Source organism: Falco punctatus (assembly GCF_963210335.1).
Source record: "Falco punctatus genome assembly, chromosome: 18".
In the NCBI taxonomy this organism is placed as follows: domain Eukaryota; kingdom Metazoa; phylum Chordata; class Aves; order Falconiformes; family Falconidae; genus Falco; species Falco punctatus.
Genome location: NC_137598.1, coordinates 2,501,759 through 2,635,045, shown reverse-complemented (window position 1 = coordinate 2,635,045; position 133,287 = coordinate 2,501,759). Strand labels below are relative to the sequence as shown.

Genomic DNA, 133,287 nt, shown 5'->3' with positions numbered 1-133,287 from the left:
GCCACCGCAGCTACCCTGGGGGGGGGGACACACAGACAAGACAAAACGACCTTGAGCACCCGCCAGAGCATCTTCTGCCTTGAGCACCCTGCCCTGAGGACCAAAGGTCTTTGAGTCTCCAAAGAGCATTCGCGCTCCACTCACCCTCTCTATAATTTAAAAATAATCAATTATTATTATTAACATCATTATATTTCTCATCCTGATTTACTGGGGCTGGCACACCGCCCATGGGTGAACTGTCCCTGCCGCCCTGTCCTTGCACCCTGGACTCTCAGCGCACGGGGGACGTCGTGACTGTGCTTCTCTTGCCCTTCTCTACGAGCATCCTCTTCCTCGCTGCCTGGGCGAGCCGAGATGACTGCTTCCCAATGGGAAATTCACTCTTGGACAGGATTCAGCCCCCAGATAAATGGGCAGCGCTGACCCGCAGGGGCTTGGCTCCTCCATCCAGGGATAATCGATATCTGTCTCGGCACGGCGCTTTGGATCCGGAGAACCCAAGGCAAAGCGGATGATGGATGCTCCATCCTGCTCCTGCCACACAGAGCCCCGTGGGGCAGCATCCAGATTTTTTCAGCAGCGTCAAGGCACAGCGTGGTGGTGACGGCATTTCTCCGCACATGATTCCCGTGGGCATCTCGTGTGCGAGACAGACCACTCCCTGCAGGACGGGCTGGCGGGGGGTCCTGGGATGCAGCCAGGGATGCAGCCAGGGATGCAGCCAGGGATGTTTGCTTTGACACGAGGAGAAGTGGCTGCCGTTCTGCTCCTGGCCCGCTGCCCGCTCTCTGCCCGCTGCTCCTCCTGGTGCATATTTCAGCTCCACAAGGGGAGAGATGAGCAGAGAGGAAGAACGAAGTCACCTCTGGATGTGTTCCAGCATCCTTGCGAAGCGGAGAGGATGGAGCAGCTGCTGCAGGGAAGTGTCGTCCATCAACTTCCCACCGTCCTGTCCTCCACCTCCAAGCGATGCCAGGTACCAGCTCAGCCTCCCTCCTGGCTCCTCCAGCCCTTTTCATGGCAGGTCAAGGTCACTCAGGCCTGGAGGTGACTTCCAGCAAGGTTTCTAGAGCTTTTTTGGCAAGTGACAATCTTCTCCAGGTGCTGGAGGTCTGTTGGCTTCTCCCACGTGGTTGTTTCCACAGCAGCCTCCCAACTGCCTTCTCCCAGAAGGCCTGATCCTGCACGATGCTGAGCTGCTTCCCACCCTGACTGGGACCAGACCTGAGCTCCCCCAGCATCCCCATGACAGCCCCCCACCCCCCAGGGACCCGCGCTGGACTCACGTGGTGATGGCGGTGGTGGATGTTAACTCCATCCTCATCCTCATCCTCATCTTCATCGTTGATGATCACGGTGCGGACCAGTTTCCGCATGGCCACCTCCTGTGGGGGACAGGACAGGATTTGGGGGGGGGGGGTTCGGTGTCTGCTGACCCCCGTGTGCCCCCCCGGTGCTGCGGTCGGGCTCTCACCTCGCCGTTGGAGTTGATCAGGGCGGTGCGCAGGCTGTCGCCGGAGCCCCAGCTGCTCTGGGCTTTCCACACCACGTTGCTGGGGGGGCTGTGGGTGGCCCCCGCTCCCGAAGCCCAGATCTAGGGAGAAAAGCCCAGGGAAAAGCAACATCTCAGGTCTGCGGAGCTCAGACCTTGGGGACACGGGTCTGTCCCCTCCAAAAAGCCGGGCGCCGAGACCGCTCCGCGTCACCAACAGCCCGGGTGGCTTTGGGACCTTGGCTGGATCCTCCACCGGGCAGCGACTCACCGTGACCACCTGGCCAGCCTTCAGGGTGAACTTTGGGGGGAAGCGGTAGGTGATGGGGGGATCATCTCCGTTCTGCCGCTTGATCTGCCAGTTCCCCATCGCCTGGTCCTGTGGGAGAGAGCGCGGCAAGGCTGAGACCCCCAGCCCGGTTCCCCCCCAGCTTGTCCTGCTTCCCCTCCTGCCCACGGGGTGAAGTGGGGCTGAAGGACACCCCTGGGGAACCCCCTCCCCCATAGGTGAACGCACCTCGTTGGACTTGTTCCTGAGACGGACAAATCTGCCCTCCAAGTCGACCTCCTCCACGCCGACGCGGCCGCTCGTCCGAGCGTGGTGGGAGAAGCTGGTCCGACTCTCGCTGTCCTCCAGCTTCCTCTTCTTGGAGGAGCCCGAGGTGGACAAATGGCTCCGGGATGCACCTTTGTGGGAGGACGGGCTGGGGGACAGCCTCAGCCTGCGCGGAAGATGGAGCCAGTGAGGACATGAGGGTCGGGACCCACGTAACCCACGGGGGGCCAGCGCCCCGCGCTCACCGCTCCTCCTCGCCCTCCAGCAGCTTGCGGTAGGCGTTGATCTCCATGTCCAGGGCCAGCTTGATGTCCAGCAGCTCCTGGTACTCATCCAGTTGCTGCTGCATGCGCGCCCGCATCTCGGCCATCTCCCGCTCCTTGTCGGAGAGCAGGCGCCGGTTGGTCTCGCGTTCCCTGGCCAGAATATCCTCCAAATCATGCAGCTTCGCCTCCTTGGCAGCCAACTGTGCGGGGAAGGAAGGGGAGGGGGGGGCTGCTCCACCTGGGGCCAACCCCAGGAGGGGATCAGCCCCCAGGAGGGGATCAGCCCCCAGGTGGGCACCCAAAGGAATGAATCCCTGGGTCCCGACTCACCTGCTTCTGGAGCTGGCTGACTTCGGAGGAGAGGTGGTCGATGCGGACGCGGGTTTGCTGCAGCTCCTCGTGGGCAGCACCCACCATGTTGCTGTTCCTCTCAGCCGACTGCTTGGCGTTCTCCAGCTGGAGGATCAGACGGGTGGGTTAGGACCCCCAGCACCCTGCACCCGCCAGCAGGGGAGGAAGAGGATGGTACCGCTCACCTTCGCCCCGTAGGTCTTCTCCAGTTCCTCCCTGTAAAGTCTGATCTGGGCTTCGTGCTGGCTCCGCAGCTCCTGCAAGGCTTCGGAGAGCTTGCTCTCAAACTCCCGCTGCCGCCCGTTGTCGATCTCCACCAGCCGGGTCTCGTGGCGGCGCTTGGTCTCCCGCAGCTCCTGGGGACGGGTCAGGGGACACCGTGTCACCTCAGGGTGGGATCGGTTTGGGGATGGGGACACAAGACACGGGGAGCGTGATGCCCAGGCAGCCTGGCACCGCAGCGGCGCAGCACGGCGCGGCTCACCTCGCTGTAAATGTTTTTCTGGAATTCCAGCTCTTCCTTCACCGTCTGCAGCCGGTTCTCGGCATCCACGCGGCGCAGCATCTCATCCTGCAGCTGCTTCTTGGCTTCGTTCAAGGCGCTTTCCAGCTGCAGGGAATTGAGAGGGGCTGTCCCAGCGGGCGACTGGCCAGAGGGCACCCCCCACCCAGCCGTGCCCTGCGGTCCCCTGCCACAGCGGGGACTTGGCAGACAGGGGGGACGCTGGGGCGGTTGGAGACAGGGCTGTCATTGCTCACCTTGGCCACCTGCGCCCTCAGGTCCCGCACTTCAGACTCCAGATTCCTCTTCTCACCCAGGGCTGTGGAGAGCGCAGCCTCCTTGGAGTTGAGCAAAGCCTCCACATCCTTGAGGCGCGCCTGGGCGGTCAGCAGGTCCCCTTCCTTCTTGGCATTCCTGCAACGCACCGGGTGGCACGGGTCAGCGGCACGGAGAAACCACGCGTCGCACCCAGAGCATCACATCCACACACCCCCGATCATCCCCAGGAGAGCGCAGGATGGTACCCAACACCCACCCGCCAAAGGTCTGGCAGGTCCCGGCCACCCACCTGTCCAGCACCGGTTTGGGTGCTGGTGAGCAGAAAGGGCTGGGAAAAGCTGGGGGGGCAGGAGGTGTCTGAGTGCTGTAACACCCATGGGTGACACGCACACCCGGGCACGTCTGCACCCACTAGAGGTCAGTGCGCACTGGCTGATGCCAGAGTGGCCTGGCACGGCATGGCACAGCATGGCACAGCATGGCACAGCGTGGCATGGCACAGTGCAGCCTGGCAGGGCACAGCATGGCACAGCGTGGCATGGCACAGCATGGCATGGTGCTGTGCTATGGCACAGCATGGCATGGCACAGCATGGCATGGCACAGCGTGGCATGGCACAGCATGGCATGGCACAGCATGGCATGGCGCATTGTGCTATGGCACAGCATGGCATGGCACAGCGTGGCATGGCACAGCGTGGCATGGCACGGCGCATTGTGGCATGGCACAGTGCAGCATGGCATGGTACTGCATGGCACAGCGTGGCATGGCACAGTGCTGCCTGGCAGGGCACGGCATGGCACAGTGTGGCATGGCATGGCGCATTGTGGCATGGCACAGTGCAGCCTGGTAGGGCATGGCATGGCACAGCGTGGCATGGCACAGCATGACATGGCATGGCGCATTGTGCTATGGCACAGCATGGCATGGCACAGTGTGGCATGGCATGGCACAGTGTGGCATGGCACAGTGCAGCCTGGCAGGGCATGGCATGGCACAACGTGGCATGGCACAGCGTGGCATGCAACAGCATGGCGTGGCGTGGCGTGGTGCAGCATAGTGTGGCATGGCACGGAGCAGTATGGTGTGACACAGTGCAGCATGGTGTGCCATGGCGTGGCACAGCACAGCACGGTGTGATACGATGTGGCACGATGTGGCACGGTGCAGAAGAGCACTGCACAGCGCGGCAGGGCTGCATGGCACGGTGGCGGCTGGGGAGGAGCCAGGGCGCTGGAGCAGAAGCGGCGCTGGAGCCAGAGCTGCCCAACCCAGGCACCCACCGTGCCAGCGCCACGAGCCTGGTGCCTCTCCCGGGGGTGCACGGGGCGATGAGCTGGGGATGGGGGCTGCCCTGGGGGCAGACGTGCCCCACCACGGGCTCAGCCCGCCGCTGTCACTCGGTGGGTGCAGAGCAGCGACACCGGCCCCCGTAGCCCCAACCAGGCTCAGCGCCCCCCCCCCGGACTGCAGACCCTCCCCTGGCCTCCAGCGCTGTGGCGCAACCTCCGAGCCCCGGCGCCACCTTGTGCCTCCATCTCCCCCCTTGTTTTTTAAGCCCCCCGACAGCAGGTCAGGACTGGAGACGCAGCACCACGTTCCTAGGGAATCCGATCCGACCCCACCACCAAACCCCAACCTGGCGCTATTTTGGTAGGTCCTATAAAAAGTCAACACCCGACGCTCTTTCTGCGGCACTCGGCGGCCGTCAGCACTGGGGTGGTTTGTGCTGTCGGCCCACCACAGATTATTTCTCAACTCCCCCAAAATCGGGTCTAGCACTGGTGGAGGCAGGATGCGGCCCAGCGCCGGCGCCGGCTGCGGTGCCCCCTCGGCTGTGGGCGAGCGCTGGCTGCGTGCCCGCGCGTGGTGCGCATTCCTGGGGCGACGCACGCACTCGGGCCATTAGGTCATGGGTAAAAAAATACCAGGGAGGGGCTCGCAGCACAGAGGGTGCTCAGCCCGCAGGATCTGGCCTCCGGGGATAGGATCTGGATCGGGAAGTGGGCAGCGAGGTGCTGAGGAGGTGGTCCGACCTCTGACGGGACCCCAGGGCGAGCAGGGACCAGCATTCCCAGACTCGCACGTAGGTGGGAAGCTCCTTCCTTGGCCAGCAGCAGATTTTCCTGCCTTTCCTTCTGCTTCCTGACCCGAGCCAGCACAGGGAGGGTGTTCCCAGGTAATCCCATCCCCCAAGGCTTTGCCGGGCTGGATTTGGCCCCTTTTTGGGGAGAATCAATGGTCCCACTTGCCGGAGCCGGCGGGTCCTTCCCGTTCAACCCACTCCTTGCGTGCCAGTGACTCATAGGACAAAAACGCCATCTGGGAGCAGATCCTGCTTGCAAGCAACATTTGAAGCTGAATTTTTCCATCTGGCAGCGGCTCACCCTCCCCGCCGGCACGGCCACCCCGGCAGGGTTTCATCCTGCTGTCCTCCAGCGAGTTAAGCACGGCTTAACTCCGGGAAGAGCTTCCCTTTGGCATTTTGCTTTTGGAGCTCTTGGCTCACCCCTTCGGCTGCGGAGACTTGGGTACAGCCGGGAGTCACGGGCTCTTTGGGATGGGGGTGATGCCACGCCGGGCACATCCCGGAGCTTCCCATGTTTTAGGGGACACCAGGACCGTTCTGAAATTAAATACAGAGGGGAAATGCTGGGAGTAGATGGTTACACTTGTGTCTCCGCAGTGGTGATGGATTCACCCTCACCAGGGACCTCAGGGCTCAGAGAAAAAAAAAAAATTAAAAAAAAATAAAATATTTAGGCATTGATGCCTAGAAGAGCCCGGGGTAAATCCCTGAGGACTCGAGGGTACAACCCCTTTTCCCTAAAAGCCTGCCCTGCTCGGCTCTGGGTCACGGTGGGGGGAGCGGAGGTGGCAGCGTGATGCTCACCGGCTGCGGCGCTGAGTCCGGCGCAGTTTTGCAGGAAGCAAAAGGGATGAGACGAATCTTGTCCCGTCCCTTCCTCCGGTGGGTCTGGAGGGCTGTGTGACACGGCTCTCTGGGACCCCAGTGTGTGTCCCACCCCCCCCACCCCCACCCCCGCTTTCAAAACACAGCCCCTAGATGAGATTTTGGCAAAGTCCTCTCCCGTGCCACGGACCCCTGTGCCCACCGGTCCCTGCCCCTTGTGATCCCCGTCCCAGCCCAGCCAGGGTTTGCGTTTTCCCCTCAGCTCCCGTTGGGTCCTGCTTTTCTTTCCCCGGCAGCCTCCCGGGTTCCAGCTGGTGCTGGGCTAAAAATAAAAACTTCCCTGGCAGCTGCATCGCTCCCACTTCCCTCGGGAAGGGGATGCACGGGGACCTTCCTTCTCCTCTGGCACCCCGTCCTGCCTGCTAGAGCCTGGAAGATCCCAGATCCCAAAGGGAAGCACAGATCCACCCCAAAGGGCTGTGTGCCTGCAGCACATGGGCTCAGCATCCCACAGGATTTGATCCCCCGTGCCAGGAGAGCTGGGTGTAAAACCAAGCGTTGATGGAAGCCAAGAGGAGCAAACGCAGCAGAGGCACCAAATCCTCAAGACAGAAATGTCTCCAGAGAAAAGATGGAGGGAAAAGGGGCCTCAAGATGTTTTATTTTTAGCTTTTAAAAGCAGGAAGGAGGAGGGGGGGGAATAAAAAAGGAAAATTGCAGCTGAGCTGCCAGAAAATCCAAACGCTCATGGAAAGTTGGACCCGCTGTGCCTGTACTCAGCACAGACGCAGGAGCGAGCCGGCAGCGCTGCCATGAGGGCTCCAAGGGGGCCAGGGCTGAAGCCCCTCAGGGCAGACGACCCCTGCAGAAGGCTGAGGGGCCAGCCCCACAAAGCAGCACCCAGTACCTGCCGCCGCTCCCCTTGGCTCTGCCGCTTCTGCCCTTTCTCCCTCTGGGCAAGCTGGAGCCAGCACAACGCCGGGAGCTGGCCGGGGCGAGCAGCTTTGGGCATGTACCCTGCCAGGCTGGCGGAACAGTGCCAGCCCCCTCCCAGATGCCCAAGCCCACCAGCTGCCTTCTAGGAAACACCTTTGGGTTTCACTGTACTACTACTACTACTACTACTACTACGAAGCATCGTGAGCCGTTTCTGCAGCACGAGGCGGCTCCCGTGGGCGGCACGGCTGCCGTCGGGTGCCCAGCTCTGCACGCTGGAAAGGGACCAAATGGGGTGGGATGGAGCCGGTGGAGAAACAGGCGTTTCCCTCCTTCCCTGCCTCCAAATCGCAGCCGCCCCACCCCGGAGAAGGTGCCAAGGCAGGGGAGCTCGCCGGCTCATGCCTCGTCTAGAAATCCGTTTGCACCCCCAGATCCCCGGGGATCGCGGGTTTCTTTCTCGCCTCGCTGCCAGGGAGCCCGGCGATGCGCCAGCCGACTCCCCCGCCACGGGGCTGCGGAAATGTTACCCCCCCAAAAAAGACTTTACGACATATTTACGGCTTGGGAACCTGAGGGATGAGAGGCGTCACGTGCCCAGGGAGGCTCCTGAGGGATCTGATTGCTGGGAGGACCCAGGGAACCTGCTCTGCCCCACCTGGGGCTGGCTGCTTTGCACCGAGCTGCCTCCAGCATCAGGGATCCATCCCAGGGATCACTCCCCCTATCCCTGGGATTCCTCCTCCATTCTAGAGATCATCCCTCCATCCCAGGGATCACTCCCCCTATCCCAGGGATCATTCCCCCATTGCAGGGATTGTTCCTCTTATCCCAGGGATCACTCCACCATCCCAAGGATCATTCCCCCCATTGCAGAGATTGTTCCCCCTATCCCAAGGATCATTCCCCCATCCCAGGGATCATTCCCCCATCCCAAGGATCGTTCCCCCATCCCAGAGATCACTTCCCCTATCCTAGGGATCATTCTGTCATCCCAGAGATCATTCCCCCACCCCAGGGATTGTTTCCCCATCCCAGAGATCACTCTCCCATCCCAGGGCTCGCTTCTCCATCCCAGGGGTCGCTCCCCATCCCAGGGCTCGCTCCCCCATCCCAGGGCTCGCTCCTCCATCCCAGGGGTCGCTCCCCCATCCCAGGGGTTGCTCCCCCACCCCAGGGGTTGCTCCCCATCCCAGGGCTCGCTCCCCCATCCCAGAGGTCGCTCCCCCACCCCAAGGGTCGCTCCCCCACCCCAAGGGTCGCTCCCCCATCCCAGGGACCAGGGTCCCCCGAGCGCAAGCCGCAGGGACAGCAAGAGGAAAGGCAGTTTTGGGAAAACCTCTGCGGTGGGGCAATGGGAATGTGGCGAAGCAGCTTCTCCCAGCTCCTGACTCATCCGTGCCGCTGTGCCTTTGCCAAATCACCAGGATAAACACGAGCTGGTCTCCTAGCAGGGGAGCTGTAAACAGCCAGCGCGATGTATAGCCAGGACAACATCTGCACGGAGCCAGCATCCTGCCGGGCACCAAACCCCGGCTACAGGGCAGCCGGGGGATGGAAACAGCCCCCACCCTCCAGCACCAACTGTGCCAAAGTCCCTTCCCGGTGCCAGGCTGGTGCCGGCCGTGCCGCACGCTCCTGGGGTCGTCGAAGGGGCTTGCTCGGCTCCATGGAGCAAGAGCTCGTTGGCATCTCCAAAGAGCTGGGTTCCCCCCTCCTGGAATTGGGATCTGGCTTTTCCTGGCTTCCTAAAACTGAACGAAAAACGCTGCTCCATTGGGAAGCAGAAAAAGAGCATCTCAGAGGGATGCAAACGTCCCCGCTGGGATGGGGCTCCCAAAATCTGAAGTCACTCCCGTCCCTCCACAAACCCCATCACCGGGAGCCTTGCTGGGAACTGCAGGACCGGACTCACAACTGAATATCACAGCTGATATCTCCGGGAATCAGCTACAAATATCCCCCAGGATGCTTTTAAGGAGCTTTTCTCCTTTCAGTGGACACACCAGAGCGAAAACTCTGCACCCAGGTCCCCCCTTCAGCAGAACGATGCGCCCACCCCCCCCCCCCTTTTTTTTTTTTTTTTTAAATTTCCACTTCCAAGCTGGAAACGTGATTTCAGAGAATAAATAGCATCTGAAGAAGCCTGGCGCACCCCGTGGTGGCTGGGGAGCCCCGGTGTCACTCGTTCCCCACCCCAGCGTGTCACGCCAGCGCCGGTGACTCATCCCAGCCTCCGCCAGCGGCTCGAAATGGAAACCCCATGTCACCAAGTGACGTTGCTGTTTGGGCTGAGTCCCCCCTAGTAACGGGAGGGCTCCGGGGTGGTTTTGAAGGCAGGTGGTATCATCAGAGGGGTTTTACAGCTGGAAAAGGTGGATTTGCCACCTCCCACGTGAGAATCGATGCGGGAACGGATGGGACTCGGCTTTCCACTGTCCACTCCAGTTTTGGGGGGCTCAGGTGAGGCTTGCATCGGGCATAAGTTTGCGCAGACAAAGGGGGGGGGATTTATTCTTCATGGGTACGTGGAGCAGCCGTAACAACCTCCCACTGGGTCCGCCGGTGCCTTGCTGCCTGCAAAAAGCCCTTTGCTGCCTGCGAGACCCCCTTGCTGCCTGCGAACCCCCCCTTTCACAGCTGCCTGTAACTCTTCCAGGCTGCAGCAATCCATGAGGATGCAAAGAGCTGGGAAAGAGCAGGTGAGCATCGCCCGGTGGAAGCCACCTTCCTGCTGATGGGAAAGGGATATTTTTAGAAAAACTCTTGGTAACTAATAGTTTCTGGGTTTGTGAATTGACATCTAGTGCGCGCAGACCCCGGCACCGCCGGTGATGAGCGAGCAAAACGAAGGCAGAGTTTCCCTACGGATTCCCTTTGCCACCGAACCCCTGGGTTCCCTGGAATGCGCAGAGATCCAAGCCTCCAGGCTGGGATTACATGCAAAATGTCACCAGTTGCAACTTGGTTTAGCAAAACTGGTCCAGCCCCAGGTTCGTCCCTGGAGCTCGGAGCTCAGCAATTTCTCTGCACGGCGCACAGGAAAAATCCTGCCCAGTGTATTTGTCTGTGCAGGTCCCGAGGGGTTTGGTTGATCCTGGGGTTTCCAGAGGGTGGGCTGCTTCCTCGCTTGCAAAAACTGCATTTTCCATTAAAAAAAAAAAATAAAATCACCAAAGGCTTTAAAAACCTGAACGTCTCCACTGCTCGGAAAACCACGATCAAGCACTGATCAATCCCCCCAGCCCCCCCCCCATTTATTACGAGCGTGCCAGCTTGCCTTTTCCTGACATCCCGGAGCATTTTGAACCAGGTTATCTAAAAGACCCTGATGGCCTAGACTTCAACCATCTTAAATATAGATTAAAGCGATAACGGCCCTCATCAGGAAAAAGGAACTCTAAAAAAAGACTGGAATTGTGCTGGAAAGAAAATTAATTTTTGAACCATCTCAAATAGGGGAATACACCATCTTCTACCTCGCTCACTTCCCATCTTGCTTTTCCATCCCAGAATTTACTAACACTTTGTAGTGCTGTATATAAGATAAAAGCCTGGTCAAAGGTTAAGCCTGCACTGTGCATCCTTCGGGAAGAGCGGAGAACAAGGAAATTCAAAGTGTTCGTTGCAACCCTCTGAACATTCACGATGGTGGTAAGTGCAGTTTCATATCTTTAATGTGATGGATAAAAATTCACACAACAACTACATCTGGGGTTGAAGGAAAATTCAGGGATTTTGCTCAGTCTTGACTATCTTCCTCCGACACAGCAAATTCCAGCTTTTTTGCAACAACTGGGTTCAAACTTAATGGGAAAGTTTTATATGTCTATTTTTTTTTTTTTTAATCTAAACTGACTCCTAGCGGTGCAGGCCCCCCAGAAATCCTAGCACGTTAATTTACTTTAATAGATCCTTGCTGAATGAGAAAGGCAAAGCCTATAAACCACCAATTTAAAGGCTGAAGAGAAAGTGCAGATCCCCTGTGTTTTCCAGGGGGATTTGCCACGGTGGGAGGAGGCTGTATAAATGTAGTTAAACCCAGTGAGCTGAGTCACTCACATTAATCATGTCCTCAGGACCCGGAGCGTTGGGACAAGGGGGAAAACCAGCTGGGAGCTCGTGTTTTGCTGGGACCTGGCGATGCGGCCAGGGCTCGGGGCAGCAGAGCCAGAGCAGGGATGCAAATCCCAGCCCCGGGAGCAAGGAAACACGTTGCCACCATGCAAATGGCAGTGGCCTCCTTTCCCTCTGCACACACGTGCGGTGCGACGGCGCCTCTGAATGCAAAGCTTTGCAGCCCTGAAGTGGGGTGATGGACAGCCAGGAGGGGGTCGCTCAGCTTATGGGGGCATCGCTGCATCACGCCAACCCTGGGAACTGGCTCCCTGGGCAAGACGGGACAAGGCGGAGAGGACCCAAGAGAGGCAAAACAGGGAGCAAGCTCAAAGTCTCCTTTTCCCTCTCCAGCAGCAGCAGGTCACCCTGTTTTCCATAAATCCAGCTACGCAAAGCTTCTGGCCGGCACCATTTGCTTAAGAAACAAAGCAGGGGATTGTTGCATCCAGCTGCCACCCATCTTCCTGGGAACAAAAGGGTTGGCTATCCCGGCTCCCAGAGCACAAATAAAGGCAGGTGAGGTGTTTGCATTGCCACAAGGTTTGTTTGCCAGCAGCGGCACCGGAGCCACCTTGTTTGCCCATTCCATGTTCCATGAGGCGCTGCCGGCGCTGCCGTGCTGGCCGCTGGCATGGCTCGGGATGAGATGCCACCGGGAAAACGTAGCTCGGTGCTGGTGTTTTGCTGCGCTCTGCCACGTGCAGCCGGTGCGGCAGATACTCCCCGCGCACCTCTGCCCACTTGGCAGCGTGCACCGTGCCAGGATGAAGCCCAAAGCGGCTCGGCACGTGTGCAGGAAATAACCACTTCCCCACCGGCGAGGGCTGCAGACGTGGCATCCCTAGAAAGTGCGATTTAGCCCCAATTTCTGCACTCACAGAATGGCTCTGCCACCGCAAGCGCCTTCGTTACCTGCTCAGTGCCACGTGCCAGCCCCGCTCCGGTGGTGTTTTGCGCTGGAACGACGGAGCCAAGGCTGGGTTGCAAAAAGCGGCGCCACTTGCTAGTCGGGACACGCACGCCACGGGTTTGCGTCCCTGCCCTGCAAACGGGGCTGCAGCTGCAACCCAGCCTGCAAAAGCATGACGCCAAGGAGCAAACCTGCACCCCCCAGCACTCTGCTTTCCCCCCAAAAAAAGCCCGTGGTATGCAGGCTGAGCTTTGCAAAAACCCTCCCTAATTTCTCCCGGTGCCCACAGGGCTGTGGGGAGATGACTGGGGGAGCGAGCCCAGCTCGGTGCTTTACGGGGGCGGGGGGGGGGGGGGCGCACCTTGCACCCCACAGCTGGTGCTGGCGAGCGGGTTATCCACCAGCACCCACCACACCAGGAAGGAAGGGGCAGGCGAACGCGGCTGCCGGCGTGGCGGGGGCCTCACGGAGATACGGCGAAGCATGGCCCTGCGGCGGCCGCACCCTGCTCCGACCCAAAGGCGCGCAGCTGAGTGTGACTCATCTCCCTGCTCATGCTCCGGCGGAGGTCCCCGAGCCTTCTCTCGCCCTGCTGCAACCTCCCTCCCTGTCCTCACGGTGAGGGCCAGGTGTCAAAAAATACCGAGGTTTTATTGCTGCCGGCCACTGCTGGGTTGCAAAAGCTCCATGAGTGCCGCCAGGGCTGGAGCCGGAGCCCCCCAAAGAAACCAGCCAGCCCCGAGCCCTGCTCAGCCGTGCGGGGGGATGGGGCAAGCGGCTCTTCCCAGTGGGGACTGGGAGCTGCCATGGGGGAACTGGCCACCCCCGGTGCTGGGGTCAAGCCCCCTTTGGGCTCCTATCCCTTTGAAGCCCACGTTACACATCCACATCAAGAGTTTGGACTTTCTGGGGAACTCCCATGACTCAGAGCCAGGGTTTTAATGGACCAAGCGTGTCCCTAAACTGCTATTTAATAAAAGCCGAATAAATCGGCACTACGAGCTCAGCTTCCCGAGCACCGCAGCAGGGAGACGCCGAGTTTTGCTCAGCCAGGACCGGGAGCAGCAAGCTGGGTGGCAGGAGGATGCGGGTGTCGAAAGCAAGAGCCGGAGCAAGTGGCTGGAGGTGGCTTTTGTCCAAGAGGGTTGAGAGCCCTCCGCTATCAGAACCCCCCTCCTACAGAGGTGCTTCTGAGCCACTCGCAGCCCCGGTGCAAAAATTCAAAAGCTTCAGGAGAGCTGTTGTTTGCTCCATCACCTTGGCGCCAACACCTGCAACGGCGGGGCAGCCCTGTAATTAAGGAGGGTAAAGGACAGGCAGCGGGGCAGGCACTGCGCACGCTCCTTGGGCTGTTGAGGAACATGCCCTTGCTGCTCTCCCACCTCCCGGCTCTACAGAGGAAGGCAGCAAGAGGGCATCGCGGATGGCTACGGCTTGGAGAAGCCCGGCCACAAGTGCCTGCACCTTCGTGGTGGGAAGGAAACTGGTTTACGATTGACACCGGGCAAGGCTGCCTCAGCATCGCTCGGGAACAGAGGCACCCTCACCCCCGTCTGGTTTTGTGGCACCTCTGCGGGCTTAGTTCAATGCACCAGTTCCCCCAGCCTTTGGCTCTGCCAGGCGCAGCGTGGGGCTCGCTGCCGCGCTCCAGCATCCTTCACACGGAGCGGGGCTGCAGCTGCCGCCGCAGCAAGCGGGGCGCGGGGACCGTGCCAGCCCCTTGCAGTTGTTCGCCTTCACACTGGGGCTATTGAGCCCTGGGCAGGAAGGGGAAGGCAGGTGGGCACCAGCCCCGACACCCCGGTGAGGGGCTGCGGGTGACTGATGGCAGCTGATACGGGTTTCACGTGGCACCGGCTTGGGAACGTGCCGAGCCCAAGTCCCGGAGGAACGGGCTCAGCGAACGGCCTCGCAAAGGGAGCGGGATGGGGAAATGGGGCGATTCCCAGCCCTACCCTGGGGCCGCCCATCCCAAACCCACCGGGCTGATGCTTCCCAGGGGCTCCTCCACACCAGCCCTAATTTTGGCCAAGACCAGGGGGAGAGTTCCAGTGGCTTCCTCCTACCCCGGCTGCCAGCAGCAGAGAAGGAAACTGCTGCTCCCAAAGGGCACGAATTTAGCAAAATAAGGAGCTGGCAGCGGCTCCGCACGCCCCACCCCGGCTGCGCCGTCTTCTCCGCATGCCTGCACTGAGCACCGCGCCGGCGCAGGCTCCCACTTCTGCTGGGCTCCCAAGTGGAAGCATTAATGGGTTCCAAACAACTGAAGTGACGCACACGAGGCTGAAAAACACTTGTAGCAGCAGCAGGCACGGCCGGGGCAGGCTGGGACACACCGCACTGGGTGCTGTACAGGGGCTGGATGTGCTCCCGCGCCAAAGCCGCCCCGCGTCCTTTTGCAATGGCTTCTCTTCCAGCCCCCACCCCTCTCAGCTCCGAGGTCCTGAATTTGCCAGGGTGGATCCTATTGTCATCAAAACGGTTACGGCAACAGGATTTCCTCTTGTTCCCCCTCGTCCCCGGGAACAGCCCGGGCAGCGGGACGGGGTAACGGCGGTGCCCGCGAGATGCCGGCGAGCGTGGCCAGCGATGAAGGCAGAGCCACAAAATGAAAGTGCTGAGGCCGTTTCCTCCACTCTAGATGATCCTGCTGGGGGAGGTGGGACAACGGGGGGGCTGGATGTTTGCACAGATGACGAGAAATGCCCCCCCCCCCCCGAAATAGCCAGGGGGCTAACGAAAACCTTGACCTTGAAGCAACGGGGGGGGGGGGGGGGGGGGGTTCACCACAGAGCCTTTCAGCCCAGCAGCGCACAGGGAGGGATCCTGAGCCGCCCAGTGCAGATGTCAGGGATAAATAAATCTATCCAGAGCACTGGAAGCTCGGGGACGGTGTGTTTAAGAGGGTCCCTGAGGGGTATGGGGGGGTCCTGGACCAGCCCCGGCTCTGCATCGCCTGCTGCCCCAAAGCATCGCCCAGCTGCACAAGCTGCTCTTTGTTTGCTCGGAAAGGGCAAAGCCTCCTCCGAGCCAAACCATTCCCTCCCTGGCAGGCTTTCCATGAGGCAGAAGGGGGGGAAACAGCCCAGGAGCCTGAGGTTTCACCCCCACGCAAAATGTTCCAGCACAAGCACATTGCTGCTAAAGGTGGCACGGAGGCAGCACCCAGCCCTGCAGCGGGGAGGCAGTTGCCACCTTTTGTTTTTTTATTTTTATTATTATTATTCCCCCCCCCCCCCCCATTAAACAGGTCCAATTTACCTGTTCTTTCCTGGAAGGTCAACACTAAACCCAGCAGCAGGGCAAAATCCACCTGGGATGGAGAAGGGCTGTGGGGTTCACCCCAGCCCTTGGTGCTGCCTCCCTTGCTCTGCCCTTGGACGGGCTTCACAACTCCCCCCACCCCCCAGCCTTTGGAAAACAGGAGATTCTTCCTCATTAGGGCCAGGGATGAGATCTGGGTCTGGGGAGAAAGTGGCGCTGCCAAGGCGCTGGCTTAATCGAGTTAGGGGCTGCAATTCAGGAAGCCATCGCTCATCAGCCGCACGGCTAACGAGAGCCTGGTTCCTGTTTTGGGCCACCGCACAGCCCACAGAGGGGGGCACCGAAAGCGCCCCCCGGGGCTCCTGCCTCAGGGATGGAGGTGCCCATACACACCCGCACCCCAAACGCCTCTGCCTGGAGGGTCTGGGATGAGGTAAATCCTCAGGAGCGAGATGAGGGCGGTGGCTCCTGTTTGCACCCCATGAGACAAGAACCAGCTCATGGAGGGGGCTGCCGGGCAGGATTGGGGTGCAGAGCATCCCTCTGCAGCTGCGCGGTGCCCTGCCGCAGCCTGTGCCTTTCAAAACCACCTGGTGCCCCTCCTTGGGGACTGCAGGTTGGGGACACAGGGGACAGGGGCATTTCAGGCTGGTCCTGGCTCTGCCCACGGTCTGGGAGGGGACGATGCCAGGTGCTGCCAGCACCCCTGAGTCACCAGCACCCTCACCGCACCCTCTGCTTCCTCTCGAACGCGGCTCCAGCACAGCCAGCGGCCACGCGGGGCTGGGGTACCGGTGTGGAGGCCCAGGGGCTGGGGCACGCATGGCACCGGTCACCCGGAGGGGGGTCCCTTGTCCCAGGGCACAGCCAGCACAGGGGTGAGGGTCCCCCGGTGCCAGGAGCTGGGGTGGGCGCTTTGGGAGCTGCCTCCTGGCCCAGCACCGGGAGCAGCTGAAAAGGCAGCAGGAAGGTCCATGCCAAAGGGGAGAGCAGCCGGTGGGGGACAGAGGGGTGGCGGGAGGCACAGGGTGGGCAGCGCCTGCACCCCTCCACCCCGCTCTCCCCCCGCCTGGCCAGCCCTTCCTCCACCCACGCAGCTCTTGCACCAGCGCGTCGGTAGCTGGTGAGACCGGTCTCGTCTCCGCACACCCTGTCCCCCTCCAGCCAGCACCTCTCCCACCCCCACAGACGGAGCACCCAGCACCCAGCTCCTCTCCCTCCCAGGGTGAGCTCAGCACCCACCAGCACCGGGCACTGCGCCGCAGCCAGACGTGCCATACCATGACGTGCCATACCCCGACGTGCCATACCCTGCCACCCACCGCCTCCCACCCACCCTCCTGTGCAGGCGAGACAACCCCGGCGGTGGGCAGCGGCGACGCTGTGGGCGCTGATAACGCGGCCCCAGAGCCGCCTGCCCCGTGGGAGATACCCGGCGCTTCCCGGGGGCTGCTGGCGAGAGCCGGCGGAGCGAAGGGCTGCCCGGTTATGTACTAGACAAGCAAAGTGTGGCTGCACCAAGGTCACCAAAACCAGCCGGGACACCCACCCAGGGGCTCGGGGTGGGAAGGCAGAGCCGGCAGGACCGGTACATCCCTGCCCGGCTGGATGGCAGAGAGTGGAGCAACACCTGCACCACCTGCCCCACCGCGAGAGCGGCACACACGTCCCTCCTGACCCCGGGAACGGCTCCGGCACAGCCACAGGGTCGGGGTCCCGCCTGCCCCCTTCCCTCATGCCCAAAAGATTCGGGGCACCCCAGCCGAACCCAGCCCTACAGCCCCATCGCGGTGGGGCAGCGGGTCTGAGCCCCTCTCCGAGCAGCTCCACCACATCAAGCAGGTCCCTGGTGGCACGGGATGAGCTGCAGCCCCTTCCCAAGGATTGGGGGGTGGGCAAGCAGCCCTGATCCCGCCGCCCAGGGAAGCAGGGACACCGGCAGAGCCGCTCTTCATCTCACAGAGGGTGACTCAGAGACGACTCAGCGCACTGGAACACCTCTCCCCTCCAGAAACCACCGGGGCTGCGAAAGCGGGGGTCCGCAAGCCCACTGCACCCCACCTCCAACCCACATCTGCTCTTTGGGAATCCCCTCGACTCAAACCACTTTTTCAGGGGGGTTGGCAGCCTTCGGGAACAAGCACAGCAAAGCTCCAGGGGTGCAGCCTGTGGCAGGAAAATGCTTAACGCAAATTTTTTGGTTTGGTGGTTTTGGTTTGTTTTTTTTTTTTTTTTGCAGGGGCCACTCAGCCAGCTCTGGGCTGAGCCCGCAGCTTTCAGCCAGCGACACACGGCTGCAGGCCGGGCATTTTTTCCAGCCCTTGAAAGATCGCGGCCAAGATAGTTCTGGGTTTGCATAAGGCAGCAAAAGCCTGTAGACAGCTCTGCTCCTCGTCTCCCTGGTCCCAGATCCTTGGGATCTGGCAGGGATCTGCCCTGCAGTGAGTGGGACGAGCAAAACCTCCTTATCGAAGGACGGAGCTGCAGCAGCGCACGGGAAATAGAAAGCTAAATATAAAAACGCCGCACGGCTTTCAAAGACAGCTGTAACGGGCTGCACATTCGTTCTACCTACTGGGAAGAGGTTATTTACGGCATCTTCTGAAGAAGTTAATTTTAGCCTCGTTTGGTACAGACTCAAAACGAGGAGGCCAGAATACGGGGCAAAAGAGCAAATGGAGGAAGAGAGGGTTGTCCCGCCGCTGCCCAGCCCGGATCCCGCCCCAAGCCAAAGCTCATGTCAGAAAAGAACCCTCCGGCTCCTTCCATGAAGCTGGAATTGGGGAGCGGAGCACGGCAGGGCCGCGGTGCCAGAGCCCCGGGGAAGCCCTGTGGCTGGTCCCAGCGCCGTCCGTCCTCAGGGGACCCTGGTCATCTGCCACCATCCCCAGGAGGGGGGGGGGGCAGAGGCACCCAAGGGTGGTGGGGAGGTGTCAGCCAGGTGGGCATGTCGGAGGGCAGGGAGGGAAAGATAGAAACCTGACGGGAAGGGGCTGGGGGGGGATTTGAGCCTCCAAGCAGAGCTGGAGCACATCACCCAGGCGCTGGGAAAGGGATGCAGGCGTTGCCCCAGCATTGCTCATCCCAAAGGAGGGGACCCCGCGGAGCGGGAGCAGCTCGGCACGGCGAGGGTTAAGGCAAACAAAACCCGAGCGGGTTCTTTAACCGGTGCCGATGCCAAAGACAGCAGAGGAAAATAGGACGAGCAAGCGAGATGTGTGGGCAGGACAGAGCCAGCTGGCTGGCACCGCTTCCCGGGCTGCGCTGGAGCGCGTTTCGGAATAGCTCCAGGATGACGAACGCGGAGGGGCCGCCAGCCCGGCGCTCACACCCCGCGTCGCACAGACCCTCCCCAGGAGCCCGGGGCGCGTTTGCTCAGCCCCAGCCCCCCACTCGGCTCCCGCATCCCCCCTCCAAGGGCATCCCAGCCAAAGATGGCGCTTGGAGGGAGAGTGGGAATGCCGGGAGAGCTTCCCTCCTTCTTCGTCCTCGCCACCACAGGCTCTCCTGCCCCAGCTGGGTCACGGGTTTCTCCTCTCCCTGCCTCCTCCAGGTCACTCCTTCCTCCCTCCCGCTCCCTGCCAAGCATGACGCCAGCACCCACCCCGCCGCGGTGTGTCCCCCCCTCAGTCCCCAGGGCACTCACCGGGCTTTCAGCTCCTTGTGCTCCTCCCGGACTTTGCTGAGCTCCAGCTGCAGCCGAGCTCTCTCCTTGGCCACCGAATCCAAGGTCTTGCGAGCGTCTGCCAGCTCCGACTCGTAGGCAGCCTTGATGCCCGAGACCTCGCGGCTCACCACCTCCTCGGATTCGGTGATGCGGAGCCGCAAGCCGGCGTTCTCCAGCTCCAGCGAGCGCACCTTGTCGATGTAGACAGCCAAGCGGTCATTGAGCTCCTGCAGGTCCTCCTTCTCCTGCAAGCGAGTGATACGGGTGGGGGACAAGGGGGTCCCCGAAGCCCCGCTGCGGGTGCTCCTCTTCTGCGAAGGCGTCGCCATGGGGTCCGGCGTCGAGGCGAAGGACACGGCACAGGTCACGGCTCGGCGTCCCACGCCACCCACCCAGCTGTCTCAGCTGCTCCTGCTTGAGTGACTTGCTTATATCCCAGCTGGGCTGAGCGCTGGGAGGAGCTGCCGGGAGGTGGAGTTACCCCGAGCCCGGGTGGAGACAACCCACTTGCATCAGTCAAGGCCTTTCCTTGGGAAGGGCTGGGAAAGCATCCCTGGGAAAAGGGGCCGTGGGAGGGCGGCTCTGGGGCGCGCAGCCCAGGGGGACCCCCTTGCCAGCACCCCCTTTTCTAGTGCAATTCAGCTGAGGCTGGCTTGGCACACGGGCAAAGCCTACCCTGAAAGGGGCTGCAGCCAGGCACCCCCAGGACCCCCGGGCTGGGCACCTCCGGGACGTTGCTGCCCCACAGGACAGGGCAGGTGGCACCTCAGCTGCTTCCCCCGGGGGGCTGGGGGGTCCTGGCATACCCCAAATGCAAAAGCCTCAGGCGGCACGGGACCCTGGAGCACCCCAAACTCTGGGGTCCAGGGACCCAAATAGCAAGTCCCAGGCCACCCAGGGTACCCCAGACCCCAAGGCATCACAGATGCAGAGCCCTGGGGCACCAGAAGACACCCCCCCCACCCCCCCAGTTTCCCCAGCACTAGCTGCCCCCACTTCCCAGCTCTCACAAGCACCAGCGAAGCCCAGGTTTACCCTTTCTCTCCTGATTCCTCACCTTTCCCCCAGTTTCTCAGTTTGTAACTCCCCCAATTCTAAGCCCCAGTTGCTCCCAGTTTCCCAAGCCCCAGTCCCCTGCACCGGCTTTTTCCCATTCTCCCCCTTCCCAATACCAGCCATTCCCAGACCCACCAGTGCTCAGCCGTTCTTCCAGTTCCAAGCATGGGTGATTCCCAGTCCTCCCAGCTGCTGGCCGGGTTGGAGCGGGTTGCAGGGTGCCCTGCCTCCCTCGCAGTGCTGCCACGACCTGGCAGCTTGTGACAGCCACACACCCTGGCACCCCCCCAGTGCTACCGCGGGGGTGTTGTCCTGGCCTTGGACTTCATCCCCCCCCGCCCCTCCCCCCCCCCGGTGCTACAAAGCCAATCCCTCTTGTACAGGAGAGGGAGAACTGGGAACTGCGAGGAGAATGGAGACACAACCCTTTTGCACCCCAGAAGTGAGGGGCTGAGCCAGTACCTCGGGGGTGGGGTGGGGGGGTGGCGGGTGGCGGGTGGGGGGGGTCCATCTTCCTCTGTTGTGACCTCCTGCTTGCAAAATTGGGCTCTGCAGTGGGGAAAGCTGGAAAAGGCGACGCACCCCATGGCTGGGGATGCTGGTGGGAGCCTGGGCAGCGGTGCCCACCCCAAAACACGACCCACCCCTGCGGACGGAGGGGTCTGGGCTTGGTGAGATCAAGGCCAACGGCACGGTGGAAGCGCCGCTTCCCGATCCGCAGCCAGCTCAGCGCCTCCTGTCCCTGCCGCGATAAGAGCTCCGTTCTCTTCCCAGCAAACCCCAGTCCAGCGAAGGCCCAGCAGGCTGGGAATGACTCACGCAGCAACCAGAGCAACACAGGCAAACACACGCGCGCACAGACACAGACACGGACACACGTGCGTGTGCATGCGCCTTTATGAATGATTAATCCCAGCACTGATGAGTCACCGCCGCCAGCCAACAGTAGCGGGGTGGGGAGAGGGACCGCAGCAAAAAAAAAAAAAAAAAAAAAAATAATCTAAGGTCCAACTTTCAAAAAAGCATCAGCCCGATGCTGGGAACCGCCCCAGCAGCGTGGCAGAGGGGCAGCAGCCCCCCCGGGTACCGCAGCGGGGGGTGGGGGGGTGGGGTGTGCTTGGGGTTCTGGGCTCCCCCAGCCTCGTTGCACCCGCTCCTGCTCGCTGAGGGTCCCTCTCTGCACCCTGAAGCACCCTTGGGTGCTGGGGAGGGGGCACACACTTTGTCACCAGCCACCCAGTGCCGGTCCTCCTGCCCACCCCGGGGGTCTCTACTCTTTTTTCCCCCATTTGTTCAGTCCTTCTCCTTCAGATTTGCAGCTGAATTCCCCTTCTCCTGCCTCCTCGCCTGTCCCGGGCTGCCTCCCCTCCTCCATGCACTGATCCTTCCCTGGGGGGGGGGACACACACTGCAGCCCTGCCCCCCCCTCCCCCGCCACATCCCCAAGGGACGTGAGAGCACGCAGGACGCTGGGGCCTGGCAATGCAGGCAGGGGACCGGGAGAGCGATGGAGAGCGATGGTGACGGTGGCCCTGGCAGTGTGGCAAGCTGGGGGGGGACGACACCGTGGCCCCCCGGGACGCCCATGGCACGCAGCCCCGCTGAAGGCGGGGTCTGGCCGAGGCTCTGGCGTGGCGCTGCCAAGCCGCGGGGCACTGTGGGACGCCAACAGCCTCCTTCCACGCCGCAGCCTTGTTTTCTTTTAAAATCTAACAACCCCATGGCGGGAAGGAAAAAGCTTTGTGCCCTTCCTTTGCCTCCCGCTGCACCCCCCACCCCTCCCCGAGCAGGTGGCCTTCGCCGGAGCATCCCCTGCCGCAAGGATGCCGGGGTTCAAACCTCCCTTGGCTCCATGTGGGAAACCATCGCCTGGGCAAATGCAGGGAGGGAGCAGCTCGGGCGACAGCTAAAAATCACAGCCAAGGGTCATCGGCGCAGCTGGCAGCCCCCCCGGCACAGCCCGGCTCCTCATATTCCCTGCAGGACCCCGGCGCTCGGTCCCACGCTTTGCTGCCCGGGGAGGGGAGGCTGAGGGTGGGGGCTTCCCCTGGGCTGGGGGCAGCAGTACAAGCTGGGGGGGCCTGGGGGGAGTCTGCTGTTGGGATTCTGGGAGGATTCAGTGGCGTTGGCAGCCTGGCATAAACCCCCCCCGGGGGAGGGTCACATTCTGGCTCCCTTGCACTAGGTGCTCCATGCACGGCCCCTCTTGGGTGGAACGGTGATGCCCCCCGCCCCCCCACCCCCGTGCAAACCCCCTTTTTCCTGGCTGCTCCACGAGGCTTCAGCCCACACACGTGAATTCCTGTGGTTTCCACGAGTGTGCCGGGAGCTGGAGCAGCGGGAGCTGGAGCAGCGGGAGCTGGAGCAGTGTGCACGGCGCTGCGGTCGAGCAAGGGGGACGAGCAAGGGGCGATGGGTGGATGGGGAAGGGGCTGCGTGGCTGGAGGAGACACTCGGCACGGGCTGTATTTTCTCAGCTGACCCAGAAAGCAGAAAGCAGCCGCGTCCCTGGCATTGCAAAACCCTTGCAGCCTCCAAAGCTCTTTGGCCTGCAAAAAAGCCTGGGAGCATCGGGTGCCTGCAAATGCAAACGGCACACGGGCAGCAACGAAGCACAGCTGCTGGGGGGGGCAAGAGGAGCAGCAGCTCTGGGGACCCCCACCCCATGCAGCTGCCCCAGCACGGGCAGTGCCCCGGGTGGGAGCCCTTTCCAGCTGCTTTTCAGCATTTTTTGGCTCTTTCCAAGGACCCTGGGCTCCGCTCCCCAGGCTGTGCACAGCTTTTGTCACTGGTTTTTGCAGGCACGGAGCAACGCAGGACTGAGCTACCCTGATCCCCCCCGGCACCCTCCAAGCACGCTCCCCAGCCAATGGCTCCCCTCGCTCCCGGCCCCAGCGCGGGGCCCTTTCTCCAGTTTCTCCAGTTATTTCCTTTCCAAAGCAGACACACCCCAGCTCCAAGTGGGGATTTTCCCTTTCCAACGGTCTCGTCTGGCCAACAAGCCATAGCACCGTTAACCCTGCATCCCCAACCACCCTATTACCAGGAGGAGAAGATCCCAGCCTCCAAGTTTTTCCCCATCTGATCCCAAACAGCTGAAAAAGCACCGGGCTGGGCATACGCAGCAGCGCCCCGCCCCCCCCCCCCCCCCCCCCCTTATAGCCCTAGCAGTAAGTGACATGCCCAAGGATGAAGGGAGATGTGGTGGCAGAGACAAGGATGGGACCTGGATCTCCCCATCCAGCATCTCAACCCATCCCATCACACAAGGCTCTGACTGCGATGGGCTTCCAGTTACTCCCCCCCCAACAATCTGTGCACATAAAGGGGTTGGTTTGTGTGTACAGAGGAGTTTTAATTAGCTAATAATCCTTAATAGGGTTTAATTGCCTAGTTATAAAAGGTAATTACAGCAATACATCAATTAGAGCTGTAAAATTAATAGATTTACCAGTTGTATTTATTGAGGGAGCTGAAACTTGCAGCGAGCGGCGGGCAGGGCAGCGCCGATGGGTGCGCTCTGTTATGCCAAGAGCAGAAATGAGAGCAGCCACGGAGCCACTCCGGCCCGAATCCACCTGAGATGGCCAGGGGACCACGAGCACCTGCAAACCGCCCCGTGACCAGCAGCCAGAGTGTGAAAAGCCGAGTGGATGGCCTTGCAGCCACGCCAGACATGAGGATGGGGCTGCACGGATGCGGGCTCAGGCTCACCGGGTCCCTGCCATGTCCCTCTGGGATGCTGGAACAAGTCACCTCTGCTCTGCTCCAGCTCCTGAGGTGGGGACCGCTCTGGCTTGGGCTGGGGAAGCTGTCAGCCCCACGGCAACCACAGAGGGGATGCCTGTATCCCCCTCCCACCCAAGTCCCATGCTTCACTCTTTGGAGCAAAAGCATCCCTCAAATCCAGCCTCTGAATCCCCCTTTAGTGAGCCAGCAGGCACCCAAGGGTGCAGGAACCCATGGGTGCAGCAACCCATGGGTGCAGCAGCAGGGACAGGAGCAGACCTGAAGTGCTGGGGCAGAGGGCAGTGTGCTCGGGGGGTGCAGCACACTCTGTGCTCCCCCCAGACTCTCACAAAAGCCGGGACCGCTGGTGCTGCAGCTGGGCTGCCAATTGGCAGGATGCGGCCGCTCCAGGCAGCCCGATGGAAAACGCATCTCACGGCTTCCCCACGAGGGGAGGGTTTTAAAGGAAAAGCTGTTTTGCTGTCGCTTTGCTTTGTGGCCCCCTTATCCAACCCACGCATTAAGTACGGTGGGGATGAGGGCTGGATGGGATGCTGAGCCCTCCCAGGGATGAGGCATGGATGGGATGCTGAGCCCTCCCGCGGATGGATGGGATGCTGAGCCCTCCCAGGGATGAGGGGTCAATGGGATGCTGAGCCCTCCCGCGGATGGATGGGATGCTGAGCCCTCCCAGGGATGAGGCATGGATGGGATGCTGAGCCCTCCCACCCCTTTCCCAACCGTGCTGAGGGTTGTTTCTACAGAGCAGGAGCAGCCTATTTTCCATAAAGTCGGTAGACCGTGCATACATCCACCCAAAATATCCCATTTCACTGAAAGGAGCAAGTTTCCAAGCACAAAATCCTGAGCAAGGCAGTTTTCTGCTCCCCACAACCCCCCCGGCACTGCTGGGTTGGGGTCACACTCACATTTTAATCACCAGTTTTTTTTCCCCCCAAGCAGCAAAGCGCACAGGAAAAATGAACACAATGGGCTGGCACCAACCCAGGCTGGTGTGGGGCAGGCGACGGAGGCTCACAGCCACGCACCAGCCTGGGATTTATCCCTTTATCCCGTTAAATGCCACCTTGGGAATGGCACCCGTACCTGGCAGGAGCCTGGCTCACCCCCATCGATCTGCGGCGGGGGGCTCGAAGGAGTTAAAAATCCCTTTGCGCTTTTGCCCAGCCACCTGGGGCAAATTAGGGGAACCTTAATCACTGCTGGAAATTAATCTCTGCTTCCCACACAGGCAGCAGCAGAGTCATCTCTGCACGGCGGGCTGCTGGGGTGCTGGCCGTAGACGTGGTGCCTCGACTTTTGGGGGACCAGAGGTTTTGCAACTAAAAAAGCGGAGCTGCCGGCGGCGACTCCTGGCTGCTCACACCCTTTGTGCTATAAAAAGGTCTAAAGCAGCTACGTCCCTTGCCATACTCCCTGGTTGCAACCAGGCTGCTCGTCAATGCACGGGGCTGGGGGCTCCCCCTTGACCCCCCTCCCTGGTCACAATTCGCTGGGCTAGGGCTAGTCCCACGGCGTTGCCTCTTGCCCAGCCTGCGGCATGGCCAAGGATGCGCGGGCAGGGATGCGGTTTGCGGAGCCGTAGGGATTTTCCTCCCGCGCGGTCTGTGCCAGCTCACCCTGGCACGCGGAACGCCGGAGCCTCCCAGCCCTGGCACATCCAGCAGCCAGCACCGCGGGCAGGATGCGGATGCGGATCGGATCTGCCTGTCCTCATCCCAAGCCAGAGAAATCCCGGCTGTATCGACGGGGCGGCAGCTCACCAGCTTCCTGGCAAGGTAGCGGAGGTGCCAAAGGGGATGTTTGTGCAGGATGGAGCTGGAGAAGCTCCAGGACGTTGCGGTGCTCAGCCTTCCGCCATTGCCACACTGAAGGCCCGCAGGAAAGGTGGATAAAAGCCATTCTGCCTCCCGGGCTCACCACGACCCTGCTGAGCTTCCCCAGCATCCTCCTGGATCCCAGCCCAGCCCCAAGCCTGGCCTCAGGGCAAATGTCCCCAGCTTGGAGGCGCTTCCAGCACCTTCCCTTCACCCCCAGGGGAGCCCCGAGGCGAACGGTTGCGGGTGCAAGAAACAGCAGCCGGGGGCTTTTCTATGGAAAACCAGCCACGCGCCCAAAGGTCTCGTCCCTGGGGCTTTTGGGATCCCACCAGCACCTCGAGGGATGGATTAATCCTGCCTCTGAGGTGACCTCACCTACTTGTACATTTTACTCAGGTGCGCAGCGTCCAGCCCAGCACCTTTGCTCCTGCTCCGTGGGCAGCGGCAGGGATGAAACCCCCCTTTCACCGGGGCCATTTGCGGCCAGGCTGCCCCGTGCCAGAGACAGCCTTGGGGCATCGCCCCCTCGGGGACAGGGACAAGGTACGTGTCCCTCCTGGCACGTTCCTCCTGGCACCCTCAGTGCAGATGGGATGGAGCAGCCACACCCCCCATGTCCAAAGAGCATCCCCACCACCAGCCCTGGTGCAGCCCCCTCCCCTCGGGTGGGTGCCTCTCGCAGCATCTTCTGTCACCTCTTGGCAGCTCCCTGGAGAAGGGGAGATGCCTCCAGGTGCTGGCAGCTGTGCCCACCCAGGAGCAAAGCGGATGAGCCATCCCACACTCCAGCTACCAGCAGCTCCACGTCTTCTGATGCCAGAAGATGGTTTACAAACTCACAAGTCCTCCAAAACCATCATCTCATCCCTTTCTTGAGCCTGTTTGTCCTTCTGGCCATGCTGGATCCTACAGCAACGAACTCCTCTGTTTTATTACATGCTGTCCCAGACATTTTCTCATACAAAATACGGTGGGTGTTTTGCTTCCCTGATTCACAGCGATACGGAAATCTCAATTCTTCCCTCCTTCCCTCCTAAATCCGCAACCCTTGCCACAGCAGAGGCAACTTAAAGTGTGACTGAGCAATGCTGCAAAGCTCAGAGAGCAGGATCCGAAGGGAAAACCAGCATTTACGATGATTTATCTCCGGATCCCGAGGCCTGACTCACGCCCCCCCTGCGCTTGGCACGTCGAGCATCCCCGGGGCTCCTCCTGCAACAGGGACACCGCGCCGGAGGGGACACCGTGCCCAGGGCCTGGGTGGTGGGAGCAGCTCTGCTGGCAGCCGAGCATCCTCCCTGCTCCGCATCCCTCCGTGTTTCCTGGAGATGGACCATCTGCGCCAGCCAAACACCCCGAGCCCAGACGGGTGCGTCCGCAGCCGCCTTTCATTCATTTCCCTTTACAGAGCTTGCTGCAACAGGGATGTTTTCCTGCTATTTCCTACCACCTCCCCCTCCCAGCCCCACTCAGCTTTTTTGCAGGGGCAGGAGAGAAGAGGGATGTGGGCTGACTGGCTTTACCACACATCAGTGCTGCAAAAAGCAAAATACTTTTTTTTTAAAAAAAAAAACAACAACAACCAAAAAACCCAACAAAACCACCTGCACTCAAAACAGTGCAAAACGGAAGCGCCAGGGGTAGCCCCACAGATTAAAGGAGAAAAAGAAACAGGTCGAGTTGAAGAAACGAGAGCAGGATGTTGCACGAAACTGTGGTCAAAAGCACGGAGCGCCGGAGCAAGGTGGTGTAGGATTTACTACCTGCTTGCTCCAGCCCGGACCCTCTGGAGTTTGAGCAACCCCAGAGCTGCTCTGGGTGACAAAAAAAGTCTTCTCCCAAAGCAGGGTGAACAAATCCACCCCATGGGGGGAAACTCTGCGTATCGGCTCCGGGGGAGGGTGGGGAGCCCCCAAAATGCAGCGGGGAGTGCCTGGGGCACAAGGGGAACCACAGAATAAAGCCGGAGCAGCCGCACGCAGAGGTTCAGCAGAGCTGCTCCTCCGAGCTGCTCCTGCAGCATCTCCAGGTCCGTGGGCGGAGGAGCAGTGGGTGTTTTCTTAATGGGGTTTGGACGTAAAAGGCAGCGGAGGCTGGAAATGAATAGATGAACATCAAAGGAAAAATGTGATGTATAAGTGCCGGGGCAGAAGGGGCCGAGCAGCTGAACGGGCATTTCCATCCTCACTATTAATTAGGGGCTGCGGCGTGACGGAGCCCAGCAGCCCAGCTCAGCCACAGGCTGTTTGTTTGTCTGTTGCCAAGTGCCCTGCGGCTGCGGGTTGGGATTTGCAAGTCCTGTGGTTCAGCCGCTGTGTCGGACTGGTTTGGGACTGGGGAAGCCGGGGAGATCCCTGCCTTTGATCTGGGGACAGAGCCGAAACCAGAGGGTTGGGTTGGACTGGGAAGGATGGAGCCTGTGGTACCTCTGGGCTGGCCGTGCCGGCACTGGTGGAGGCACCAGTTGCTGTGGGGAGCCATGAGGATGGAGGCTGTGGTACCAGTAAAGGGGTCTGGGCTGGCCATGCCGGCACTGGTGGAGGCACCAGTTGCTGTGGGGAGCCATGAGGATGGGGGCTGTGGTACCAGGAAAGGGGTCCGGGCTGGCCGTGCCGGCACTGGTGGAGGCACCAGTTGCTGTGGGGAGCCATGAGGATGGGGGCTGTGGTCCTGATGGTAGATGCTGATGCACCGAGTGCTGGGCACCCCAGCTCACCCAGGGCGAGCGCAGGGTGCTGGTTACACACACAAGCCCCAAGAACCACTGCGCTAGAAGGGCTGGAGGACAGATCCCACTGGGAATGACTCACGGGCAGTCAGGGAACACCCTTGGCTCTGACAACAAAGACAAAGTGCCCTCCCAGTCCTGTGCTGCGGGCGAGTTTCTGCTTCCCCTTCTACCTTTGCACTTCTTGGTGCAAAGCCTGCCCCCAGCACGCTGGCCTCTCATACCTGCCATGCCTGGTCTGCCCTGCTCAGTCCACCCCATAAAACAGCCCCCACCACCTTCCAGTGAGCTGGGGAGTCCTCAAAGCTCATCCATCCAAGAGGCACAGGTCCATGCCTCAGTTTCTCCATTTGCCAGACTGGGGTAAGTGTCTTCTTCCAGCCTTTTCCCATCTTAGTTCTTCACCTGGGAGTTTCTCTGGGTAGACCTGGTCTCTTTAAGCATCTAGAATCACAGCGTCACAGAATGGTTTGGGTTGGAAGGGACCTTTAAAGGCCACCTCGTCCGACCTCCCTGCAATGAGCAGGGACATCAGGTTGCTCAGAGCCCCGTTGAACCTGACTTCACATGTTTCCAAGGATGAGGCATCCACCACTTCTCTGGGCAACCCATGCCAGTGTTTCACCCCCCTCATCCATGACCTTCCCATGCTGAGGACCCCCAAGCTGGACACAGGGCTGCAGGGGGGTCTCCCCAGAACGGAGTAGAAGGGGAGAATCCCCCTCCTCGACCTGCTGGGGGTGCAGCCCAGGAGACAGTTGGCTTTCCAGGCTGCTGGCACACATTGCCGATTCGTGTCCAGCTTTTCCTCCACCAACACCCCCAGGTCCTTCTCGGCAAGGCTGCTCTCAATCCCTTCATCCACCAGCCTGCACGCAGGCCAGGGATTGTCCCCAGCCCGGCGCAGGACCTTGCATTTGGCCTGGTTGAACCTCATGAGGTTCACCTGATCCCACTTGCTGAGCTTGTCCAGGTCTCTCTGGATGGCACCTTGTCCCTCAGGCACATCCACCGTGCTCGGTGCCATCTGCAAATTTGATGAGGGTTCACCTGATCCTACCTGTCTTCTACAGAAGGCATATTATCCTCTGCATCCCTGGCCACACCCAGTTCCAGCTGCACCTTGGCTTTCTTGAACCATCCCTACACACCCAGCAGCATCCCTATGCTCTTCCCGGGATCCTCGTCTGCTGCCTGCACGTTTCCTTCTTGCCCGTCGGTTTGACCAGTAGGTCTCAGCTCAGTCATGCCAGTCTCTTGCCTTCCTTTCCTGATTTCTTACACCCTGGGGATCGAGAGCTCTTGTGCTCTATGGAAAACACCCTTCAAGTCCTGTCAGCTCCATCCTGCTCCCGTGTCCCTGAGGGCAGTGTCCCAGGGGGTCCCCCTGGCTGACCCTGAACAGCTGGAATTTTGCTTTCCTAAAATTCAGGGTCCCAACTTTACTTTTCGCCTGTCCCATATCCCTTGGGACCACCAACTCCACCAGTGCATGCAGCCCAGGCTGCCTCCAGTTTTGACACTGGTGACCAGTAACGCATCCTCTCTGGTAGGATGTATATACAGGGCCCCTTTGTGAGGCCAAGCCCCGCTCGTGTCCCAGGGTGCTGGAAACTGCCACGGTACCAGTAAAGCCACGGATTGTTAATGATTACGGAGCATCAGCCGCACCACAGGCCCTGCAGCTCTGCCAAACCGGCACCAGCACCCGGGGTCTGACCGGCCGCACGATCTCGCAGACACGTGGCCGCATCCATCCCGCTTCCCGATCCATCCCCCTCGGTGGCCAGCGTCCACCCGACATCCCCGTGGGGCTCAGCCCTGGCAAAGCCACGGCACAGAACTGTCTCGGTGGCACACGCCGCGGGTGCCGCTGGATCTGGCCCCAGGGAAGGCTGGATTTAGGGGTGGGGGGCTCTCCCAGCCAGCCAAGGTCCAAGGCTCAGCTCAGCAGCTGGTTCCCCAGGCGGGGAACAGGAGCGATCGGCAGCACCATCTCGTGTCTGGCGTGTGCAGTACAAAAGAGGCGAGTCCAACCTTGGGACAACATTGTCCACGGTGGCTCCTGTTCCCCATCTCCTGGGGACCCTGAGCTGGGTGGGCTCGGGGGGGCTGCCAGCAGCCGTCCCCACCCGGTGGCTTCTGGACAGAGATGTCACTCGTCTCTGAAAAGTCCCAAACCTGGAGACCTAGGGTGGTGTGGAGATCATCTGGCTGCCACCCAGCGAGCTTTCAGGCTCCCAGCACCCTGGGGGTGCTCACCCACAGGGATGCCCCCCCCCTCCACCCCCTCACCCCGCTCTACACATCCCTGCTCCCCCTGCAAAGCACATGGCACCGACGGCACAGGCACAGATTCATTTTTACAGGCACAGCACCAGGGGCTGGGAAACTGCTTCTCGTTAGAACAGCAGAACCTGGCAGTCAATGGTGGGCACTCAATGGTGGGCAGCACCGCGCTCCATCACTCTCCCACCCTACGCCGACCCCTTTCTCCCTCCAGGCTGTTTGCCAACAGCAGGCTGAGGAGGGGGGAGAGGGGGAAAAAGGCTCCTGGACAGCAGATAGTCCCCGTGAGGCAGCCAGGAGATGGGACACGCTGCCAGGAATCAGAAACCAGCTGCAGCCCCTGCACGGAGCAAGCTAACGTGGTGCCACCAAGGTGGGACCGGGATGGTGATGAACACAAATCCCTGTGCAGGTAAAACGTCACAGCGCTGGACCACAAAGAAACCACTGGAGACCTGGGATGCGCCAGCTCCTGCATCCCTGGCTCCTGGGATGGACCTGTGGTCCTTCCTGCCTCCCACTGCCCTCCCAGCCCAGCTGCATGGTGCCAGCATCCTCCCCCGAGCACAAAACACTCCCCTGCTCCTGCCGGCAGATCGCTGGCGCCGGGATCTCATTGCTCCCGAGGCAGAGCGCCAAGCGATCCAGCCGGGAGCAGGCAGCGGGCTGACAGCCGGGCTGAGCTGCAGGTGTTGGGCTGACACCGCTCAGGGCGGTGGTGGCAGCGCCGAAGGTTCTCCAGTTTCCAGAAACAAGATCTCCAGGGAGGCTGCCTGGCCCGGGCACCAACTGGCAGACGTGGCAAACACCCTGCTGGTGACGGCTCATCAGCGTGGTGCCACCGTGCTGTGCCACCACCCTGCCTGTCGCTGGAGCATCACCTGGGGAAAGACTTTTTGGTGCTGCCTGCAGCCAGCCAGGTCCCCAGCCCTGCCCCGAGCATCCGTCCCGCTGACACTGACCTTGAAACTCCTCCAGGCAAGGCGATGGGTCCGGCATGGCCCAGGGAGCCCAGCGCATCTCCTGACACAGGGATGGAGCACGGGGCCCCACATGACCTATGGGGGCACCAGGGGGGCTCTTTGCCAAAGCACCACATTGTGCCATAGGCAAGAAACGCCTCCCTGCCGTCAGCCACCAAGGCAGGGCGGCCGAGCCCCTCCGTCCACCGTCCACCCGCTTCCAAGGCAGAGCCAGGGCGGGATGTGAAACAGCAGCAGGATAAAACATCAGCATCGCTGCTCCGGGTGCGACTCCCTCGCCCAACCCACCGCTGCCATGTCACCAGGATGGGATGACGCTGCCCCGAGCCCCCTCTGCAATGCCGAAGCCAGGGAGCAGGAGGCTTCGGCCACCATGGGATGCAGTAGTGGCCAAGGCTTGCCCCTTGCTCCTCTCGCTGGCCACCCGATAAAGATGTCGGAGCCCAAGGCAGTGAGACGTCACAGGGGGGGCAGTGGAAACCTCAGGCGTTGCCTCCTGCTCCCTTTCACCTTCTCCCTCCTGGCCACATCCAGGAGAAAACCTCAGCCCCGGCGCGTTCGGCACATCCCTTCGTCCCCATGGCCAGGACCCGGTGAGCTCCCAAGGGCAGGAGGATGCTCCCGCAGCCAAGGCGAGCCCAGCATTCGGGGGAGCATCCCAGCTGCCTGCAGCTCAGCCTTGGATTTATACCAGGTGGCCCTTTGCTGCTCGCCGAGGATCCAGCCCCTTGGCAGGCTCTGAAATGATCCCAAGCCCCCCCTCCCCCCCCCTCCCCCCCCCCCGCTTTGTTATTAAATCAAATCCATCTGGCCTCGATGTTTGTTATTTGAGATCCCTCTCCGAGCTGGAGCTGGGATTAGCTGCTGGGCATGGGGGGGATTCTCCCTCCCTCTCTCCCACCCGCTCCCAGCCCCTCCTGCCTCTTCTCTCTTTTGTGTTTCTCCACTTCTCCAGGAGCAGGGGGAGGCACGGGCTCTTCAGGCAGCTTTTGTGCCGCACCGAGCTGCACGGGTGTCCCCGCGGGACCATTATGCCACCGTGCTCCCGGCAGGTCCCATTGAGACATAATTGCCTGCATCTGACTTACCCGCATGCGGAGCCCCCCAAAACCCCGGGGGTGCCACAGGCTGGCAACGGGGGGGTTCCACCATGCTTTGTCCCAGCCACCTGCCATTCCCATTTCTGGGCAGCCAGCACCAAAGCGCCGCCGGGAGCTGCTTTCCCCAGGGGACACGTGGGGCTGAGCAGGGTTATCCCCCAGCCCAGCCCCGGGGAACCCACCGCCCCAGGAGAGCGGAGGCAGGTGCTGGGGTAACTTGGAGCGACGCAGGACACGCTGTCGCTGAACAAGTGCTTTTGAGTGTTGCAGCATGTGCTTTCGAGCGTTGCTGCTCGCCTGGGCCGTCGCTGCTGGTTTCCCTGCAGGCTGCAGCGTTCAGGTTGCTGCTCAGGAGCATCGCGCCGGTGCCGCTGGCTGCAACCTCCACGAAGAGGAACCAATATCCACCGCTCCGACAACAGAGACGATGCAGGGGACTGGGACCCAGCTGGGGTGAGTGGGCACATGTGCTGCCAGGGCCACCCCTGGGGCCACCAGACGCCCATCCGACCTCTACCCGGCTGGGATGAGGCGACAGCGTGTCTCGCTCCAGCCCCACAGGGACCCCTCGAGGTTGGGCAGATGGGAGCTGTGGTCCCCACAGGCTCCCCAGCACCGGGCCCTGTGCTCAACTGGTACCAGCAAAGGTACCAATTAGCGCACCAGCTCATTTCGGAGCTATCGCTGGGCACGGGCTTTCGCTGAGCCATGCTGGGGGGCTCGGGGGATGCCCCAGACCCACTGCTCCAACTGAGGCCACTTGCATCTCCGCTGCAAGCTCCTTGGCAGAGAACACAGCTCACAGCCCCACACGCAGTTATCTCCACCGCCGCTGCTCTGCATGGTCCCCACCAAATGCCGCTGCTCACCCGCTCGCACCCCCAGCCCCTCGGCCCCCCCAGACACCATGGGATGAGGCGCATCCTTCCCGGGGTGGTCTGGCTTCACACCAGATGAACGATCGCAGCAAAGCGCTGAGCGAAGGCCAGTTGGGTACGGCGTGAGCAGGGGCTGGGAAAGCCCGAGACTAACTTTAAACATGGACTCGGTGTTCTAAGCTCATCTGCGAAGTCAGGAGGAAGCAGCAAGCCTGCGTTTCCTTTCCAACCTCCGCAAACGTGATGCCTTGAATACATCTGATGAACGCTGGAGGAGCGGGTACCATTCCCCACGTTCCCCTTCCACCACAAGCTTACCTGTACCAGAGCCCGTCCAGCAGCTGGGATCAGGGAGGTGACATCGGAGCAGCCGCTGCAGGATGGCCCCTTGTCCCGGGAACCATCGCAGCACATGCAGAGGCTCGGAGCCTGCTCCACATGCCCGCAGCAGCTTCCCATCCCACTTCAGGACCAGCCCAGGGATTCGGCATCCCGCAGCCGGGTAATGCCAGATCTGCTGGATTTCAGCCTGGCTTCCAAGTCCTGGTCCTTCTGCAGCTGGCTGGAAAATACAAAAGGAGACAAAGCACCTTCTCAGGAAGCCCTGGGGTCTGGGGCACTCAGCAATGCAAGAGGTAACAGCAGGTGCCTTCATCCCTGGGATATAAGGGGACAAACATGATTGCACCAACTCTCCTCTCTTAGAGGTTCCTCAACACTCAGGCACCAAGTCTGCATCCAGCAGGAACTTCTTTATGGCACAAGGGACCTCCTGGTGATAGAGATGGTGCTGTCACCTCCTCCTGCTGGTACCAGACCACACCAGGGGTCTAAGCGCAGCTACAGGGTGTCCCAGGTCCTCCCCTCGGCCACCCTGCCCTGCGGTGGGCTGTCAGCCCCTTTTGGAAAAGCCCAGGAACGCGCCCACTTGACGTGCCTGAAAAGCAGCGCACATCTCCCCGTTGCTATGGAAACACTGCTTTTAAAGGAAATTAATAATAATAATTAACACAATCTATTAAATAATAGTAATAAAGGCATTAGTAATGACTCGTAATTGGTAAAGCACTCTTAATAATAGACGCTCCCTCCGTGACCGGCGCAGGAGCTGGGGCTGGGGGCAGCATCTCCCACCCAGAGGCGAGTCCCAGGTTAGGGCGAGTGCCCTCTGCCTTCGGCACCTTAAAGGCAGGAGCTTAGCGGGATTCAGTGAGGGATCAGACATTTATCTGGATAATGAGGATGTCTAGACTGATAAGAAGAAGGGTTAAATTGGCTCAGGGCCCGATTCTGCTTCCTGGCGCTGTTGGGGTGGCTGGGCACATGCCGGCCCCCTCGGAAGCAACTTGTGGGCAAAACCAAGATGGTTTGGGGCTGAGTGGCCGCAGCCAGGCTGGACACAGCCCTTGCTCTTCCCATTTTTAAACCTAGCACGCACAGAGGTATCATCAGGATCCTTAACCCCTGGCAGGCAGGAGTGAGAGGAACTCTAAGAAACCTTTAACCTGCCCAAATTAGCTTTTCTGAGCTCTTATTTTCCTGTCTTGGTACTATGCCCCCACTGCCTCCGCGCCCTGTGTGGAGCAAACCCACAGCCTGGGGCACAGCTGCCAGTGACACCATCCTGCAGCCCGTCCCAGCCCGAGGAAGGCAAATCCTGTGGCAGGGAGAGGGTTTTAGCTGGAACCGATGGATTGGAGCTGCGCAGGACTGGGCTGGACGAAGCAAACCCCAGTTCCACAGTGACTGGGCTCTTGCTGACTCCAGTGACCCTTGAAGAGCGATGCCCGGGGAGGTGAAGGAAGCGATGAAAACGAGCATCACCCTCAGCCTCCTGATGCTGCATCCGCTCCCAGCCCCGACACAAAGCTGGAATCTCCAGGACTCACCGGTCCCTGTGGCTTGGCAGTTCCCCCAGCCCGGCCAGCTGGGTTATCCCGCTTTGCCCGGCGCACGCCAGCCCTTAGCGTCCTGCTCCCGAAGCTGCAGCAGGCAGAGCAGCGGGCGCAGTGCAGCGGTGCGTGCCTGAGCAGCGAGGAATCGCTTGCAGGTGCAGCCGAGCTGCTGCTGGAGCTGGACATGGAGCAGGGATCCCACATGGATCCTCTGCTGGGTGGAGGGGATGCCGCAGCCTGGCCTTGAAGGGATGGGAAGCATCACTTGGCACAAAACTCCAGAGATCTGATACCTCCAGGGCCTCCGTCCCTCTGCCAGACTCAGTGGAGGCTCTTCAAGCTGTGAGGTGCATCCCAAAGGATCTGGAATTGCAGAGAGCAAAGAAATGCAAAGACCTGACAGCGTCAACCTGCTCGTTTTGTGCCCAGAGTCTCTTTGCTGACTGCAGGCGGCTGACAAAGTCTGCTTCGCACAGCGGCAGCGAGGACTGGCTCGCTCAGAATTGCTCAGCGCTCCCGCCGGAGGCTGATCCAGGAGGCGAACGCCCTGGGAAAACCTGGCCCTGATTTAGGTACCGGCATGAGAGTTGAGCTGTTTGGGAAAGCAGGTCCCCACTGTCAGCGCTGAGCCTCTGGGGAGGCATCATCCATCCCCAGGCTCGCGCCAGCGACTTCGAGTCATCAAAAAAAAAAAAAAACCAACAAAAAACCACTTGCAAAATGTGCTTTTGGGTTTTTTTCCCCCAACCCACCCAGCACCCGCGCTGCTGTGCCCCGCAGGATGTCACAGCAGCACCCGGAGCAACCAGGCGCATCGCAGTGATCGCAACACACCTGCGTGGCTTAGCCTCCATCCCACCCCGCCACGCCGCGCTGCAACTTCCACCCCGAGACTAAAATTAGTAGCGAGAGGAAGAGCTCCAGAGGACGACGGGATGATTAAAGCATCCCTGGGAAGGAGGCATCACGTGCAATGTAATGACTTGCCTCATCCCTGGCACAACAACCGTTGTGGAATACGATGGGGAAAGGGAAGGAAGGGAGAAAGGGCTCCTTTCTTATACAAAGTCTTCAAAATATTATTGTCTGGTCAATAATAGATATTGTCTGGTCAACCATACGTATTTTCTGGTCAATAATAGATATTGCCTGGTCTCCCAGGCCTGATCCTGTGGACCTGGACTCGCCAAACCCAATGGACTCGGAGGAGCTTTGGATCAAAGCTCTGCGGTAATGGACTTATCTCATAGAAGAGCTTAATGAACAAATGGTTGCAAAGCACTTGAGGATCGCGGGCATGGACAGCGAGATGCCTCTTTGCTATCGGTCCCATCCACACATGCACTATATATACAATAATATATATTCTTCAATAGCTCCTACGCACGTTGGAGTGATAGTGCTCACCTAGAGGAGCAAAACCAGGAGTGTGCCACGGACACACCAGGTGAGTTTGGTCAAATTGCTTCTACAGACACAAAAATCTCAAGGATCACACACGCTAGCACCACCTGGGATTTAGAAACAGCTTTGGTTCCAAGCAAACACCTAGATTAAAGGAGGGGGGTAGGAAATATATATCTCTTTTACATCTATTTAAGTTTGCGTGTTGAGAGCGCTTTGTGAATAATCAGTGACAGTTTTCCAGCACTGTTTTTTGGAAGGGATGAGGCACTGATCCTTCACTCCATGCCAGGATATCCAAATCCACACTTTGTTGGCCTTGGTTGGCCAAAAAGACGACTGCAGCCCGCATCCATACTCCTGAAGGCAATGAGATTTCATTGGACCCTACCCCTGGCTAGAAAGCTTCCCTGTTTTCATTTAAAATCACCCATAATTGGAAAAAGTAGGGAACCCACAGGTTCAGCCAGCCTCCGAGCTGGAAGATGTGTCCATGCTGGGAGACTTTGCTTGGAGCTCAGGGAAAAACACCTGCCCCCCTGGTTGTACCCTAAACCAAGTTGGTTCAGTGCCCCAGGACCCAGATCCTCATCTCCCAACTGGAAACACGGCACATCCCACCCTCTCCCAGCTGGAGCTGTAAAGACAGTCCTCGCTTGTTGGGGTGACAGGAGCCAGGTGAGCCCCTCGGATGGGGCTGCCACGTTTCCATACAAGAATTCCTGGAGAGAAATCCGTGCATGGCTTGACAATCAACGTGCAGTGAATCCAACACATCCTGGACGTGGTGGGTTCGCTGGGCACACGTGGACCATCTGGCCAGCACGTGGGCTGGGGGCTCGACACATCCAGGGAGCATCTGACTTCACTGCGGGGGGACGGGGCAGCCGACGGGAGCCCGTGCGGGATATCGGCACCGCTGGGATCACGGATGATGCGATGCCCAGGGAGCTGGTCCGACGTGTGGTAGCGCAGCCGCACCGGGATCTCTAGGCTGATGCTGGTTCAGAAACACCAGGGAAGCGGCCAAAATCCTAACATCTCCCCCCCCCCCCCGACAAAATTTAGACAAAACCACGTGGTAATCCTGCCATTCTGTAAATTGAAATCAGGAATTATCTGCTTGCAGAAGATGGGATTCCAATGGGAGGGAAACGCATTCCTGGGAAAACAAACAACCTGTATAAGCAGCAGGAGTAAGGGGAGAGCATCACCCTGAGACCCCCTTCCAATCCCAGACCTGAAATCATCCGGATTTCAAACAGAAGGAATTACTTCAACAACTTTAGGGCAGATTTTCAAAAAAACCCCAAACCCTCAAGACCAAGAGTCCCAAACCTCCGCACTTACAACCACGACCAATCCCACCAAGCGCTCAGCACCAGCCGCCCCACCGCCAGATTGTCCCTGTAGCTTAGCACCCCATCTGCAGCCAATATGCTGAGCTCTTAACAAAATTGAGGGGGTTTTAAATCTGGTCTCCCAGGCCTGATCCCATGGACCTGGACTCGCCAAACCCAATGGACTTGGAGGAGCTTTGGATCAAAGCTCTGCGGTAATGGACTTATCTCATAGAAGAGCTTAATGAACAAATGGTTGCAAAGCACTTGAGGATCGCGGGCGTGGACAGCGAGATGCCTCTTTGCTATCGGTCCCATCTACGGAGCAAAGAGGTTTAACATCGAGGCGCAGTGAAGAAATTGTAAGGATGTCGCAGACGGGGGGCAGCCAGGGACCCCCGGGTGGGTCAGCTGCCACGGGTGGGCACATCCATTTCTGCGTCTTGTGCTGTAGGAAAGGGCCAGGGGCTGCCGGGTGAGGTGGTGAGCTCAAGGCTTTGGGGAGCCGCAGGGTGGGAGGGATCCCTTCCATCCCTTGGGATGCTCCTGGCCTGGAAAGGAGCTGCCCAGGGATGGCGATGCCTCGGGATCTGGTGGCGATGTTACCCCAGCTCTGGCCTCACACCCTGTGAAAACAAAATACCTAAAAAAATAAGCGTCCCGCTCACCAGCAGCGCTTTTGCCTCGCCGCTGCCTGCATCGCCCTTGGCTTTTCCCAAACCAGGGATACTCACCCCGCGTTAACGCTTTCTGAGCAGCCGCCTCGGGTCCTTCCAGAGGGAAGAAGGACGCCGCACAGGGATGCACCAAACTTCACTTTGCATTGATGACACAAACGAACCCGGAAAGTTCCTTTCCTGCCTTCGTTCCCGACGGTGACCGTACGTTACTGTTCCGCCTGAGGACAATCTGCTGGCACCACCTCAGTCAATGGCAGCTTTATTCTTGCCTTCGACGGGGTTTTCTGTTCCAAGCTGTGGTGCCCGGGTTCCCCTCCCCGACAGCTCTGGCATCGCCAGCCGTTGCCGTTTGCAATTTCTCCCTTTTCTTTGATCATTCCGCAACCTCCTGCCCAGGAAGGGGGTGAGCAGCACGTGACGCCGCTATATGATCCCAACTTGGCAGAGTCTTCCGTCGGCCCTGGTTTTAATTAATACTTTTTTTTTTTTTCCTTTCCCTGACAGTAATTCAGGGATGTGGATTTTAAAACATTTGGAAATACCAACTTTTTAACTAGAAACACTGTGCTTCTGCCAAAAGCCCGGTAGGTATATCTGCAGAGTGGATGTAGCTGCGCAGAGTCTACACCCGTAGCAAATTACTCAGCTCGTAACTCAGCACAACTACCTGGAACCAAGAAATAACCTTTTACTCCCACGTCCAGGGAGCTACAACCAGTCGAGGCTCTGCCGGTCCCAGGCTAGGAGCCCCGGTGATCTAGTCCAGCTCATTGAGTCGATCCAAGCTGAATGATGATGGAAATCCAGCTTCCCCAGAGGGCAGCGGTGGCAGATGGTGGGGCAGATCATTCCCGAGCCATCGCCATCACCGTGAAGAGGATCAAAATCTTGGTCGGAGCCCAGCGACACCCCCAAAATACCATCTGCACTGAGGAACGGCGCTATCAGGAACCCATCGGGATTAGTCACCGCCTGCTTTGCCAATTCTTGCCATTTTTCCGGGAGCACTCATGTTTGCCTGAAATTCCCAGCTCCCCGAGTCGCGTGAATAGGCGCGAGGCGGAATTTTCATTTGGTAAAGTAAGTTGCTCGACCTCGTGGCGGTGCAGAACAGCGAGGTGACGTAACCCCAGAAAATTCCCAAAGCCCTGGGAGAAGGCACATGAAAAGAAGCCCCCTATTTGTTATTTTTGTGGAGTCACGCAAACATTTGAGTTTTATCATTTCTGTTTGAAAGCTCGGAGCTGGAGCACTGCAGTTTTCCCTTTTTTTTTTTTTTTTTTCTCCCCCCCCTCCTTTCACTTTATGATTTGGGGAGACACTTTCTTCTCCTGAAAGCTCCAGGACAGAACGTAAAATAGAGGTTGGAAGCAAAACGGTGTCCCCGGAATGACACGATACCGACAGACCAGGCACCTTTATTGGCTGCGTGAACCAGATCCAACTTTGACGGATGAAAATGTCGCTTTATAATTTACAGGACAAGATACGACAGCTCCTAACAAGACCACAACACACTGTATGCACACGTGTTGATGCACACATGTTTACGGGCACGGATGCACGCATGAACATGCACCCGTGTTACAAACACACCTGCATACGGACACACGTGTGCACAAAACCACTGCATATAAACACAGATTTGCAGTTTCTGTACGTCTTTCAAGGGAGCACCACTCGCACGCTTGCTTTACGTGTTGGCATTTTGCACACACCCCCCCGTAACACACATGCTTACACGTACACACACGCTTTTTACATGGTTTGAAGGGGCGTGAGGGAGCCAGGGGCAGCAGGTGTGTGCAAGAGCAGCAGGCAGTGCATGTGTGGACATCCACGTGGATTAAATGCATGTGGGTTTGGCCGTGTAACCTCCGTGTGGCACGCGGGACCGTGAGTATCCCCATTAAATACTCCGTGCAACGCGCGTGTACGTGCACACGGAGCTACTAGCCATCCTATCGCAACACGAACAGATGCCACCTCCTTGATGAAGGAGAGCATCCCAAACCGCCAGGCTTTCACAAGTCCCATCACCATGCAAAGGTTAAAAATAATAATAATAATAATAATTACAAAAAAAAAGATTAATTCAAGGCACTGTTCTATAACCAAGCCCGAAGTGAGCCACGTGAAACGCAGCAGCGTGAGGGGGTTTCTTGTGTTTTTAGCGCGATTTTTTTTTTCTTTTGAACACTCGCCACACAAACAGTAAAATCTCCAACCTCACAGCACCTCGGCTCCGGGTCCTGCAGCAGAAGCAACCTGCCACCACCAGCTCGGCTGGCCGGCGTCCCAGCATCTCCCCGACTTTCTGCTACGGCTCAGCTCGGGAAACCGGGATGCCAAGCCAAAAATGCAAGCAAAATTCCCATTCCCAAAGTGCCTGGGCAAGGGAAAAGCTCTAGCAACACCTTACCGTCTGAGTCAGTGGATGAGACATTTCCTTGTGCTGGGTGCCCCATCTGCTTAGTTCATCTGCAAGCTGAGATCTTCTGCTGGTAGACCCAGAAAAGGGGAGGGGGAGAAACCTTGCTGCGAGGATCTGAGAGCCAGAAAGAGGAAATCAGACAAAATAAAGGAGGGGGGGGGGGTTTAGAAAAAATTCCTGCCTCGGTGACAAGGCACCAGTGCCACCATCCTCCCCCTCCCCGCCAGCTCCGTCCCCAGCCAGCGCCGCAGCCGTCGCTGCTGCCAGAGCTGCGGCGCAACGTGGCTCGCTGGGAGCCTGGCATCGCTCCGCATTGTCCCTTGCCCCGGTGTAAGCTCGGGAAATCTCGTTTCGTGGGAGAGACCCCCGGATCGACTCGAAGGGATGGAAGGGGAAGAGGGGAGCGAGGGGCGCCTCGCACGCGCCGAGCCCAGCCCGGCTGGCGGGGAGCTGGAAAAGCTATTTCCAAAAAAAAAAAGCGATTTTCAGTGTTCCCCTCGGCACTCAACCGCCTCTCATTTCAATGAGAAAAGCCACGTGGGGCATCCCACTGCTCTCCCCCAGCATCCCCAGTTTGCAGAGGGGGCTTTACTGGGAGGGTGAGCCTAAGCCCCAGCAGCTTCCCCCCCCCAAACCTCGCCGCTCCTGTACCTGCAGCCGGCGCCAGGCCTTGGGGGGCCGGGGGGTCCCCCCTTTTCCTCTCTTCCCACGCTGGACACGTGGTTTGAGCCCTCAACCGGTTGCATTTTGGGTTGGGGGTCTTCCCATCACAAGAGCGATGGCCCCGTGTTGGGGGGGGGGGCGGCACCTCTTCGAAGGCTGGTGTCCCCCTTGGCATGAGGATGGAGCCGGTGGGCTTATCCCTCCAGGATCTGTCCCGGTGCCCTTGCCCCCACCGGTCACCCCCTGGGGTGTCCCTGCCTGGCCACCGCTTCTCCCGAGGGTCCCCACCGTCCCACCAGATCTCCAGGCCCCCAACCCTTCACCCCTCCACAGTAGCCCTCACGGGTGGGCAGCACTCACACAGACCCTCGGGGATGGGATTCACATCAATGAGTCCCCACGCAGCCCCCTCCCCCCATGACCCCTCCATGTCACAGCGGGTCCCCACACAGCCCCCTCCCCTCCACCCATCACCCCTTCATGTCACAGTGGGTCCCCACGAAGCCCCCTCCCCTCTGCCCATGACCCCTCCATGTCACAGCGGGTCCCCACAGGGCCCCCTCCCCTCCCCCCATGATCCCTCCATGTCACAGCGGGTCCCGACACAGCCCCCTCCCCTCCACCCATGACCCCTCCATGTCACAGCGGGTCCCCACACAGCCTCCTCCACTCAATGCATGGTGGGTCCTCATGCAGCCCCCCCCCCATCACACACTGGGTCCCCACACTGCTTCCTCCACCCACGTCACCCATGTCACAGCAGGTCCCCATGCAGCCCCTCCACACATGACACACTGGGCCCACCAGCTGCCCCTCTGCCCGTGACAGACTGGATCCCCACACAGCCCCTCCACGTGTAACACACCGGGTCCCCCCGTCACCCCTCCACCCACGACACGCTGGATCACCCCCCCCTCCCCCTCCCCCTATGACACACTGGGTCCCCACGCAGTCCCCTCCACCTGTGACACACTGGATCTCCCTGCTGCCTCTCCACCCGTGACAGACACACTGGATCCCCCCCCAGTCCCTCCACCCGTGACAGACACACTGGATCCCCCCAGCACCCCTCCAACCATGAACACACTGGATCCCCTCCACCCCTCCAGGCGTGACAGACACACTGGAGCCCCCCCACCGCCCCTCCACTCGTGGCACACTGGAGCCCCCCACCCCCCTCCACCCCATGCCACACCAGGTCCCCACGCAGCCCCCCCGCCCGTGCCACACCGGGTCCCCACAGTGCATCCCTGCCCGGGGCACAGCGGGTCACCCCCCCCTTGCCACACCGGGTCCCCCCACCGCCCCCCCAGCCCGTGTCACACCGGGGCCCCACGCAGCCCCCCCACCCGTGACACACCGGGTTCCCCCACCGCCCCCCCAGCCCGTGTCACATCGGGTCCCCACGCAGCCCCCCAGCCCGTGTCACACCGGGGCCCCACGCAGACCCCCAGCCCGTGTCACACCGGGGCCCCACGCAGCCCCCCCACCCGTGACACACCGGGTTCCCCCACCGCCCCCCCAGCCCGTGTCACACCGGGGCCCCACGCAGCCCCCCAGCCCGTGTCACACCGGGTCCCCACGGCAGCCCCCCAGCCCATGCCACACCGGCTCCCCCCACTGCCCCCCCAGCCCGTGTCACACCGTGTCCCCACGCAGCCCCCCAGCCCATGCCACACCGGCTCCCCCCACTGCCCCCCCAGCCCGTGTCACACCGTGTCCCCACGCAGCCCCCCCCCCCCCCGTGCCCCCCCGTGTCCCCACGGCGCCCCCCCGCCCGGGGCACAGCGGGACCCCCGCCCGGGGTACAGCGCCCCCGGCACGGCCCCCCGGTGCCGGGACTACATCCCCCAGCAGGCCGCGGGCCGGGGCCGCTCCCGCTGCGCCCAGCCGCCTTCAAACAAAGAGTTTCCCCCCGCGGGGCTCCGCGCCGCCCCGGCGGCCTCCGCACACCCGGCGGCGGCTGCGAGCCGGGGGCTGGGAGCCGGGGGCGGGGGCGGCGGCGGGGGGACCCCGGCGGGCTGGAAGTGCCTGGGCGAGGGAGCTCGGGTTACAGAGAGAAAGGGGCTTGGCCAGGCGGAGGGGAGGTGGGCGGAGGGTCCTTTTCTCTGTCTGTTTCTCTCCCTCTGCCTTTTTTTTTTTCCCTTCTCCCTCCCGAGCTCTTTGTGTCCCCCCCCCCCCCACTCCCCTCCTCTCGCTCTCACACCCCCCCCTCCCCAGCCAACCACCACCACCCAACCCCCTCTCAAGTCTTTGTTAGCCATGCCTAGCCTGGTAGTACCAGGGATAATGGAAAGGAACGGGGGTTTCGGCGATTTAGGCTGTTTCGGTGGGAGCGGCAAAGACAGAGCGCTGCTGGAGGATGACCGGGCGCTGCAGCTCGCCCTGGACCAGCTCTGCCTGCTGGGGCTAGGCGAGCCTTCCTCCTCCTCCTCCTCCTCCGCCGTGGTGCTGGTGGAGGACAGCAACAACAACAACAATAACCCGCCGCCGCCGCCGCCGCAGCAGCCCCCGCCGCCGCCGCCGCCGCCGCAGCAGCAACCGCCGCCGCCGCCGCCGCCGCCGCCTCCACCGGCCCCGAAGGGCTCGTCGGCGCCCAGCGCCGGGGCGGCGGAGCCCAAGTTGTGCGCCTTGTACAAGGAGGCCGAGCTGCGGCTCAAGAGCAGCTCCAACACCACCGAGTGCGTCCCGGTGCCCAGCTCCGAGCACGTGGCCGAGATCGTGGGCCGGCAAGGTGAGCGCCGGGGTGCGGGGACCCCCCCCGCCCCGTTCCCCGCGCCCGGGGTGTCCCGTCCGTCCGTCCCCCCTCCATCCATCGCCCGGCCCGGCCGGGCTCCCTTCCACGGGAAACTTCCCCCCCGCCGCCCGTGGCATCCCCGCGGCCGGGAGGGCTGGCGACCGCCCCGCCAACTTCCCTCGCCGCCCCCTCCCTCCCATTGTTCGGGGCCGGGCGGGCACCCGCGCCCCGGTCGCCGCAGCCCTACCGGGGACAAAGCGGAGGGGGCGGCCCGGGTGGGTGTGTGTGTCCCCCGCCCCGTCCTCCGCGGGACTCCCGGGGTCGCTGCTTTGCTGCTTGGGGGCGGGGGGTGTTTTTTGTTGTTTTTTTTTTTTTGGGGGGGTGTCTCTATGGAATCTATAGGAATGCCTGCGTGGGTTTGACCGGCTGTCTGCACCGGAGCCCCCGAGCCCGTGGTTTCTCCGGTTTATGCGAGAGAGCTGTTCCTGAGCCGCGCTCTCCGCCCTCATCCTTTTTTTTTTTTTTTTTTTTAATATAAATAAATAAAAATAATTTTTCAAAAGATAAAAATAAAGCGGGGGGAGGAAAGCCGAGAGCCGGGCTGAGCCCGACCCCCGTGCACCGGTCGGGGGGTCGGAAAAAAAATCCCCTTTGTTGGGCTCGGCGGAGCGAGGGGGTGTGGTTGTACCGGGCCTAGCCCGGCTCCGATCCGGGCAAGTTAAACTCCTTCTGCAAAGCGTGTGAGCGGCGCCCCCCCCCCCCCCCCCCCCTTCTCTCTGCACCCCCCCCACCTCCCGGAGCGGGGACCCGGGTGTCCCGCGTGGGCCCCCACGCGCGCGCCCGGCCCCGCGCGCCGCCACAGTGATGCTTTTGTTCTCCTGACGGCTCTGTTCGGAGCGAGGTGGAATGGAGGAGGGCTTTAAAAAAAAATAATTATATATATATATATATACACACACCACACCCACTCTTAAGTCACCCCTCGCCCACCCCCCTCCGCTCCGGGCTCCCGAGTGTGCGTGTGGGGGCGAGGTGCGCTGCGGGGGGGCAGCTCTGCCGACCCCCCCTCCTTGGCATTGCGGGAGCTGTGGCAGGGTTGAACCGTGGGGCTGGCGAGAGAAGTTTTGTGTCTCTTACGGGGGGGGGGAGGGGAAGGAAAAAAGAAGAAAAAAATAATAGTGTGGCTAAGTGGGATTTTTTTTTTTTTTTTTTTTTTTTTTTTCTTTCTCTAAGCAAGTAACTTGACGCTCTGGAAGTGTGACGGGCAGAGACTGCGGCTCCAAATCCAGATGCTTCCTCTTGGGTTGGGAATTGAAATCGCCCCGAGCAGGGGGTTTGCAGTTTGACATGGTGGGGGGGGTGGCTCCCTGGGGCCGGTGGTCCCAGGAGGGGCTGTGCGGAGGTTGGGGTGGGCGAGGGGAAGCCGTGGGGAGAGGGATCCCGATGGCTGATGGCTGTACATCATCTGCTGGAACGTGTTAGGGGAACAATGGGGCCTGGGGTGGCTCAGCACCCTGCCACCAGCCAAGCCGGAGGCTGTTCCCCACGCTGGGATGGAGTGTGGTGCCGTCCTCCCCCGAAACTCGGGGTGTCTGCAGCGCAGGGAACGCCTCCTGCCCCGGCTTCCCCCCCTTGCTCCCCACCGTCACGCTGGGATCGTGGCCCCAGAGCCGGGGGCTGGAGGTCCGGCCGAGGAGATCCCACTGGGGCCTGATCCTCCTGGTTGTGCTTTTACACTGCCGCGAGCCGAGCGTGGCCAGAAATGGTGGGGCTTTGCACCAACTCTGCGCCGGCGGGTGCAAGGCCGTGGAGAATCAGGCCCCCTTTGTTTCATAAAGTTAGAAAAGAGAAAGGATTCGGCAGGCGGAATCGAGGGGATGCGGGAGGTGCCTGGGGTATTTTCTCCCTGGATCTCCCTGCTGCCCCAAACTCCCGAGAAGGGGGTGTGTTTCGCTGCCTTCGGTACGCAGCCGCATGCCTGGTGGTGGCCGGAGTGATGGAGAAGAACGTGGAGACCTGGATTTTTTTCCACCATTTTTAGTGTGTGTGTGTGTGTGAGTGCGCTTGTGTGTAAGGGCTTTCCCACAGCTGGGAAACTGGGAAATGTCAGTGGAGCAGAGCCCCGGCGAGCGGCCTCGGCAGCACTCCATCAGTTCGTGGGGCAGGCGGTGTAAGCTGTGCCCCTTTCCTGAGGCGGCTGGGTCGGATCCTGTGCTGGCAGAAACCGAGATTCCTTCAGCAGGGTCGCCGCAGCCCCAGCTCTTTACTCTGGCAGAAACTGTGGCTCACACTTTTTATTTTTAAAGGCCTACAGGAATGTCTCCTTGGTCATGTTTGCAATCAGCTGGATTACAGGGGTCTGCTCTCAGATGGTGCTGGGCGCAGGACACCCCTGGGGGGCCCGATCCTGTGCTGTCATGGATGCCCACCCAGGAATCCTAGGGGGATGCCACAAACCGCAGAGTGTCACCCCTTTGGTAATGCTGCTCGTGGGGCTGGTGGTTTTCGAAGGAAATGAGTGTTTGGTAGGTTCTTGTGAATAGGGTGATGAACATCTTGGAAAAGAGAGAGGAGGGGGGAAGGTAACGGTGAAATAAAAATTATTTCAGGGCTTTAATTAGTAAACAGGGTTGAGCTTGTTCGTTAACTTTGTATTTTCTGATGTGAGGCACCACGCTGTTCCTTCAGATTATTTTAAAATAGGATCTACTGCCTTTGAAAGTGTACCTTGCTGACAGATGTATGTATGGGAGAGGCCTGGATCTGGGCACGGGGGCCCTCTTACGTGCATCTGGCAACAGCATTTCCACCTGCCACCAGATTGTCCTTTACCCCGCTGGAAGGGTGTAAAGGCACTTGAGTATAAATACGGCTCAAGCCCCATATATTTTTATTGGAATGTTTGTATGTGTGATTTGTGAAGAGGTGTAATTGTGGCGGAGGGGGTGGCTCCGCTTCGAAGGAGGGATGCTGCAGGAGCAAAACCTGTGCTCGGTGGCTCCCTGCCTTTCCCGGGATAACGTGCCCTCATGGAGCCAGTGGTGTGCTGGAAAAGTCGCCAGAGTTTGGGCTGGTACTGGTTTGTGTGCTGAACTTGAGCAGCGCTTCTTCAGCGGCGTGACGGCTGGCTGGGTGGGATGGGGTAGTGGGTCACCGGGATGAGATCGTGGGTTGCTGAAATCGTGGGACGCTGCAGGAATCGGCCGTGCGGGTGCCGAGAGCGGCTCCTCCACCGTGATGCCCCGGGGTCTGCGGTGGAGAGCTGGGTGGCTGGTGGGATGTGCCAAGGACCGCTTTGCCAATTGAAGGAAACTGGAAAAGGAAGGATGAGGGGATAAAGTCATAACAATCCCTTTGGCTGACGTTTATGACCTCTTCCGTTCTGCCCCTGGCCATGGTTGGCAATGACTTCCCTTCGCTGCCTGGAAGTGGAGCCATGACCTTCACGCGTGCCCTCCTGTTGCTGCTAGGGTGAGGAGCAGGGGTGGCTCTGTCTGCATCGTGGCTCCTGCAGATTGTTCCCCCCATCCCTCGGCATGTGGCAATGAGTGTGAACTCCAGCCGCGCTCGGCTCGGATGGCTGAAGCTCCTGGCGTGTGCCGCGGCACACACGGTGCTCCCAGGGTCTGGAGTCGGTTTGGGGCGCTTGGTGGCTCTTGCGTTTCGCCTGCCGGTTCTTACTGTGGGCATCTTCCCCGTGGCACCCTTTGCGGGGCTGCGCGTGTTCCCGGGGCTACGCAGGTGAATTTGCCAGGGTGTAAAGACAAAGCACTGAAGCGGTTTGCAGGTGGGTTTTGAGGAGATGGTGGGGCACCAAGGGAGTTGCACAGGAGAAGGTTCTTGCAGCTCAAGGGCGTGGGTTGAGGAGGGCGAGATGCTGGGAAGAGTGGAGAGTGTCTGAAGGTCTCATGCTTTGGCTGTTTGGGCTGTCAACTTAGAAAGGGGCAGAAATCCTCGGTCACCGAGATGTCCAGGTTCTTCCCTAGAAGTCACCCGAGGCAGGTGTAGACCAGCCTGATGGAGATGTGTATGTGACTTTTAAACCCGCTCCCACTGACAAACTGGGCTGCCGTCAGCGGAGCCAGGGCAGGGGCCGCTGGACTCTCAAGCGGGGCACGTTTAAGGCTAGATCTCGTGGTTAGGGAGGCACGGTGGCGGTTCTTTGTGTGTCTGGCATGGGGAGAAGGTGGTGGGTCAGTTTGGCTTCCTGCTGCCTGCAGAAGAGCAGCGCAAGCCGCCCGCTCCCAGCAGGTACCTTCCCTGTAAGGGCATTTTTGCTCGCGCCATCAATAGTAGCATCCATTGTCACCTGTACCCAGAGCCACCCTTTGATGAAGCATCTCCCAGCCTGCTCTAACTAGCCTGTTGTCAACAGGAATGAGATGATGTGAGAGAGGAGCTTAACATAAATTGCTCTTTCTTGGCAAGGTGAAGTCAAATAACAAGAGGCCCTGCTAACCCCAGGTGATGGGGCTCTTTGTGTAGCTCCAAACATGCTCTAATGCTTTCAGCATTTAAAAATAGTCCAAGGAAGCCTTTTTCATTGAGGAAGTCTGATGATTGCAGCTCCCCCACCCACCATGTGGAGGTGGATGTACAGCATCCGAGAAGCAGCGAGGGGGTCAGATCCTGTTGTCTCGCTTGCTTCGCGTAAATCTTGGAGCTAAAGCCACCAGGTCCGGCGGGACCTGAAAACCGACCTCCTCACGCTGCTCGAGATGGGCCTTCAAGGGAAAGAGAAATTGCAGTCGGTGTCAGATTGTTATAAAGTGTTAATGAGAATCCATCTGAATTTACACCAGGGAAAAGTGCCGAACGGGATCGACTTTGTGCGGTTTGAACTAGAGGTGGGAGGAGAAAATGGGTCTGGGAGAGAGACAAAGGGAATTTTCTAGGGAGACACGCACGCTCCGCGCATCGGAGCCGGCTGCTGGATGCCGCGCTGACCGAGTGAACCGCGCCGCAGCGCAGCCGGCCGGAATCTAGGGCAGTGGGAAAGCGTGCTGGCGTTGGGTGGGGGCCCTCGCCCCCCGTTGCTGCCTTTGTCTGGCGGCCCCCTCCTCCTGCGTCCCTCCGTCCCCCCACCAGCTCGCTTTGCCCCGCTTTCCCCTGCGCGCCGTCCAGCGCTGAGCGTGTGTGGCGGGGCCGTGGCAGGATTGTGCCATGCAGGGGGCCGCGGTCACACCCACCCCGATGTGATGCATTGCTGGCGGAGAGCGGCTGCTCGGGGCCGGGGGCTTCCAGCCCGAGTTCCCAACTTTCCTCTACCGCACAACAAGGCAGCGATTGTCTGTGGCATCTGGGTTGTTGCTTTTGGGTCGCGTTGCTTTTTCTTTTTTGTTTTTTGTTTTGTTTTGTGTTTTTTTTTTTAAACCCACCACTACCACCCTTTTTTTTTTTTTTTTAATCATAAACAACTTTCATCGCTACGTGAAAAAGCTTTAAATTACTGCACTGATGTGAGGTGGTTGCTTATTTTCATGGCGTGGTGGTGTGGTGTGTCTTTTTTTTTCGCCCCTTCTTGTAAACACAACTTGCATCATCAGTACAATAAAACCTCAATGCAAAGGGATTTAGTTGTTTGCTTGTGGTCCTTTTGTGTGCATTTGTGTTTTTTTGACACCACTTTCATCAGATTTTCAATGCAGCAAAATCTTACCCCACAGATATTCAGGAGGGTTTATTTGTGATGTTCTTTGTGTGCTTGTCTTTTAACATGGCTTTCATCTTAAATGGGAAAAGAATGCCCCACCTTACCAGAGATATTTGAGGGTTGTTTATTTTATGGTCCTCTTTTTAATTTTATGACTATAACAGAAAAAAGACCAAGTTCTAATTTGCCCTTAGGCTCTCTTACACCACACCGGCAATGTCAAAATATCCTAAGTAGGGTATTTACAGGTGTAATTTATACCAGTGCAGTGTAAAGGTGCCTTAGTATATATGTGAAGAGGGCTAAAAATCTTTTGTCTGTAGAGGTGATTTTGTATCTGATGAAAACAAGCAATTTAAGGACCTGGAGTGATTTGTGTGGTGTGTTTATTTTTTTAAATAACACAAAAAAAACCCCAAACAAACCCCACCCTGCACCTTGGTGCTGGATCCTTAGCTGTTTGCTGTAAGCTGGTACAGCACCTCTGATGCTTTCAGGTGAAGCCCACACTTCTGGGCATAAACTGGTACATGCTGGGGGTGCGCCAGTTTGTGCCAGATAAAGACCCTCTAGAACTACATCAGTAGCAGTATGCCCCTGTGCAGGATTTGGCCTTCTAGCAGCAGCAAGGATAAGGTTGCCAGCAGGTTTAACTCTGAATTTCCACCAAAGTCAAATATCTGACGGAACTGCTCCATAGGCATGGCTCATTTTGCATTGCACCGTCCTGCTGGCATTTTCACCGTGCGTGGTGCAGTGGGCACATGTAGCGCACATCTATCCCGTACCCTGCTCCGGCCTTTTCTTTCTGCCAGGGCATGGACGGAAGCCTCGGTGCAAACTGCAGCGAGGTCCCATGGCAGCACCTTGGGTTTACGCCACTCTGAGTGCGAAAAGATTTGGGATGTGTTCGTGCAAAGCAAACGGTGGTCGGGTTGGATGCATCCTACACCCTTGACACCCTCGTGAGCAACTGCCGTAGATGGAGGGGTGGACCAGGCTCTTGCATCCTTCTCTGGGAGTTTTGATAGATTTGTTTACCCCTGATGCAGGGGTAAGCGGAGAGCATGTGGCTGTGCATCCAAATCTCCCCCTGATTCCACACCCTCCCACACACACCCCTCCCGAGCTGTCACCCGTTTGGCAATGTCTAGACTCGATTTATTTATTTGTTTTTAGCCAGAGTGAGCTGCTCTGTGGATTAATTCCAGTTAGATAACTGGTCAGGGTGCAGGAGGCTCGACAGTCCTCAAGGGTTTGTTCCTGTGTGTTAACATTTGTGGCTTACTAGGGTAATTTGCAAACACATTTACTTTGAGTCAATTGGCAATCAGTTAACCGAAGTTAAAAAGGGGTGGGGGGAGGAAATAATCGTACAAGCCTCCTTTGCAAAACGCTTTGGGATCTGTGTTATTGGGAAAAAAACAGAGTAATAGAAGCTAGGTAGTGGAAACACAACAAGAAAGGGCTCAATTTGCTCTCAGGATAAAAATCTTAACTGGCAGGAGTCTGCCAGGGATCAATTAGCTGATGTCTGCACACTGCCTTAAAGAGTGGAACGCCACAGCAAAGTTGTATATTATTATAGTTTCTGCAGGTTCTTCTCTCCTTTTAGTTTTACATTTTTAACACCACCTACTAAGCAGTTCTCTCCCCTTTTAATAATCCACTGAGTAGCGTGGTTTGTTGCGTGTTGTCTTCAAATTTCAGTTATGCACGAAGAAAACCTTTCATTGAAAATAAAATGTATGGGACAGATTTCATTTGAAAAAAGCACATAGGACTGTGCTACTCATCCGGCCAGGATGCAAAGGGCCCACATCCTGATCTGGCTTTGGAGCAATGTCGGAGGAGGCTCAGCCCCTGTTTAATTGTGCGAAGTAAAGTCAGGGTTGTGGGTGAGATGGGCTGGGAGCCTTGGCACTGAGTGCGTAAATCAGATTTAAGCCCAGCCTGATCTTAGCTGATGTAGATGGGTGCAGCTCTCTCGGAAGTTGGAGTTACCCGGCTCTGTACCGCTGATGGCTTGGCCTGTTGTCTGCACCAGTTTCGAGCTGCTAGAGATCTGGGCCACTGAACCTGCTGGGCTGCTGGTCTTGATGGAGTTGGTCTAATTTCCTGTAGGGTTATTTTCTCCAGTTTTTAAGCACAGGATCCCCCATCTGTCTGTCTCTGCAAAGCTGGCTTTCCTGTCTGCAGGCCTGCACGGAGACCCTCCCTCCTCCTCCCCCTGCTTCTCACACCATCGACTGCACCATGCGTCCTTTTGTCCGTTTCTAGATCCTCCCTCCCCCTCTCGCCATGCTCTCTCCTTGCCCGTCTCCCTTTTGCCATTTTGGGGGGGTCTCTCCTTTGCCTCCACACCCTTAATCCCCCCCTCCCCTCCCTCAGAGGGATCACAGCGTGCCTCTCCCTCGATTTCCATCACCTTTCCCCCATCCCTAACTCCCTCCCACCCTCTCCAGCTCGTGTAACTCGCTTACGTTTGCCCTCATTCATGTGTATTCCTTGCCACCACCGTTTCCTTCCATCTGTCCCCAGCATGGAGCCCCCGTCCTTTGTCACTGCTCTGCTCGCCTGACCCTCTGTGTTGCCTCCCCGATTGTTTCCTGTCGTGCTGGGCTCAGATCCCTCTCCCCCCCCCCAGCCATGCAGTCATTGTCCGGTGGCTTAGAAAAATGCCGAACCCAAGCCCAGCCCTGACAAATGCCTACCTGAGGTCCTTTTGCAAACGAGAGCGAGCCCGGCGCTCCTGGGAGGCAGAACGTGGGTCACCGAGGAATTCAGCAAATGTTACTTCGGTCTGGGGTGATGCGCGGGGGTCATTGCAGCGCAGATGCTTGCCGCTGACACCCCCTTTCTTTCCATGCGATGCTCCGGTGATATCCCAGGGGAAATGGTGGCATCTCGGTTAATCTTCCTAAGATGGAATCTCCATCTTTGGAGCAAGCGGCATAGGAGCAGGGCAGGGAAATGTCTGCCAGGGATGGGGCAGGGAGAGCCGACCTTGCCCTGGGGCTGTAGGAGGGCGTAGGTGACCCCTTATCGCTTTATCCCGCCCTCCATGGGCTCCTTGGGATGAACCTTTATCCTGCGATTCTGGCTGTGTTGATTTATTCTACGGTTGTGTCGTGCCCAGCACCGTAAAGTCATCTTCTGTGAGTTTCCCAAGTACTAATAATGCAACGCTGTCGATGACCATCGGTCCGCATCAACCGCTCAGAAACTTTATACTAAACAAAGCATTGCAAATATACTTCAGGGTGCAAACTCAGCGGGGAGTAGTAACATGTGAGCTACGTTGGACTTGGCAGGGAGTGGATTTTGTTAGGATTTTGGGGATTTGCCCAGCTCCTTCTCCGGGTCAGATCTAGCATTTCCATTCCACAGGAACGTGAAATTGATGGCTTAGAGATGGGTTTGATGCAGCAGCATCGCAACGTTAAGCGTTGTAGGAAGTTTTGCAGTAGCACAAGGCAGAAGACAGCTATTCTTCCCATTCTACAAATGGGGGACTGAGGCTCAGAGAGATGAAGTAGTAGCTCTGAGGAGTTAAAAGTCACATTGGGAGCCGACAGCAAAGTCAGGATTTACCGGCACGTGTCCTACACCCATGCCAAGACCCTCTGACAGGCGGTGGGGTTTCGAAGCTACACCGTGAGTTTTCGTGTTCGCGCAGTCTCCTGCAGCTTGATGAGGCTGCACCCCGGTGCCCATGCGATGTTGCGAGATGCGAGTGTGACCTGTCAGGCTGAGCATGCTTTGTGCAGCTGTAACTATTGGTTGTACCGTGTGCGGCGCCTGCCACCGCTGCGAGCGCGGGGAATTATTCTTGTCAGCTGTAGTGGCACAAGGCTCCCGTTTTTATCGCTAAAGGTGTGGGGTTCGATTCTTGCTAATGATACGTGGTGGTGGGATCGTTACGTTCCCGTAAATACCCCAATGTCACAAGTCTTGTGTCTCATGAGACGAGCTCCAGATACGTGGCAGCACTGAGTGGCAGCCCTGAACTCCCAGCTGGGAGAGATGTTGTTATCTATTAGGAACTGTATAAATAATAACGTTCCAGGCCACGAGCTGAGGAATCTTAACTTCTTGGTTGCAAAAGCATCCTTTGCCCATCGTCTTGTGTTAAAGTATGATGTCAGTGTAGCACCTTGAGGAACACTTGCTGGTGTCAGATGGTCGGAGGAGAGGACAGGAGACAGGCTTCTTCTGGGGAAAGAAGGTGGGGGATCTCACAGAGGTTTCAATCCCGTATCCTGATCCTCTTGTTCCGTGAGCCCCCGAGTCAGACACCTGAATCCTTGGGAAACCATGGCAAAACGCTCGCTTTACTCCACCTGCACTAGCAGAAATGCGGTGCCCTGGAGAATCTTTTTTTTTTCTTTTTTTTTTTTTTCCAGTTTCTTCTTCGAGATCTGAGCTTAGAGCAAACCTCCCCACAGAGGAAGCCCTGGTCTGCACGGGAGCTTGGTGCCAGGCTTTGAAAATGCCTTCAGGCACCGAGTAAGGCTTTTGGAGAGAGAGGTTAGAGGGACAGCAGCAGGGAGGGTTTCCAGAAGTCGTTTGGAAACCTGTGCCACATCTGTAAAAATATTTAGTTGCTTGATGGCATCCTAGTGTCATCTAGGAACCTGGAGTCACACAGCTGGCTCTAAAGCCTTCCAAAAAAGCAATTCGGAAGCCAAAACACACTGAAAAGTCTCTTGCCTTTTTTGGAAAAGCAGAAAGATGGTTTTTGAGCTGTGAGGAGCAGGGGACTTGGCTCAGTGGGCTCCACGAGGTGGGTACTGGTACACGAAGGCACTGGCATGGCGAGTGCTCTGAGGGAAGGGGCCGAGCGCTTGGCTTGCTGGGGCGGGGGGGGGCTGCGGCCATTGGTATTTTATGTACCGGGTGGAGGGTCCAAGGCAAAACGCAGCCCTTGGCTGGTGGCCAAGGAGCCGCTGCCGGGCCTGGGGTCCGCACACAGCCCGTGCCAGGGCTCTGCAAACACGGGAAGGCAGCCCTGCCCGATGGCTTGTGGGTTTGACCCCCGAGCAAATACCAGCAGCCTGCTACCCCCGGCCTTCCACCGACATTTGGGGTCCCGCCATATCTGCGGTGGGGAGCCCACATGGCTGACCCTCTGCTGCATCCCCCCCCTGAAACTTGGCCCCCCAAAAGTGACCTGGATCATGGCGGATTCACCCCAAAAGCTCTGCAGTAGGACAGAAGTCTCCATGGAGGGCTCTGCTGCCTTGAGTTACGGCAGTTGTAGGGCTCTGCTCCCCTGAGTTACGGCAGTTGTAGGGCTCTGCTCCCCTGAGTTACGGCAGTTGTAGGGCTCTGCTCCCCTCAGTTGTGGCAGTTGTAGGGCTCTGCTCCCCTCAGTTGTGGCAGTTGTAGGGCTCTGCTACCCTCAGTTGTGGCAGTTGTAGGGCTCTGCTCCCCTCAGTTGTGGCAGTTGTAGGGCTCTGCTCCCCTGAGTTACGGCAGTTGTAGGGCTCTGCTCCCCTCAGTTATGGCAGTTGTCTCTCCCTCGTGCTCCCTGTGAGCTGGAGCAGGGGGGTGAAGGAGCTCCTCATTGGCCATGCCTGGCCGTGGGCTCGGCATCCCCCTGCTTTCTCCCATCATCTTGTCTCTCTTGCCGCCTCAGTGTCGGCCAAATCCTTCCCACCCTGGGAGCTGCTCTGGCGGGAGGGCGGCCATCTTCTCTGAGGGGCAACATGGCGCCTGGGCCTCAGCGGGGACAGGCTTCCTCACAGGGAGGTCTGGAATCCCCCCCATCCCCGGCTCCCTGGTGCCTGGGGGTGTGTGAGGGGGGGATCTGCGATGGGGGATTGCTGAGGGGCTGCTGATGGCCGAGGGGAGGCAGCTGAGGGGGATCTTGTAGTGGGGGGCAGCACACAAAATGGCGACACCTGCCTGAGGATGAGGGAGTGGGGAGCCCCTGACGGAGCAACTCTGTGAGGATGGAGAGGGGGGAGCCTTCCTCAGGCGTTTCTCCTGGCAGGGTTAGGGGGTAAAAAGCCTTTCCCTCATGGCCGGTCCCCGGGCAGTGGCTGCTGCGTGGTGCAGGGCCTGGTGAAAACATGGCGGCTCAGCCTGGTCTCCTGAGGCGAGAGGAGGGCGGCGGGACAGCCTCTCTAACCTCCCTGCTTTGTTTTCTCTCTCTTCCCCAAGGCTGCAAGATCAAAGCCCTGCGGGCAAAGACCAACACCTACATCAAGACTCCGGTGCGGGGCGAGGAGCCGGTCTTCATGGTGACGGGACGGCGGGAGGACGTGGCCATGGCCCGGCGGGAGATCATCTCTGCTGCTGAGCACTTCTCCATGATCCGGGCCTCCCGCAACAAGGCCGGCACCACTTTTGGCAGCGCTCCGACCTTGCCGGGGCAAGTCACCATCCGGGTGCGTGTGCCCTACCGCGTGGTGGGCTTGGTGGTGGGCCCCAAAGGAGCCACCATCAAACGGATCCAGCAGCAGACCAACACCTACATCATCACGCCCAGCCGGGACCGGGACCCCGTCTTTGAAATCACCGGCGCACCGGGTAACGTGGAGCGCGCCCGGGAGGAGATTGAGACCCACATTGCAGTGAGGACGGGCAAGATCCTGGAGTACAACAACGAGAACGATTTTCTCTCCAGCAGCCCTGATTCCGGCATGGAGAACCGCTACTCGGAGGCCTGGCGGGTCCATACGCCAGCGCCGGGCTGCAAGCCCCTCTCCACCTTTCGGCAGAACAGCCTGGGGTGCATCGGCGACTGCTCCGTTGACCCCGTCTACGAGACCCCCCGGCTGAACGACCAAAATGACTTCAATTACGGTTACCTCTTCCCCAACTATGGCGTGAACAAGCAAGATCTGTATTACGGGGTGCCGGAGTCGGGTGCCCCGATGTGGGCTGGGCAGGAGAACACCAACCCCGTCTCGGTGCTCTTCTCAAAGCAGCAGCGGTCCAGCAGTACCGGCACCATCCACCCAAATTCACATCGCTCCCCGTCCTCCTCCATCCAAGAGCCCAATCTCTCCGGTCTCCCCAGGCGGTCGCAGGGGGAACCGCTCCAAGGGTTTTCCAAGCTGGGGACGACGACCGCTGCCCGGACGTCTGTCTCCAGCAGCCGCGAGTGCATGGTGTGTTTCGAAAGCGAAGTTACGGCGGCGCTGGTGCCGTGCGGCCACAACCTCTTCTGCATGGAGTGTGCCGTGAGGATCTGTGAGAGGACTGATCCAGAGTGCCCGGTTTGCCACGCTGCAGCCACTCAGGCCATTAGAATATTTTCCTAAAGAGACGAGCAGGGCATTGGGGTGGGGGGGTGGGGGTAGGAAGGGAGCGTGGGGGGGGTCCAGGAAAGAAAAAAATGATGATAATAATAATAATAATAATGATAATAATAATAATAATAATAATAATAATGACATCTGAAGAACAAACAAATGAATGAAAGAATAAATTAATTTAAAGAAGAAGAAGAAGAAAAAAAAAGAAATTATTTTACAAGCAATGTATGTTATTTTTTAAAAAAAAGAAGTGAATAATAAAATTAAAATGAATAGCAAAGCCAGAAATTTTGAAGGGTGAACGATGCTCCAGCCTGCAATGTCTTTTTTAAAGCAAGTACTCTGAACGCACACTCGGATCTCGCAAGCAAAGCGGTTTAGTTCAGTTTTTTTGGTGGTGAGATTGGGACTTCTCTGCATTGACCAAGCCGGGCCATCTTGATCGGACGGGGAAGGGAGCAGGGACGCGGGGAGGGCCCTGCCAGCCTTTCTTCTCCAGCCACGTTCAATCTTCACCTTGGTCTGAAGCCCCTACTCTCCTCCCCCCCAGGGATGGCAGCCCAACTGGGAGCTCAGAAAGAAACAAATAGAAAGAAAGGAAAACGGATGTCGGGGATTTAGAAAAGCGAAAAAGGAACCATCGACCTCTGGGAACCTGTTAGAACGAGGGCACAACTGTATTACCTCAAAGATTTAAACAAAAAAAAAAAAAAAACCACAGCAGCTAAAGAACTTTTATTGTTTTCCTTTTTTTCTAAAAAAAACCAAACAAAAAAAAAACCACAAAAAAAAGAAAATCACAAAAAGAAGATGAAGAAATAAAAATGACGCCGGTGAAACTGAAGAAGGTTTGGAAGAACCTATTGGAGTCACACTGGGCGATTAACATTTATTTTATTATTCTGAGCCACCGTGGAGTCTGGAACTTTGTTCTTTTTTCCTTATCCGAGCAGGGATTTGTTCATCAGACGAATCAGGAGTCACTAACAGGGTATTTCAAAAGCAGTCCTGAGTTCCCATCCATGGGGGGAGTGTATCGACTTCCGCGTTTCCGTAGTTCACTCTTCATCCTTTTTTTTCCAAGCGATGCCAGCTGCAGCTACACACAACACGCATGCGCACACACACACACGCACACACCTAACATTGTGCTTTTCTTTTCTTAAAAAATATATATATCGCACCAAAACCTAAGAAAGACGATCATGCAATACAGGCGATGAGCCCATACGAAACCAACATGCATCCCAACAGAAAGCAAAAAAAAAAAACAAACAAAAAACCCCGAGTTTATATATATAATTTTGTTGTTGTCGTTTTTAAACTGGACCAAAACTTTTGTTACCCAAAACCGAGTGGGGGGAAAAAAAAAAAAAAAAGAAGAAAAAGTATTTCTTTATGGACCAAAACCTCTTCAGCTGTCCTTTACCTGGATCTTCCTGAGGTTGGCCACTTTTATATATTATATTTTTTTCAGAACGAAACAAAACAAAAAAAAAATATTGCCTTGTTGAACATCCTTTAATCATTTCAAGACTCCTGGTTTTGTTAAGTGAGATACTTTTTAAACCATTGGGTAGTGGGAGAGGATGGGCTTCGAATATCTGGCTTCTGTGCCAATGCACACGAGATGCAAGCCAGCGTCTTAACATCATCAGGTTTGTTCAACCAGTCTCTGGATGCCAAAATGCTGTGATGGTAAAGATGTGTGTTGGATTAACCTATCAAGTACCAGTATACCTATCTATGAATATATGTGTATATATATATATGGGCGCTTGACTCATCAAGCACCTCTATATATATATATGTGTATATAAAATCATATATATATATAATTTTTCTCCCACCACCACCGCTTCCCCGTTTCCTACCCCTCGACTTCTGCTCACAGATCCTGGACCCTGATTTAGAACTGAACCAACAAGTTTCACAACTTGGCAGAGACAGTTCTACAGCAACAAAAAAAAAAAAAACCACACACAAAAAAAAAAAACAAAAAAAAAAACAAAAAAAAAAAGGAAAAAAAAATCGCCTGAGATTTTTTTTTTTTCCCTTCAGTTACAGGAGACTTTATTTTCATCGTAATAATGTTCCTGGGAACATCCCCTCTTCTGCTCGGTTTGCTGCTGCTTGCTCCCGGTTGCTGCCTCCATCCCGGTATGGTCCGCTTGAGCCATCCTCGGTCACCGGAGGAGAGGCTGAGCCGGCCACTCTCGGGACAGGCTGCTCCGGTGCTCTGCGTCGATAAAGATCCATTTTCTGATCTTCAGATATCGGGTGGAGGGGCGTGAAATGATGTGCCTCCAACCATTTTACATCAACGGTAAAATATTACGTAGGGGCAAGACGTAGATGGAGGGGTGGACGACGTTCCTAGGCTCTGTAGTGGATGCTGATGTTTTGGAAAAAAGTTTTAAAAGAAAAAAAAAAGAAAAAGAAAAAATAATTAATGCTGTGCTAAAGGGACACTGTCAGGTCGAATTTGTACTCGCCTCCTCCCCAAAGCTTTAAGAAATCTCCGGCCGCTTGGTTCTCCCGGCTCTGGTGTGCACCGGGACCGGGTCGGGATGCGAGCGCTTCCCGGGGGAAGGCGCCGTCATTTGGACCCGCCGGTGTGGGTGCTGTGTGGGGGAGCCATGGGGTGATGGAGGGCTGGGGGTGCTGGCCAGCCGAGCTCCCAAAGCCTCTGCGCCCCGCTGCTGTCCCAGGGCACGGATGTGAAAGCCATCTTCCCCCCTCTTCCCCGCCGTGGAAGCGTGGCCTTTGGCAGAGGCTCGCGAGCCTTGGCCAGCTCTGGCCACCTCCTTTCTAAAACTGGCCCAGTTCTCATCCAAAATCTGGCTTCAGCTTGGTCCCAGTAAAAGAAGGGGAAGGGAGAGGGGGAACGATCCTGTTCCCTGAGCGGTAACCTCTCCCCTCCCCACGCACACCACCACCTCCTTGTGTCCCCCCTTCCCCCCCAGGGTTCTGTTTTACCCGTTCATTGTGCAAAGTTCTCCCGCTGATGTCGAGAGAGTGGTCGGGGCAAGAGCTGGGAGGGAGGGGAGGGGGGGGGGGGTTGCGGGACGGGCAGGGGGGGATCCAAACACCCTTCGAAGGGGCGTTCGGAAATGTTGGTGTTGGTAAAACGGAGGGGATTTAGCTGGAAACTGCAAAATGGCAAATGCTTCCCTGGCCGCGTCCCCCGGGGCCGCTGTGTTAGTTGGGTGACTAGTCGTTCTTGGCTGAGTGGAGTCTGTTCGTGGTAATGTGAGCAAGTTTTTGATCAATGTCTTTATTTGATGGCCAGGTTGTGAAGAGGTGGGGGGGGAGCGGGGGCGGGGGGGGGGGGGGCGGGGAAGGAGACACCCGTGTCGGGGAGGGAGGGGACCTGGGGTGGGGGGGGGACCTTATTCTAGCACTGACCCTAGGGAGTGGGGAAGGGGGGAAGGTAAGGGGGGCTCTTCTCCGCTCCTGTTATCTCCTCCCTTACCTTAACAAGCGAAAAACGATGTAAAAGCCTCCTGCATGCTGAAAAAAATGTTAGAGAAAAAAAGAACAACCTTTCTTTTTTTATAAAAATAAGTTTAAAAAAAACCACACTGATTTAAAAAAAAAAAAAAACAAAACCAACAAAAAAAACCAGAAAAAAAAAAGGAATAATGACCCAAACAAACGTCCATGCTTGCTGATCGGAACCGGAGGGGGGGGGCTGCCCGTGCCCCCCTCTGCAGATGAGGTTCCTACTCAAGTCTCCAAGTTGGCCTTTAATAAAATCTTCAGTTCCAATAACCTTTATATATATATATATACACATATATATATACATATACATATATATTAAAAGAAAGCTTGATGTAGCAGTTCTAGTTTAAAATGAATAGAAGTATTTCAGCCCCTGTTTTATTTTGAGTTCTCCTTTTCCCCTGCTTTCCCCCGTAACCCACCCCCCCTCCATATTTTGATGTAGCAACTTTGGAAGAAAGAAAAACAGGCGCTGTAAACGCACCGAGAGCTACCTCTGGCCCGAGAAGGGGGCTGCACGGGGGGGCTCGGGCAGTGTGGGGGAGCTGCGGCCCCCGCCACCCCCCAGGCAGTCGGGGGCACCCAGAGAGCGGCAGTCCCGGGCCCTGCCTGTTTTAGCATCCTAGGGGAGCCCGGTTGCGGGGCTTAAAACAACAAATTTGCGTAACTTTTTTTTTTTTTTCTCTCTTTTTAAATATATGTATATATATAAAAATCTTAAAAAAAAAAAATAAAAACAAAAAACGAGAAAAATGCCCATGACCTTAACTATTTGCTCTGACTTGTATCTTCCTTGATAGGTGACTAAAAATGGCTTGTTGGTCTAATTCACCAGCAATAACGTTAACTATAGACAGACCCCTCCTCCCTGCACCCCTGCCCTTCTCAGCCAGCTCTGAGCTGGGGGGGGGGGAGTCCCCCCGTGCAACGGGTGTGCTTTCCTCCTCCACTCCCCCCCTGCAGGGATGCCTTTGGTGACCCACCTTGCAGCAAGCCAGGCTAAACCTGGCTGGCATCACCTGCCCTGAGCATCCCTCCCACAACTCCGTGGGATAAATCCTTTCGGGGTGCTGAATTGAGGTGGGGGCACCCTGCTTGCGCCTGGGGAGGGGGAGGCACGCGGTGCCAGGTCTTGCCGAGCCACCCGGTTCTCCCTTCCTCTGGTTTAAGGAGCAGCAAAAAGCCTCGCAGGGAGCCTGGTCCTCAGGATGCTCCATCCTGGGATGGATGGATCCTCCACACCTCGTGGGTGGCCCAGTGCCGAGGGGTGCTGCTGGTATCCCCTGGGTGCTGCTGGCCAGGCAGGGGAGCGGGTTGTTCCCCCGAGGGTTTCCATCTGCCGTGGGGACGGTGAGGCCAGGGTGGGCAGCCGGCTGAGGACCCGCCTGTGACTTGCCATGCCCGGGTGGCAGTGTGTCGTGCCTCCCCCCCAGGCACTCATCCTGCCACAGGGCTGAGCTGTATCCGGGCGCTTTGCGAGGCGGGTGGCACGGCCGTCGAGGGCACGAGCAGTGGGGTGGAGGGCAGGTCCCCAAAAACCCAGGGGGCTCGGAGCAGAGCCGCATTGGAAGGTGCTGAGCTGTTAGCAGGGGGCTTCTGGGGCCGCGCAGCAGCAGACCCGTGGGGGAATGGAGCAGACCTGGCCAAAACCGGGACCGATTCGGTGCTGGGTGCGCTGCCAGGATGTACAGACGTGCTTTGCCAAACCTCAGCCGGCTTCGGCACTTGCTAAAACCAAGAAAGTGGGGGGCTGCGGTGCTTCGCTGAATTTGGGACTCATCCTGCGACCTTTCCTTGTGATGGTGACCTCCCGGGCAGAGCTGTGGGAGCCAGGGCTCCCCGGTCGTGGCCAGGGCGCGGATGGGTGGCGGCGGGGTGCTGAGCAGGGGAGTTTTGGGGTGCTGCCTGCGCTGCTCTGCCACGTCCCCCGAAACCTGCCGCATCTTCGGCCGGTGCTTGCGAGCTGCTGCGACGGGGACAGGGACTCCTGGAGAAGGGACGATGCGGGGGAGAGGGTGACAAAACGTAACAAAGGGAAACGGAGGGATAAAGTAATATCATGCTGTGATGTCATCCTCATCGACATAAATTATATAGAGAATAGTATGTATTATAATACATAACAAAAGAAAAAAAAAAAGAACCAAAATTGGATTTATATTTAATGAGGAGATACTATAAAAATATCTTGTCCTAGCTCCCATTTGCAAAAGTATTTTTCAGCTGGAGGGATATCTATTATTTTTTTCTCTTTTCTTTCTTTCTTAAAAAAAAATAATCTCCATCCATACAAAGGCTCAGACTGTTAATATTGTGAACCTCTTAAATCAAAATGCTCCAACCTGTTTATTTGGTATTTGAAGGGTTTATTTTGATGCATTTACTGGTGTTTCTTAAAGAGAGAGAGAGGAGGGAAAAAAAGACTAAGATTTTAAAATTAGAACATTTCTTTATAATTTAATATTCTATTTTAATAAATGCATTTATTACATGTAAATGTAGCAAGGAACTGGGCTAATAAAAATACTTTTTATTAGGTAATTTATTATAAGAAAAAAGGATATTTTATTTTATGATAAAGTGATCCTTAAAAGTTTAGAAGGTTTAGAATATATGTAGGTTAAAAAATACATTTGTATCCAGAGTATTGCTTAAAAAGTGTTTTTAATATATGTTTCCTTTTTTGTGTGTGCGTGTGTGTATGTAAAAGGTGATAGTTATGGTGCAGATAGCCCTTTCCAGAAATAAGAAATTAACACAGTTGGATGTATTTAAAAAAAAGAAAAAAAAGAAAAAAGGTAATTAAAAACCAGAGAAGTAGAAGAGAAAAAAAACAAAACCACTATGAATCAAAGCCCGTGTGGTCATTTTGAAGCCCCCGTCCTGTGGTTGCTCTGTCTTGACAATCCCTTTGCAAGGGGGTCGCGGGCTGAGCATGCTGAAACGGCTCTGTGGGGTCAGGCCCTGGCTGCGGAGACCCCCCAGGTGGGGGCTCGGGGGTCTGTCAGCAGCATCACCCAGCGCCGGGCTTCAGCGCATCCCTCGCATCTGTGGGCTCCCTGGGGGTCCAGCTCCCATGGGCTCCCTGGGGGTTCGGCTCCCATGGGTCCCTGGGGGTCCCCAAGGGTCCTGGCTCCCATGGACTCCCCGGGGCTCCCTGGGGGTCCTGGCTGCCATAGGCTGCCCTGGGGGTCCTGGCTCCCATGGACTTCCCTGGTGGTCCTGGCTCCCATGGGGTCCCTGGTGGTCCTGGCTCCCATGGGGTCCCTGGTGGTCCCGGCTCCCATGGGCTTCCCTGGGGGTCCCGGCTCCCATGGGTTCCCTGGGGGTCCTGGCTCCCATGGGGTCCCTGGTGGTCCCAGCTCCCATGGACTCCCTGGTGGTCCCGGCTCCCATGGACTCCCTGGTGGTCCCGGCTCCCATGGGCTGCCCGGGGCTCCAGCTCCTATGGGCTCCCTGGGGGTCTGGCTCCCATGGACTCCATGGGGGTCCCGGGGGGTCCTGACTCCCATGGGCTGCTCCAGGGGGGTCCAGCTCCCACCCAGCACCCAGGGCAGGCGCTGGGTGATGATGGTTTGCTCTGGCTGGGGTTTCTTGGGGGGGGGGGCGGGGGGCAGGAGCATGGGGGCTCTCAAAGCAAAGCTGGCGTTACCCCCCTCCTCAGCCTTCCTCCCGCTGACGACGAGCCCCGTCCCATCCCAGGGAGCCGGCACAGCGGGTTGCAGTGGGGTGTCGTGGAGCCCTGCCTAAAACTGCTTCTTGTTGGAGGCGAGAGGATTTAGGGTCTTGCCCGCAGCCTCGACGGGAGGGACCCCAGCCGGTGCCAGCTCGGACCCCCACCCTGGGCCGGGAGCGTGGGTGGTTGCCATCCCTTGCCTCCCTTGAGGCTTTGGCTCCGTTCCTTTAGCAGAGCGGGCTGCAAGAACGGGAATATTTTGTCCCATCGTTCAGTTGCAACCATCCACCATCGTCTTTTAATTTTTTTGGGATCGAGGGGCTTGCGCGGGACCTGGGGCTCTGAGCAGCCAGGGGATGGGGCAGCTGGTGCAGAGCTCCTGCCCACCTTCCACCCATCCTAGGCAGGGAGATGTCACCCTTTCTGCTCCCCCCCCTTAAGCCAGCGTGGGCACGTCTTGTGCCAGACGACCGGTGTAAGGAAGCCTGGAGCCTGGAGCACCCCGCTTTCCGCCGGCGAGGCTCAGGGTTCGCCAAGCACCTGCTTTAATCCAGGAAAGCCATAAAGCTGGCACTTAGCTCCGGCCACAGCCCCGGGGGTTTTGCAGGATTAGGCCCAAGGAGGTGCTTTGCAAGACGAGCTGAGCACCCTCAACCTCCCCATGGGCTGGGGAGCGCGGGGGGTCCCGGACCCCCCCCACGCCGCCAGCCCTTGTCCCGCTCCCCTTCCCAAAGCAGCAGGAAGGTGGGGGATGCTTCTGCTCTGTTGCCTTTCAAAGAAGCATTTTAAAATAATTTTGGTTTTGTTTGTTTGTTTGTTTTTAACCAAAAAGGAGAAGAAGAAGAAAAAGAAAAATTTTGAGTTGATGGGTATTAAAAAAAAACTTAATAATAATAAACATTCAAATTTATTTCATATAATCCTAGAGTAAAGATTAAAATAAAATTAACTAGTTCAAATAGTAGATGCTATCCATATTGTTTAATCTATAGTAGATCCAAGTGATCCCAGACAGAGCAGAATGTAAAATAAACTTGTAAACAAGATCAGCTATCATTTTTAACTTCCCCAGAAATTCCATCTTTTTTTGGTACTATTTTTCTGAAGCAAACAAATAAACGAACGAAAGCCTAACAAAATAAGAGACCACCGACTGGTACCTTCTGTCAATCAAAGTCCTGAAGTTATTTTTATAGAGGGGAAAAAAAAAAAAGAAAAAAAAAAAAAAGAAGGGATCTAATAATATGTATTTTTTTAAAAAGATACTTTTGGGTTTTTATGTTGCTTTTTTAATAAAAATATAAGGATTTGGCTAGTCACTGAACAAAATAAGAAAGTTTTAGGCTGTTATTTTTGCCTTATTCTGACCTCCACCCTCAGGGCTTGGAGCATGAAATTTCAGAAAGAAAAAGGTTAAAAAAAAAAAAAACAACAACCCAGTTGCTGTTGCTTTTCTTGTGCTGTTCTTGCTTTTTTGAACTTCTCCGAGCACCGAAGGGGTCGGCAGGTCCCTGTGACGCGCGGCTGGGACCCCTGTCCCTGGGTGGGAAAGCGAAGGAAAGGAAAATTGGATGAACTCCCCTCTCGTAACGTGACGGACGGAGCTGGAGGGCAGCGAGGTGCTGGCGTGATGGCGCGGGGCTCCGGCGCTCCCCCGGGGCCGTGGGTTAGGCTTTCTGCCCTCGGAGCTGGGCAGTGGACATAGGACATTAGGGTTTGGTTTGTTCCCTTTTTCGTTGTCGTCATCGTCGTCGTCGTTGGGTTTTTGGTTATATCTCAAGCCGGTGAGGAAGCGTTGCACCAGGGAGACGATGCGCGCCCTTGGCTCGCTTGTTCAGCAACCGGCATCTTTCAGGATGTCTGATTTGGCTCGTTGGGGGTGTTTGCCGTGCCGGATGTTCCCGTAAAGGGATTTTATACTCAGCCAGTACGAGTGCCGGTGCCACAGGTGAAATATTTGCAAAAAAGCTTCCCTGGTCCTTCCCGTGGCCGTGCGGGACCATGGCATCCCTGAGCCTGCGCCATCCTGCTCGCGGGAGGGTGGCATCCATGGCGAGCGCCTGGGTTTTTTGGCTGCCAAAGCGAAGGAGAAGGCTGGAGGCTGTTCTCAACCAGACGCCCGAACCCTCGCAGTGGGCGCCTGAGGCGGGGGACCAGCGTTTGGGTGCCAAGGTTGGGGCGGTGGCTCCGTCGGCGTGGCGGGGAGCTTTTTTGCTGGTGGCAGAGGCGCTTGGGGCAGTTTGGCACAGCCCCGGCCCCGGCGGGTTAAACCTTGGTCCTTAACGTTTCAAAACCAGGCCAGCGCTTTTCTCCGGAGCGTCGGTGACTGCTTTTCGCTGCACCAAAATCACCGTTTACATGCTAGAACTCGATTAAAAAAAAAAAAAAATGACCTAGCGTCAACTCCGTTCTTCTTAGAGAAGCAGAGCGTTGTGCAAGGCGGTTACCTCTGGGTTTAGCTTTTGCTCCTAATCCTTCGTGTCGTGGCTCGGCCGTAGCGAACCCAGGGATGTCGTGGAGCATCCGCAAGGATCCCAAAGCCTTCGAGACACGCAGCGGCTGCCCCTCATCCCCTCGCCCGGCGCCGCTCACCAGCATTCATTCAGCAAAGCCATGCAATAGGTTAGGACAGGAAGCGAAGACAGTTCTCATTCGGTTTCTGCGTATAGCACTGTGAATCGGAGGTGACGCCACGGGACCCTCCCCGCTCCGGAAAGCGCGGGCGCCACGTCTGCCACGCTTTCAGAGGGGTTCGTGCTTGGTGGAATCAAAGCACCCGGTCCTTCCCCGCAGGGGCGGCGAGGCGGCCTGTTTGCTCTTTTCGTTTTTGTTTTTACCTCATTTGTTTTGGGTTTTGATACTTGAAGAAGAGTCAGTGATTGACATTGTACAGTGATGCCCTGGACTGGAGAGTGGATGCACTTTATAGTAACTTGTATACTGCTAGTGGGGTCCCATCCTGCCTCTGCTGAGCCCGCAGCGAGGTTTCCTTGGTGCCAGCACCGGCAAGAGCAGAGCCAGGATGGGCTGGTTCTTCCAAAAACCTTTCTAGGATGTTAGGGAGCAATCTCTGTATTTTATTGTGGGTTTTCACGTCCTGTAGAAACTCAGAGTCACCTTCTGCTGTCTGTTGACCTGGTGGAAAATCCAGCCGTGATTGGGCTGGGCTGACTTCAGTTTGAGGGCTGGGGACGGTGCTCCTGCCTTTACTCCTGTGTGACTCACCCCTGATTTCAATGGGGTTACCCTTCGGGAATCTGAAGTCACTTCAGCCCTGGCAGGCTGCGGTGATCCGCTGGATCCACTCCAGCATCGCTTCAGGGCTGCTAATGGAGCAAATTGAAAGTCACCCCCGGTAAAGTGACAATAATGTAAAATCTGGAGTTGTTCCATTGGTGCCTGTGCAGGGACTAAAAAAAAAATTAAAAAAAAAATAATAATACTAATGAAGTCACCCTCCAATGGTGGCACCAGTTTACCAGGCAGCTGATGGCAGAACGTGTTTTCTGGTCTTGCGATGATGCTTTTGAAACAAGTTGCAGAGAAACGGAGCGGCGAGACGGAGCAGCACGTCGTGGCTGCGGAGATCTCTCGGCTCCCAGGAGCTGGGATGGAGAAACGCGGTCGCAGGCTGCTTTGCTCGTCTACAAAACGATCAGCAGGGGTTTTTTTCCCTTTTTCCTTATGAATTCTGGTCAAAGATAATCATTAAAAAAAAAAGGGGGGGAAAAAAAAATTATAAAATCCGGGGCTGGATCCTGTTTTGCAATTGAGGATCTGCTCCTGGGCCAAAAGCAGCGTTAAGCAAACATGAAAGGCAGCGGGCATGAGCGCTGGCAAATCCCAAACTAGCGGGTCTGGCCACGGAGCCAGCTCTGATCCCAGCCCCACGTGAGCCAGGAAAATCCCCAGGGATGCCCAGAGCGGCCCCCCAGGCATCTGGCTGCAACGGTTGGGAGCCTTTGGGGCTGCAGAGGTTTTCCTCCGGTATCAAAGAGATCCAGGCTCCGGCTTGCTGCCGTTGGGACTCTGGCAAAGCAGCTCCGGTGGGATTTCCCCCGTTAAAACAGGAGCTAAAAGGAACCCCAAACCTCCAGGGCCCGTCGGCGGCCGAGCTGGCCGGTACCCACACAGCGGAGGCTGCCAGGGGAGCTCAGCCCCCCCGCCAACCCTTCATGGCTTTTTGCTTGACCGCTACCACCTTCGCTTTCTCTCGTCCTCGCTCCAAAACGCTGTACAAGTTTGTGTGTATCCGCTTTCCCCACGGATCCAGGCGCTGTCGGGATTCCCAACCTCGCGCTGAGCCAGCCAGCCACAGAGTTGCCCGGTTTTATCCTGGCCATCCTGACTGTGTGGCCCTTCCATTGAAAATCCATTCCCTATTATGTTGTATTTCCTTTTTTATTTCTTTTTTTTTTTTTTTTTTTGGTCGTCGTCCCCCCCCCCCCTTTTTTTTTTTTTCTTTTAACGTCATAGGAAACCTGTAGTCGGGATTGTTACTATTGGAAACCGATCACATGTTCCATCCAGGTATTTTTCATCTCTCCGGCGTTAACGCAAAAATAAAAGCCTGAGAGAGAGATATAACCGAACATAGAAGTAGAGTTAGGCTCGTTGTCTGAGTTTTGAGGCATATAGTATAAGGGGAGAAGGAAAAAAAATTAAAATAAAATAAAAAATTAAAATAATGATGTTGCACAACTTGTAGAAAACAAAGAAGGGAAAGGGTTAATGTATTAAATGTGCTAAATTACATTAAGAACTTAATTTTATTAAAGTATTATTACTTAAGAAACTTGGTGGCTGCTCTTGGTTTCTATCTGTTCACGCTTTAGGAGGAGGATCCAGGAGCAGTGGTGGGGAACGGGACCCCCAGCCAGCCCATGACCCCCTTCTGCCCCCTCCTCCGCAGGTCCCTCATCAAGCCACGGGCTTAATTACGCTCAGCCCCCCTGTGCCAGCTGCCCTTCCCCGTGTCCCGGGTCCGTGAGCCCTGCGTGCCATCCCGTGCCTGGCTTCACCCTTCCCGCTGCTTCATTCCTGCAGAGATCGTAGAAATGCTGGAAAACCTGGACCAAACCTGGACCAAACCCAAGCTGCCAAGCCTGAAAGCATCTCCACGGGCCTAAATGAGCTCATCATCCCGCGTGTGCATGCCAGCACCTGGCAGGATGGCAGGACCGATGGCAGCGAGCCCCAAGGGACCTTTGGCTCAACGCTGCGCAGTGCCAGGGGCAGCATCCTGCCCCCGCACAGCACCCACCTCTCCCGGCGGCGGGGCTGACATCACCCCTTGGCACCGCGTTTCGGTGTGGGCAGATGGTGGTGCGGGAGGGGGTGATGCTGGGCAGCTTTGCCTCTGCCAGCTGGTCCGGCTGGGTCAGGTAATAACTGTCACTCACCTGGGGACACTGTCACTCACCTGAGGACACCCTCCAGCCACAGGGACCGGGGATGTGGCCAAGGATGGGTCCGGCTGGCCCAGGGGTGATGCTGCCTCTGGGATGCAGCAGTGCCGTGGTGCGCGGATACGCTGCACCGGGGTAGCTGGAGCCAAGGTTATGATGCTGCCAGGGCTGGGGTGATTGGGGGGGAGGTGGTGGTGGTTGGGGGGGGGGGAGGGGGCAACCTCAAGCCCAGGGGGGACAGCACCCCCACGGCGCAGCCATCTCAGCACCCCCTGTGCAGGATCCAACCCACCCCTCAGAGCCTGAATTTCAAGGTCTCCCCTGCAGCCACCCAGCGAGACACCCCCTCACCCAGGGTCACACCTTCCTCCCCACCCCTCCTCCCCCTCCCCCCCTTCATCACTTGGGGTGCTGCCCAGCGCCCGAGCTGGAGCTGGCCTCGAGGAAGGACCCTGGGCAGAGAGAGAGAGCGAGCGCTTCCAGCAGCACCTTTATTTGGGGAATTTTTGCTCAAATTCCTGTTTCATGGATAAATTGGTCCCCAAGGCAAGACCCTGGCCCAGATCCTGCCGGCACAGCCCCTGGGTGGGCTGGGGTGACCCGGGGCAGCCATGGAGAGACAGAGACCCCCACCCCGCTGTGATGGGGGACACACTCCCAGCACTGGGGTCAATAGAGACAGGCTTTCCCAAGCGCACACACACACACCCTTGATTGACACCTGCCAATCACCCCTGACAGCAGCACCGGGCTCAGCCCCGTTTGTCCCAGCCCTTTGGGCAACTGGGAGGAGTGGGCCACTGTCACCCGGTAGGTGCAGCAGATGCTCCATCTAGTGGCAGCCGTGTCGCCAAAGCTGGCCCACGAGGCCACCAGTGACAAAACCACGAGTGGGGCAGGTTCCAGACTCCTTGCAGCCCCCAGCCCAGGGACCCCCTGCGCTGGTACCAGCCAGGTGCATGCAGGGATCACATGCCCACCCTCAGCATCACATCCCTGCCCCCACCAAAGCCCCAGCACCCCCCTTGTCCCCTCCTGGGGGCTCCCCCAAAGGATGTGTCCCCTCACATCCCTGCTCCAAACCCCTGCACGGCCCCTCCAAGCAGGAGTGGGGGGGAGTCACCCCCCCACACACACCCCAGGTGCCCCAGCAGCACCCAGAGGTGCACCCAGCCCTGGGTGCTGCTGGAGTGGGTGCGACTGGCTGCGTTACTGCTTCACCAGGCACAAAAAAAGGTGCAGCCAGTGTGTGTGTCCCCCCCCACCCTGCCCCGAAGGGCTGCACCCAGGGGTGCCACAGAAACGTGGCACCAAACAAGGGAGTCACGCTGTTTGGACACGCAGTGATTGGACCTTCAGGGCTAGAAGAAGCATGGACACGAGGGGATGGCATGTCTCGAACCACGGGGAGAGAGGAGAGAGACCCCGCTGCTTCCCTACCCCCTGCCCCATCGCAGTAGGTCCTACACAAACACAAGGAGAGCAGCACGATGGCACACACAGGAGCGCCCATGCAGAAGCGGCCACCAGCTCGCCCTGTTCTGGGAAGGGGGGGTGGGGGCTGCAGCAAGCACAGGTAGAGGGTGAGAAACATGATGCTGGGGGGTGGGGTGGGGGTCTCAGGGTGGGGGCACCCCGGGGGGCTCAGATGTTCTGGCAGCAGGGTGCCTGCCTGCCCTCCTGCTGCGTGGGCAGCACCCGGATGGGCTCGATGGTCGTGGTGGGGCCAAATTCTGACTCCGGCTGCCCGGTGATCTGCCTCTGTGACACGATGCGGTAGATTTCTGCCAGGAAAGAAAGAAGGAGAAAAAAAAAGAAAAATTATTTAAGTATATATTTCGGGGGGGGGGGGATGGGACGGGGGGGACTTGCCCTCTCCCAAAACACACAGCTCAAGGGGTGTAAATGCCTTTATCTCCCCACCCAGGGGAGCAGGACCCCGGGATGCACAACCAGGGTCCCCAGCAGGACCCAGTATCCAAAACCATCCCCATCCCTTCCCACCCCGTCCTTCCTGGTTGCCCCTTACCCGAAAGGATGTTGTGGAAAGCTGTCTCCACGTTGGTGGAGTCCAGAGCCGATGTCTCGAGGAAGGACAGCCCATTCTTCTCTGCAAGGACAGGGTGAGCTCAGGCAGGTGCCACCAGCCAAAGCCACCCCGGGGTGGGACGGGACAGGGCAGGATGGGGGAGATACCTGCAAAGCTCCTGGCCTCATCGGTGGGCACAGCCCGCAGGTGCCGCAGGTCGCTCTTGTTGCCCACCAACATGATGACAATGTTGGCATCGGCGTGGTCCTGCAGCTCCTTCAGCCAGCGCTCGGCGTTCTCGTACGTCAGGTACTTGGCGATGTCGTAGACGAGCAGAGCTCCCACCGCCCCTCGGTAATACCTGGGGGACATTGAGTTGGGGGGGGGGGTGGGTCACAGCAGGGCTCTGGGTGAGGGACATGACAGGGGGGGGGCAAGGAAACTCACGCTGAGGTGATGGCCCGGTACCGCTCCTGCCCCGCCGTGTCCCAGATCTGAGCCTTCACCGTCTTGTTGTCCACCTGGATGCTCCTTGTGGCGAACTCCACGCCGATGGTGCTCTTGCTCTCCAGGTTGAACTCGTTGCGGGTGAAGCGGGACAGCAAGTTGCTCTTCCCCACCCCAGAGTCCCCGATGAGCACAACTGGGGGGGGGGGGGAGGGGGTCACAAGCACAGCGTCAGCCCCCCCCCAGACACCCAGCAAAGGCATTTGCCTCCTGCAGTACCCACCAGCCCAGCAAACCCCCTCCCCAACAGCCCCCACCGCATGCAGGACCAGCAGCCTCCCCTCATCCTGGCAGCACCGCCACTACCTGTGAAGACCCCTCGAGAAAATTCCTGCCATCTCCTGGGAGTTGCCGTGGGTTTCCACCCCAGCACCAGGGATGGGGGGAGGGGGGTGGGGGAGCACCACAGGCACCTGCGCACGCAAATCGGGCAGAAAACCCAGAGCCAGGACCTGTGCGGAGCCAGCCAGGCTGGAGGTGCTGAGCAGGATTTGGTCTTCTCTCTCCAGCCCAGCGCCAACCCCAAGGGCACACACGCAAGAGGAGTTAGAAGCTTGGGCTCAAAAGCATCATCCTCCTCCTCCTGCTGGTCCGCAGGAGGTCCCTGGGTGTGGGCTAGTTCAGTGCACTTTCTACTTGCCCCGGACTGGAATGGTTCCTGTAAAATCTGGTGCAACAGGCTCTGGGGAGGCTTTATCACCCGGCTCCCCTATCAAGTTTGTTGAGTTTATGACTCAACCAGCTTTGATTTTTTTCAAAAAAATTTTTTTTTTTTCTTTTTTACATTCCCTTGCTGCCGGTTCTGTTCGTACTCCAGGTGCCCTCAAGTGCAGCCTGCTCCACTTCACCCACCCTCCCGGGAGTGAGCTTGGGGGACACATCCCCCCACCAGGGCCAGACAACAGCAGGGCCGAGATCCCAACCATCCAGCCACCACCCTGGGGAGAAAGATGGCTCCGCGGGGGGGAGGGGGAGCAACACCACCAGCAAGGGACCCCCGGCCATGGCATGCCGCCGTGCCCCCCCACCCCGGGCTGCACAGCACCCTGTGTTTGGCAGCAAGATGCATCTACATTCCTGCAAGGCTCGGCAGCCACCAGCTTCCAAGATGTTGCTCCACACCATGGGTGACCCCTACCCCATCAGCTCCCCCTGGGAGGGACCTGGCTCCCTTCCCCCTCGCCAAACCCCTGGTGGCAAGTGGCACCCCTCCGAGAAGCCCAATAGCCTGCGGAGCAACTCCTCGTGACCACCGAAGGCAGCTGGAAGGCACCGGAGCGTTGCTGGCCATCCCAGTATCAAGGGTGGCTAGCAAGATGGAAGGGTGGCTCCTCCAATGGAGGCCTGGGACAGTCTGGGCTATCCTGGACAAACCGGTAGGAAAATGCAGGCCAGTGACGAGGCAGGCTCGTTAACGCTCACCGAGCCTCATTAACGCTCACCGAGCATCGCCGCCTTGGTCGGGGCTTGGCGTTTAATCAACGGGAAGTTGCTACTTCCCCTGGCTCAACCGCCGCATCGCCAGTCCCGGCCGTACCGGGGTCCCTGGTCCCCAGCACCTCCGTGACCCAGGGGCAGGATGGCAGCGCAGCCGGGAAGCAGCACTAAGTACAGCCAGGGGAAACTGAGGCACAAGCATGCCATGTTGCATCGTGCAAAAAAAAAAAAAAATAATTAAAATCTCAGTACAGGAAAGCTGTAGGAAAGCAAACTGGGTGAAGGAGGAAGGGGGAGAGCCAGCCCGCGGTGGCACACTGACCTCGCACAGCCCCCCACAGGCATCACACCATGCCAGGGAGGGGGCAGGGGTCCAGCAGCATGCACGAGGGTGTCCCAGAGTGGGGGGGGCCAGCTCAGCCCCATCCCCCTGAGCTTGAAGGGGGGGAGGGATTGGAGCAGCATCCTCCACCCCACGCACAAAACCACCTGCCACCCCGAACACGCAGCGGGAGCTGTTTAAAGTGGGGAGTGGGCATCGCGCAAGCCGCGGTGCGACATCCCTGCCACATCCCATCCCACCCCAGCGAGGGGGCTGGGAACAGCCTGGGGCTCCGCACAGGGAGCCTGAGGAAGGGTCCGAGAAGCGGCCATGCCCAGGGCCATTTCACGTCCACCCCAAGCCCCTCCAGCAGCATCCGGGGCTTTCCCGTGAGCACAACTGGAATTTGCCACCCGCTTTGCAGGAGAAGGCAGCTGACGCTCCCATCCCTGTGGAAATCAGGATAAAGTGGCTTCGGGTGCTGAGCATCTCCCATTTCTCAGGGGCAGAAACTGGTCCCAGCAGAGCCAAGCCCAAGGAACACTGGCCCAGCTCCGTGTCCCTAAACCCTTCATCCCACTCGGACTTCGCTCCTGCTTCGGGAGGGATGAGCAGACCTCGCGTTCCAACCCAAGTCCTCTTCGTTTTAAGGACTCCAGAGACCCCCGGGTGACCAAGGAGGGGGGACGCAGAGCCCAGCGCGGCAGCCCTGGCTCCTGTGGGATGACAGGGAAGGGATGGGCACAGGGGAGGACACTGTGCCGGGGCCACCTCGGAGCAGGGCGAGAAGGGAAGGATGCGCTGGCACCCGGCACCTCGCTCCCAGCCTGTCCCTCCTCGCCACATCCCAGAATAACTCCAGGGAGGAGGATTTTAGGAGCCAGGGGAGGTGCGCGAGGAGCCGGGGGCTCCCGACAGGTCGGTGGCTGGAATTACTCAGGGCTGCGGAGGGAGGATGGCTCACGGTGAGCTCAATCCAGGGTTTTTTTTGGTTTGGGGTTTTTTGTTTGTTTGTTTTTCCAGGTATTTTTTCCCCCCCAGGTATTTCCCAGGAAGCTGCGATGCTGCCCCACTGTCCCCTCGCTTCCCCCAGCTGTGGCACAAGGTGGGGCGGGGGGGGGGGGGGGAAGAGCTGCTGATGGCAGGGCTACCCGGCGTGGTGGCAACTGGGATGGCGATGCTCCGAGGGGATACTGGGCCAGGAAAACCGACGTCACATTTCCAAGGGCCCATCCCCATCGCCTTGGCGCAGCGGAGAGGTCACCAGCGCCGGGAAGGACAATGCCGGAGCGCTGGATCCTTTCCCTTAACCGCAGCCAAGCCACAGCGCAGCTTTTCCTTTCGGGATCGCTCCCTCGGCCCCCAGAACTGGCATCTTCACCCCCCCACGCCACGCAGAGGAGACCACCCAAACCCACTCAGAGGGGCTCTGGGGCCAGCACAGCACCCTCAGCACCGCACGGAGCAGCTCCCACCGCTGCCCCCCCCCCCCCCCCCCCCGACACCCAGCACCCTGCCACGGCCACCCCTCCCCTGGGTGCTGCCCCCAGCTGAGGGCTCCAGCCTCTTCCCACAGCATTAACGAGCTGCTTTAATTAGCACCGGGACCACAAACAGCCGCTCACACCCAGCAGCCGCAGACCCTCGGACCACCGCAGCGTTTTAACTCCACCCTGAGACCCAGCATCACCGACACCCACCACCAGCACCCCAACATCCCCCCCCTCCAGGTCCCCAGCACTGGGGGCTCCAGTTACACCCCAGTACAAACCCAAATCCAGCTTCCAGCTCCATCCCCAGGGAGCTGCAGGGAGGGAGCTGAGGCCGTGCACAGCTCATCACACCCACCTTTGAAGAGGTAGTCGTATTCCTCGTCCTTTCCCCGCATCTCGCCCAGCACCACAGCCCTGCTCCCACTGGGCAAACTGGGATTTCCGGGCCTTATCCAGCCTTGGCAGGGGCTGTCCCTTGTGCACCCATTGGTGGCCACAGCCCTTCCTCCCCTGCACCCATTGGTGGCCAGGGCTGCCCGTCACTCCAGGTGTGCTCACCTGGGCCAGGTGAGGCGGAGCAGGCATGCAGCAGGGGATGCCAGGGCTCAGCACCACTTGCCTGAGGGCTCTGGGCCTCCTTACACCTCCCCATCCCTGGTGTCCTCATGCAAAGCGCTGTGTAGCAGCAGGGAAAGGTCACAGCCACGCGTGCCACCAACTGGGATGGCCACAGTCACGGCCACGGTCACGGTCACGGCCACGGTCACGGTCACGGCCACGGTCACGCTTTCGGTGCAGAATCATTGACATGAAATGGGAGCTGGGCTGACGCATCTTGCAAGTGCCCAGAAGTAGGGGGGATGTGGGGCACCCAGCACCAGTTCGCCCACGGCCAAGGGGGGGTCGGGAACTGGCTGAGGCCAAGGCAGCGTCTGGGCTGATAAACCACCACCCGCTGCCCCCATAAGTCACTGAGGGGGTGGGGATGCGGCTGGGAAAGGCTGTGTGGGGAGGGGATGCGGGGGACCGTGGCATCAGGCTGGGAGGGGGCACAGGGGGACCATGGCATCAGGGTGGGGGGACACAGGGGGACCGTGGCACCAGCGTGGGATGGGGTGCAGGGGGACCATGCAATAGGGCTGGGGGGGCACAGGGGGACCATAGCATTAGGGGGGGCACAGGGGGACCATGGCACCGGGGTGGGATGGGGCGCAAGGGGACCATGTCATTGGGCTGGGAGAGGGCATAGGGGGACCATGGCACCAGGGTAGGATGGAGCACAGGGGGGCCATGGCATCGGGGTGGGGGGCACAGGGGGACCATGGCATCGGGCCAGGAGGAGGCACAGGGGGACCATGGCATCGGGGGGGGGGGGGGGGCACAGGGGGACCATGGCATCAGGGTGGGGGGCATAGGGGGACCATAGCACCAGGGTGGGGGGGCACAGGGGGACCATGGCATCAGGGTAGGATGGGGCACAGGGTGGGGGGTACAGGGGGACCATGGCATCGGGCCGGGAGGAGGCACAGGGGGACCATGGCATCAGGCTGGGGGGGGGCACAGGGGGACTGTGGCACCAGCATGGGATGGGGTGCAGGGGGACCATGGCATCGGCAGGGGGGCACAGGGGGACCACGGCATCAGGGTGGGATGGGGTGCAGGGGGTCATGGCATTGGGCTGGGGGGGCACGGGGGGGCCGTGGCATTGGGCTGAGCTGCTTGGGCAGCCACAATCTCTGGCATGCCATGGAGGTGGGGACGAGGGGATGGGAAAACAAACACACAGGAATTCCAGCTCAGCCAAGCTGCGTTTCACAAGTCCTTTAATGATTGCGTCACCCCCGCGCTGGACACGGAGCTGCTCCCAGGCCCCTCGGTACCGGGCTCTGCACTGAGCTCATCCCACCATGCAGGCACAAGGGACCTTTGCTAGGTCCTGCCATCACGCCTGTCCCACGCCTGCGCTGGGGACAGAGGTGTGCCAAGGGCTGAGAGCTGCCAAGGGCTTGGGATGACCCCAGAGCAGCCCCCGGTGGGGATGGAGACCTGCGGGGACAGCCACGTCCCCAACGCGTGGCGCAGGGTGAACCCACAGGAGCAATCCCAGGGCCAGACGCAAGCGGAGAGGCTCCGGTCACTGCCATGGTCCTGGCCAGAACCTCCCGGCTCCTTCTCCCGCGATGCCTCGGGTGTCTCCGTGCCCTGGGGGTCCGGAGGGGCTGGGAGGTCCATGCGTGACGGTGGCGAAGCTCATCAGAACCGAAGCAGACAGAGAAGAGCTGCCGGCACTGGTGCTTCTCACCGGTGATGGCAGGATTTGGCCCCTGTCCGGGCTGCAGGTCCCCACTGCACCAGGACAGGTGTGACACCGTGTGGCACCGCAGGCTGGGTGACACCTGTGCCAGTGGTCAGACCAGTCTGCACCGAGGCAGAGCTCTATGCCACTGGCACGTCCCAGGGCTGCGGCGGTCCCCGGGGGCTTCCTGGGGTGCCCGGCCGGCTCAGAGGGCCACGCAGCACGGGCGCTTCTCCACCGCCGCTGGGGCCGTGCTCTCCACGCTCTCGTTGGCCAGTGCCACCAGGTTGCTTTGGCTGCTCCTCTGCTTCTGTTTCTGCACTTTGTGGAAGATCTCTGCAAAACAAGAGGTGCCGGGGGGGGGGGGGGGGGGGGGGCAGGCTGCGTGTCAGCTGAGGGTCCCCCAGGGAAGCTTCGAGCCCGCAGCCCCTGTTGCTCGCCCTTTGGGCCACTGCTTGCCACGCCGGTGGCCCTCCTTCCCCTTTATGCGGCAGAGGGGATGGGTTGAGGGTGCCAAGGGAGCAGATCTCCCCAAGTTGCATCCCTGCGGTGCCTGGGGAACACCCTGCGCTGAGGCAATTTCCTCTTGCCCAACCTGGGATTAATGCTTCACCCCACGCTGGTGCTGGCAGCTCGCCGGGCCGGCCTGGCTTGGCACGCTCCGGCACGGCACGGCACGGCACACCTCGCTGCGCTCCTGCCCTGCCGCTGCTGGCTGCCATTCCTGGAGAGGTGCTCCCGGCTGAGCATCACCTCCTGCCATCCATGTCCCCCCAGCCGGTTCAGCAGGGTGCTGGAGACATTGAGTCAGGAGCCCAGGACAACAGGAAGGGGGAGTGGGGATTACAGGGGAGGGGGGAGAGGGAGCCCCCGGGGGCTTTGGGCATGCCCAGGGGCTGTGAGAACAAAGCCAGGGGTGCGGAGAGCGAAACACCCCGGCAGGAAAGGCCAGAAACCAAACCAGCCAGAAAAACAAGAGGGAACCAGCCCCAAGGAGCTCACGTGGAGCAGGGCAGAGTGAAGCGCACGCACCCTCTGCCCAGCCCCCTGTCCCCGCTAAGGGACCCCGCGGTGCCCTGATCCCCAGGACCCTGGTGCATGACGGCACCGGTGCACGTACCCTTCAGGATGGTCTCGAACGCCTGCTCGACATTGGTGGAGTCCAGCGCCGAGGTCTCGACGAAGAGCAGCCCGTTGTTGTCTGCAATGAGAGGAGACCCCCCACCCCCGCACCGATGCAGCCCCCCGCTCCAGTTTCGGACCCTCTTTTGAGTGCCGGCATCGGTGCGGGTCCTGGCTCTTGAGGAGGGTGCCAAGCCCCAGCACCACAGCAGGATGCCAGCCTGTACCTGCAAACATTTTCGCCTCCTCCATGGGCACCTCCCGAGCCTGCGCCAGGTCGGTCTTGTTCCCCACCAGCATGACGACGATGCTGGCCTCAGCGTGGTCGTACAGCTCCTTCAGCCAGCGGTCCACCACGTTATACGTCTGGTGCTTGGTGATGTCAAAGACAACCAGGGCACCCACAGCTCCCCGGTAATACCTACGGGAGAACCCCACCGTCACCCCCGTCCCCCAGCATCCTCACCCGTGGGGCTCAGCTGTGAGGGCATCACCACCCGGGGCAGAGCCCTGGTTTTGGGTAGCCCCAGCCTTACGCAGAGGTGATGGCGCGGTATCGCTCCAGCCCGGCCGTGTCCCAGATCTGAGCCTTCACCACAGCATCTCCCACCAGGATGGTGCGGGTGGAGAACTCCACGCCGATGGTGGTGCGGCTGTCGTGGTTGAACTCGTTGCGGGTGAAGCGGGAGAGCAGGTTGGTTTTGCCCACCCCGGACTCCCCGATCAGGACGACTGTGGAAGGGAAAAAAGCCCACCGGAGTCGTTGGGGAGGGGCGAGGGCTGCTCCAAGACCCTCTACAGTAATTAAATATTCCTTCCCAACCCGAGCCAGACCACCCAGCAGCTCCTCACCTCGGTGCACGGGCACCCCTTGTCACCTGGTGACCCCAGACCTGGGCAAGCACATGGGTCTGACACCCACCACGGTCACACCTTCAGCAAACGGGGGTCCTGGCCCCACACCACGAGCTCGCAGCCCCTCGGGTGCGACTGAGCCACCCCAGCTGCCCAGGGGGTCGTGGCTACCAGGCTGTGGGCAGCTGGCAACCCCCTGGTCACCCCACTTGGGCGGGCACCCTGAGCTGGTGGCACACCGGAGCCACTCCACCTCCACGTGCCCAACGGGAGCACCAAGGTCCTGCAGGATCTGGCCGGTAGCACCCACAGGACACCGGGGTCCTGTGCCCCAGGAGCTCAAGCTCGGGGGGCATGAGGCTGTGCCCCTGTTTCTCCAGCCCAGGGTTGACCCCTGTGTCCTCAGCTTGTGCCACCACAGGTCACCGCAGCAGAATGACTTCCAAACGCCCGCCGCTCTCGGGGGTTAATGGGCTCTCACCGCATTTATGTCTCGCACCCTCTGTGCCAACAGCTTGCCTGGGGTCCCACGTGGTGGGCCTGGGTCTCCCTGTGCCGTTTCCAGCCCTGACCTCGCTGCCACCAGCCCCGGGGTCACGGCCGGCGCCTGCTCCCCAGTCCCCTGACCCTGGCAGGCATCCAAGCCGCGGGGACGGCCAACAACATCCCAGTTCCCTCCCCGCAGCCCCCAACCTCCTGCTCCATCCCTTTTGGGGAAGGGGCAGGGGGGACTCGGGAATCCCCCCCGAGCTCAGGACTCACCCTTGAAGACAAAATTATAATCCTCCTCGGCGCTGCCCATGTTGCCCTGGCTGCCACCCTTGCTGGCGCTGCCGTCGCTTGGCTTCCTCCTTCCCGCTGCAGAGCCTCGAGCAGGCGGCACCGGGTGGGACGGGCTCCGGGAGGCACCGAGGGGGCAAAGTTTCCTCCGGGGAGGGGGAGGGGGGGGGAAGCAAGTGGGGTCTGGGGGTGCAAGCAGGGTGCGGGGGGGCTAGAGGGGTCCGGGAGAGAGACGGCAAGGCCAGCGGGGTTGGCGTCGCGGCGGGGCTGGTTGACTCAAGGGGTGGGACCGGGTGTCGCGGCGCAGGTTGGGCAGGTAGTGTCACCCCTGGGACCGTCACGGGGTGGCCGGAGGTGGAGCCGGGGCCTGATCCTGGCAGCTGGGGGTGGCGGAGGCAGCGGCGCGGGGCAGGCTGGGGCAGCGGGGGCCAGGAGCTGAGCCCCCAGCTCCAACGCGTCCCCCCGCCTCTGCTGCCATCGTGTGAAAGCTGGGCAAAGCAGGGCAGGGGCGCAACCCCCACTGCTCCCCCGCCACCCCAGGGTGCAGGGCGCTCAGCACCACGCTGACACAAGCCCCTGGCAGCGCTGGTTGACCCCAAAGCACTGCCCAGGGCACCCCCAGTGCCTGTGTTACCCCCCCAGCTCCTTGGATTCACAAGAGACACACAGCACGGAACCATCACACGCATTTTTATTCCCCCGCCCCCGCATCTCTTATACTCCCTCCACTTGATTTTTATCAAGGCCACACCAAAGCAGGACCAAGCTCCGGGATGCCCGTGAGGCTGCTCAGCACCACCCCCCAGCACCACCAGTGAGGGCATGGAAGCAAAGAGCCTTTGCACCTCCAAGCCCCTGAAGCGCCGTGCTCAGGATGCGGCCACTTGCGTGAGCGGCTCCTCCAGGTACTGGACCAGCGCCTGTGCCTGCGAGCGGAGAGCGGCGTCAAGGGGGGATGTGAGGTGGACCCCCCCAACCCATGCGCACCACCCGTGGGTTTATTTTAACTTATATTTAATTTTTAGGGCATTAAAAAGGTGTGGGGCAGTGCGTGGGGCTGGCACGGGGGACAGTGGAGGCAAGGAGCAAAAATGCATCCCAGGTGCAGCAGCTTCCTCCACCACCCCCATCCTCATCCTCCTTTTCCCAAGTGGGACGCAGCCTGGACCCCCTCCCCTCCCCAGCGCCCCCCCTCCCCCCCCCCAGCATTACCTTGGCCTTCAGCATCCCAAATCCCACCGTCTCCTTGGCGTACATGCAGAGCAGCAGGTTGGCCACCCGCGTGATGGCCACGCGTCCCTCCTGCCCCGGGGGAGAAACAGCACCCATCGCACCCCTAGCTCGGCAGAGACCCCCAGCAGGGTCCCAGGGGACCCTCTGGGAGGGGGGGGGGCAGCCCCCAGCCCCACGTACCATGCAGTCCATGAGGATGAACTTGAGGTTGTCCTCATTGAACGCCTGGTGGCCGTTCTTGTCGTACGCCACCCAGATGTTGCTGGCGATGGCTGCGGTGACCCTGGCATCGGTGTCCCCGTAGCCCGAGTAGGCGAGCAAGGACCCCTCATTGTTCAGGAGCCTGGAAATGGGGGGGGGGGCCCAAATTGGTGCCTCTACACGCAGCAGGGCAGACCCCACTGTGGTGCCAGGGGGCAGAGCAAACCACCCCCCCACCCCCCACCCCCTGGTGCCAGCACAGGGCACCCCAGGTTTGCAGGGGGCTCTGGCAGGGGGTGAGGGGTGCAGGGTGGTGGGGGTCCGCGGTGGCTGCGGCTGGTGCAGAATGGGCAGCAGCCCGGTGGGCACGCACGGTGCACCCTGCATGGCCCTGGCACCGTGCACGGCCCAGCACCACGGACATGCACCGTGCACAGGCCCAGCACCACGCGCCGTGTACAGACCCAGCACCATGCGTCATGCACGGCCCAGCACCATGCATGACCCAGCACCATGCACTGTGCACAACCCAGCGCACCGTGCACAGCTCCAGCACCGTGCACTCCCCAGCACCGTGCACACGCCCAGCACCGTGCACGGCCCCAGCACACCATGCATGGCCCCAGCACTGTACATCATTTACCATGCACAGCACCAGCGCCATGCACCGTGCACAGCTCCAGCACCACACACTGTGCATGGCCCAGCACCACACACTGCCCAGCACCGTGCACTCCCCAGCACCGTGCACTCCCCAGCACCGTGCACAGGGCCAGCATCGTGCACAGGGCCAGCACCGTGCACAGGGCCAGCACCGTGCACTCCCCAGCACCGTGCACAGGGCCAGCACCGTGCACTGCCCAGCACCGTGCACAGGCCCAGCACCGTGCACAGGCCCAGCACCGTGCACTCCCCAGCACCGTGCACAGGCCCAGCACCGTGCACTGCCCAGCACCGTGCACTCCCCAGCACCGTGCACTCCCCAGCACCGTGCACTCCCCAGCACCGTGCACTCCCCAGCACCGTGCACAGGCCCAGCACCGTGCACTCCCCAGCACCGTGCACTCCCCAGCACCGTGCACAGGCCCAGCACCGTGCACAGCCCCGACCCCACGCACCACGCACAGCCCCACGCACGGCCCAGCACCGTGCACGGCCCCCGCAGGACCCCCTCGGTGGGGCCCTGGCAGGGCCGGGGGCAGGAACCTGTCCCCCCCGGCTGCACCCCGCACCGGGCAGGATCATGCCCCCGCCCCCGCCCCTACTCACAGGGTGCTCTGGACCCCGCCGGTGTTGGCCTGGCTCAGCACCTGGGTGAGGGCCTTGGGGCGCAGCATGGCGGCGGGGGGCGGGGCCGCGCGGGGCATGCCGGGACGTGTAGTCCCCGCCCGCCCCGCGCGCCCGCCCCGCCCCTCGGGGGACCCCCCGGGTGCCGCCCGCCAGCTCGGGGGGCGGGGGCGGGGGTCCCCTCGGGGTGTGTGTCCCCCCGAGGGGCCGTGGGGTGAAGCCACCACGGGCGGCGAGGGGGCGCAGGGCAGGGCCGGGATGGGCCGGACACCCCCAAACCCCCAGCCAGAGCCCCCGGCCGGACACCCAAGCCCCCCGAGGGGAACCCCCAACCCCCCAGCCAGCCGTCACACCCCCGGTGGGACCCCCAACACCCCGGCGAGACACCCCGAAACCCCCAGCTAGACCCCCTACCGCCACCCCGCTCGGACCCCCAAACCCCCCAGCCAGCCCCATCCTCCCCCGCTCCCCACCTGGACCCCCAAACCCCCCACCCTCGGCGGGACCCCCAAAACCCCCCAGCCAGCCCCCTCCCCCCCCCGGACCCCCAAATCCCCAGCCAGCCCCCCGCGCCCCCCCTCCCCCGGACCCCCAAACCCCCGGTCACGGTGCGGGGGGCTGGTTGCCCAGTGAAGGGGGGTACATGGGGGGTGGGGGTGCAGGGGGGATCCGGCTAATGGGGGAGGCAGGATGGGTCCTGCCAATGGGGGGGTGCAGGAGGCATCTGGTTAATGGGGAGAGGGCAGGATGGGTCCGGCTAATGGGGGCGTGCGGGAGGGATCTGGCTACTGGGGGTGGGGGGACACAGGACGGATCCGGCTAAGGGGGCTCTGCCGGAGCCCGGGGGTGTGGGCAGTTGCCCCCTCCTTGCCCCGCCCCGCCCCCGTCCTGCCGCGGTGCAACTCCCCGCCGGGCCGCCAGGGGACGGTAACCCCGGCGCCGGGGGCCGTGACGCCGCTCTTGCGCGGCGGCGCGCGCCGCCTTTCTCTGGTGGCGGCCCGGGCTGGCGGGGCGGGCGGCGAAGATGGCGGAGCCGAGCGGCGGCGGGCCCGGCCCCGGCGGGGAGGGCGAGGCGGGGCTGGTCGGCCCCGGCGGGGCTCTTATCCGCGTCACCGTGAAGACCCCCAAGGACAAGGAGGAGATCGTCATCGCGGACGGCGCCTCCGTGCGCGAGGTGCGGCGGGGGCGGGCCTGGGCTGTGTGGAGGGGCCGGGGGGGGCCTGGCTGTGGGGTGAGGGGGGGGCTGGGAGGGTGAGGGGTTGGGGGGCTGAGGGAGGGGGCTTTTTGGGTATGGAGCTGGCTTTGGGGAGGGGGGAGGGCTTTCGAGGGGGAGTGAGGGGCCCCGAGGAGCGGGGGAGCCTGGCTTAGGGTGGGAGGGTGGGACTGGGGGGGCTTTTGGAGGCCTGGCTCTTGGGTGGGGGGCATGGGGGGTGGTTGGGGGGCACCCCTGGCCTTTGGGGCCTGGTGGGAGCCAGGCTGTGAGGGGGCAGGGGGATGTGGGTGAGGGCAGGTGCTTGGGGGGTGGGTGGGGGGCTGAGGCTGGGAACAGCCTTGGGGGAATGGTGCTGGGGGCAATCCGTGGGAGGGTTTGTGGGTGTCAGAAATAGGGGGTGAGGGGCTTGGAGATTGGGTTTGAGGGGGATGGTGGCTGGGGGTGTGTGTCTGTGGGCTGGGCTGTGTGGGGAGCGGGAGGGAAGGGCGCTGCGATGGGGGGAAGTGGCTTTGGGGGCAGAGCCGGATGGGTGCGTGGGGGGTGCTGGGGGGTGGGTCCAGACACGGGGGGGCTGAGCCCGTGGGTGAGAGGAGCTCCATGAGTCTTTGGGACGAAGGTTGGATGGAGAGGGCTCGGATGGATGGAGAGGGGCAGAGGGCTCGGATGGATGGAGAGGGGCAGAGGGCTCGGATGGCGCGGAGGAAAGGGGTTGTCACCCCACACGTGGGCTGGGGGGGGGTCTGCTCCTGCGAGGGAGCGTCACCGGGCACGGTGGCACGGGGTGAGCGGAAGGGCGCTGGAATTTGCAAGGACTGGCTGGAGGACCGACGGAGCAACTGTGCCCACTGGGGCAAGGTGGCATCGGTGCGGCTCTCGGCTTGCTGCGCGCTTTGGTCTGGGGTGTAGGGCAGGAGGCTGTGGTGTGAAGGACCCGGTGGGCATCTCTGGGGAGTGGAGCCGTGGGGTAGGCAGGGGCTGTAGTACATGTGGTCCTCCTGCTTCTTCCCGGAGCCCGTTGCTATAAGTGGGATATTAGTGACAGCTTTGTACGGAGGAGGGCATGGAGCTCTGCGGCCGGGATGAGCCAGGGCTCCGGGCTGCTCTCCCAGGTGTTGTTTTTGAGGATTCTGGTGCGAAGGCTGCGAGCTCCTCTGGGACAGGTGTGCGCTTCGCTTTCCAGCCTGGCCTTCCCCTCTGAATTTCCTGTAGGTTTCCAAATGCAAGGCTTTTTTTTTCTTCCCAAATCAACTTAGGAATGCCCCAGCTGGGCTAGCAGTGACAATCTTCTTGGTAGGTGTTCACCCCACCCCATCTCCCAGTGAGGAAGAGGTGTCGGTGTTAGTGGCATGGCGTGCTCCTAGGGAATTCGGTTGCAGAAATAGGAATTGGAGAAGACCTAGTTTATTTCCATTGGCTGGTAAAGGATTGTTCCCTTTTCCATAGAGCTCTGTCCTGTATTAAATCAGAGTTGGGCTTTCCTTAGGAAAAAAAAAAAAAAATAATCAAATGAGCAGAGACAAAACCAGTTCAGTCATTCAGAGGATAAATGGTGTGTTTGGATTAGACCTAAGAGACACAGTTGATCTTGCTTTGGAAGCCTCCAGCTCTTCTTGAGGTAATTGCTCTATTCTTTCTGAAATTTACTCCACGTTTTGTAAGTGTAGAGCTTGTCTTTGTGTTTGTTGTTTTTTTTTTTTCTTAACGCCTCAGACATCCTCAGCAACTGGTGACTGACTTGGTACCTGCATGGGCTCCTTTTGGGTGAGGTACTGAAGGACTGTCAGTTCCTTATGCTGTTTGCATAGTGGATATGATATCTGGAGTATTAGCTTTAAATTTCTAGTCTTGGTCCTTTGCCTGAAAAATATTTCGTTTGTTTTTCAGTTCAAAGAAGAGATTTCCAGGCGGTTTAAAGCCAAACAGGATCAGCTGGTTCTGATCTTTGCCGGGAAGATCCTGAAGGATGGAGACACATTGAATCAACACGGGATCAAAGATGGGCTGACTGTGCACTTGGTCATTAAGACTCCGCAAAAGTAAGAAAGTTTTTCGTTGGGGGGGGGCTGAGAGTGAGCGGATGATGCGAATAAATGATGGTGGAGCATTTCTGCCCTGTGGCTGAAGCAGGCGAGGCCAGAGCTCTGCCTTTGGAGCGTGTGCGCGTCTGGCAGCGGCGATCCGGCAGGAGAACTCTCCCAGGCTCTCCCTGCTGTGGCTCTGCCACGCAGCTGTGGGGTTTATCGCTCTGCCTCTTCTCCCTAAGTTACACCACCGTGTAAGTTTGTGGCGAGTGCCTGAGGGGGTTGACTCTTCTTTAACACAGCTCGTGTATATGGCTTTGTGTATTTTGAGCCTTTACAATTTAGTAATCTTGAAAAAACCCGTTGAAACTTAATACTAGTTCTAACAGAGAGAAGTTGCAGGTAACAGAAATTACTTTCCCAGTGAATTCGTGTTGAAGTTAAAATTAACACCCAGCTTTTCTTTTGCTTCTTATGACGTCCTCTGCTCTAAGCCAGTGCTCACGCTCTTAGGGGTGCCGTGGGAGGCACGCCGCGCGTGCAGAGCAGTGTCTGCGCTACCTATAGGCGCTTCTGCACGGGCAGGTGCAGACAGGTGGGTGCTCCTCAGTGAAGATTTGGGGTGTACGACCACCTGCCCGCAGCGCTGTGGTTGCTAGTTCCAGTATGGGACTGTGGGCGCGCCCTGGTAGCTCCCAGTTTGAACGCGGCTCACTTGTGTCCGTCTGCACCGTGTTGCTCAGCCTGAGAACGGGGCGCAGGATGGATGGCAGGGTCCTGCAGGGTCAGGCTTTTCCCAGTGCTGCCCAGTGGAGTGGTGGGCACAGCAGGTTCCTGGGAGCAGTCGCTGTACCTCAGGCGTAGCCTACATCTCGTTGATCTCAAAACCCCCTTCGCAACCATTTCTTGGGCTTCCTGCTGTGGTTTGATCGGGCTCCTGGTGAACTAACAGGCTGCATCTATTTGTGCCGTTCTGCTGTCCCCTGGGAGAGCTGCCTTACTGGCTTAGTCAAGATTAGTGCTTGCTTTTTTTTTTTTTTTTTTTCCCTTCTTCTTTTACCCTCCTCTTTTTTTCCCCAAAGACAACCGTGTGTATTGTCAGCTTCAGCAGGAGGCCTCTCTCTGGATTCTGCATCTCTAGGTAGCCTGATAGTCTGGTGCTGTTTACCACTGTCTGAACCATTTCAAAGGGTAAACAAGAGAGCTGTCCTGGGTTGCTCCTTTTTTCCCCCCTCTAACAGTCACAGATAACTGCTTACTGAAGACATTACAGCCTCTTCCTGTGCTGAGAGAAACCAAGTGACCTTTCTCCAGCTTCCTTCTTCCTTTTTTGTTCAGCTTCCTATTTGTTTTGTTTCCCCGCTCTCTGCCTCCCTCTCGGTGGCTGCTGGTTTTCAGCAGCAGTCAGGTGAGTCTGGAAAGTGGACAGGGACCTTTAGGTTTGATTTTTAAAATCCTAGAATAAGAGTGAAAAAAGAAAGAGAGTTAGAGAAAGGAATCATTCTTGGTTTGGAAAAAAAATAATCAAAAAATTGTTGTTCTTATTTACTTGTCAGGGGCATAATAGCATTATTTGAGGCGAGTTAAATGAATTTTGTGGTCTAATTTCATGTGAAAGCTCTTCAGCACTAGTCCAGGACTCACTGCTGTGTCTGCAGATGCCTCAGAGAATCTTTAAATGTTCTCTTTTTCAAATTCCTATAAAAATCCTGAGGAGGAACTGTGATTACAAGGTACTAGCTTGGGTTGGTTTCCTCAATAAAGCTGATGTCCAGCATCTGCTGCACTGTGGCTTCTGGCACAGCATCTGCATGTGTGTATTAAAAGAAGCTCTCGTCAACTTGTGTTGGACGGGGAAGGCTTGCATGCGAGGTACAGCCAGTGGCAGAGACGTAAATTCGTAGCCAGGCTGGCCAGAAACATTCGGTAGCTTCGTGGGACAGATGCTAGCTGCCTTGTGCCTCGGTTTCCCGATCTGGAGAGTAATGCTGATCCTTATTTTTGCCCCCAGGAGCACTGGTAGGAATATGCAGTGCATGGGAGGATTTGCAGAAAAGTAGTTTCTTGTTTACCCCATGCACTAGCCCTGCTGTAACCTCCTGTGGTTTCTGTGGGAGCAGCAGGAGGATTTTCCTGTTTGGAGCGAACTCATTGCTCAAGGATATAGCTGAGGTAAATAGTTCAGTGCGATTCAAGGAAGAGCTAGATGCAACTGGGGGTAAGACCAGTCAAGCCGCTTCGTGTGGGCCAGGATAAAATGTCAGAGGCTGTTCTGCATCAGGGTGGGAGGCAGATTCCAGCAGATGGAAGGCATCTGGGAGCACAGCTGTGCCTCCGTGCAGGCAGGGATGGAAGCAGCCAGGGCTGGCTGCTGTGGGGACAGCAGGCGTGAGGGGAGGCTTGGTCAGTGTGGGGTGCGCTGGCCTGTGTCCCCCACGGGGGACTCTGCTCACCGCTCCTGAATCTCAGGAGTTTTAACACCTTCTTTTGTTTCTTTGCAGGGTCCAAGATTCAACATCTGCTGCTTCTGCCCCCAATGCTGCTTCTGCCCCCGCTGCAACCCCTTCTTCTCCTGCTGCCCCGTCTCAGCCTTCCACATCCAGCAGCGCCGTTTCTGATGCGGGGAGCGGCAGCAGACGGAGCAGTGGGTCAGGGACCATGGGAGGTCCTGGAGACGGAGGCCCTAATAGTGCTACATCCATCCTGTGTAAGTGGTGGCTGCCAGAAGGTGTGGCAAGAAAGAATTCCCTAGGGTTAGACCAAGGAGTCGAGGTTCTTGACCCCTGGAGTTGTCTCTGCTTGCTTCGCATGAGTCGCTTCCACCGGTGTACCGTGGTTTCCCTGTTCAGGACAATGCCCAAGCCCTTAGTAAAGTGTGTGTAGGGGGTGTCCTCCCTTGGAGCTGGCTGCCGTAGGGATATGGGATACTCCTAGGTTAGTGTGGGTGCAGTTCAGCTGATGTGCTTGTCCTCTTTTTGCAGCTGCCGACAGTTACTGACTCACGCCTCTCTCCCCGTGTGTTGTTCCCTCTCCAGCTGGCTTTGGCGGCATCACTGGGCTGGGCAATCTTGGGATGGGCTCTGCCAACTTCATGGAGCTCCAGCAGCAGATGCAGCGGCAGCTGATGTCCAACCCAGAGATGCTTTCTCAGATCATGGAGAATCCCTTGGTGCAGAACATGATGTCTAACCCTGACCTCATGAGACAGATGATCATGGCCAATCCCCAGATGCAGCAGCTCATGGAGCGAAATCCAGAGATAAGCCACATGCTGAATAACCCGGAGCTCATGAGGCAGGTGAGTCAGTACGCCAGGGCCTCTTTAAAGCATGTTCAGGAGCATCTTTGTGGACCAGCTTTAGTGTGTCCTCTGCAAAGGGGGTGTGTGAATTGCCAGATCAGTGATTTTAGAGATCTCTTCCTTCCTGCTGTAAGCTCCCCACAAACAGATGGTGGTCTCGAGTTCTGTGAATACTGATTACTCAACCCACATACTTGCAACTCTTTATCTCCCTTTCAGGGCTATTGAATCTGTCATGTGTTGGGCAAAAAGGGATGCTGGGATCATCCTGGCGTGCCGCGTACAAGGCTACAGGGTTCTGATTCAGGAACAGGAGTAAAAGCAGTCACAGAGCAGTGAAGCTACCGCAAAAGCTTTTTGCTTCTCTATTTCTCTTGATAAAGTATTGATTGCAGAGCTGTGCAGGCGATATTTTACTACCTGTATCAGCAGAGAGTGCTCCTAGTCGTAGGCCAGGATCCCAGAGGTCTCAATTTTCTGTACAATCCCAGAACTGAGAGGACCCATGCCTTAGAGGACCGGCTGTCTGGAAGACTGAAGGTTCATCGGAAGGGCAGCGTAAGGGTTGAGTGAGAGCCTGCGTATTAAACAGCCCTTGACAGGACTCTGCTGTTCCCCCAGGAAGACTTGTCAGGAGGTCTTTCTGGGTTGGTGCTGGACGAACCTAGTTTCCATCTGCTTCTCGGTTATCTTTCAACTCTGCCAGCCGTACGTGAAGTGCCAGAGCTGCGGGACTAAATTGTGAATGATCCGTACTTAAGCAGCTCCCCAGATGAGATCTGGATCTCCCTCGCGCAGGGGAGACCCATCAGAAGCCCGGAGAGGGTGAATTTCTTGGGTTTCTTGAAATAGGAAGGATCTAATCTCTTCCACCTTCTCGGTTTTTGAATGCAGTCCATCTCCTTTGAGTGGGAACATATGGGTGTTAGATGTTTGGATGTCCTGATACTGCTTAGAAACAAAACAGTCTCATCCAGCTTGAATTGAGGTTGAGAAGGAAGAGAGCTGAGCAAGGATGGGAGGAGCCAGGATCCCTGGGCTCTCTTTGCTTGGATAAAAGATATCTCTGCTTTCTGGCTGTGAAACGGGTTTAATTATACTCTTTTCTTGTGGGAGCTGAGATTTAACTCTTTCAGTGCTGGGCTGGTAGATCACTAGAATGCCACTGGGCTGCTTCCCCAGCCTCTTGATCCACTCTGGTCTTCTGTGGTGCACGTGGGCCTGAGCTTTCCACGTTTTCCTCCTTCTCCCAGACAATGGAATTGGCTCGTAACCCTGCCATGATGCAGGAGATGATGCGGAACCAGGACCGCGCTTTGAGTAACCTCGAGAGCATTCCAGGAGGATACAACGCCCTGCGCAGGATGTACACGGACATCCAGGAGCCCATGTTTAGCGCAGCCAGGGAGCAGGTACCGGCTGCGTTCCCGTAAGCGGGATGTCGTGGGCTGAGCACGGGGAAGGGGTCCTGTGCTAACGGGGCACCCTGAGCAAGGTTCTTCATCCCCTCCCGCTCTAAACGATGAATGCAGCCACTAGCGGGAGGACGTTGTGCAGCGCCTGGTTTTATTGCGTGGTTTGGTGTATCGGAGACGGGACCTGCCCTCACTCCTGTGCTCCTCGGGCAGGCTGGATGCCAGCCATTGCCGATGGGAAGGCCCCAGAGCTTCGTTAAGCGCAGCCCTCTGCTCCCAGCCCGGCTGGCTGTATTAGCTCAAGCCTGACGCCTTTGGATTGGAGCTGGCTGAGATCCAGCTGGCTCAGAGCGCAGGAGGAGGGAGCGCAGGTCTGTCTGCAAAAAAGCTGTGCAGACATACTCCAGTCTAGCATTACCTACTGGTATGTCCGGGTGCTGATTTTACATGGATGTTTTGAAGCCCTGCGTTTGGGGAGCCAAATGGAGGGCTGTGGTCACTTCTTGAGCCTGGTCTTTTTCTGAGCGAGGTGCGTCGTGGATTATGGATTTCTCGGGAGGCAAATTACGGCATGTGCTTAGCAAATTCTGGACCTGGATGAATATGATCGGCTGTTTCCTAGCTCCGGTGGTGGGGTTAGTCCAACATTCCCTGCTGGGGCTAACTGATGACGGCTATTTCTTTTTTTTTTCTTTTTCCCTAGTTTGGCAACAATCCTTTCTCTTCCTTGACGGGAAATTCTGATAGCTCGAGCTCTCAGCCTTTGCGGACGGAGAACAGAGAGCCGTTACCGAACCCCTGGAGCCCCACGCCCCCTGCTTCCCAGAGCCAGGCACCCAGCAGCGAAGGGAGCACTGGCTCGGCAACCACCCAAAGCACACCAACTGTATCCAACCCCTTTGGGCTGAACGCTGCTAACATTGGGGCTGGTACGTAAGCAAGAAAGGAGCCAGAGGGTGCTACTGACTGAACAGGTCGCTGCTCTCCAAGGAAGCCCGAGTTCCCTCTGGTGGTTGAGTGCTTGTGCGTGGCTGCTCTCCAGATGAATGAGTCGAGCCCAGTTGCAAGCACAAATGGTTTTTTTTTTTTCTGGTGTGCCAGTCGGAGGGTTACTGGGGGAACTCTGGTGTCCCTGCAGCCCTCGAGAGCATGGGAAAGTGGCAAGCAAAGCACTGCCATGGTGTCCACCACGATATTCGCTGTTGGCCAGGGGATGAAGTAAAAGCGTTGCTGTTACGTGTCAGGTTGTACTTCGAACATTGCGGCGGTGCTCAGGCTTGTAAGCAGTTTTCCTTTTGTCTTCTCTTCCCTTTCCCCTTGCAGGCATGTTTAACAGCCCAGAGATGCAAGGACTCCTGCAGCAGATTTCTGAAAACCCTCAGCTGATGCAGAACATGATCTCTGCCCCTTATATGCGGAGCATGATGCAGACTCTTGCCCAGAACCCGGACTTTGCAGCACAGGTAAAAGCATTGCAGTTGTCTTGTGTTGTCAGACGGGCTGTGAGCGCAGTGCTGGCGAGACCCGTCTGCTTCTGTAGTTGCAGTGGTTCCCCCTGCAGAAACTGGAGAGCTGAGTGAACGTAGACAGTTCTGTTGTATTTCTCAATAGCCTGAAGGCAGTCACGGTACTGAATCCTCTGTCTTAGCAGAGCCCCTGATAAAAAAAGGTGGCTTTCCAAGGGACACGGGGATGGCCCTTCCTCTTGCCCACGGCCAAGTGGCCCCTTGTTCAACACTGCTGCCAGGAACTGAGCTGTCTTATTTCAGTCCCCGCTAGCAGGGGAGCGTGTTGGAAGCCCAGGGAGGGAGTCAGGGGCATGACTGACTTGTTCATCATGGCTTAGTTACGTAGAGCTTAACAGCCAGTGGCAGAAACCCTCTGACCCTACCTACCTGTGCTGTCTCTTGCTAGATCATGGTAAATGTCCCCCTCTTTGCTGGGAATCCACAGCTTCAAGAACAGCTCCGCCTTCAGCTCCCTGTCTTCCTGCAGCAGGTAAAGGCCCCTGTCTGGCCCTGCGCTGCTCTCGGCCCCGGGGCTCCAGAGTTTTTCCATCCTCCGTAGGAAAGGGAGTATCTCAGCTGCTTAGTCAGGCCGCGAGGACTAGGAAGCATGTGGGCTTGGGTGGTTGGGGATGTGGAAGAAAGGGGTTTGCACAGGGGAGAAAGGAAGAGCTTGCTTAGACGAGGCAATCTAAATTAAGTAATCTAAATTACCTAAAGGTGGACTTTCCAATTAGACTAGTTAAGCTACATCAAACCCCTGTGTGGACAGTCTCTCCCTGTAATGGGTTTACAGAAATTAAAACAGCTAATTGTGCTAGAGCAGCTGGTTCACTCAAGTAAATCAGATAAAAATCACTTTTCATTCCAAAGGCATGCGCCCCCACTTCTAATCTGATTCACCTAGTTCATTTAGACAATCTGATCTAAACTCTTGGAGTATCTCTGTAGAAACCCTGCAGTCTGGAGACTTGACGGAGGAACCAGGCTCGCTCTGGCTGCAGCTCTGGGCCGATTCCTGCTCGGATGTAAAGCTGGTGGATCTCTGGCTGCCGAAGCTCTTGCTGTTTCGGTACCGCGGTGTCTTTTTTGCCTTTGTTCCCAGATGCAGAACCCAGACTCCCTCTCCATCCTCACTAACCCCCGCGCCATGCAGGCACTTCTCCAGATCCAGCAGGGACTCCAGACGCTGCAAACGGAGGCCCCAGGACTAGTGCCAAGGTAATAAGCGTTTCAGAGTGGGTTTCTGCAGGCAGAGCTGACGTGCTTGACACCAGCAGGCAGACTGGCTGTTGATTCATCGAGGAGGTCTGCTTAGGCCACTCCATCATGGGGACTTCGGCGTGTGTGTGCGCTCCGCCTAATTAGCGCTTCCTGCTTGTTTGTACTTGACGTGGGAAGCCCTTGACCCTTTCTTTTTGGTGGAAAGGTTTGGAAAGCGCTTGGGTCCCTCCCCCATCTTTCTTTGCCATAGTTCCTATTGGCTGAACTCAAGATTTTTCTCTCTCTGGAGAACAGCATGAGCTGCACAGCCGCGACGTGGGGCGGGTACGTTGGGGCAGGCTGCTCTGGGTCACGTGCAGGCTCTGCAGTTCCTTTCAGGCCTTCGCCTCCGTTAGGATTGCTTCCTTCCAGCACCGCGTGCGAGCGGGATGTCGATGCAGCCGGTTTAATTTACAAAGCTGTCCTGTAGTCCGGACCTCAGCGAGGGCCGGCGTGGCAGAGCCTGGTCACCCAGAAGTGCCAGCTTGCCTCTGAGCGCGCCCTGCCTTCCTCTGCAGCCTCGGCTCCTTCGGCATGCCTCGAATGCCCCCGTCCTCCACAGGAGGAAGCACAATCCCGGAGAACCCCGTTCCCTCCGCTTCGACGCCGGCCAGTGCCTCTCCAGCTGGGGGTGGTAACCCCCAACAGCAGCTCATGCAGCAAATGATCCAGCTGCTGGCCGGAGGAAGCTCTCAAGTATGTAACGCCCAGCTGCATGCCAATACACTTCTGGGGAGGGACGTCTCCAGGGTGAGCTAGAGGTTGTACCCAGTGCCACCCCGCTCTAGGATGTCCCCAAAAAGCATCTCTTGGTGTGGTGGGTTGACTTTGGCTGGATGCTGTTGTCACTGCCCTCCTCAACAGGACAGGGGAGAGAAAATAAAAGGCTCGTGGGTTGAGATAAGGGCAGGGAGATCACTCAGCAATTACCATCACAGGCAAAACAGACACTTGGGGAAATTAATTTATTACTATTCAAATCGGAAAAGCACACCTTCCCCCACCCCTCCCTTCCTCCTGGGCTTAATTCCCAAATCCTCAACCTCCTCCCCACAAGGGGACGGGGAATGGGGGTTACGGTCAGCTCATCACACGTCGTTTCTGCCGCTCCTTCCTCCTCACACTCTTCCCCTGCTCCAGCGTGGGGTCCCTCCCGCGGGAGACAGTCCTCCATGACCTGCTCCAGCGTGGGACCCCCGCGGGGCCACGGGTCCTGCCAGCAAACCTGCCCCAGCGTGGGCTTCCCACAGGTCACAGCCTCCTGCGGGCACCCCCTGCCCCGGCGTGGGGTCCTCCCCGGGCTGTGGGTGGGGGTCTGCTCCCCCGGGGGCCGGGGGCACAGCCTGCCTCGCCGGGGGCTTCACCTCCAGCTGCCGGGGAATCTCTGCTGCGGCCGGGAGCGCTCCTGCCCTGCCCTGGGGGTCTGCAGGGCTGCTGCTCTCACAGTCTCGCTCCTCTCTTCCCCTGATGCAGATTTATTTTATTTCCCCCCCTTCTTAACACGCCATCAGAGGCGCTGCCACCATCGCTGCGGTGGGTCCATCTCGGAGCCGGCTGGCATTGGCTCTGTTGGATGCGGGGGGAAGCTTCTGGCAACTCCCCGAAGCCACCCCTGTAGCCCCCTGGCTACCAAACCCTTGCCAGCAAAGCCACTACACTTGGCTCCGGCGCTTTACGCTAAGTTTGGTGTCTCAGGCCGGCTCCTTTGGGGCGTAGCGACCCTCTGCAGAGGTTTGAAGCAAAGAGTGTTGGGGGGGGGGGTGCTGGGGATCCAACCCCCTGCGCTGCCGTCACCGTTGGGACAGAACTTGGCCTCCCCGTGGGCGGCAGCGTGGGGAGGTGGGTAACGGGCAGCGTGGGGAGGTGGGCAACGTCGCTAACGAGCCTGGGGTGTCTCCGTCCACCTAAAGCTGAGCTGGGGGTCCCTGCTCAGCCGTTGTTGGTGGCCCTGCCCGTCCTGGCTGACACTTAAGGTCCTTTGTCCTTGCCCTCTGTAGGCGCAGAGTCCTGAAGTGCGATTCCAACAGCAGCTGGAGCAGCTGAACGCCATGGGCTTCATTAACCGTGAGGCCAACCTCCAGGCGCTGATTGCCACCGGTGGAGACATCAATGCAGCTATTGAGAGACTGCTGGGCTCCCAGCCTTCCTAAACTCTTGTCATGCTGCCCCACAGACGTCAGCACATGCATCCATACACATGCACAGGGGGATCTTTCAGGAAAGCCCACCATCATTTTCATATCTGACAGCTGTCCCATGTATTTAAAACAAAAAGATACAGCTTAACCCCTGACCTTCCTACTAAGTTAAGATTTCATGTTGAAATGCTCTTTAACTGGCTTGTATGTGGATTCCAGTTCTCATCGTGGCCACAGAGACTTCAGATGTGTATTTTTTCCTAAATATGCCCTCTGTCTCAGACACTCTTCTCTCTCTCTCTAGATGGTAGAGGCGATACTTCTAGTTACTTACCTGAATGATTGTGTTTTGAGTAGCTTGATTTTAACTGTACATGATTCCCTCCCCTAGCCCTCCTTTCAGGCAAATATTTAAAAACTTGAGCCAAGTTTGGGTTTTGGTTATTTCTCCCAGCATCTTATTGGGAATGGATCAAAAGAAAAAAAAAAAAAGAAAATAATTGAAATTACCTGGAAATTTCTGATGTCATTTGTCTTAATGTTCCATGGGATGACCTGAGCCTGTGTCCCTTGCACACAGGTGCTTCTGATCTCCTGGTGGAGGTTTTTATGGGCATGAGAACTACGTCGGAGGCGCGGCCTTTTTACACTCTTGGGATGGTGTAAAGGAGCCTGGATGCCTTCAGGGATCAGGCTTGCTGTTCTTGAACCGGAGTGGAAAGTGCCGTGCGGAAGAACGTGTTTGAAAGGTGTGTTTCTGCCCAAGCAGTTTTAGTTCCTGCGCAGCGGTGTTGGAGTGGGGTGGGGGTGGGGGGGTGTTGACTCTTGTGCTCAGCCGGCTCATTTCTGAAAGCCTAAAAACAAAAAAAAGGAAATTGAAAAGTAAGTTAACGACCTTTTTCGCTTCACTGGAAAATGTTGAAGTTCATGTTCTTCCCAGTTTAGATCCATCCTCCATTCCCTCCCCGCCCCATTTTGGTGTGTTTGAATGTTACAACTCTCCAAGAAACTCCCCGAGGACCAGCAGGGTGATATTTCCCCAAGAGCCTCCATGGCTGTGTAATTTGCATACCATTTTTATCAAAGAAAAATAAATGCGCACAACCATCTGTCTCCCTGCACTCCATGTATCTTCCTTGATTGCCACGCTGAAGTTGATCGAGATCCTCTAATTACTCGTGATTAATCTGTCTTGTCCCTCTTGCAGGTAGCGTGGGGCATCGCGTGACCCCCCCCCCCCCTCCCGCCCGGCCAGGCATCCTTCCCTCTTGTGGCAGGAAATTTTTTGACGTTTTTAAGAAACGCTGCTGAAACTTTGCCCAAAATCTGGCCCGTTTGGAAATTTCCTTTGGATTAGGGGCTCTGAAGGATGTGTAGGACGAGCTACCGGCCGCTTGGTCCTGCTGGATTTGGATAACGTGACTTTACAGAAGCCACCAAAGCCACCCAGAGGGGTTTGCTCACGGCTGGACGGTGCCGGTGCCCGGGGAGCCCTTGGGCCACCGTGTGCACGGTGGATTTTACCCCCAGCTTTTCCATAGCGAGGTTAGCTGGCTGTTGGTACTTTTTATTTATTATTTGCCCCCCCCCCCCCCCCCCCCCGCCCCGCAAAGTTTCTTCTGGTAGGGGAGGATCGGGCAGTGAGAGGAAACAGGAGGAATACCTGTAAAAAAACCTGCACCCAGCTTGCTCCAGAGTTGGAGCTGGGATCTGTCGGTGCTCTGCGGTGTTGGAGAGTGGAGACGGAGCGGCGGTTGCTCAAGAAAACACGGCAGCACGCGCGGGCTGGAAGAGCTCCTGCCTCCCTCTGTGTGCATCGCGACGAGACGGGGTTTTTTTTTAGCTGAGGATTCAGAAAGGCGAGCTGTAATCTCTTGGAGGTTTGCACACCGGTGGATTTTTTTTTTTTTTTTTTTTTTTTTTTTGCAACTTCGAATGTAAAAAAGAACGTGCGAAGGCTTGTGTGGGTCCCAGCTCTGCCCTAACACTGCCGGTTGGCCCCTTGGCAGCTAAAAATGGGTTTGAAAGGGTCTGTAGAGGGGACACCTTCGATTCGGCGCGGTCCTGCACCCGCGCTGAGGTCGGTTGAGCTCCACGAAGGCTCTGTCCCCGTGTAAACCCCCCTCTTTGCCCCCCGTCTTTGCCGTAAGGTTGTGCTCTGAGAAGCAAAACTGGTCCCAAAGCCTCTCCTTGCCAGCCAGGAACGGTCCCTCTCGGCTCAGCGTTAGCAAAAGGTGCTGACAGGGTGCGAACCCGGGCTGTGTGCGGGCAGGATGGGTGCTTCCGACCTGTCCCCCCGCTTCCGACGCAGGAGGGACCCGGGGGGGGGGGGGCGGCCGCTCAGTGGGTCCAAGGTGAGGAGCCCGCTGAGCAGTCGGGCTCCGGTGGGGCTGGGGGTGCCCGTTGCTGGCCCGGCGAGGTGGGAAGAGCTGGTGATGCTTCAGCGTGGTGGGGATGGAGCTGGCTGCTGGGCACCGGTGGGCGAAGGTGCCTGGAAATTCCTGTGGGGTGGAGGGATCCCGCCGGCAGCGCAGGCTGCGGGTTAGCGAGGAGAGTTAACGTGATTCTCATTTTTGCTAGGATGTTTTTTTCTTAAGCTGGGGTCCTGCTTTTCCAGGCAGGGCTCTGGACCACGGCAAGGGCATGGAAGCCGTTCTCCGGTGCTTCCCGCAGGAGGAAGATAAACCTGGGGGAGAAGCGAGCTGGGAATGCTGAGTCTTCACAGGCCATTCGGTCCTTGGTGTCTCTCTGCTCTCTTAAGCAGGAAAACTTTAAGCAGGAAAGCCTGTTCCTCCCGTCCCTCCACGTCACAACATCCACTCCGATGTCAGTTCGGGATCATTCCTCACCTGCTGCCATCCCACCAGCCCAGGTGCTAAAATCAGGATGAGGACAGGGGGCTCTCGGCTTGCAGCCTCCCTTTGCATCCCATGTTTATCCCCCCACTCTCCATCTTTCCCTGGGGAATCTGGCCAAGCTGCCGCCCTCCGCGCTGCTCCAGGGGGGCTTTGCCGTACGGATTTGTGGCTTCGGCTTTGGCGAAGGGGATGCGCTGGGGGAATGAACTCCTGTGAGGGCCGAGGGGTGGGTGCTCCCCCCCCAGGGTGTGCTGAGCGCCGTCGTTTTGTGGGGTTTGCCCTGGGGTTGATGCTCTGGTCCTTCTTCCCTGGGGAGCAGAAGAGCATCGTGACCCCCCGTGGTGGAGCTGCCACTGGGGTCTGGCCTCGGCGCTGGGCAGGGGGGGGGAGCAGCAGTGTCCCCCCCTTCTCCAAATGGGGGGGGGAAAGCTGGTGGGGAAGGGGCTGGGGCTTCCCCAGAAGGGGTGGCAGGTGGGGGGTGGCTGGGCTGTGGTCCCACATGCCCGGAGGGCGGAGGGATGCTGGTGCTCCAGCCCTGGGTGTGGGTTGGGGGCTCGGGGGTCTCTCTGCCGGCTGGTGACAGGGAGCTTTTTAGTGACACCATCATCCCCTCCACACCCCTCTTTCAAAGGAACAATCGCACTTTCTCCCTTTTATCTCCCTCCTTCCCGCGGGAATTGCCCAAAGGTGTTCCTCGCTGGCTCTTGCCTCTCCTTTTTCCCTCTGATAAATCGAATTATTTCCTTTAAAATATACCAGAAGGAGCCGTTTCCTCAGCGGGTAGTGGCAAATCTGGCTGATTGAGTTGGAGAGATTTCTGCCATCAAGGACTTCTTTCCAATTTATCCTCACCATTCCCTGGAGGAGAACCAGAGTCTTTTCCTCCAAAAAACACTTTCAACTTGGAAATCAAACCTCTCAAACGAGGAGGGAGATATAGGTGCGTATATACATGTGTATATAGGTGTGTATATTGCACACTGCAGCATCTTTGCTGGGCACCAGTAGCTGTGGGGAAGGGCTGGAGGTGGAGCAGGAGGAACAATGCTCCTTGGCCCCTCTGCTCAATCCCACGACATTCCAGCACAGAAATCCACGATTTATGAGCGGCTGGGACATGGCCAGCTCGCTCGGCTGCCCGCCAGCAGGATGCGACCATGGCACCCCTCAGATCCCTCTTCCCGTGGGTTTGATTTGGTTTATTTTTAATTTTTCCAGCAAGACGAGACTTTGTTCCCTGCATGTTTCACCGGCGTTTGCACGTGGACGCAGCATTCCCAGCGCGCAGCGTCGGCTGCGCTGGAGCCGGTGGTGCCCAGCCTGGAGCCTGTGCCCGGAGCAGGATGGAGACTGGGATTTGTCATTTGTTCTCTTTGGAAACAACAAAATTCCAAGTCTTCCAGCCTGCCCCAGGGCTGAAGGATGCACCGGCAGCAGAGGGTGGTCCTGGGATCCTTGGGATCCTTGCTGGAGCTGGCACCCATGGGTGCATCAGGGGCTGTCACCCACGACACCCAGCGGGTTTCTGTGTGCACCGGGAGAGGGGCTGGGGTGCTCCCGGCTGCTGCTGGCAGCGGTGACACAAAGGACAATGCTTGTGCCCCATGTCCCACCGCCAGTGCCAGCCATGGAGCTGAGCCCTGATCCCGATCCCTTGGGACCCCGGGCTGTCCAGGGGGGCTGCTCCAGCCCCACTTGCCAGGGATGGAGGAGAAGCCTCCCGTGCCATGCCAGATTCTTTGGTTTTGGTGGATTCTGTGGTGCTGGGATGCTTGGTCCTGCTCCATCACGTTATCCTGGTGGGAATCTCCCCATCCTGGTGGGAATCTCCCCATCCTTCTGCCTTGGCTTCCCAGCTCCCGGGCTGTGGCCATAAGCCGGCTCCTCCGTGAAGGTTATTCCTGCTTTTTTGACTCCTGGCAGACAGAGCAGGGAGATACGGAGCGGCCAAGGCTGCTGCCAGGCTCCCTGCTCTCACCACCCTGGGATAAGCCCCCAGCCTCTTACCGAGGGGAGGGGGCGGCAGCAGGCGCCGTGGGAGGAGGAAGCCAAGCACAAGGAGGTGCCTCAGTGATGCTCGGGGGTGCTGGAGCAGGGGAGGGGGGTCCCGTGACCACCTCAGCCATGCGGTGAAATGTGGCCGCTGTGCACGACAGCTGCAGCGGTGCCAAGTACAGTTGGTGCCTTTGCCGCACGTGGGTGCACCCCGCTGCACACCCTGCATGCCATGCACCCCTATCATGCATCCTATTGCACCCCCTGGCATGCCATGCACCCCATACACCCCCTATCATGCACCCCATTGCACCCCTGGCATGCCACCCACCCCATACATGCCCTATCACACACTCTCTGCACATCTTACACACTACCCACCCCATGCACGCCCTGTCACGTACCCCACTGCACCCCTTGCACACCATGCACTCCCTATCATGCACCCCACTGCACCCCTTGCATGCCCTGCACCCCATGCACCCCTATCATGCACCCTATTGCACTCCTTGCATGCAACGCACCCCATTGCACCCCTTGCACTCGCTGTCATGCATTCCACGCACATGCTGCATGCCCCATGCACACCTATCACACACCCCATGTACCCCTTGTCACGCACCCCACTGCACCCCCTGCATGCCATGCACCCCATGCACACTGTCATGCACCCTACTGCACTCCTTCCATGCCATGCACCCCATGCACATCCTGTCACACACCCCATTGCACCCTTGCACCCCGACACACATTCCACGCACACCTTGCATGCCCCATGCCCCATGCATGCCCTGTCACACACCCCATGCACCCCCTATCATGCACCCCACTGCACTCCTTGCATGCCATGCACCCCATGCACGCCCTGTCATGCACCCCATTGCACCCCTTGCACACCCTGTCATGCACTCCACGCACACCTTGCATGCCGCATGCCCAATGCACGCCCTGTCACACACCCCACGCACCCCCTATCACGCACCCCATTGCACCCCTTGCATGCCATGCACCCCATGCACCCCGTCATGCACCCCATTGCCTGTGTGTACGTGCATGTCATGTGCATGCCTGAGTGTACGTGCATGCACGCGTGTACATGTGTGTGCACGTGTGCAATGTGCACGCACGCGCGTGTGTGTGTGTGCGGCTGTGTGCACAGACGCGTGTTCACGCGTCTACCCGCGCGCACGTGCGTGCTGCAGGCGCGCGCCCGCGTGCGTGCCGCTGTTCCCGCCAGGCGCGTGCCCGCCCCGCCCGCACGCGCAGAGCCGTGACCCCGCCTGACCTCTGCGCGTGCGCGCTGGGCACTTCCGGGCGGCGGCGGCGGCGTGGAGGCGGGCGGTGGCGGACGGGCCCCCCGGCACCACCCGGAGCCCGGCCATGAGCACCACGGAGCCGCCGGGCCGCGGGATGCGGTTTGCGGAGGGGCAGCTGCGGCGGCACGGCTGGCGGAGAGGTGGGGGCCGGCCCGGGGGTCCGGCCTGCGGGCCCCGCTGCCCCCCGCTGCCCCCGGCCTTGCTGCGCCCGTGGGGGTCCCAGGCCGCGGGGGTCCCCAGGCTTCATCAGTCCCAGGCCCAGGGGTCTTTAGGCCGCGGGGGTCCCAGGCCGCGGGGGTCCCCATCCTCCAGCAGTCCCAGGCCCAGGGGTCCTTACGCCGCGGGGGTCTCAGGCTACGGGGGACCCCAGGCCCTGGGAGTTCTCGGCTCCGACGGTCTCCAGGCCATGGGGGTCCCCGGCTCTGGCGATCCCCAGGGGTCCTCCGGCCCCGGGGGTCCCTGGCTCTGGTGGTCCCTGGGCCGCAGAGGTCCCAGGCTCCAGCAGTCCCAGGCCACGGGGGTCCCAGGCCCTGGCGGCCCCCAGGCCGTGGAGGTCCCTGGCGCTCCCCGGTCTCATGGCCTGTCCCCAGCCCCCTTCCCAGACGAGCAGACCTCCGCCTCGCGGCCTCGCCCCCCACACTTGGGGACTCGCAGCAGCCCCGGCCCCCACTGGCCAACCCCCGGCAGTGGGGGGGGTCCGGGGGAGCCGCTGCGGCCGGTGACGGGTGCTCTTGTCCCCAGGGCGGGGGCTGGGGAAGCGGGAGGACGGCATCGCCGAGGCCATCCGGGTGAAGGTCAAGTGTGACACAGCGGGGGTGAGTGCAGCCCCCTGCACGGTGCGGGCTCGGACCCGGTGGTCGTCGCCGGCTGCAGCCGTTTTGGTGGCCCCTCTGCACCCCGCAGGTGGGACATGACGCAGCGGAGCCCTTCTCCTTCCACTGGTGGGACCACGTCTTCAACAAGGCAGCTGCCAACATTGCAGTGGAGGCCGGGCAGGTAGGGCTGGGGGCGGCGAGGGGGCACCCCAGTGGGGCTGGGACGGGGCCACAGGCGGGGAGGGCTTTGGGGTCCCCCTTTGGTGGGCTTTGTGCTGCCATCGAATGTCCCTGCAGCCCTTCACAGCATGCAGCACCCTGCATGGGGACCACGGTGCTGGAGGGGGCGAAGCCCCTCAGAAAACTGCTCCTGAGCCTTTTGCATCTCTCTCCCCCCACCCCAGGACGGTGTTGCCATGAAGACCCTTTCTCAGCAGGGAGCCTGGATCAGCACTAAGAAGCCCCGCAAGGCCGGCGGCACCGGCAGCATGCTGTACGGCCGCTTCGTGAAGGTAACCGGCCTTGGGGACACGGCTCGGCGAGCAGCTGCGGCTCTGGAAGCTGCTGTGAGCTCTGCGCCCCCCCCTTGCAGCGCAGCCTCCCCAGCCCGTCGCTGCTGTGCCCCCCCCAGGGCCCCCTTTTCTTTGTCCCCCTTCTTCACAGCCCCTCTGCCTCTCCCCACCACAGTCAGCCACGCTCACAGCATCCGGGGAGGAGTCGGCGAAGCTGCCCACTGGCTCGGAGAGCAGCGAGGAGGAGGAGGAGAAGCTGGACCTCTCTTCAGCCAGGAGGTGAGGTGATGTGGGGGACAAGGGCTGCAAGGGGGAGTCCCACTCCGGGCCGCCCTCCTCCCCATGCTGATGCTGGGAGTGACGTGTCCCGTCTGTGTCCCACAGGCTGACGGATGAGGAGCTGATGCGAGCGTGCGGCGGCCGCACGGCACACAAGTAAGTGGTTGGGGAGGGCTGCGTGGTTGGGCTCCCCCCTCCTGGCAGGGTTTTGTGCAGGCTGGGCTGGAGGGTTCTTCACCAGGAAGGTGCCAGACCCGTGCTGCCCACCGGCATTGCAGGGGTGCCCGTCACGGCCTGACCATGAGTGCCAAGCTGGCGCGCCTGGAGGAGCAGGAGCGAGCCTTCCTGGCCACGTACCGGCGGAAGGAGCAGCAGCGTGAGCCCCCAGAAAACAGCCCCCCAGCTGAGGGGCAGAAAACAATAAAGGAAAAAAAGAAACAGTCCAGGGACAGAGCCAACCCTGAGCTGCTGCAGCACCAGGAGCCAAGTGGAGAAGAGGAGCTGGCAGGAGAGGAAGGGAAGGTCGTGAAAAGGAAGAAGAAGAAGCAGGAGCCAAGCGGAGAAGAGGAGGTGGCAGGAAAGGAAGAGAAGCCTGCAAAGAGGAGGAAGAAGAAGAAGCAGGATCCAAGCGGAGAAGAGGTGGCAGGAAAGGAAGAGAAGCCTGCGAAGAGGAGGAAGAAGAAGAAGAAGCAGGAGGAGGAAGACAAAGAAGAGCCAGGTGAGACAGGAAAGAAGCAGGAGGAGGAAGACGAAGAGCTAGATGAGACAGGAAAGAAGAAGAAAAAGAAGCAGCAGCAGGAGGAAGAAGACAAAGAGCCAGAAAAGAAGAAGCGGCAGCATCGGGTGGAGGAGGAAGACAAGGAAGAGCCAAAAAAGAAGAAGGAGGAGGACAGAGAAGAGCCAGCTGAGACCGAGGTACCTCTAGAAGACACAGATGGGTCTGATCACGCTGGGCACAGGCCCAGGAAGAAGAGGAAGAAGAGGAAGAGGGAGCCAGAGTGAGCAAGGACCAAGGCTGCCGCCCTGCACAGCTGCACCATCTGGCTCTGAGGGTCCCGATCCTGCCTACTGGTGCCCAGGGGGTGCTCTGGGCCCTTCCCAGGTGCAGCCCAACACTGAGGCCCCCAGCTGCGTGTTCGCTGCCTGGAGACACTGGGCTGGGACTGGTTGGTCTGGAGCTGGATCAAGCTTTGCACCACCCCCGGGAGCCTTCCCTTCTGCCAGGGGTGACCCCAGTGCCCACCAGCCCCGAGGGGGGGGGGGGGGACACACCAGTTTGCCATGGGTCTGTCGCAGAGGGCCACAAAGGGACAGCCCCCACATTTTCAAGGGCACAAATAAAATCTTTATTGCAGTGAAACTATCCTGAAGTGCAACGTACGTGGCAAACCCCAGCGTCCTGGATTTTGTCTACACCTACAAACACTCGGATGAGGCAGCAACCCCAAACGGAGTCCCCCGGCAGCCGGCCCGTCACCCCCAGGCTCCTGGGGGCTTTGAGTCTGCTGCAAACTTCGACCCCGTGGCAGAGCTGAGTAGGACCGAAGCCCAGTGAGGCGCTGAGCATCCTCCTAGCAGAGAGCTGCAGCTTTGGCAGAATGAGACCCTGGTCTGCCGTGCCAAAGCCTAGCCCCGCACCCCAAGCCCCCGCTGCACCCCAGCCCTAGGTCAGCTGCAGGACGCAGTCTGTCTCGGGGTACGGCGGCAGGTTTAAAGCGTATTTCTTCTGGAGCGCGGGGGGCACAAACCTGCCCCCGAGGAAGTGGTAGCGGCCGGCAAAATGCTTGGCTGCCACCTTGGGCGCCGTCAGCGAGATGAGCATGTCGGGCTGGAGACCGTCCGCCTTCCCCTTCTCCACGTCCCAGCCTGCAAGGAGCCCCAGGCTGGAGCCGGGAAGACCCCCCAAGAGGCACCTTCCCCTGGGGGGTCCGGAGTTACTCACCTGAGGGGATGTCGATGCTGGCGATGGGGACCGTGATGCGCTCGAGGGTGCCGAGGATGCTGCCGAAGGGCTCCCGCACCGCTCCCTTGAAGCTGAACCCGAAAATCGCATCCACCACCAAGCCGTAGAGCTCGTCGATGAGCGCAGCCTGCGGCGGGGAAGGTGGTGGGTGAAAACCAGCCCCCGGCACTGCTCCAAGGGTGGCTGCTCCCCAGCCGGGGGCTCCTCACCTCCGCCGGGAACTCGGGCAGGAAGGGGATGTCCATCTTCTGGCACTGGGTGGTCAAACCTTCAAAGAGGGGCTTGTTGGGGCGCTTGGGGTAATAGACGGTTGGCTCGTAGCCCTGCAAGAGCAGGAAGGAGCTGGGCAGGGCTCAGCACCAGCTGGAGGAGCGGGTACCCCGAAGCTTGTGGGGCTGGGGGTGCACGGGGCCGAGCCCCCTCCCCGGGGGGAGCACGCAGCCGCTCGCACAAGAGACTCACAAACATTTTCAGGTGCCGGGCGCAGACCAAGCCGTCGCCGCCGTTGTTCCCTGGCCCACAGACGACCAGCACGGCGGGCTGGCTGGTGGTGAAGGAGCTGGGGGGGTAAGCCTGGAGGGGGCCAGGAGCGGGATTATGCTGGGGGATGATGCTGAGGACCCCTGCCAGGACCCCCTCCCCGCCTCGTGCGCCCACCTTGGCGATGGCGGTGGCGCAGCTCAGCCCCGCCAGCTCCATCAGCTGGTCCACGCTGAATTTGTACTCGGTGAAGAGCTCCTGGTCGATGGCCTGGGCCTCCTCCTGCCTGGGGGGGGAGGGTGGCAGCCCTGGGGGTCCCAGACCCCTGGCCGGACCCCGGCTCTCTGGGGTCAGGGCCGGCCCAGGGCCAGCCACCATCCCCTTGACTTTGCAAAGCGCCAGCAAGTGGGGGGTGGGGGTAGGGTGCTGAGCCCCCACTCCATGCACCTCTGCACCCCCAGGCATCCCACCCAACAACTCACACCCCCCCCCAGTGCCTCTCTCCACCCTGTTAACCATGTCCCGCACCCTGCAGACCCCCAGACACCCCCCTTGCACCCTGCAGACCCCCAAGCCACCCCCCTTGCACCGCCCCTGCACCCTGTGGACCCCCAGGCATCCCCCTGCACCCTGCAGACCCCCACACCACCCCCCTTGAACCCTGTGAACACCCAACCACCTCCCCTTGCACCCTGGGGACCCTCCATCACCCTCCTTGTACCTTGAAGACCCCCAGCCACCCTCTGCAACCCCCTACCCCCTGCAGACACCCAACCACCCCCTGCAACCCCTCCCCCACCCTGTGGACCCCCAGGCACCCCTTGCACCCTGCAAACATCCAGCCACCCCCTGCACCCTGCGGACCCCCAGTCACTCCCCTTGCACCCTCCCCACCCCCTGCAACCTCCCTGCACCCTGTGGACCCCCCATCAGTCCCCCGGCACCCTGAAGACCTCCCCCCCCCCCTCAGTCCCCCTGCACCCTGTGGACCCCACATCAGTCCCCTGGCACCCCGAAGACCTCCCCCCCCAGTCCCCCTGCACGCTGTGGAACCCACATCAGCCCCCGTGCACACCCTCAATCACCCCCCTTGCACACTGTGGACCCCCAACCACCCCCCTCGCACCCTGCAGACCCTCAATCTCACACACACACACCCCGCACCCTGGGGACCCCCAAGCCCCCCCCCCCCCTTCCACTCTGTGGACCCCCGATCATCCCCCTGCACCCTGAAGACCCCCAGCCACCCCCTGCACCCTGCGGACCCCCAACGGCACCCCCTCCCCCCCCATTCTGCCCCCCCTCTGCCCATCTTGCGCCCACCCCCACCCCAGGCTTCCCCCCCCCCCAGGCCCTACCCGAGGAAGCGCAGCTCCCGCGGGCCGGGCCCGGCGCTGGGCCCGTGCATGGCGCGGTGGGGGCGGCACCAGCCGCGGTCCCGGTGCCAGTCCCGGTGCCAGCCCCCCCCCGGGCAACGCCCGCCCGCCCGCGCCGCCGCCACCAGCAGCCCCAGCCCCAGCAGCGACCGCGGGCCCGGCATGGGGCGGGATCGGCTGCGCTCGGCACTGCTCGGCTGCGCTCGGCTCGTTTCGGCGCGGCTCGGCTGCACTCGGCGCTGCTCGGCTGGGCTCGGCGCGGCTCGGCTCGGCTGCACTCGGTCGGCCTCGGCTTAGCTGGGCTCAGCCGGGCCCGGAGGCACTCGGCCGTGCTCGGCTCGGCTCGGCTCAGCTCGGTCCGTCGGAGCAGAGCGCCCACCCCCGTGCGGGGGGCGGTACCTGGCTGGAAGCCCCGCCCCCTCCCGTATTAAGACCGCGCTGGCCCAGGCCGGGGTGCCCGTTAGCGACAGCGCCGGGGGCTCGGGGAGGTGGGGGGGGAGGGGACCCCTCGTGTCCCCCGAGACCCCTCGCTCGTCGCGTTTAATGACCACGGGGGCGCGGAACGGGCGGTTAACGGGGGGGGGGGCTGGGTCCGGTACTGGGGGGGTGGGACTGTGCGGGTGGGCTGCCGTGGGGCACCAGCTCCCTGTGGTCCTCTGTCCTCACACAGCGATGCTGTGGGCTGTCACCATCTCCCTGGTGTCCTCCATCCTCACACGAGGATGCCGTGGGCTGTCACAGTGTCCTCCGTCCTCGCACAAGGATGCTGTGGGCTGTCACCATCTCCCTGGTGTCCTCCGTCCTTGCACGAGGATGCCGTGGGATGTCACCGTGTCCTCCGTCCTCGCACGAGGATGCTGTGGGCTGTCACCATCTCCCTGGTGTCCTCTACCCTTGCATGAAGATGCCGTGGGAAGTCACCACGTCCTCCGTCCTCGTGCGAGGATGCCGTGGGATGTCACCATCTCCCTGGTGTCCTCCATCCTCGCGCGAGGCCGCTGTGGGATGCCACCATCTCCCCGGTGCCCTCCGCCTTCACACAAGGCTGCAGATGAGGGACAGTGCCCTGGTCCTGGTGCGGGGGTCCTGGTTGGTGGGGGGCCAGCAGCTGGCGGCAGCGGTGGGGGTGGCAGCAGCGGGGCTGGGAGGTGGCGAGGCCACTGGCGTGTTACAGCGTGTCCGGTGGGATGCAGAAGAGGCGCCGGGTGGATGGGGGGGGTTCCTGCAGGGGTGCTGTGCTGCCCCCTCCCTAGGGCAGGGGGCTGGGGTTGGCCCCAAGGTCCCCAAACCACCAGCCTCAGTGACTTCAGCCTTGGGGCCACGTGGCCAGCAGGGGTGTCCCAAGCCCTGCCAGGGGGTCTCCATCCCTGAACCCTCCCCCCAGAGGACCCCCCGCAGCCCAGACTACCCGCCTGCTCCTCCAGCGTGTCACCTACCGCTCCGGGGGCCTCAGTCGGAGGGTCCGGGGGGTCCAGTGCCCTGTGGACCACCGGGTGAGAGCAGTGGCCCCCGGGGCGAACCCAGCCCCGGTGGCGCTTGGTACTCACGGGGCTGGGGGCTGCCGTGGTGCGGTGGGGCTGGGGGCCGGTGGGTGCTGCTGAGGTTACTGGGAGTGAAGCAGAGACTGCTGGTGGGGGTCTGTGCCACAAGCCCACCCCCACCGCCACCAAACCGTCCCCAAATTCCAGCCTGAAAGACCCCCAAGGCACTCCCCGGAATTGTGCATCTTTTAAAATCTCGGGATTTTCACCTTGGAACCGCGAGAAATCCCTGGGGCGCCACCGCTCGCTGCGTCCCCTTCGACACTCCTGCATGGGGGTGCCCCTCCTCGCCCACCCACCTGTTGGCGCGGGGCTGACGGTGACACCCTGCAGCCGTGCTGGGACCATCCTCATCCTCCCCAGGGACGTCCTGTGGGTTGCGGGGCTCTGGTGCGGGGCCATCAGCCAGGGCTGCTCCTCTACCTCCAGGGAGGAAGGACAAACGGGCAGGAACCCGGTGCCAGACGGTGCCAAAGCTTTGGCTCCGGCAAAAATTAGCCGCGTGGTTTAATTAAATCTGGGGTTTAATTTGCAGCCTCTTACCTGAGTGCCTGGGACGTGTTCCCGGTGCGTACGGCTCGTCCCCAGCCTGGGCTCCCCCCCTGAAGGACCTGGGCTCAAGGGAAGAGTTTTCTCACGGATGACACTGGGATGTCACCGCTGGAGCAAGGAGGAGTGGGATGGGATGGGGTGGGGCAGGGTGGGATGGGGATGGGATGGGATGGGGTGGGGTGGGATGGGGATGGGATGGGGTGGGATGGGGATGGGATGGGGTGGGGTGGGGCGGGGTGGGATGGATGGGATGGGATGGGGTGGGATGAGATGGGATGGGGATGGGATGGGGATGGGATGGGGTGGGATGGGGATGGGATGGGATGGGGATGGGATGGGGTGGGATGAGATGGGATGGGGATGGGATGGGGTGGGATGGGGATGGGATGGGGTGGGGTGGGATGGGGTGGGGTGGGGATCGGGTGGGATGAGATGAGGTGGGATGGGATGGGGATGGGGATGGGATGGGGTGGGGTGGGATGGGGATGGGATGGGGTGGGATGAGATGGGGTGGGATGGGGATGGGATGGGATGGGGTGGGGTGGGATGGGGTGGGATGGGGATGGGATGGGGTGGGGTGGGATGGGGTGGGATGGGGATGGGATGGGGTGGGATGGGGATGGGATGGGATGGGGTGGGGTGGGGTGGGATGGGGATGGGATGGGATGGGGTGGGGTGGGGTGGGATGGGATGGGATGGGGTGGGAGCTTCCCTACTCACGCCTTGCTCTGCCGGAGCTGCCTCGCCCTGGCACGGGGCCACGTGGAGCAAAACCACAGTTGGACGGCGTCCTGCTGCGGGGGGGGCGGACAGCTCGGGGTCCACATGCGTGTGTCCCCCTGCCCACCCAGGGGGATGCTCACTGCTGCTGGGGTGGGCGCCCAGGCCCCCCTGCGGGAGAGGCAGAGCTGGTTCTGGATGGCATCGCTGAGCTTCTGCACGACGCGCTCGCAGGCAGCTCTGGGGGTGTCCTGCAGAAGGGACAGCCTGCGTTGTCACCCCGGGACATCCCGGGGGTGACACGGGGGGGGGGGGGGTCCATCCTCAGGGGTATCCCTGGCACGTCTTACCGGGCAGCGGGCCAGCAAAGTCAGGGCCTCCTTGTAGTGCCTGACGGCTTTTTGGGGGTCTCCCAGGTGGAAGCAGGCTGCCCCCAGTCCCTCGCACGCTTGCCACTGTCCCTGCATGTCCCCTGGGGGGCAAAGGACAGTGTTGGCGCCGCTGAGGGACCATGGCCGATGCCCTTCGGATGCGGCGCATGGTGGGCTGGATGCCACTCAGGATCCAGATGCCACTGAGCCCCCTGCCCCCAGCCCAGGGATACCTGCACCCCCCACCCCCCCCTTACCGGAGTCCCGGAAGGCTTGCAAGGCGTGCAGGTAATTCTCTGCGGCAGCCTCATGGTTCCCGAGCCGGCTGCAGGCGTACGCCAGGTTGCTGAAGCACTGCCCCTGCGCCCTCCGGTTCCCTCGAGCGCCTGCAATGGGGAACGCCAGGCTCCATCCCCAGCTGGTGCAACTGGCCAAACTGGGAGCGAAGAGCTGCCCTTACCGTGCAGCGCCGCCGCTCGCCGGTGCCAGCCCAGCGCCGTGCCAAAGCTGCCCAGGGCGTTGTGGGCAGCACCCAGGTTCTGCAGCAGCGCGGCCTCGCCGCACTCATCCTGCTCGCCAGCACGGGGGCCGAGCGCCTGCTGGAAGCTCTCGGCAGCCAGGGAGAAGATGCGGAGCCGGCAGTAGCCGAGCCCGACGTCGTTGTAGAGTTTTGCTACGGAGCAAAAAGGAAAAGCTGGGTGCCGGTGCTGCACCTCGGGGTGCAGCAGAGAGCAAAGGGGTGCTGCGCGGCGGTACCTCGCAGGGCGGCGTCGGGGATGCTCGGGCAGAGCGAGCGGCACTGGGCGAGGACCCCCGCCACCTCCGCCGCCCCGAAGCGTCGGCTCTGCAACATGGAGCCACCTGCCCTGCTCAGCGCCACCGCCGCCGCCTCCGGGCTGGCCGCCGCCGCGTAGCTCCGTGCCGCCTCCAGGAAGCAACGGGCGGCTCGCGCCGGCTCGCGCATCCCCAGGTAGCAGCATCCCATCTGCACGTGGGTCCCTGCCCGGCCGCCCACCTGCGTCGCCCCAGGACGCTCCAGCGCCTTCGGAAAATCCTGGAGCCCTTCCTGAGCCGCCCCCCTATTGAAATAGAGCCCCCCGCCCCGCTCCCTGCTCTCCCCTTCCGAGGGTTGGGATCGGAGCAGGAATTCCAGGCCCTTGGTGGGTTTCCCGCTCTCCACGTAGGCGACCCCCAGGTTGAAGGCACAAGCCCTGCGCAGCCGGGGGCTGCCCGAGCCCCCCGAAAGGCGCAGCGCCTTCCTGAAGCGCCCTACCGCCCCCCGCGCGTCCCCCCGCGCCAGCGCCCGCCGCCCGGCCCGCGTCAGCGCCGCCACCTCGGCCCCCCGCCCTGTCACCTCGACCCCTGGCGCCCGCCCGCCTCCCCCCCCATCCCGCTGCTCCTTCCCTTTTTTCCGGCTTTTTTGCGGGATGGCGGGGGCTGCGGGGGGCTGCGCTCCGGTAGGCGCCTCCGAAGCCATGGGTAGGGTGGGCGACCCCCCTGTGAGGAGGGGGTGCAGCAGGCAGCCGAGCTGGCACAGTCCGGGGGTTTCTTAAAGCAAGCAGCGTTATTTTATATATATATATTTTTTTTAAATAAAATAGATTATTTTCTATTCTTGCAAAAAATAGATATTAGAAAAGCCTGGTAGCCTGTTGGCTGCCAAAATTCCCGGGAGGAAAAAAAAGCCTTTCCCAGGGGGACCCCAGCCCGGCGCCTGCCCCCCCGCAAACCTTTGTGGGCACGGGAGAGGAGGGGGTCTTTGGGGGGGTCACCCAGCACGGCGGGTCCTTCCCCGGGGGGGTCTTTTGGGGGGCAGAAGAGCCGGGTGCTGGCACTTACCGTGTGCTCTGTAGGTGCGAAGGGTGGTGAGAGCGGGGTGGGGGGCATCACCGCTGCAAACCGCAGCCCCCCTGTGTCCCACAGCCCCCCCCATGTCCCATGGCCCCCCCCTGTGTCCCACCATCCCCCATGTCCACAACCCCCGTGTCCAAAAGCCCCCCGCCACCACCCCACACTCCCTCCCCATGTCCCACAGCCCCCCCGCCACCACCCCACAGCTTCCCCCCCCGTGTCCCACGCCCCCCCCATGTCCCACAGCCCCCCCCACCCCACAGCTCCCTCCCCGTGTCCCACGCCCCCCCCCCCATGTCCCACAGCCCCACCCCACAGCTCCCCCCCAGTGTCCCACAGTTCCCCCTCCACCACCCCATACCCCCTCCCCATGTCCCACGGCCCCTCCCCGTGTCCCACCACCCCACGCCCCCCCCCGTGTCCCACCCCCCACCCTGTGTCCACCACCCCTTCTGTGTCCCGCAGCCCCCCTGCCACCACCCCACAGCCCCCCTGTGGCCCAGTATCCCACATCCCCCCGTGTCCACAGCCCCACGGGGGGGGGCTATGGTCCAGATGGGGACCGAGGGGGTCCAGGGGGGTCCCCGAGTCCCACCGGAGCTGGGCTGCCTGGAAAGCCCCCCGCAGTGGGTCACAGCCCCCCGGCTGGGTGACAGCTGTGGGTGGCACAGGGACAAAGCGGGTCCCCCAGAGGAGCCACCTTGCCACCATGGCCCGGCTGGCTCCAGTTTCAGCTCCGTCACTGGTGACATGGCAACCTGGGTGGCACGTGCTGGGGGGGGAGGGGGGGGCTCATTTCACAGAGAGCCCGGCCGTGGGCACCCCGAGGCCGCCCCTCCTCCCCGCCCCCCAAAAGGGCTGCACCAGGCTGGTCCCCTGGCCCAGCTGTCACGGGGGTCCCCAGCAGCCCCCCCGGGCACTGGGTGGCCCTGGTGGGTGCAGGTCTCCGTGGGTGCGCTCGGGGGCTGTGCCCATGGCGGGGGCGGCTGCCTGGGGGTGCCCCCCCACCTGCACCCCAGCACCCCTGAGCTCAACTTGCACCCCCGCTCTGTGCCCCCCCGCACCCATGGGTTCCCCTTGCACCCCAGGGCTCCCCCCCCTCCTCGGGCTCCCCCTCCACCCCCGATCAATACCCACCCCAGCGCCCATGGGCTCCCCCCGGCCCCCAACACGTGCCACCCCCGCCTCCACGACTCCCCCTGCGCCCCCGCGCGGCCCCGCCCCAAGACCCGGCCCGGCCCCCCCGCGCGGCCTCACCCCCGCGAGCGGCCCCGCCCCCCGCCCCGCCCCCGCCCCAAGACCCGGCCCCGCCCCCCGGCGCGGCCCCGCCCCCCGCCCCACCCATCGGTCCCCTCGCGGCGCCGGGCGGGCGGCGCGAGATTCAAACGGCGGGTGGGGCCGCGCGACCGCGGCCATGGAAGGAGCGGGGCCGGCGCGCGGTGGGTGCCCGCGGGGGGGAGGGGGGCGTTGGGCGTGGGGGGGCTTATTGCTACGGGGGGGGCTGTGGGACGCGGGGGGGGCTGTGGGACACGGGGGGGGCTGTGGGACACGGGGGCTTCTGGACGCGGGAAGGGGCTGTGGGACACGGGGGGGGGGTTGGACACGGGGGGGCTGTGGGACACGGGGGGGGGTTGGACACGGGGGGGCTGTGGGACATGGGGGGGGGTTGGACACGGGGGGGGCTGTGGGACATGGGGGGGGTCGTGGGACACGGGGTCTTTTGGACACGGGGGGGCTGTGGGGCCGTGGGACGGGGGGGCCGTGGGACACGGGGGGGGCTGTGGGGTGGTTACAGGGGTGCCCGTGGGACACGGGGGGAGGGGCTGTGGGACGGGGGGGCTGTGGGATGGTGGCGGCTGTGGGGCAGTGGCAGGGGCACGGCGGGGGGGCTGTGCGGGGGCAGTGGGGCGCCGGCGGGGGACCCGCGGTGCTGGAGGGTCCCGGACCCACAGCCACGTCCCTCCGGCCATGACCGTGACCTTGGTTGGAAACGTGGGCCTGGGGCCATTTCATCGCCCCCCACCAGTGCTGGGGGGGCGCTGGGGACCCCCGTGTGGGTGCTGACGCCCCCTTACCCCGCCCCCCCCCCCCCCAAGGCGAGCGCCTGACGGCCGAGCAGATGGACGAGCAGCGGCGGCAGAACGTCGCCTACCAGTACCTGTGTCACCTGGAGGAAGCCAAACGGTGGGGCTGGCCCTGGAGACCCCCACCCCCCCCCCAAAAAAAAAAAATATCGGGGGGGAACAAGGAGAGGAAGGGGGAGGGGTGGTAAGGCACAGGGGGTCTTGTGGGTGGGGGGGTGGGCGGGTTGTGGCAAAATCCTGCCGGTTCCTGGTGCTTCCTGGCCCTTCCAAGGTGGGTTTGGGGTTTTTTTGGGGGCTGGGGGCACCCAGCTGTGCTGCTGCACCCCAACCAGCTGTGGGGAAGGGGGGCTGCCCCGTGGGGGGGTTATGGGGATGGGGGGGATGGGGGGTGGGGGGTTCATGTGGGTGCTGCTCCTGGTGGGGAGGGTTTGGGGGGGGTCTCTGACCCCCTCCCCCCACCCTGGCAGCTGGCTGGAGGCCTGCCTGGGGGAGGAGCTGCCCCCCCCCCGCAGAGCTGGAGGAGACCCTGCGCAACGGGGTGGTCCTGGCCAAGCTGGGCCACCGCTTCGCCCCCACCATCGTCCCCCTGGCCAAGCTCTACGACCGCCACCAGGCGCGCTACAAGGTGGGGGGGGCATCTCGGGAGGGGGGGGCTTGGGATGTCACCATTGACACCAAAAGTCATGCTACAAGATGGGGGGGGCACCCCGGGGGGGGGGCGTTAGGGTATCACCATTGACCCCAAAAGTTGCACTACAAGGCTGGGGGGGGGGAGGGGGAGAGATACCCCGGGGGGGGGGCTTGGGATATCACCATTGACCCCAAAAGTCGTGCTACAAGGGGGGGGGGGCATTGGGGTGTCACCATTGACCCCAAAAGTAGTGCTATAAGGTGGGGGGGAGGGGGATGGTGGCAGTGGGGGAGGGGTACCACGGTGGGGGGGGGTTGGGGTATCACCATTGACCCCAAAAGCAGCCGGAGCCTTTCCAGTGCCGCAGGGTTGAACCCCAACTGGTGGCGCAGCCCCCCCCCCTCCATTGGGGCTTGGCGGGGGGGAGGGGGGGGAATTGGGAAGAGTCGCAGGATGGGATAAAAGTGGTTTAATTGGGGAGGGGGAATCCGGGAATCTGCTCCGTACTGGCTGGGGCTCTGGGCTCCTGGGGGGGGGGGGGGGCAGATGCCCCTCCCCCCTCCTGGTTCCCACATGGAGCGCAGCATCCCTCGGGCATGAGGAGCCCCCCCCCCTCTGCCGCAGCGCCTGAGAAGCGGAGAGGTCCTTGGTTTAATGTAAATATTAATTAGCAGCAGGTCCTTGGTTTAATGTAAATATTAATTAGCAGCAGGTCCTTGGTTTAATGTAAATATTAATTAGCAGCAGGTCCTTGGTTTCGTGGCAATATTAATTAGCAGCAGCCGGGAGCGCGGCTCGTTATCGGTGTTTTTGTCCCGGCGCATCCAACGCCCGCTCCGGCATGGGAAGGAATTCCCTCCTGGCTGAAAGTGGGGCAGGGGGGAGGATACGGGGGTCCTGGCTGGGTCTGGGGGATCCCAGGGGTGGGGGTGAGGGGGGGTCACCCTGACCCCGGCTCTCCCCCGCCCCCCCCGCAGGCAGCTGGGCTTCACTTTCGGCACACGGACAACATCAACTACTGGCGCGATGCCATGAGCCACCTGGGCTTCCCCTCGGTAATGTCACCCCCCCCCTCGGTAATGTCACCCCCCCCGCCAAGGGACACGCTGGCCTTTGCCATGGTGGTGGCACTGGGGCTGCTCGGCTCCCTGCAGGACCCTCGTCTCTGAGTGTCCTCCCCTCCCCGGGGACCCCTGTCCATCCTCCCTCCCCAGGGACTCCCATCCCACCCTTCCTGCCCTCCCCGGGGACCCCAGGCTGTCCGGTCCCCCAGGGGGTCCCAGACCCAGGGGACCCTTGTCCGTCCTCCCATCCCCAGAGACCCCCATCCCATCTTTCCTCCCCTCCTCAGGGACCCCATCCATCCTCCCCACAAAACCTGTCCTCCCCTCCCCAGGGGTTCCCCATCCCATCCTCCCCTCCCCAGGTGGTCCCGTCCCCTCCCTGGGGACCCCTGTCCATCCTGCCTCCCCAGGGACCCCCATCCCGTGGTCCCATCCCCTCCCCAGGGACCACCGTCCATCCTCCCATCCCCTCCCCGGGGACCCCCATCCCATCTTCCCATCCCGTCCTCCCATCCCCCTCCCCTGGGGACCCTCATCCATTGTCCTGTCCTACTGTCCCCAGGGACCCCGTCCATCCTCTCCACAAAACCTGTCCTCCCCCTCCCCCCAGGGACCCTGGTCCGTCATCCCCCTCCCCCCAGGGACCCCAGTCCGTCTGTCCTCCCCCGAGGGACCCTGTCCATTGTCCCCACGGACCCTGCTGGTGCCATCCCCACCTGAGCCCTCTCTTGTCTCGTCGTCGGCAGATCTTCCACCCGGAGACCACCGACATCTACGACAAGAAGAACATGCCCCGGGTGGTCTACTGCATCCATGCGCTCAGGTGGGCATCCCAGACCTGGCCCTGGGGCCAAAACTGTTGTCATGAGCCACATCCACACTCAGGACCCCTTGGGTGGCATCGCCGCGGGGCTGGGGACCACATCGGGAGGATGGAGGGAGTGATGGCATCGTCACGGCGCATCTCTGTCTTGCAGCTTGTACCTCTTCAAACTGGGGCTGGCTCCACAGATCCAGGACTTGTACGGGAAAGTGGATTTCACGGGTACGGCGCCCTGGGGGAGGGGGCTGCAGCATTCCTGGTGCCCTGGGGAGGGGGGCTGCAGCATTCCTGGGTCGCTGAGGTGGGAGGGATGCGGTGAGGGGGGGACCCTGGGCAGGATTTTCCAAGGCTGCCTTGGTGATGCATGCGTGGGTCTTTGCACCCCTCTGGTCTGGGTGGGCGGTGCTGAGCGGTGCTGAGCGGTGCTGCCTGCCTTCTGGTCCAGAGGAGGAGATCAGCAGCACGCAGCGGGAGCTGGAGAAGTACGGGCTGCAGCTGCCCGCCTTCAGCCGGATCGGGGGCATCCTGGCCAAGGAGCTCTCGGGGGACGAAGCAGCAGGTGATGGGGGGCACTTGAGGGGGGTGGGTGGGGGGGGCGTGGGGGGAGCGGTGCTGAGCATCAGCCTGTGATGGGGTCGCAGCTTGGCCCCTGGGTGTCAAAACTGGAGGGTGTTTGATGGGAGGGGGGCCGCTCACCCCAAGGGTTGCTTGTTTTGGGGGGTCATTCACCCCAAGGGTTGCCCACTGTGGGGGGTCATTCGCCCTGAGGGTCACTCGCCTGCGGGGGGGGGGGCTGCTCACTCCAGGGGGGCTGCTTGCCCCAGGGGTCGCTTGCTCTGGGGGGGTCATTTGCCCCAAGGGTTGCCCACCGAGGGGGGCTGCTGGCCCCGAGGGTCGCCCACCGAGGGGGGCTGCTTGGGCTGGTGCAGCCCCTTCCCAGCAGCAGCAGCTGGGGTTTTGTGTCAGCTGCGCTTGCAGTAGGGGCACGGAGATTTTCCTGGAATTTTCCTGGGTGCTGGAGACGGCAGCCGGCCCTTTGGGAAGGGGGGGGGGGTCCCTGCCACCGTGCAGGGGGCGCAGCTCATCCTGCTGCGTGCAGGGAGGAGAGCAGACGGTTGGTTGCAGCCCTCCGTGACCTGCCTCCCCTGCCTCCCCCGCCTCCCCCCCACTTCGCCTCCAGTCCACGCCGCCGTGCTGGCCATCAACGAAGCGGTGGAGCGGGGGGTGGTGGCGGAGACGATGGCCGCCCTCTGCAACCCCAGCGCGATGCTTCTGGACCTGCGCCAGGTGCTGGCGGGCGCCTACCAGGAGATGCTCCACCAGGCCAAGCTGGAGAAGGGCAGCAATGCCAGGAACAGGGTGAGGGGGGTGCAGAGGGGGTGTCCTGGCAGGGCTGGGAGAGGAGCAGCCCTTTTGGTGATGGGTGGGTGGGTGTTTCCAGCTGGAGGGGGGGGCATCCCTCCAGAGCCTGGGAGAGCCCTTGAGCTGATCAGAAGATGGGGTGCGGGAAAAAGTGGTGGGGAAATGATTCCTCTTGGGGGGCTGGTTGACCTTGGGGTGGGGGAAGGAGCCCAAGCATCTGCAGGGGACCCCCGGCGTGTGGAAAGCTCAGGGTGGTGGGTCCCTCTCCAGTACCTCCAGGTAATCCCCGAGGGAGAGGACATCTACGACTGGTGTCTGACCCAGGCTGAAATCCAAGGGAACATCAACAAAGTGAACGGTGAGCAGAGATGGGGCAGGGGTCTCCAGACCTTATTGGTGGGACCCCAGGCCGCAGGGGGGAGCCTACCTGGGGTGGTGGGCGCAGCAGAAAGGAGCTACCTGCTCGGACCAGCTCCGGATCAGCGGGGAGCAGGGCTGGCTGCGCATTTCCAAGGAGGAAATTAAAATTTATTGGCGTGTGGGCTTCAGCTTGCAGCTCCCTTTGCTCCCTGGGGCTGCGGGATGATTTCCCCGCTCGTCTTATCCGGGCGTAAAGCGACTTCTCCCCTAGTGCACGGAGCCCTGGAGGAGGTGGACGATGCCCTGGAGAGACGGGATGCGCCGGCACTGTACCGTGCGCTGCAGGACCCCAGCCTGGCCCTGCGCTGCCTCCGACGGGATAACCTGGACCGCTACCTGGAGCAGCTCAGCATGGACCGGGAGCAGAAGGCGCTGGTAGGAACCTGCTGGTACCTCTGCTGGGGTGGCACCCCAGGAGCAAAGGAGGGTCCCGTCCCCCCCTTCCCTGGGTTGCTCTGTGGACCAGCAGCATTCTGCAAAGGGGCTGAGGTCCATCGGTGCAAGCAGGGTGTGGGGTGAGAGCAGGAGCTGCTCTCTCTGCCCACCGCAGGAGCTGGGCTACACGGAGCTGCTGGAGCAGGAGGAGGTGGAGGCAGGGGTCCTCGCGGCCAACGAGAGGGGCGAGGAGGAGCGAGCCAGTGAGTGCTGCGGTGGACGTGGTGCTTGCGGCGGGTTCTGCCGCCCGGTGCATCCCTCTAGCTGGTGGCCCTGGTGGCAACCTGAGTGCCCCAGCAGGGGGGAGACGGGGCACGGCCACCTCCCTGCAGCCCACCGGGGTCTCCCCCTCAGTGCTGCGGGCCGTCAGGCAGATCAACGCAGCCGTTCGCCGAGGGATGCCGGCGGAGACGTTGGAAGCGCTGATGGACCCTGCGGCGCAGTTGCCCGATGTCTACGGGCTGGCTGCCCCCCTGTACCAGCAGCAGCTGGCCCTGCTGCAACGCCAGCACCCACGGGTGAGAGCTCCCCAGGGACGGGCTGTGGGTCCCACCGGCCGTGGGGGGTGCTCCCCCTGCCCCTGGGGGGCTGCTGGGGCTGGAGGATGCGGTCAGGGGGGGTCAGTGCCTCTGCTGGCTCCATGCAGGGTGAGCTGGCCCACGAGGAGCTGTTTGTGGCTGTGGAGATGCTTTCGGCCGTAGCGCTGGTTAACCAGGCTCTGGATGCCGGGGATGTCGAGGGGCTCCGGAGCAGCCTGGTCAGCTCTGCCCTGGGGCTCTCGGGGGTCGAGGATGCGAATGCACAGCGGTAAGGAGAGGGGCACCGTGCGTATCGTTGGTGACGTGGAGCAATCCCGTGGGGGGTGTGTGGGTGGCCCTGGGCTTGTTTCACCACTTTTTCCCCTTGGAAAAGCAAGGCAGCCGGCTCTGGCAGATGCTGTCCCTGCTTAAAATGCTCCGAGCTGTTGCCCCATGTCCCTCCTGCAGGTATTTCGAGGATTTGGTGCAGCTGAAAAGCCAACGTGGGGAAGCGGGAGCCCAGTTCCTGAGCTGGAATGACATTCAGGACAGTGTCAATGACACCAACTCATCAGTGCGAGATGAAAACGACCGTGAGTCCTGGTCGAGCGGGGGAGGAGGGTGGGATTCTGCGAATCTGGGAGAGGGAGGTCGTGCCAGGAGCTCAACCCTAATGAGACACCCGAGAATCTCGCACTACCCTGAGCTGCGGCTCCGGTGAGTGCCCGGAGCACGGAGGGAGCTGAGCCGCGTGTCCCCTCGCCCCCACGCAGGGGTCCTCGCCGTCCGGCTGCTCAACGAGGCTCTGCTGCAGGCGGACCCCGAGAAGACGCTGGCGGCGCTGCTGCTGCTGGCGGCCGCCCTGCCCGGCATCGCCCCCCACGCCGCTCTGCGCTACCACCACGTGCTGGCCCAGGCCCGAAGGCTGAAAGCCCAGGTGGGGTGGCATCCCCCCTCCCTGTAGCAGCGTGGCATCCCCCCCCCCTCCCTGTAGCAGCATGGCATCCCGTCAGTACAGCATCCCCCCCCCAGCAGTGTGGCATCCCCTCGAGCCACGCAGCATCCCCACCACCACCACCCCTGGCAGCATGGCATCCCCCGCTGCCCCCCAGCAGTGCAGCATCCCTTTGAGCCACACCAGCATCCCCCCACCTCCCCCACCCCAAGAAGGGTGGCATCCCCTCAAGCCACACAGCTTCCCCCCCCCCCCTCGCCAACAGTGTGGCATCCCCTCGAGCCACACAGCATCCCCCCCCTCGCCAACAGTGTGGCACCCCCTCGAGCCACACAGCATCCCCCCCTCCCCAACAGTGTGGCACCCCCTCGAGCCACACAGCATCCCCCCCCCCCCAACAGTGTGGCACCCCCTCGAGCCACACAGCATCCCCCCCCCCCCAACAGTGTGGCACCCCCTCGAGCCACACAGCATCCCCCCCTCCCCAACAGTGTGGCACCCCCTCGAGCCACACAGCATCCCCCCCCCCCAACAGTGTGGCACCCCCTCGAGCCACACAGCATTCCCCACCCCACCCCCCCCAGGGTGCCATCCCCTCGAGCCACCCCCACCCCGGCAGTGCGGTGCTTTGCAGAGCTCAGGGTGCTCGAGGAGAGTTGTAGCACAAGACCAGCACCGCTGAAACTCTTGGGGGGCGGGGGGGGGGTCATGCAGCTCACTGGACCCCCTATTCCGTCCCCCACCGTCTCTGCAGGCCACGGAGGACGAGGGAGCCGTGCTGTGGTGGGAAGAGATCCGGGAAGGCGTCAGCAGGGCTAACCAGGACACGGTGGCAGCCAGGAGGAGTGAGTGCTCCCCCCGGCACGGGCGCTGGGTGGGGGGGAGGTGTGAAGGGTCTCAACGAGCCCCCCCCTTGCCCCCGCAGTGGCGCTGGGCACCGCCGCCATCAACCAGGCCATCAAGGAGGGGAAGGCGGCGCAGACCCTGCGGGTGCTGCGCAACCCCGACGTGGCTCTGTGCGGTGTGGTGAGCGCCTGTGCCGCCGCCTACCAGGAGCAGCTGGCGGCTCTGATGGCCACCAAGAGCCACGCAGGTGAAACTGGGGGCTGCACGAAATCCCCACCCCCACCCCAGACCCCCAGAAACCTGGGGTACCCAAGCCATCCAGCGGAGCAGCATCCCCCTGCCCCAGCAGCACCCGTCTGTCTCAGCAGGCAGCGGGAAGCGGTGCTGGATCCGGCACAGGCTGCAGGATGGTGCTGAGTACTACCTGAGCCTGCAGACCTTCGAGGGCAGCTGGCAGCGCCCGCAGGATGGTGACCTCAACACCACGCACCTGAGCCGGCAGGAGATCCAGGTACGGGCAGGATGGTGCTGGGGGGGTGTGGGGGATGCTGGTGGCGTCGCTGGTGCTGAGCCGATGCGTGGTGTCCCCCCAGTCGGTCATCACCCGCGTGACCGCGGTGCACGACCGGGAGCGCCTGTGGGGGTCCCACGTCCCCTTCGTGGTGAGGCTCCAGGCTCGGCTGCGGGGTTTTCTCATTCGCCGGGAGGTCGCGGCACGGCGGCGCATCCTGCGGGACCACCAGCCGGCTGCCCTCAGCATCCAGGTGACATAGGCAGAATCTGTCCCACCTCCGCGTGGGGGGGGATGCAAACCATGGCGGGGGGGTGGGGGTGGGGCTGGACTCCCCCAGGGTATTACAGATGATGGCACAGGGCTCGTTTTTTCTGGGAGCGGCTGCTCTGGGCGCTGCTCCCCTGCTTTGCCGTCCTGTGTCGGATGCTGCTCTCGCGCAGGCTGCCAAACCCGGCCAGGCGCGGCAGGGACCCTGCGCAGGTCTCGGTAGCCCCGTGTCTCTTCTTACGCCCAGGCTTGGTGGAGAGGGTCCAGGCAGCGCAGGGCGTACCTGGAGAGGCTATGCTACCTGCGAGCCAACGTGGATGCTGTGATCAAGGTTTGGAAGATTTCCCTGTCGCCCTTTTTATTTTTTTTTTTTGATGCTTCCCTGTCGCCCTTTTTTTTTTTTTTTTTTTTTTTTTTTTTTTTTGGATGCTTCCCTGTCGCCCTTTTTTTTTCTTTTTTTTTTTTTTTTTTGTTGTTGTTCCCCTTCACTCCCACGTCGGGCATCACCACCTGGTTACTGGGCAGTAAGCGCAGAGTTTACCCCCTGCCCGGTACAGCAGGGGATGGAGGATACAGAACCTGGACCAGGGCATGGCTGGGCATTATGTGAGGGGATGGGGGGGGGGGGGGGAATATCTTGGGCTGGGGGAAAAATCTAGCAAAAATCCCCTGGTTTTCCTCCTTTTCCCCCTTTTGCTTTGGCTGAGTGAGCCCTTTCAGTATCCAACCACTTGACCATCCCTGCCAGATCCAGGCAGCCGTGAGGATGTGGCGGGCTCGGAGAAGGTACCGGCAGAGATTGTGCTACTTCAGGCAGAATGTGAGTGATGGGATGGGGAGGAAAACTCCTCCCGGGACTGTGTCACCACGCGTGGGAGCAGAGAGGGACAATCCTGGGCGGGCAGGTGGATCTCTGCCCCGAGTGCTGGCGGTGCAACCGGAGGGAGGAACCGGAGCATCCTTGCAGTGGGATGGGTGGGTGGGAAAGGATGCCTGGTGGGTCTTGAAGCCAAATTATCGGGATCTGTAAAGCATGAGGAGAGAAAAAAACCCTCCGGTTCCACCAAAAACCAACGAGGACTTCAAGGTGCCCACGAGAGGGGACGGAAATTTTCTGGGAAAGGGTGCGTGGGAAGTGAAGCTGCGCCTCTGGAGCAGCGGTGGCACGTGAAATACGGCGAGTGGAGGAGGAACAACCGCCGAGGAGAGTGAAATCCTGAAATTCCCGGGCTGTGGAGACCGTCATCCCGGGCCGTGGGCAGATTCCCAGCAGCGGGAGCGGGCAGCCGGGTGTCCACCCAACTCTTCCCTCCCCCTGTGTGTTTCGGGGATGCTGCGGGGAACCACCTCTCACCCCCTTGTTTGCCTTGGCAGATTAAAGCTGTAATTAAAATCCAGGCTTTTGTACGAGCTAACAAGGCCCGTGGGGATTACAGGATGCTGGGTAAGTGCCTGCTCGTCTCTGCTCTGAAGTGGCTGTAATTAATTAATTAGGAAGGGGACTCTGCCTCCTCCCTTGCCAGCCTTGCACAGTGGCGAGGCGGTGGCAGGCTGGCCACCAGTGTCCCTGTGGCCAGTGGCTTGGTGGTCCCTTAGCATCAGCTAGAGCATCCCCAGGGCTGCTCTTGGTGCCCTTCCTGGGGAGGTACCACACAGCGTGGCACGGCCTTGTCCTGCATCCCGGCATCACAAGATGCTTTTTTTGGGGAGGAGGATGCGGGGTGTCTCGATGAGATGCTGGGGCTCCGAGGGTCTACGGCGGGGGTGGCTGCTCAACCTTCCCTGCAAGCGTTCATGGTGGGACCGTGCCTTGCCGCAGTCCACGCCAGGAACCCGCCGCTGAACATCGTCCGGCGCTTCATCCACCTGCTGGAGCAGAGCCAGCACGACTTCTGGGAGGAGTCGGAGGTGCTGCGGCTGCAGGAGGAGGTGGTGAAGAGGATCCGCGCCAGCCGGCAGCTGGAGAGTGACCTGGACCTCATGGACATCAAGATTGGGCTGCTGGTCAGGAACAGGATCACGCTGCAGGTGGGGAGAGGACCTTGGCCAGCTCGTGTGATGGTGCCTAAGCCCGTTCAGCCGGCGCGGAGCTGCTGCTCCCCTCCTTGGCATCACACCACACCTTGAATTTCTCTCTGCTTGGCTTTTTGAAATGGTTGGAGGGGTTGTGGGGGGCGTTGGGATGCCTCTGGCTCTTTCCCCAGAAGCTGGGCTGAATGCCGGAGCTTGCCGGCAGCCACCAGCCCTTCTCTCCCCTCACCCACGTGGCTCCAGGAGGTGGTGTCCCACTGCAAGAAGCTGACCAAGAAGAACAAGGAGCAGCTCTCGGAGATGATGTCCCTAGACAAGCAGAAAGGGCTCAAGTCTCTCAGCAAGGAGAAGCGGCAGAAGCTGGAAGCCTACCAGCATCTCTTCTACCTGCTGCAGGTGGGGCTGGTGGGGGTCTGCTGTGCCCACCACCCCTCGTGACGCTTGGACTTAGCCTGGTGTTCCTCCTTGTTCCTGCAGACGCAGCCTGTCTACTTGGCCAGGCTGATCTTCCAGATGCCCCAGAACAAGTCCACCAAGTTCATGGAATCGGTGATCTTTACGCTTTACAACTACGCGTCCAACCCACGGGAGGCTTATCTGCTGCTCCAGCTCTTCAAAGCAGCGCTGCAGGAGGAGATCAGGTGGGTGGCCGTGGGTGCCTGGCGTGGGGGGAGGTCCAGGAAAAGGCTGAACATCAGCTTGGATGTAGTTCTCTCCTGGCTGCTGCGTTGGAGAACAAATGGGACCATCCCCTTCATCTCCCCCCCCGCCCCCATCCTGGTCTTTCCCCAGGTCCAAGGTGGACCACGTCCACGACATCCTGATGGGGAACGCCACGGTGATTCGGCTAGTGGTCAGCTTCTACCGCAACGCACGCGGGCAGAACGCCCTGCGGCAGATCCTGGGTGGCCCGGTGCAGGAGGTCCTGCAGGACAAGACCCTCAGCATCCGCACCAACCCTGTGGACATCTACAAGGCGTGGATCAACCAGACCGAGTCGCAGAGCGGGCAGAAAAGGTCAGGCCCTGGGCAAGGAGGCTTAGGCCAAGGGTGCCGGGCGTTGGGGTGGTGATGGGACCTTGTCTTCCATTTACAGCGAGCTCCCGTACGAGGTCAGCCCTGAGCAGGCTCTCAGCCATCCCGAGGTCCAAAGGCGGTTGGATATTTCCATCCGCAACCTCCTCGTGATGACGGACAAGTTCGTCTCTGCCATCACCTCTTCCGTGGACAAGATCCCGTACGTATCTCGATGGTCTGTAGGCCACGTCCCTGCGGCGCTCTTGGCTTGTAGGTAGCTTCGGTGAGGTCTTGGAGAGGGAGGTTGGGTTCTGGGGGGGCTTCTGGCCCCTTGGCTCCTGCAGGCCTGAGTTACTGCCCTGGCAACAAGGGGAAATCCTGCTCCTTCTGCTCCTCCACCAGCCCCGGTGGGCTGCTGGTTCGTGCCACTCTGTTTGGGAGCGCTTTACTACAGGTGTTGAGGTGTTTGCAAGGAAGAAGCTGAGCTTTGTGATAACCTCGGAGGATAAAGGCTTTCTCCGGGGGTGGGGGGGTCTGGGCTGGTGGGAGGGGAAGGAGCTGGGGGGATGCTGCAGCTGCTGGCCCCTCCTGCAGACTCCTCCACCGCCCCAGGGCTGGGGGCTGGCCGCTGCGTGGGTGAGGGGTGGTGGGGACGGGGCAGGGTGGCAGACCTGGTGCTGCCTCGCGTGCTGACAGACCTTGCCCTGCCCTCTCCTCAGCTATGGGATGCGCTACGTGGCCAAGATCCTGAGGACATCCTTGGCTGAGAAATTCCCCAAGGCTTCAGCAGAGGAGATCGACAAGGTACCCTGGGGCTTGGGGGGGGCTTGGGGGGGGGTCCAACGGTGTGTGCCTGTGAAGTGCTAGTACTCCTCTACGGAAGGCCAAGTCCTCTTGACTTCAAAACACCTTCAAGACGATATTTTCCTTGAGCCACTGAGGAAATGCCAACAACGGGCTCTTCTCTGCGCTGTTGTCCCCTCTGGGTGGATTCCACCGGGACCAAAGAGCCTTCCCCGCCGAGCTGCCGCATCCCTGGCCACCAGCCCCCGTGCTCCCCCCAGACCCAGCCTGTCTTGCACCCTAGATCGTGGGCAACCTGCTCTACTACCGCTTCATGAACCCGGCCGTGGTGGCCCCCGACGGCTTTGACATCGTGGACATCTCGGCTGGGGTGACCCTGCATCCCGACCACCGCCGCAACCTGGGCTCCATCGCCAAAGTGCTGCAGCACGCGGCCGCCCGCAAGGCCTTCGATGGGGACAACGCGCATCTCTGTGGGGTCAACCGGTACCTGGAGGACACCCATCACAAGTTCAGGTGGGCACCAGGGTGGCCTCGGGGCTGGGCGGGGAAGGCGGCTGTGAGCTGGCGGTGGGGGTTTGGGGTGACCAAAGAGGTGGCTCTCTGCAGGAGGTTCATCTCCGCTGCCTGCTGCGTCCCTGAGCCGGAGGAGAGGTTTAACGTGGACGAGTACTCGGAGATGGTGGCAGTGGCCAAACCGGTCATCTACATCACGCTGGGGGAGCTCATCAACACGCACAAGGTAAAGGGTGTAGGACCTGACCGCCAGCAAGCGGGCTCCATGTCTTCTCCCACCTCCTGGGCTTTCTGCTGCGTTTTATCACACTCCTCTATCCCACAACCACCACGGCTCCTCCTGGCCTCTTTTTTTTTTTGTTTTTTTTTTTTTTTTTTCCCCACATTTTAAGCAAGAGAATGATCCAGATTCCTCAGGTTCTCTGCTGCTTGTCCTCCCCTGCCCCTCCCTAACTCCTCAGTCCTCTCTGGGGGGCAGAGGGCATCTCACCGTTCCCAACTGGCCCCTTCGGTGCTCACCCTCCTCCCCTGCACCACCCAGCTCCTGCTCGAGCACCAGGACTCCATCGCGCCGCGCCACGGCGACCCCCTGCACGAGCTTCTGGAAGACCTTGACGAGCTTCCTACGGTCCAGTCCCTCGTCGGTAGGTAGAGCTTTGGGACCCACCACCGCTTCGGCAGGAGGAGGATGGAGATGGGGGGGGATGCTTCCCTTGGGTGAAGCTCTAGCCGGATTGCTTTGGGCACGGGGAAGCCGCCTGCCCGGAGACCACCGTGGCTACCTGGGCTCTCTCTGCCCTCCCAGGGGAGACTGTCGCCAGCCCGGCGGACGGCGATGCGGAGCAGATGCTCTCCCAGCTCAGCAAAATGGAGATCTCCCTCACCCTCACGGGCAAGCTGGTGCCGGCGGCCAGCAGCGAGGAGAGCGACACCAGGAGCTTGGTGCTGAGGTGGGGACGGGCTGTGGGGGAGTTGCGGGGGTTGGGATGCTCAAAGCGGGCAAAAAACCTTTGGGAGGCAGCTAAATTCATCAGTTGGACTTAACGATCTCGAAGGGCTTTTCCAACCTAAATGAGTTGAGGATTGAAATGAGGAGGAGGGTGGGGGTCCGGAGCGGCCACCTGATGTCTCCCCCTGCCTCTAGCACCAAGCAGATGCTGGTGGATGTGATCCAGTCGCAGCCAGGAGATTCCCTCCCGGAGATCCTGTGGACGCTGGCCTCGGAGCACGAGGTGGGGATGCGTGAGGCTGCTTCTAGGGACGAGCTAAAAAGTTTCTCAGGGTGGGGAATGGCAAACAGGCCCTCAGCAGAACGCTGCCCTGCTGCTCTCGAAGCCTTGGTTGCTGCTTTTCTGCTCCTGCAGTGGCCGGGCTCTGTTTCTCGGAGAAGGCAGCACGTCTTTTGGGGCCAGGAGACACGTATCTGAGAGTGGGTGTGAGGAAGGGTTGGTGGCTCCATCTCCTCCCGTCCCGTTCCAGCCCTGCGCCTGGCTCACCCCCTTCTCATCCCTAGGAAGCCACCCACGAGCAACTCCTGCGGAGGCGAGCGCTGCGGGATGCCCAGACCCCTGCCAAGCTGCAACGCAACCGTTCGCTGGCTGCCAACAACCAGCTGTCCATGGAGGAGAAGAAGCGCAAGATCATCCGCAACCTGCGGCGCTTGGAGAGCCTGGGGCTGGTGGACTCTGCCCATCAGTACCAGGAGCTCATCAACGAGCTGGCCAAGGTGAGCTGGGAGGTCACCTCAACCCCCCTCCAGATCCTGCTGGGAAGGAGTCGGATGAGCTTTCTCGTTTCCCCCAGGACATCCGCAACCAGAGGCGGTACCGGCAGCACCGCAGAGGGGAACTCCTGAAGCTGAGGCAGACCCTGCAGGGCCTCAACGCCAAGACCTTGTTTTACGAGGAGCAAATCGATTATTACAACCAGTACATCAAAACCTGCCTCGACAACCTGGCCGCCAGCACCACCAAGTAGGTACCCTTACAAAAAAAGCAAGAATTCAAAAAGGGAAAAAAAACAATTTTTTTTTTTTTTGGGGTGCTGTCTGGATGCTGGGGGTCCTGGAGATGCTGGGGGTCCGAGGGGTGGCGCATGGCTTTTTTAAATTTAAAAAGGGAAAAAAAATATTTTTATTTTTTTTTTGGGGTGCTGTCTGGATGTTGGGGGTCCTGGAGATGCTGGGGGTCCAAGGGGTGGCACATGGCTGGGGACCAGCTCTGAGTACGTGGTCCCTTCTCTTCAAGGATGAGCGGGAAGAGCAAGAAACCGCAGTCGCTGCGCTACACGGCGGCCCGGCTGTTGGAGAAGGGGGTGCTGCTGGAGATTGAGGACCTGCCGCTCAGCCAGTACGTGGTCCCCAGGCCGTGGGACGAGCTGTTGTGGTGCAAAGCTTGGGCAGGTAGAGGAACGTAGCGTGGGTGGAGGGTGCACGCGGGCTCAGCATCATGCCCCCTTGCCCCCCACCCAAGGATGGGGTGAGTGGGTTTGGGGATCACCAGGAGAAGATGGCAGAGGTGGGATTGGGAAAGGGGGGGTGGTCTTTGGGCTGGGGGGCTGCCCTCGTGTGCTGAGGGGGTTGTGCTGGGTGACCTGGTCCTTGGTTGCGTGGACAAAGGCTTGGCATCATCCCCCCTTGCCCCCCCACCCAAGGATGGGGTGAGTGGGTTTGGGTATCACCAGGAGAAGATGGGAGGGGTGGGATTGGGAAAGGGGGGTGGTCTTTGGGCTGGGGGGCTGCCCTCGTGTGCCAAGGGGGTTGCACTGGCTGGGTGACCTGGTCCTTGGTTGCGTTAAAGCCACGAAGCCCCCCTTGGTAGCCACTGGCTCTGTCCCGTCAGGTTCAGGAACGTGATTTTCGACATCACCCCCTGCGAGGAACCGGGCAGGTTCCAGGTGAAAGCCAAATTCATGGGGATCGACATGGAGCGGTTCCAGCTGCACTATCAGGTGGGGGGAGCCCATCCTGGGGCACCTGGGGGGTGGGGTGGGTGCAGGGGGGGGGTGGTGACCCCAAATCTGGCTCGTTTGGGGGTCACACACACTCGGAGCCCTGCCCCGAGCTGGGGGCAGCCTCGCTGTGCATTTCCCTGCTGCACGTCCCGATGGAAACCCAGCTCCGTGCCAGCTCCCCTCACCCCTGGGGGATGCCGAGGATGGTCCAGCCCCCTCCCCTGGCTGGCCATGGGGGGCTGGTGGTGGTGATGCCCCCCCCTCTCCCCCAGGACCTGCTGCAGCTGCAATACGAGGGCGTAGCAGTCATGAAGATGTTCGATAAGGCCAAGATCAATGTCAACCTGCTCATTTTCCTCCTCAACAAGAAGTTCTTTAAGAAGTAACAAGGGGGGGAGGGCTGGGGGAGGGGGGGGGATGCAAACCAAACCTGCCAAAGAGAACCCTGGGGGTCGGTGGTCCGGGATCCCCACGGCGGGGGAATTTCTGCCCGGACACGGGGGCGAGCGGAGGGCTCAGAGTTCAGCCCCAGCCCTGGCTGACCCCAGACTGGTGTTAACTGGAGGTCAACTGGGAGCTCCTGTAGCTTGTGCCGGGGTAAGCTGGTACCCAGCGCTCCCCGCAGAGAGGATGCGGCTGCTGCGGCTTTTGCAGCGCGCGTAGCTTTTAAAATTTTGGGGGTTTGGGGTTTTTTTGGCTGTTGCTGTGTTGCTAACAGCTGGCTGCTCAAGGACACTATGGATTCTGGGCACTACACATTTTTAGCGATGAAATAAAGGGATTTTAATTTTTTTTTTTTTTTTTTTTTTTTGCCTTCCTCCCACTAGAGATTGGGGGAATGTCAGAATTAGACTTTAGCCGAGGGGAAGGAGGATTCAGAGGCAGTAACGGTGGGGACACCCGTGGGCTGTCCTCTAGTAAGTCAAGGGTGCAATAAGGCAAATTTGGGGGTTTTAAACATGAATTTCACCGCCTGTTCTCCAGCCAGGCTGGGGGTAGACAGAAATCTCAGGGGATGGGATGGGAGCTGGGACCTCTCCCTCCCCCCTGGAGCACACTGGTGCCCGGCAGCTGGTGCGGAGCATCGCTGAGCCACTGGCTCGTCTAGGTTGGTGGCTGCTCTGTCCCCTGTGGCTTTGCTCCGGCGCTTAATTAAAACGCAGCACGCGGCTCGGTTTGGCCCCGGCTGCTTTGAAAGCACTTTCTCCTCCACGTGGTGGGAAAGGAGCTGGGAATGGTCACAAGCCTCTTCCCAGCCCCGTCTCCTTCAGGAACAGGGGTGGCAGGTCTCAAACCTGCTCCGCAAAGGAGGTTTTTGGGGAACCCAGGCTCGGAATCTCCATCGCTGCTTCGGTAACTGCCTCGGCACCTCGAGGTGACCCAACGGTACCCTGACAAGTTGGCATCTAGGGTGCCTGGCTTGTCTTTGAAAAGTGATGTTTGTTTGTGATGTTTTAATGTATTTTTTTCTTTCCTTTTCTGTCATTTAAAAGCTGCCACTGGCGCTTACCCTTCCCCTGTCTGTGCTGCTTTTGCTCATTTAAATAAATACGTATAACAAAATACAGCATCGCTCTGGATGATCCTTTCTCCTTAAACCAATGGTCCTCAACTCCCCCTCCTCTCGCTGGGTGCTCTGGGGCTTGTGAGGCTCCCTCCATCAATCACCCCGAGTCCCCTAAGCAAGGTGCCCCCCTCGCCTTGCGGCTCCGGGAATTTGCCGCGTTAGCCAGGAACTGGCTCTCTGGAAGCGGCGCGGAGTCAGGCACTGAGGCATTGACTCAGCTCTTGCACAGGGAGTTTAGGCCGCTTTCAGACACACTTAATTCTTAAATAAATACTATGATTACATCTCATAAAGACTATGATTATATCTCTAAAGGAATGAATCAGGATCAAGCAGCGCTCTTCCAGTTTTAAAATAGGAGTGGGCTGCGTTAACCTGTTGGGTGCTGCACGGTCCCAGTGAGCTGCCAGCATGTGTCACCCATTATCACATTATTCATTTTTTTTCCTTCTGGTCACCATATATTTTTATTTCCTTGCCTTCAGAGGCAGAACCGGCTCTTCCCTGGCTGTGGCTCGGGGTGGTTCGGTTGCCACCAGCAGCTGTTGGCTTTGCAGGAGCAGTGTTTGACACCCCAAAACCGTTTATTGGTGATGTTTTGGGGATGGGGGGGGGGATCCTGATGGAAAAGGCTCTGCATAACGGTAATAATCCCCGTATGGGTAATCCCATAATGGTTAAGCACGCATCTTAAATCAGTTAATGGTTAAGCACACACTGGAGGGAACTGGGTGTTGGTGTGGAAAAATGATTTATTTTTTTTTTAGCTCCTGGAAAGCCATGCCGTGGCCAGCCCCGACTCAGAAATTGGGTGCTGGTTCTCGCCTGCTCCCCGTGCCTTTGGAGGGGAAAATTCCTCCCTGGGAAGGCTGGAGGAGGCTTGCCAGCCCGCTCGGGCTGAGGTTT

The 133,287-nt window shown here is 60.0% G+C and overlaps 11 protein-coding genes and 1 long non-coding RNA gene across 23 annotated transcripts in view; 5 read left to right on the top strand and 7 right to left on the bottom strand.

Annotated features, from left to right (window-relative positions):
* The window catches only part of LMNA (lamin A/C), a 22,136-nt gene extending 2,415 nt beyond the window's left edge, over positions 1-19,721 (bottom strand). The window contains exons 1-11 of one of the 2 annotated variants that reach the window (XM_080368744.1): positions 19,239-19,694; positions 3,428-3,584; positions 3,153-3,278; positions 2,854-3,024; positions 2,648-2,773; positions 2,297-2,517; positions 2,013-2,217; positions 1,767-1,874; positions 1,478-1,597; positions 1,290-1,388; positions 1-15 (exon numbers count right to left, since the gene is read on the bottom strand). The exon at positions 1-15 is cut by the window's left edge and continues 243 nt beyond it. In XM_080368744.1, coding sequence (XP_080224870.1) covers positions 1-15; positions 1,290-1,388; positions 1,478-1,597; positions 1,767-1,874; positions 2,013-2,217; positions 2,297-2,517; positions 2,648-2,773; positions 2,854-3,024; positions 3,153-3,278; positions 3,428-3,584; positions 19,239-19,588 — 1,698 coding nt within the window. In that variant the 5' untranslated portion in view covers positions 19,589-19,694. Of the gene's footprint in view, positions 16-1,289; positions 1,389-1,477; positions 1,598-1,766; positions 1,875-2,012; positions 2,218-2,296; positions 2,518-2,647; positions 2,774-2,853; positions 3,025-3,152; positions 3,279-3,427; positions 3,585-19,238 lie in introns of both variants that reach the window. The other variant, XM_080368745.1, reaches the window with a different exon arrangement.
* Positions 3,591-18,490, top strand: LOC308055128 (uncharacterized protein). 2 transcript variants are annotated; one of them, XM_080368750.1, is made up of 3 exons: positions 3,591-10,001; positions 10,813-10,953; positions 11,379-18,490. In XM_080368750.1, the coding sequence occupies exon 1, from the start codon at positions 7,590-7,592 to the stop codon at positions 8,688-8,690; it is 1,101 nt and encodes a 366-aa protein (XP_080224876.1). In that variant the 5' UTR covers positions 3,591-7,589; the 3' UTR covers positions 8,691-10,001; positions 10,813-10,953; positions 11,379-18,490. The 2 variants fall into 2 exon arrangements, with proteins under 2 accessions (XP_080224876.1, XP_080224875.1); XM_080368749.1 differs by having other exon boundaries at positions 10,813-18,490.
* LOC308055137 lies at positions 8,406-10,815 on the bottom strand. Its single transcript, XR_013924350.1, has 2 exons — positions 10,101-10,815; positions 8,406-10,030 (listed from the first exon to the last, which is right to left on the bottom strand). It is a non-coding gene; the product is annotated as an uncharacterized lncRNA (long non-coding RNA).
* A 24,310-nt stretch (positions 19,722-44,031) lies between the features above and the next one.
* MEX3A (mex-3 RNA binding family member A) lies at positions 44,032-59,331 on the top strand. The gene is made up of 2 exons (XM_080368703.1): positions 44,032-45,013; positions 56,838-59,331. The coding sequence occupies exons 1-2, from the start codon at positions 44,542-44,544 to the stop codon at positions 57,941-57,943; spliced, it is 1,578 nt and encodes a 525-aa protein (XP_080224829.1). The 5' UTR covers positions 44,032-44,541; the 3' UTR covers positions 57,944-59,331.
* An 11,751-nt stretch (positions 59,332-71,082) lies between these two features.
* On the bottom strand, positions 71,083-77,436 carry LOC308055116 (ras-related protein Rab-11A-like). Its single transcript, XM_080368718.1, has 5 exons — positions 76,672-77,436; positions 73,005-73,200; positions 72,725-72,918; positions 72,558-72,638; positions 71,083-72,312 (listed from the first exon to the last, which is right to left on the bottom strand). Exons 1-5 carry the CDS (start codon positions 76,709-76,711, stop codon positions 72,173-72,175), a joined length of 651 nt encoding a protein of 216 aa, XP_080224844.1. The 5' UTR covers positions 76,712-77,436; the 3' UTR covers positions 71,083-72,172.
* A 1,376-nt stretch (positions 77,437-78,812) lies between these two features.
* Positions 78,813-81,910, bottom strand: RAB25 (RAB25, member RAS oncogene family). 2 transcript variants are annotated; one of them, XM_080368364.1, is made up of 5 exons: positions 81,352-81,910; positions 80,271-80,466; positions 79,962-80,155; positions 79,733-79,813; positions 78,813-78,948 (listed from the first exon to the last, which is right to left on the bottom strand). In XM_080368364.1, the coding sequence occupies exons 1-5, from the start codon at positions 81,389-81,391 to the stop codon at positions 78,818-78,820; spliced, it is 642 nt and encodes a 213-aa protein (XP_080224490.1). In that variant the 5' UTR covers positions 81,392-81,910; the 3' UTR covers positions 78,813-78,817. The 2 variants fall into 2 exon arrangements, with proteins under 2 accessions (XP_080224490.1, XP_080224491.1); XM_080368365.1 differs by lacking the exon at positions 78,813-78,948 and adding an exon at positions 78,955-79,405.
* Positions 81,911-82,042: 132 nt separating this feature from the next.
* Positions 82,043-84,197, bottom strand: LAMTOR2 (late endosomal/lysosomal adaptor, MAPK and MTOR activator 2). The gene is made up of 4 exons (XM_080368366.1): positions 84,073-84,197; positions 82,783-82,945; positions 82,582-82,671; positions 82,043-82,295 (listed from the first exon to the last, which is right to left on the bottom strand). The coding sequence occupies exons 1-4, from the start codon at positions 84,168-84,170 to the stop codon at positions 82,239-82,241; spliced, it is 408 nt and encodes a 135-aa protein (XP_080224492.1). The 5' UTR covers positions 84,171-84,197; the 3' UTR covers positions 82,043-82,238.
* Positions 84,198-85,056: 859 nt separating this feature from the next.
* Positions 85,057-97,446, top strand: UBQLN4 (ubiquilin 4). 3 transcript variants are annotated; one of them, XM_080368861.1, is made up of 11 exons: positions 85,059-85,264; positions 87,188-87,339; positions 89,826-90,031; positions 90,360-90,622; positions 91,879-92,037; positions 92,744-92,969; positions 93,364-93,503; positions 93,955-94,038; positions 94,651-94,766; positions 95,327-95,504; positions 96,806-97,446. In XM_080368861.1, the coding sequence occupies exons 1-11, from the start codon at positions 85,115-85,117 to the stop codon at positions 96,956-96,958; spliced, it is 1,827 nt and encodes a 608-aa protein (XP_080224987.1). In that variant the 5' UTR covers positions 85,059-85,114; the 3' UTR covers positions 96,959-97,446. The 3 variants fall into 3 exon arrangements, with proteins under 3 accessions (XP_080224989.1, XP_080224988.1, XP_080224987.1); XM_080368863.1 differs by lacking the exon at positions 91,879-92,037 and having other exon boundaries at positions 85,057-85,264; XM_080368862.1 differs by lacking the exon at positions 93,955-94,038 and having other exon boundaries at positions 85,058-85,264.
* A 5,656-nt stretch (positions 97,447-103,102) lies between these two features.
* GPATCH4 (G-patch domain containing 4) lies at positions 103,103-106,084 on the top strand. 4 transcript variants are annotated; one of them, XM_080368867.1, is made up of 9 exons: positions 103,104-103,255; positions 103,857-103,930; positions 104,019-104,111; positions 104,335-104,442; positions 104,618-104,721; positions 104,827-104,877; positions 105,000-105,291; positions 105,361-105,426; positions 105,472-106,084. In XM_080368867.1, exons 1-9 carry the CDS (start codon positions 103,180-103,182, stop codon positions 105,721-105,723), a joined length of 1,116 nt encoding a protein of 371 aa, XP_080224993.1. In that variant the 5' UTR covers positions 103,104-103,179; the 3' UTR covers positions 105,724-106,084. The 4 variants fall into 4 exon arrangements, with proteins under 4 accessions (XP_080224990.1, XP_080224993.1, XP_080224992.1 ...); XM_080368866.1 differs by having other exon boundaries at positions 105,361-105,439; positions 105,482-106,084; XM_080368864.1 differs by having other exon boundaries at positions 103,103-103,255; positions 105,000-105,439; positions 105,482-106,084.
* On the bottom strand, positions 106,044-108,748 carry NAXE (NAD(P)HX epimerase). Its single transcript, XM_080368868.1, has 6 exons — positions 108,523-108,748; positions 107,342-107,450; positions 107,147-107,257; positions 106,894-107,007; positions 106,664-106,811; positions 106,044-106,587 (listed from the first exon to the last, which is right to left on the bottom strand). Exons 1-6 carry the CDS (start codon positions 108,702-108,704, stop codon positions 106,385-106,387), a joined length of 867 nt encoding a protein of 288 aa, XP_080224994.1. The 5' UTR covers positions 108,705-108,748; the 3' UTR covers positions 106,044-106,384.
* A 280-nt stretch (positions 108,749-109,028) lies between these two features.
* On the bottom strand, positions 109,029-114,394 carry TTC24 (tetratricopeptide repeat domain 24). 4 transcript variants are annotated; one of them, XR_013924354.1, is made up of 13 exons: positions 114,171-114,394; positions 113,564-113,616; positions 112,481-113,272; positions 112,185-112,397; positions 111,982-112,110; positions 111,704-111,825; positions 111,354-111,604; positions 110,625-110,692; positions 110,291-110,504; positions 110,088-110,146; positions 109,977-110,019; positions 109,465-109,789; positions 109,029-109,414 (listed from the first exon to the last, which is right to left on the bottom strand). XR_013924354.1 is itself a non-coding variant. In XM_080368858.1 (12 exons), exons 1-12 carry the CDS (start codon positions 114,284-114,286, stop codon positions 109,576-109,578), a joined length of 2,274 nt encoding a protein of 757 aa, XP_080224984.1. In that variant the 5' UTR covers positions 114,287-114,394; the 3' UTR covers positions 109,029-109,575. The 4 variants fall into 4 exon arrangements, 3 of the variants coding, with proteins under 3 accessions (XP_080224984.1, XP_080224985.1, XP_080224986.1); XM_080368858.1 differs by having other exon boundaries at positions 109,029-109,789; XM_080368859.1 differs by having other exon boundaries at positions 109,029-109,789; positions 110,381-110,504; positions 114,171-114,393.
* Positions 114,395-114,888: 494 nt separating this feature from the next.
* On the top strand, positions 114,889-132,377 carry IQGAP3 (IQ motif containing GTPase activating protein 3). The gene is given in 39 exon segments (XM_080369121.1): positions 114,889-115,014; positions 115,672-115,759; positions 116,127-116,157; positions 116,159-116,284; positions 117,268-117,345; positions 118,101-118,177; positions 118,332-118,399; positions 118,623-118,736; positions 119,358-119,536; positions 119,810-119,897; positions 120,171-120,334; positions 120,510-120,597; positions 120,749-120,912; positions 121,041-121,201; positions 121,381-121,505; positions 121,686-121,849; positions 122,622-122,712; positions 122,793-122,960; positions 123,082-123,224; positions 123,307-123,477; positions 123,742-123,825; positions 124,243-124,314; positions 124,869-124,938; positions 125,314-125,522; positions 125,769-125,921; positions 126,003-126,166; positions 126,318-126,542; positions 126,622-126,762; positions 127,262-127,346; positions 127,630-127,862; positions 127,956-128,088; positions 128,404-128,506; positions 128,668-128,812; positions 129,007-129,094; positions 129,376-129,588; positions 129,666-129,835; positions 130,109-130,210; positions 130,703-130,811; positions 131,087-132,377. Coding segments are annotated over 39 exon segments (4,926 nt in total). The 5' UTR covers positions 114,889-114,989; the 3' UTR covers positions 131,201-132,377.
* Positions 132,378-133,287: the final 910 nt, after the last annotated feature.

Coding starts and splice junctions, on each gene's coding strand:
- LOC308055128 (XM_080368750.1), top strand. CDS start 7,590: ATGGGGTGGGATGGAGCCGGTGGAGAAACAGGCGTTTCCCTCCTTCCC.
- MEX3A (XM_080368703.1), top strand. CDS start 44,542: ATGCCTAGCCTGGTAGTACCAGGGATAATGGAAAGGAACGGGGGTTTC. Junction 45,014..56,837: donor CGAGATCGTGGGCCGGCAAG/GTGAGCGCCGGG, acceptor CTCTTCCCCAAG/GCTGCAAGATCAAAGCCCTG.
- LOC308055116 (XM_080368718.1), bottom strand. CDS start 76,711: ATGCGGGGAAAGGACGAGGAATACGACTACCTCTTCAAAG. Junction 73,201..76,671: donor ATACGACTACCTCTTCAAAG/GTGGGTGTGATG, acceptor CCCCCCCCCCAG/TTGTGCTCATCGGGGACTCT. Junction 72,919..73,004: donor TACCGGGCCATCACCTCAGC/GTGAGTTTCCTT, acceptor AATGTCCCCCAG/GTATTACCGAGGGGCGGTGG.
- RAB25 (XM_080368364.1), bottom strand. CDS start 81,391: ATGGGCAGCGCCGAGGAGGATTATAATTTTGTCTTCAAGG. Junction 80,156..80,270: donor TACCGCGCCATCACCTCTGC/GTAAGGCTGGGG, acceptor GTTCTCCCGTAG/GTATTACCGGGGAGCTGTGG. Junction 78,949..79,732: donor GTTCGAGACCATCCTGAAGG/GTACGTGCACCG, acceptor CTTGTTTTGCAG/AGATCTTCCACAAAGTGCAG.
- LAMTOR2 (XM_080368366.1), bottom strand. CDS start 84,170: ATGCCCCGCGCGGCCCCGCCCCCCGCCGCCATGCTGCGCCCCAAGGCC. Junction 82,672..82,782: donor TCATCCTCATGGACTGCATG/GTACGTGGGGCT, acceptor CCCCCGGGGCAG/GAGGGACGCGTGGCCATCAC. Junction 82,296..82,581: donor TTGGGATGCTGAAGGCCAAG/GTAATGCTGGGG, acceptor CTCCGCTCGCAG/GCACAGGCGCTGGTCCAGTA.
- UBQLN4 (XM_080368861.1), top strand. CDS start 85,115: ATGGCGGAGCCGAGCGGCGGCGGGCCCGGCCCCGGCGGGGAGGGCGAG. Junction 90,032..90,359: donor TAGTGCTACATCCATCCTGT/GTAAGTGGTGGC, acceptor TTCCCTCTCCAG/CTGGCTTTGGCGGCATCACT. Junction 93,504..93,954: donor ACCCGGACTTTGCAGCACAG/GTAAAAGCATTG, acceptor GTCTCTTGCTAG/ATCATGGTAAATGTCCCCCT.
- GPATCH4 (XM_080368864.1), top strand. CDS start 103,180: ATGAGCACCACGGAGCCGCCGGGCCGCGGGATGCGGTTTGCGGAGGGG. Junction 104,112..104,334: donor TTGCAGTGGAGGCCGGGCAG/GTAGGGCTGGGG, acceptor CCCCCACCCCAG/GACGGTGTTGCCATGAAGAC. Junction 104,443..104,617: donor TGTACGGCCGCTTCGTGAAG/GTAACCGGCCTT, acceptor TCCCCACCACAG/TCAGCCACGCTCACAGCATC.
- NAXE (XM_080368868.1), bottom strand. CDS start 108,704: ATGCCGGGCCCGCGGTCGCTGCTGGGGCTGGGGCTGCTGGTGGCGGCG. Junction 107,451..108,522: donor CGGGAGCTGCGCTTCCTCGG/GTAGGGCCTGGG, acceptor CTCCCCCCCCAG/GCAGGAGGAGGCCCAGGCCA. Junction 106,588..106,663: donor CAGCATCGACATCCCCTCAG/GTGAGTAACTCC, acceptor GGCTCCTTGCAG/GCTGGGACGTGGAGAAGGGG.
- TTC24 (XM_080368858.1), bottom strand. CDS start 114,286: ATGGTGGCAAGGTGGCTCCTCTGGGGGACCCGCTTTGTCCCTGTGCCA. Junction 113,273..113,563: donor TCGCACCTACAGAGCACACG/GTAAGTGCCAGC, acceptor GCTTGCTTTAAG/AAACCCCCGGACTGTGCCAG. Junction 110,020..110,087: donor CCACGGCAGCCCCCAGCCCC/GTGAGTACCAAG, acceptor GGTGGTCCACAG/GGCACTGGACCCCCCGGACC.